Source organism: Gnatocerus cornutus, unplaced genomic scaffold, assembly GCF_029298725.1.
Source record: "Gnatocerus cornutus isolate USDA-ARS CGAHR unplaced genomic scaffold, icGnaCorn1.1 Chromosome12, whole genome shotgun sequence".
Classification (NCBI taxonomy): Eukaryota; Metazoa; Arthropoda; class Insecta; order Coleoptera; family Tenebrionidae; genus Gnatocerus; species Gnatocerus cornutus.
Window position 1 is genome coordinate 1,946,829 of NW_028275360.1, and position 144,179 is coordinate 2,091,007.

A 144,179-nucleotide genomic window follows, 5' to 3' on the forward strand; every position below is an offset into this window, starting at 1 on the left:
ATCGAAATATGCGGTTTTCTCTAAGAATTTTGATGATTTCGTGCAGAATTCTGCTGTTTTCTTGCAATTCAGCCGTTGAATCTTGGTAAAAAGTCATGATTTTGTAGATTTCGTGCTCTTCTTTGCGAATTCAAGCCAGAAAACAACGAAAATCGGCGAGAAATCGTCGTTTTGCATCGAAATATGCGGTTTTCTGTAAGAATTTCGATGATTTCGTGCAGAATTCTGCTGTTTTCTTGCAATTCAGCCGTTGAATCTTGGTAAAAAGTCATGATTTTGTAGATTTCGTGCTCTTCTTTGCAAATTCAAGATAGAAAACAACGAAAATCAGCTAGAAATCGTCGTTTTGCATCGAAATATGCGGTTTTCTCTAAGAATTTTGATGATTTTGTGCAGAATTCTGCTGTTTTCTTGCAATTCAGCCGTTGAATCTTGGTAAAAAGTGATGATTTTGTGGATTTCGTGCTCTTCTTTGCGAATTCAAGCCAGAAAACAACGAAAATCGGCGAGAAATCGTTGTTTTGCATCGAAATATGCGGTTTTCTCTAAGAATTTTGACGATTTCGTGAGGAATTCAGCTGTTTTCTTGCAATTCAGCCGTTGAATCTTGGTAAAAAGTCATGATTTTGTAGATTTCGTGCTCTTCTTTGCGAATTCAAGATAGAAAACAACGAAAATCAGCGAGAAATCGTCGTTTTGCATCGAAATATGCGGTTTTCTCTAAGAATTTTGATGATTTCGTGCAGAATTCTGCTGTTTTCTTGCAATTCAGCCGTTGAATCTTGGTTAAAAGTCATGATTTTGTAGATTTCGTGCTCTTCTTTGCGAATTCAAGATAGAAAACAACGAAAATCAGCGAGAAATCGTCGTTTTGCTTCGAAATATGCGGTTTTCTCTAAGAATTTTGATGATTTCGTGCAGAATTCTGCTGTTTTCTTGCAATTCAGCCGTTGAATCTTGGTAAAAAGTCATGATTTTGCAGATTTCGTGCTCTTCTTTGCGAATTCAAGCCAGAAAACAACGAAAATCGGCGAGAAATCGTCGTTTTGCATCGAAATATGCGGTTTTCTGTAAGAATTTTGATGATTTCCTGGAGAATTCTGCTGTTTTCTTGCAATTCAGCCGTTGAATCTTGGTAAAAAGTCATGATTTTGTAGATTTCGTGCTCTTCTTGGCGAATTCAAGATAGAAAACTACGAAAATCGGCGAGAAATTGTTGTTTTGCATCGAAATATGCGGTTTTCTCTAAGAATTTTGATGATTTCGTGCAGAATTCTGCTGTTTTCTTGCAATTCAGCCGTTGAATCTTGGTAAAAAGTCATGATTTTGTAGATTTCGTGCTCTTCTTTGCGAATTCAAGCCAGAAAACAACGAAAATCGGCGAGAAATCGTCGTTTTGCATCGAAATATGCGGTTTTCTGTAAGAATTTTGATGATTTCGTGCAGAATTCTGCTGTTTTCTTGCAATTCAGCCGTTGAATCTTGGTAAAAAGTCATGATTTTGTAGATTTCGTGCTCTTCTTTGCAAATTCAAGATAGAAAACAACGAAAATCAGCTAGAAATCGTCGTTTTGCATCGAAATATGCGGTTTTCTCTAAGAATTTTGATGATTTTGTGCAGAATTCTGCTGTTTTCATGCAATTCAGCCGTTGAATCTTGGTAAAAAGTGATGATTTTGTGGATTTCGTGCTCTTCTTTGCGAATTCAAGCCAGAAAACAACGAAAATCGGCGAGAAATCGTTGTTTTGCATCGAAATATGCGGTTTTCTCTAAGAATTTTGACGATTTCGTGAGGAATTCAGCTGTTTTCTTGCAATTCAGCCGTTGAATCTTGGTAAAAAGTCATGATTTTGTAGATTTCGTGCTCTTCTTTGCGAATTCAAGATAGAAAACAACGAAAATCAGCGAGAAATCGTCGTTTTGCATCGAAATATGCGGTTTTCTCTAAGAATTTTGATGATTTCGTGCAGAATTCTGCTGTTTTCTTGCAATTCAGCCGTTGAATCTTGGTTAAAAGTCATGATTTTGTAGATTTCGTGCTCTTCTTGACGAATTCAAGATAAAAAACAACGAAAATCGGCGAGAAATCGTAGTTTTGCATCGAAATATGCGGTATTCTCTAAGAATTTTGATGATTTCGTGCAGAATTATGCTGTTTTCTTGCAATTCAGCCATTGAATCTTGGTAAAAAGTCATGATTTTGTAGATCCCGTGCTCTTCTTTGCGAATTCAAGCCAGAAAACAACGAAAATCGGCGAGAAATCGTCGTTTTGCATCGAAATATGCGATTTTCTGTAAGAATTTTGATGATTTCGTGCAGAATTCTGCTGTTTTCTTGCAATTCAGCCGTTGAATCTTGGTAAAAAGTCATGATTTTGTAGATTTCGTGCTCTTCTTTGCGAATTCAAGCCAGAAAACAACGAAAATCGGCGAGAAATCGTCGTTTTGCATCGAAATATGCGGTTTTTTCTAAGAATTTTGACAATTTCGTGCAGAATTCTGCTGTTTTCTTGCAATTCAGCTGTTGAATCTTGGTAAAAAGTCATGATTTTGTAGATTTCGTGCTCTTCTTTGCGAATTCAAGATAGAAAACAACGAAAATCAGCGAGAAATCGTCGTTTTGCATCGAAATATGCGGTTTTCTCTAAGAATTTTGATGATTTCGTGCAGAATTCTGCTGTTTTTTTGCAATTCAGCAGTTGAATCTTGGTAAAAAGTCATGATTTTGTAAATTTCGTGCTCTTCTTTGCAAATTCATGCCAGAAAACAACGAAAATCGGCGAGAAATCGTCGTTTTGTATCGAAATATGCGGTTTTCTCTAAGAATTTTGACGATTTCGTGCAGAATTCTGCTGTTTTCTTGCAATTCAGCCGTTAAGTCTTGGTAAAAAGTCATGATTTTGTAGATTTCGTGCTCTTCTTTGCGAATTCAAGATAGAAAACAACGAAAATCAGCGAGAAATCATCGTTTTGCATCGAAATATGCGGTTTTCTCTAAGAATTTTGATGATTTCGTGCAGAATTCTGCTGTTTTCTTGCAATTCAGCCGTTGAATCTTGGTAAAAAGTCATGATTTTGTAGATTTCGTGCTCTTCTTTGCGAATTCAAGATAGAAAACAACGAAAATCAGCGAGAAATCGTCGTTTTGCATCGAAATATGCGGTTTTCTCTAAGAATTTTGATGATTTCGTGCAGAATTCTGCTGTTTTCTTGCAATTCAGCCGTTGAATCTTAGTAAAAAGTCATGATTTTGTAGATTTCGTGCTCTTCTTTGCGAATTCAAGCCAGAAAACAACGAAAATCGGCGAGAAATCGTCGTTTTGCATCGAAATATGCGGTTTTCTGTAAGAATTTTGATGATTTCCTGGAGAATTCTGCTGTTTTCTTGCAATTCAGCCGTTGAATCTTGGTAAAAAGTCATGATTTTGTAGATTTCGTGCTCTTCTTTGCAAATTCAAGATAGAAAACAACGAAAATCAGCTAGAAATCGTCGTTTTGCATCGAAATATGCGGTTTTCTCTAAGAATTTTGATGATTTTGTGCAGAATTCTGCTGTTTTCTTGCAATTCAGCCGTTGAATCTTGGTAAAAAGTGATGATTTTGTGGATTTCGTGCTCTTCTTTGCGAATTCAAGCCAGAAAACAACGAAAATCGGCGAGAAATCGTTGTTTTGCATCGAAATATGCGGTTTTCTCTAAGAATTTTGACGATTTCGTGAGGAATTCAGCTGTTTTCTTGCAATTCAGCCGTTGAATCTTGGTAAAAAGTCATGATTTTGTAGATTTCGTCCTCTTCTTTGCGAATTCAAGATAGAAAACAACGAAAATCAGCGAGAAATCGTCGTTTTGCATCGAAATATGCGGTTTTCTCTAAGAATTTTGATGATTTCGTGCAGAATTCTGCTGTTTTCTTGCAATTCAGCCGTTGAATCTTGGTTAAAAGTCATGATTTTGTAGATTTCGTGCTCTTCTTGACGAATTCAAGATAAAAAACAACGAAAATCGGCGAGAAATCGCAGTTTTGCATCGAAATATGCGGTATTCTCTAAGAATTTTGATGATTTCGTGCAGAATTCTGCTGTTTTCTTGCAATTCAGCCGTTGAATCTTGGTAAAAAGTCATGATTTTGTAGATCCCGTGCTCTTCTTTGCGAATTCAAGCCAGAAAACAACGAAAATCGGCGAGAAATCGTCGTTTTGCATCGAAATACGCGATTTTCTGTAAGAATTTTGATGATTTCGTGCAGAATTCTGCTGTTTTCTTGCAATTCAGCCGTTGAATCTTGGTAAAAAGTCATGATTTTGTAGATTTCGTGCTCTTCTTTGCGAATTCAAGCCAGAAAACAACGAAAATCGGCGAGAAATCGTCGTTTTGCATCGAAATATGCGGTTTTCTCTAAGAATTTTGACAATTTCGTGCAGAATTCTGCTGTTTTCTTGCAATTCAGCTGTTGAATCTTAGTAAAAAGTCATGATTTTGTAGATTTCGTGCTCTTCTTTGCGAATTCAAGCCAGAAAACAACGAAAATCGGCGAGAAATCGTCGTTTAGCATCGAAATATGCGGTTTTCTGTGAGAATTTTGATGATTTCGTGCAGAATTCTGCTGTTTTCTTGCAATTCAGCCGTTGAATCTTGGTAAAAAGTCATGATTTTGTAGATTTCGTGCTCTTCTTTGCGAATTCAAGATAGAAAACAACGAAAATCAGCGAGAAATCGTCGTTTTGCATCGAAATATGCGGTTTTCTCTAAGAATTTTGATGATTTCGTGCAGAATTCTGCTGTTTTCTTGCAATTCAGCCGTTGAATCTTGGTAAAAAGTCATGATTTTGTAGATTTCGTGCTCTTCTTTGCGAATTCAAGATAGAAAACAACGAAAATCAGCGAGAAATCGTCGTTTTGCATCGAAATATGCGGTTTTCTCTAAGAATTTTGATGATTTCGTGCAGAATTCTGCTGTTTTCTTGCAATTCAGCCGTTGAATCTTAGTAAAAAGTCATGATTTTGTAGATTTCGTGCTCTTCTTTGCGAATTCAAGCCAGAAAACAACGAAAATCGGCGAGAAATCGTCGTTTAGCATCGAAATATGCGGTTTTCTGTGAGAATTTTGATGATTTCGTGCAGAATTCTGCTGTTTTCTTGCAATTCAGCCGTTGAATCTTGGTAAAAATTCATGATTTTGTAGATTTCGTGCTCTTCCTTGCGAATTCAAGCCAGAAAACCACGAAAATCGGCGAGAAATCGTCGTTTTGCATCGAAATACGCGATTTTCTGTAAGAATTTTGATGATTTCGTGCAGAATTCTGCTGTTTTCTTGCAATTCAGCCGTTGAATCTTGGTAAAAAGTCATGATTTTGTAGATTTCGTGCTCTTCTTTGCGAATTCAAGCCAGAAAACAACGAAAATCGGCGAGAAATCGTCGTTTTGCATCGAAATATGCGGTTTTCTCTAAGAATTTTGACAATTTCGTGCAGAATTCTGCTGTTTTCTTGCAATTCAGCTGTTGAATCTTGGTAAAAAGTCATGATTTTGTAGATTTCGTGCTCTTCTTTGCGAATTCAAGATAGAAAACAACGAAAATCAGCGAGAAATCGTCGTTTTGCATCGAAATATGCGGTTTTCTCTGAGAATTTTGATGATTTCGTGCAGAATTCTGCTGTTTTTTTGCAATTCAGCAGTTGAATCTTGGTAAAAAGTCATGATTTTGTAGATTTCGTGCTCTTCTTGACGAATTCAAGATAAAAAACAACGAAAATCGGCGAGAAATCGTAGTTTTGCATCGAAATATGCGGTATTCTCTAAGAATTTTGATGATTTCGTGCAGAATTCTGCTGTTTTCTTGCAATTCAGCCGTTGAATCTTGGTAAAAAGTCATGATTTTGTAGATCCCGTGCTCTTCTTTGCGAATTCAAGCCAGAAAACAACGAAAATCGGCGAGAAATCGTCGTTTTGCATCGAAATACGCGATTTTCTGTAAGAATTTTGATGATTTCGTGCAGAATTCTGCTGTTTTCTTGCAATTCAGCCGTTGAATCTTGGTAAAAAGTCATGATTTTGTAGATTTCGTGCTCTTCTTTGCGAATTCAAGCCAGAAATCAACGAAAATCGGCGAGAAATCGTCGTTTTGCATCGAAATATGCGGTTTTCTCTAAGAATTTTGATGATTTCGTGCAGAATTCTGCTGTTTTCTTGCAATTCAGCCGTTGAATCTTGGTAAAAAGGCATGGTTTTGTAGATTTCGTGCTCTTCTTTGCGAATTCAAGATAGAAAACAACCAAAATCAGCGAAAAATCGTCGTTTTGCATCGAAATATGCGGTTTTCTCTAAGAATTTTGATGATTTCGTGCAGAATTCTGCTGTTTTCTTGCAATTCAGCCGTTGAATCTTAGTAAAAAGTCATGATTTTGTAGATTTCGTGCTCTTCTTTGCGAATTCAAGATAGAAAACAACGAAAATCAGCGAGAAATCGTCGTTTTGCATCGAAATATGCGGTTTTCTCTAAGAATTTTGATGATTTCGTGCAGAATTCTGCTGTTTTCTTGCAATTCAGCCGTTGAATCTTAGTAAAAAGTCATGATTTTGTAGATTTCGTGCTCTTCTTTGCGAATTCAAGCCAGAAAACAACGAAAATCGGCGAGAAATCGTCGTTTAGCATCGAAATATGCGGTTTTCTGTGAGAATTTTGATGATTTCGTGCAGAATTCTGCTGTTTTCTTGCAATTCAGCCGTTGAATCTTGGTAAAAAGTCATGATTTTGTAGATTTCGTGCTCTTCTTTGCGAATTCAAGATAGAAAACAACGAAAATCAGCGAGAAATCGTCGTTTTGCATCGAAATATGCGGTTTTCTCTAAGAATTTTGATGATTTCGTGCAGAATTCTGCTGTTTTCTTGCAATTCAGCCGTTGAATCTTGGTAAAAAGTCATGATTTTGTAGATTTCGTGCTCTTCTTTGCGAAGTCAAGATAGAAAACAACGAAAATCAGCGAAAAATCGTCGTTTTGCATCGAAATATGCGGTTTTCTCTAAGAATTTTGATGATTTCGTGCAGAATTCTGCTGTTTTCTTGCAATTCAGCCGTTGAATCTTAGTAAAAAGTCATGATTTTGTAGATTTCGTGCTCTTCTTTGCGAATTCAAGCCAGAAAACAACGAAAATCGGCGAGAAATCGTCGTTTAGCATCGAAATATGCGGTTTTCTGTGAGAATTTTGATGATTTCGTGCAGAATTCTGCTGTATTCTTGCAATTCAGCCGTTGAATCTTGGTAAAAATTCATGATTTTGTAGATTTCGTGCTCTTCCTTGCAAATTCAAGCTAAAAAACCACGAAAATCGGCGAGAAATCGTCGTTTTGCATCGAAATATGCGGTTTTCTCTAAGAATTTTTTTGATTTCGTGCAGAATTCTGCTGTTTTCTTGCAATTCAGCCGTTGAATCTTGGTAAAAAGTCATGATTTTGTAGATTTCGTGCTCTTCTTTGCGAATTCAAGCCAGAAAACAACGAAAATCGGCGAGAAATCGTCGTTTTGCATCGAAATATGCGGTTTTCTCTAAGAATTTTGATGATTTCGTGCAGAATTCTGCTGTTTTCTTGCAATTCAGCCGTTGAATCTTAGTAAAAAGTCATGATTTTGTAGATTTCGTGCTCTTCTTTGCGAATTCAAGCCAGAAAACAACGAAAATCGGCGAGAAATCGTCGTTTAGCATCGAAATATGCGGTTTTCTGTGAGAATTTTGATGATTTCGTGCAGAATTCTGCTGTTTTCTTGCAATTCAGCCGTTGAATCTTGGTAAAAAGTCATGATTTTGTAGATTTCGTGCTCTTCTTTGCGAATTCAAGATAGAAAACAACGAAAATCAGCGAGAAATCGTCGTTTTGCATCGAAATATGCGGTTTTCTCTAAGAATTTTGATGATTTCGTGCAGAATTCTGCTGTTTTCTTGCAATTCAGCCGTTGAATCTTGGTAAAAAGTCATGATTTTGTAGATTTCGTGCTCTTCTTTGCGAATTCAAGATAGAAAACAACGAAAATCAGCGAAAAATCGTCGTTTTGCATCGAAATATGCGGTTTTCTCTAAGAATTTTGATGATTTCGTGCAGAATTCTGCTGTTTTCTTGCAATTCAGCCGTTGAATCTTAGTAAAAAGTCATGATTTTGTAGATTTCGTGCTCTTCTTTGCGAATTCAAGCCAGAAAACAACGAAAATCGGCGAGAAATCGTCGTTTAGCATCGAAATATGCGGTTTTCTGTGAGAATTTTGATGATTTCGTGCAGAATTCTGCTGTTTTCTTGCAATTCAGCCGTTGAATCTTGGTAAAAATTCATGATTTTGTAGATTTCGTGCTCTTCCTTGCAAATTCAAGCTAAAAAACCACGAAAATCGGCGAGAAATCGTCGTTTTGCATCGAAATATGCGGTTTTCTCTAAGAATTTTTTTGATTTCGTGCAGAATTCTGCTGTTTTCTTGCAATTCAGCCGTTGAATCTTGGTAAAAAGTCATGATTTTGTAGATTTCGTGCTCTTCTTTGCGAATTCAAGCCAGAAAACAACGAAAATCGGCGAGAAATCGTCGTTTTGCATCGAAATATGCGGTTTTCTGTAAGAATATTGATGATTTCGTGCAGAATTCTGCTGTTTTCTTGCAATTCAGCCGTTGAATCTTGGTAAAAAGTCATGATTTTGTAGATTTCGTGCTCTTCTTAGCGAATTCAAGATAGAAAACAACGAAAATCAGCGAGAAATCGTCGTTTTGCATCGAAATATGCGGTTTTCTCTAAGAATTTTGATGATTTCGTGCAGAATTCTGCTGTTTTCTTGCAATTCAGCCGTTGAATCTTGGTAAAAAATCATGATTTTGTAGATTTCGTGCTCTTCTTTGCGAATTCAAGATAGAAAACAACGAAAATCGGCGAGAAATCGTCATTTTGCATCGAAATATGCGGTTTTCTCTAAGAATTTTGACGATTTCGTCAAGAATTCTGCTGTTTTCTTGCAATTCAGCCGTTGAATCTTGGTAAAAAGTCATGATTTTGTAGATTTCGTGCTCTTCTTTGCGAATTCAAGATAGAAAACAACGAAAATCAGCGAGAAATCGTCGTTTTGCATCGAAATATGCGGTTTTCTCTAAGAATTTTGATGATTTCGTGCAGAATTCTGCTGTTTTCTTGCAATTCAGCCGTTGAATCTTAGTAAAAAGTCTTGATTTTGTAGATTTCGTGCTCTTCTTTGCGAATTCAAGCCAGAAAACAACGAAAATCGGCGAGAAATCGTCGTTTAGCATCGAAATATGCGGTTTTCTGTGAGAATTTTGATGATTTCGTGCAGAATTCTGCTGTTTTCTTGCAATTCAGCCGTTGAATCTTGGTAAAAAGTCATGATTTTGTAGATTTCGTGCTCTTCCTTGCGAATTCAAGCCAGAAAACCACGAAAATCGGCGAGAAATCGTCGTTTAGCATCGAAATATGCGGTTTTCTGTGAGAATTTTGATGATTTCGTGCAGAATTCTGCTGTTTTCTTGCAATTCAGTCGTTGAATCTTGGTAAAAAGTCATGATTTTGTAGATTTCGTGCTCTTCTTTGCGAATTCAAGATAGAAAACAACGAAAATCAGCGAGAAATCGTCGTTTTGCATCGAAATATGCGGTTTTCTCTAAGAATTTTGATGATTTCGTGCAGAATTCTGCTGTTTTCTTGCAATTCAGCCGTTGAATCTTGGTAAAAAGTCATGATTTTGTAGATTTCGTGCTCTTCTTTGCGAATTCAAGATAGAAAACAACGAAAATCAGCGAAAAATCGTCGTTTTGCATCGAAATATGCGGTTTTCTCTAAGAATTTTGATGATTTCGTGCAGAATTCTGCTGTTTTCTTGCAATTCAGCCGTTGAATCTTAGTAAAAAGTCATGATTTTGTAGATTTCGTGCTCTTCTTTGCGAATTCAAGCCAGAAAACAACGAAAATCGGCGAGAAATCGTCGTTTAGCATCGAAATATGCGGTTTTCTGTGAGAATTTTGATGATTTCGTGCAGAATTCTGCTGTTTTCTTGCAATTCAGCCGTTGAATCTTGGTAAAAATTCATGATTTTGTAGATTTCGTGCTCTTCCTTGCAAATTCAAGCTAAAAAACCACGAAAATCGGCGAGAAATCGTCGTTTTGCATCGAAATATGCGGTTTTCTCTAAGAATTTTTTTGATTTCGTGCAGAATTCTGCTGTTTTCTTGCAATTCAGCCGTTGAATCTTGGTAAAAAGTCATGATTTTGTAGATTTCGTGCTCTTCTTTGCGAATTCAAGCCAGAAAACAACGAAAATCGGCGAGAAATCGTCGTTTTGCATCGAAATATGCGGTTTTCTGTAAGAATATTGATGATTTCGTGCAGAATTCTGCTGTTTTCTTGCAATTCAGCCGTTGAATCTTGGTAAAAAGTCATGATTTTGTAGATTTCGTGCTCTTCTTTGCGAATTCAAGATAGAAAACAACGAAAATCAGCGAGAAATCGTCGTTTTGCATCGAAATATGCGGTTTTCTCTAAGAATTTTGATGATTTCGTGCAGAATTCTGCTGTTTTCTTGCAATTCAGCCGTTGAATCTTGGTAAAAAATCATGATTTTGTAGATTTCGTGCTCTTCTTTGCGAATTCAAGATAGAAAACAACGAAAATCGGCGAGAAATCGTCATTTTGCATCGAAATATGCGGTTTTCTCTAAGAATTTTGACGATTTCGTCAAGAATTCTGCTGTTTTCTTGCAATTCAGCCGTTGAATCTTGGTAAAAAGTCATGATTTTGTAGATTTCGTGCTCTTCTTTGCGAATTCAAGATAGAAAACAACGAAAATCAGCGAGAAATCGTCGTTTTGCATCGAAATATGCGGTTTTCTCTAAGAATTTTGATGATTTCGTGCAGAATTCTGCTGTTTTCTTGCAATTCAGCCGTTGAATCTTAGTAAAAAGTCTTGATTTTGTAGATTTCGTGCTCTTCTTTGCGAATTCAAGCCAGAAAACAACGAAAATCGGCGAGAAATCGTCGTTTAGCATCGAAATATGCGGTTTTCTGTGAGAATTTTGATGATTTCGTGCAGAATTCTGCTGTTTTCTTGCAATTCAGCCGTTGAATCTTGGTAAAAAGTCATGATTTTGTAGATTTCGTGCTCTTCCTTGCGAATTCAAGCCAGAAAACCACGAAAATCGGCGAGAAATCGTCGTTTTGCATCGAAATATGCGGTTTTCTCTAAGAATTTTTATGATTTCGTGCAGAATTCTGCTGTTTTCTTGCTATTCAGCCGTTGAATCTTGGTAAAAAGTCATGATTTTGTAGATTTCGTGCTCTTCTTTGCGAATTCAAGCCAGAAAACAACGAAAATCGGCGAGAAATCGTCCTTTTGCATCGAAATATGCGGTTTTCTCTAAGAATTTTGACGATTTCGTGCAGAATTCTGCTGTTTTCTTACAATTCAGCCGTTGAAACTTGGTAAATAGTCATGATTTTGTAGATTTCGTGCTCTTCTTTGCGAATTCAAGCCAAAAAACAACGAAAATCGGCGAGAAATCGTCGTTTTGCATCGAAATATGCGGTATTCTCTAAGAATTTTGACGATTTCGTGCAGAATGCTGCTGTTTTCTTGCAATTCAGCCGTTAAATCTTGGTAAAAAGTCATGATTTTGTAGATTTCGTGCTCTTCTTTGCAAATTCAAGATAGAAAACAACGAAAATCGGCGAGAAATCGTCGTTTTGCATCGAAATATGCGGTTTTCTGTAAGAATTTTGATGATTTCGTGCAGAATTCTGCTGTTTTCTTGCAACTCAGCCGTTGAATCTTGGTAAAAGTCATGATTTTGTAGATTTCGTGCTCTTCTTTGCGAATTCAAGATAGAAAACAACGAAAATCAGCGAGAAATCGTCGTTTTGCATCGAAATATGCGGTTTTCTCTAAGAATTTTGATGATTTCGTGCAGAATTCTGCTGTTTTCTTGCAATTCAGCCGTTGAATCTTGGTAAAAAGTCATGATTTTGTAGATTTCGTGCTCTTCTTGTCGAATTCAAGATAGAAAACAACGAAAATCGGCGAGAAATCGTTGTTTTGCATCGAAATATGCGGTATTCTCTAAGAATTTTGATGATTTCGTGCAGAATTCTGCTGTTTTCTTGCAATTCAGCCGTTGAATCTTGGTAAAAAGTCATGATTTTGTAGATTTCGTGCTCTTCTTTGCGAATTCAAGCCAGAAAACAACGAAAATCGGCGAGAAATCGTCGTTTTGCATCGAAATATGCGGTTTTCTGTAAGAATTTTGATGATTTCGTGCAGAATTCTGCTGTTTTCTTGCAATTCAGCCGTTGAATCTTGGTAAAAAGTCATGATTTTGTAGATTTCGTGCTCTTCTTTGCGAATTTAAGCCAGAAAACAACGAAAATCGGCGAGAAATCGTCGTTTTGCATCGAAACATGCGGTTTTCTGTAAGAATTTTGATGATTTCGTGCAGAATTCTGCTGTTTTCTTGCAATTCAGTGTTGAATCTTGGTAAAAGTCATGATTTTGTAGATTTCGTGCTCTTCTTTGCGAATTCAAGCCAGAAAACAACGAAAATCGGCGAGAAATCGTCGTTTTGCATCGAAATATGCGGTTTTCTCTAAGAATTTTGATGATTTCGTGCAGAATTCTGCTGTTTTCTTGCAATTCAGCCGTTGAATCTTGGTAAAAAAGTCATGATTTTGTGGATTTCGTGCTCTTCTTTGCGAATTCAAGCCAAAAAACAACGAAAATCGGCGAGAAATCGTCGTTTTGCATCGAAATATGCGGTATTCTCTAAGAATTTTGACGATTTCGCGCAGAATTCTGCTGTTTTCTTGCAATTCAGCCGTTAAATCTTGGTAAAAAGTCATGATTTTGTAGATTTCGTGCTCTTCTTTGCGAATTCAAGATAGAAAACAACGAAAATCGGCGAGAAATCGTCGTTTTGCATCGAAATATGCGGTTTTCTGTAAGAATTTTGATGATTTCGTGCAGAATTCTGCTGTTTTCTTGCAATTCAGCCGTTCAATCTTGGTAAAAGTCATGATTTTGTAGATTTCGTGCTCTTCTTTGCGAATTCAAGCCAGAAAACAACGAAAATCGGTGAGAAATCGTCGTTTTGCATCGAAATATGCGGTTTTCTCTAAGAATTTTGACGATTTCGTGCAGAATTCTGCTGTTTTCTTGCAATTCAGCCGTTGAAGCTTGGTAAAATGTCATGATTTTGTAGATTTCGTGCTCTTCTTTGCGAATTCAAGATAGAAAACAACGAAAATCAGCGAGAAATCGTCGTTTTGCATCGAAATATGCGGTTTTCTCTAAGAATTTTGATGATTTCGTGCAGAATTCTGCTGATTTCTTGCGATTCAGCCGTTGAATCTTGGTAAAATGTCATGATTTTGTTAATTTCGTGCTCTTCTTTGCAAATTCATGCCAGAAAACAACGAAAATCGGCAAGAAATCGTCGTTTTGTATCGAAATATGCGATTTTCTGTTAGAATTGTGATGATTTCGTGCAGAATTCTGCTGTTTTCTTGCAATTCAGTTGTTGAATCTTGGTAAAAAGTCATGATTTTGTAGATTTCGTGCTCTTCTTTGCGAATTCAAGCCAGAAAACAACGAAAATCGGCGAGAAATCGTCGTTTTGCATCGAAATATGCGGTTTTCTGTAAGAATTTTGATGATTTCGTGCAGAATTCTGCTGTTTTCTTGCAATTCAGCCGTTGAATCTTGGTAAAAAGTTATGATTTTGTAGATTTCGTGCTCTTCTTGGCGAATTCAAGATAGCAAACAACGAAAATCGGCGAGAAATCGTTGTTTTGCATCGAAATATGCGGTTTTCTTTAAGAACTTTGATGATTTCGTGCAGAATTCTGCTGTTTTCTTGCAATTCAGCTGTTGAATCTAGGTAAAAAGTCATGATTTTGTAGATTTTGTGTTCTTCTTTGCGAATTCAAGCCAGAAAACAACGAAAATCGGCGAGAAATCGTCGTTTTGCATCGAAATATGCGGTTTTCTGTAAGACTTTTGATGATTTCGTGCAGAATTCTGCTGTTTTCTTGCAATTCAGCCGTTGAATCTTGGTAAAAAGTCATGATTTTGTAGATTTCGTGCTCTTCTTTGCGAATTTAAGCCAGAAAACAACGAAAATCGGCGAGAAATCGTCGTTTTGCATCGAAATATGCGGTTTTCTGTAAGAATTTTGATGATTTCGTGCAGAATTCTGCTGTATTCTTGCAATTCAGCCGTTGAATCTTGGTAAAAGTCATGATTTTGTAGATTTCGTGCTCTTCTTTGCGAATTCAAGCCAGAAAACAACGAAAATCGGCGAGAAATCGTCGTTTTGCATCGAAATATGCGGTTTTCTCTAAGAATTTTGATGATTTCGTGCAGAATTCTGCTGTTTTCTTGCAATTCAGCCGTTGAATCTTGGTAAAAAGTCATGATTTTGTAGATTTCGTGCTCTTCTTTGCGAATTCAAGCCAAAAAACAACGAAAATCGGCGAGAAATCGTCGTTTTGCATCGAAATATGCGGCATTCTCTAAGAATTTTGACGATTTCGTGCAGAATTCTGCTGTTTTCTTGCAATTCAGCCGTTAAATCTTGGTAAAAAGTCATGATTTTGTAGATTTCGTGCTCTTCTTTGCGAATTCAAGATAGAAAACAACGAAAATCGGCGAGAAATCGTCGTTTTGCATCGAAATATGCGGTTTTCTGTAAGAATTTTAATGATTTCGTGCAGAATTCTGCTGTTTTCTTGCAATTCAGCCGTTGAATCTTGGTAAAAGTCATGATTTTGTAGATTTCGTGCTCTTCTTTGCGAATTCAAGCCAGAAAACAACAAAAATCGGCGAGAAATCGTCGTTTTGGATCGAAATATGCGGTTTTCTCTAAGAATTTTGATGATTTCGTGCAGAATTCTGCTGTTTTCTTGCAATTCAGCCGTTGAATCTTGGTAAAAGTCATGATTTTGTAGATTTCGTGCTCTTCTTTGCAAATTCAAGCCAGAAAACAACGAAAATCGGCGAGAAATCGTCGATTTGCATCGAAATATGCGGTTTTCTGTAAGAATTTTGATGATTTCGTGCAGAATTCTGCTGTTTTCTTGCAATTCAGCCGTTGAATCTTGGTAAAAAGTCATGATTTTGTAGATTTCGTGCTCTTCTTTGCAAATTCAAGATAGAAAACAACGAAAATCAGCGAGAAATCGTCGTTTTGCATCGAAATATGCGGTTTTCTCTAAGAATTTTGATGATTTTGTGCAGAATTCTGCTGTTTTCTTGCAATTCAGCCGTTAAATCTTGGTAAAAAGTGATGATTTTGTGGATTTCGTGCTCTTCTTTGCGAATTCAAGCCAGAAAACAACGAAAATCGGCGAGAAATCGTTGTTTTGCATCGAAATATGCGGTTTTCTCTAAGAATTTTGACGATTTCGTGAGGAATTCAGCTGTTTTCTTGCAATTCAGCCGTTGAATCTTGGTAAAAAGTCATGATTTTGTAGATTTCGTGCTCTTCTTTGCGAATTCAAGATAGAAAACAACGAAAATCAGCGAGAAATCGTCGTTTTGCATCGAAATATGCGGTTTTCTCTAAGAATTTTGACAATTTCGTGCAGAATTCTGCTGTTTTCTTGCAATTCAGCTGTTGAATCTTGGTAAAAAGTCATGATTTTGTAGATTTCGTGCTCTTCTTTGCGAATTCAAGATAGAAAACAACGAAAATCAGCGAGAAATCGTCGTTTTGCATCGAAATATGCGGTTTTCTCTAAGAATTTTGATGATTTCGTGCAGAATTCTGCTGTTTTCTTGCAATTCAGCCGTTGAATCTTAGTAAAAAGTCATGATTTTGTAGATTTCGTGCTCTTCTTTGCGAATTCAAGCCAGAAAACAACGAAAATCGGCGAGAAATCGTCGTTTAGCATCGAAATATGTGGTTTTCTGTGAGAATTTTGATGATTTCGTGCAGAATTCTGCTGTTTTCTTGCAATTCAGCCGTTGAATCTTGGTAAAAAGTCATGATTTTGTAGATTTCGTGCTCTTCCTTGCGAATTCAAGCCAGAAAACCACGAAAATCGGCGAGAAATCGTCGTTTTGCATCGAAATATGCGATTTTCTCTAAGAATTTTTATGATTTCGTGCAGAATTCTGCTGTTTTCTTGCAATTCAGCCGTTGAATCTTGGTAAAAAGTCATGATTTTGTAGATTTCGTGCTCTTCTTTGCGAATTCAAGCCAGAAAACAACGAAAATCGGCGAGAAATCGTCGTTTTGCATCGAAATATGCGGTTTTCTGTAAGAATATTGATGATTTCGTGCAGAATTCTGCTGTTTTCTTGCAATTCAGCCGTTGAATCTTGGTAAAAAGTCATGATTTTGTAGATTTCGTGCTCTTCTTTGCGAATTCAAGATAGAAAACAACGAAAATCAGCGAGAAATCGTCGTTTTGCATCGAAATATGCGGTTTTCTCTAAGAATTTTGATGATTTCGTGCAGAATTCTGCTGTTTTCTTGCAATTCAGCCGTTGAATCTTGGTAAAAAGTGATGATTTTGTAGATTTCGTGATGTTCATTGCGAATTCAAGCCAGAAAACAACGAAAATCGGCGAGAAATCGCCATTTTGCATCGAAATATGCGGTTTTCTCTAAGAATTTTGACGATTTCGTCAAGAATTCTGCTGTTTTCTTGCAATTCAGCCGTTGAATCTTGGTAAAAAGTCATGATTTTGTAGATTTCGTGCTCTTCTTTGCGAATTCAAGATAGAAAACAACGAAAATCAGCGAGAAATCGTCGTTTTGCATCGAAATATGCGGTTTTCTGTAAGAATATTGATGATTTCGTGCAGAATTCTGCTGTTTTCTTGCAATTCAGCCGTTGAATCTTGGTAAAAAGTCATGATTTTGTAGATTTCGTGCTCTTCTTTGCGAATTCAAGCCAGAAAACAACGAAAATCGGCGAGATATCGTCGTTTAGCATCGAAATATGCGGTTTTCTGTGAGAATTTTGATGATTTCGTGCAGAATTCTGCTGTTTTCTTGCAATTCAGCCGTTGAATCTTGGTAAAAAGTCATGATTTTGTAGATTTCGTGCTCTTCCTTGCGAATTCAAGCCAGAAAACCACGAAAATCGGCGAGAAATCGTCGTTTTGCATCGAAATATGCGGTTTTCTCTAAGAATTTTTATGATTTCGTGCAGAATTCTGCTGTTTTCTTGCAATTCAGCCGTTGAATCTTGGTAAAAAGTCATGATTTTGTAGATTTCGTGCTCTTCTTTGCGAATTCAAGCCAGAAAACAACGAAAATCGGCGAGAAATCGTCGTTTTGCATCGAAATATGCGGTTTTCTGTAAGAATATTGATGATTTCGTGCAGAATTCTGCTGTTTTCTTGCAATTCAGCCGTTGAATCTTGGTAAAAAGTCATGATTTTGTAGATTTCGTGCTCTTCTTTGCGAATTCAAGATAGAAAACAACGAAAATCAGCGAGAAATCGTCGTTTTGCATCGAAATATGCGGTTTTCTCTAAGAATTTTGATGATTTCGTGCAGAATTCTGCTGTTTTCTTGCAATTCAGCCGTTGAATCTTGGTAAAAAGTGATGATTTTGTAGATTTCGTGATGTTCATTGCGAATTCAAGCCAGAAAACAACGAAAATCGGCGAGAAATCGTCATTTTGCATCGAAATATGCGGTTTTCTCTAAGAATTTTGACGATTTCGTCAAGAATTCTGCTGTTTTCTTGCAATTCAGCCGTTGAATCTTGGTAAAAAGTCATGATTTTGTAGATTTCGTGCTCTTCTTTGCGAATTCAAGATAGAAAACAACGAAAATCAGCGAGAAATCGTCGTTTTGCATCGAAATATGCGGTTTTCTCTAAGAATTTTGATGATTTCGTGCAGAATTCTGCTGTTTTCTTGCAATTCAGCCGTTGAATCTTGGTAAAAAGTCATGATTTTGTAGATTTCGTGCTCTTCTTTGCGAATTCAAGCCAGAAAACAACGAAAATCGGCGAGATATCGTCGTTTAGCATCGAAATATGCGGTTTTCTGTGAGAATTTTGATGATTTCGTGCAGAATTCTGCTGTTTTCTTGCAATTCAGCCGTTGAATCTTGGTAAAAAGTCATGATTTTGTAGATTTCGTGCTCTTCTTTGCGAATTCAAGCCAGAAAACAACGAAAATCGGCGAGATATCGTCGTTTAGCATCGAAATATGCGGTTTTCTGTGAGAATTTTGATGATTTCGTGCAGAATTCTGCTGTTTTCTTGCAATTCAGCCGTTGAATCTTGGTAAAAAGTCATGATTTTGTAGATTTCGTGCTCTTCTTTGCGAATTCAAGCCAGAAAACAACGAAAATCGGCGAGAAATCGTCATTTTGCATCGAAATATGCGGTTTTCTCTAAGAATTTTGGCGATTTCGTCAAGAATTCTGCTGTTTTCTTGCAATTCAGCCGTTGAATCTTGGTAAAAAGTCATGATTTTGTAGATTTCGTGCTCTTCTTTGCGAATTCAAGATAGAAAACAACGAAAATCAGCGAGAAATCGTCGTTTTGCATCGAAATATGCGGTTTTCTCTAAGAATTTTGATGATTTCGTGCAGAATTCTGCTGTTTTCTTGCAATTCAGCCGTTGAATCTTGGTAAAAAGTCATGATTTTGTAGATTTCGTGCTCTTCTTTGCGAATTCAAGCCAGAAAACAACGAAAATCGGCGAGATATCGTCGTTTAGCATCGAAATATGCGGTTTTCTGTGAGAATTTTGATGATTTCGTGCAGAATTCTGCTGTTTTCTTGCAATTCAGCCGTTGAATCTTGGTAAAAAGTCATGATTTTGTAGATTTCGTGCTCTTCCTTGCGAATTCAAGCCAGAAAACCACGAAAATCGGCGAGAAATCGTCGTTTTGCATCGAAATATGCGGTTTTCTCTAAGAATTTTTATGATTTCGTGCAGAATTCTGCTGTTTTCTTGCAATTCAGCCGTTGAATCTTGGTAAAAAGTCATGATTTTGTAGATTTCGTGCTCTTCTTTGCGAATTCAAGCCAGAAAACAACGAAAATCGGCGAGAAATCGTCGTTTTGCATCGAAATATGCGGTTTTCTGTAAGAATATTGATGATTTCGTGCAGAATTCTGCTGTTTTCTTGCAATTCAGCCGTTGAATCTTGGTAAAAAGTCATGATTTTGTAGATTTCGTGCTCTTCTTTGCGAATTCAAGATAGAAAACAACGAAAATCAGCGAGAAATCGTCGTTTTGCATCGAAATATGCGGTTTTCTCTAAGAATTTTGATGATTTCGTGCAGAATTCTGCTGTTTTCTTGCAATTCAGCCGTTGAATCTTGGTAAAAAGTGATGATTTTGTAGATTTCGTGATGTTCATTGCGAATTCAAGCCAGAAAACAACGAAAATCGGCGAGAAATCGTCATTTTGCATCGAAATATGCGGTTTTCTCTAAGAATTTTGACGATTTCGTCAAGAATTCTGCTGTTTTCTTGCAATTCAGCCGTTGAATCTTGGTAAAAAGGCATAATTTTGTAGATTTCGTGCTCTTCTTTGCGAATTCAAGATAGAAAACAACGAAAATCAGCGAGAAATCGTCGTTTTGCATCGAAATATGCGGTTTTCTCTAAGAATTTTGATGATTTCGTGCAGAATTCTGCTGTTTTCTTGCAATTCAGCTGTTGAATCTTGGTAAAAAGTCATGATTTTGTAGATTTCGTGCTCTTCTTTGGGAATTCATGCCAGAAAACAACGAAAATCGGCGAGAAATCGTCGTTTTGCATCGAAACATGCGGTTTTCTGTAAGAATTTTGATGATTTCGTGCAGAATTCGGCTGTTTTCTTGCAATTCAGCAGTTGAATCTTGGTAAAAAGTCATGATTTTGTAGATTTCGTGCTCTTCTTTGCGAATTCAAGCCAGAAAACAACGAAAATCGGCTAGAAATCGTCGTTTTGCATCGAAATATGCGGTTTTCTGCAAGAATTTTGATGATTTCGTGCAGAATTCTGCTGTTTTCTTGCAACTCAGCCGTTGAATCTTGGTGAAAAGTCATGATTTTGTAGATTTCGTGCTCTTCTTTGCGAATTCAAGCCAGAAAACAACGAAAATTTGCGAGAAATCGTCGTTTTGCATCGAAATATGCGGTTTTCTGTAAGAATTTTGATGATTTCGTGCAGAATTCTGCTGTTTTCTTGCAATTCAGCCGTTGAATCTTGGTAAAAAGTGATGATTTTGTAGATTTCGTGATGTTCTTTGCGAATTCAAGCCAGAAAACAACGAAAATCGGCGAGAAATCGTCATTTTGCATCGAAATATGCGGTTTTCTCTAAGAATTTTGACGATTTCGTCAAGAATTCTGCTGTTTTCTTGCAATTCAGTTGTTGAATCTTGGTAAAAAGTCATGATTTTGTAGATTTCGTGCTCTTCTTTGCGAATTCAAGATAGAAAACAACGAAAATCAGCGAGAAATCGTCGTTTTGCATCGAAATATGCGGTTTTCTCTAAGAATTTTGATGATTTCGTGCAGAATTCTGCTGTTTTCTTGCAATTCAGCCATTGAATCTTGGTAAAAAGTCATGATTTTGTAGATTTCGTGCTCTTTGCGAATTCATGCCAGAAAACAACGAAAATCGGCGAGAAATCGTCGTTTTGCATCGAAACATGCGGTTTTCTGTAAGAATTTTGATGACTTCTGCAGAAATCTGCTGTTTTCTTGCAATTCAGCCGTTGAATCTTGGTAAAAAGTCATGATTTTGTAGATTTCGTGCTCTTTGCGAATTCATGCCAGAAAACAACGAAAATCGGCGAGAAATCGCCATTTTGCATCGAAATATGCGGTTTTGTCTAAGAATTTTGACGATTTCGTCAAGAATTCTGCTGTTTTCTTGCAATTCAGCCGTTGAATCTTGCTAAAAAGTCATGATTTTGTAGATTTCGTGCTCTTCTTTGCGAATTCAAGATAGAAAACAACGAAAATCAGCGAGAAATCGTCGTTTTGCATCGAAATATGCGGTTTTCTGTAAGAATATTGATGATTTCGTGCAGAATTCTGCTGTTTTCTTGCAATTCAGCCGTTGAATCTTGGTAAAAAGTCATGATTTTGTAGATTTCGTGCTCTTCTTTGCGAATTCAAGCCAGAAAACAACGAAAATCGGCGAGATATCGTCGTTTAGCATCGAAATATGCGGTTTTCTGTGAGAATTTTGATGATTTCGTGCAGAATTCTGCTGTTTTCTTGCAATTCAGCCGTTGAATCTTGGTAAAAAGTCATGATTTTGTAGATTTCGTGCTCTTCCTTGCGAATTCAAGCCAGAAAACCACGAAAATCGGCGAGAAATCGTCGTTTTGCATCGAAATATGCGGTTTTCTCTAAGAATTTTTATGATTTCGTGCAGAATTCTGCTGTTTTCTTGCAATTCAGCCGTTGAATCTTGGTAAAAAGTCATGATTTTGTAGATTTCGTGCTCTTCTTTGCGAATTCAAGCCAGAAAACAACGAAAATCGGCGAGAAATCGTCGTTTTGCATCGAAATATGCGGTTTTCTGTAAGAATATTGATGATTTCGTGCAGAATTCTGCTGTTTTCTTGCAATTCAGCCGTTGAATCTTGGTAAAAAGTCATGATTTTGTAGATTTCGTGCTCTTCTTTGCGAATTCAAGATAGAAAACAACGAAAATCAGCGAGAAATCGTCGTTTTGCATCGAAATATGCGGTTTTCTCTAAGAATTTTGATGATTTCGTGCAGAATTCTGCTGTTTTCTTGCAATTCAGCCGTTGAATCTTGGTAAAAAGTGATGATTTTGTAGATTTCGTGATGTTCATTGCGAATTCAAGCCAGAAAACAACGAAAATCGGCGAGAAATCGTCATTTTGCATCGAAATATGCGGTTTTCTCTAAGAATTTTGACGATTTCGTCAAGAATTCTGCTGTTTTCTTGCAATTCAGCCGTTGAATCTTGGTAAAAAGTCATGATTTTGTAGATTTCGTGCTCTTCTTTGCGAATTCAAGATAGAAAACAACGAAAATCAGCGAGAAATCGTCGTTTTGCATCGAAATATGCGGTTTTCTCTAAGAATTTTGATGATTTCGTGCAGAATTCTGCTGTTTTCTTGCAATTCAGCCGTTGAATCTTGGTAAAAAGTCATGATTTTGTAGATTTCGTGCTCTTCTTTGCGAATTCAAGCCAGAAAACAACGAAAATCGGCGAGATATCGTCGTTTAGCATCGAAATATGCGGTTTTCTGTGAGAATTTTGATGATTTCGTGCAGAATTCTGCTGTTTTCTTGCAATTCAGCCGTTGAATCTTGGTAAAAAGTCATGATTTTGTAGATTTCGTGCTCTTCTTTGCGAATTCAAGCCAGAAAACAACGAAAATCGGCGAGATATCGTCGTTTAGCATCGAAATATGCGGTTTTCTGTGAGAATTTTGATGATTTCGTGCAGAATTCTGCTGTTTTCTTGCAATTCAGCCGTTGAATCTTGGTAAAAAGTCATGATTTTGTAGATTTCGTGCTCTTCTTTGCGAATTCAAGCCAGAAAACAACGAAAATCGGCGAGAAATCGTCATTTTGCATCGAAATATGCGGTTTTCTCTAAGAATTTTGACGATTTCGTCAAGAATTCTGCTGTTTTCTTGCAATTCAGCCGTTGAATCTTGGTAAAAAGTCATGATTTTGTAGATTTCGTGCTCTTCTTTGCGAATTCAAGATAGAAAACAACGAAAATCAGCGAGAAATCGTCGTTTTGCATCGAAATATGCGGTTTTCTCTAAGAATTTTGATGATTTCGTGCAGAATTCTGCTGTTTTCTTGCAATTCAGCCGTTGAATCTTGGTAAAAAGTCATGATTTTGTAGATTTCGTGCTCTTCTTTGCGAATTCAAGCCAGAAAACAACGAAAATCGGCGAGATATCGTCGTTTAGCATCGAAATATGCGGTTTTCTGTGAGAATTTTGATGATTTCGTGCAGAATTCTGCTGTTTTCTTGCAATTCAGCCGTTGAATCTTGGTAAAAAGTCATGATTTTGTAGATTTCGTGCTCTTCCTTGCGAATTCAAGCCAGAAAACCACGAAAATCGGCGAGAAATCGTCGTTTTGCATCGAAATATGCGGTTTTCTCTAAGAATTTTTATGATTTCGTGCAGAATTCTGCTGTTTTCTTGCAATTCAGCCGTTGAATCTTGGTAAAAAGTCATGATTTTGTAGATTTCGTGCTCTTCTTTGCGAATTCAAGCCAGAAAACAACGAAAATCGGCGAGAAATCGTCGTTTTGCATCGAAATATGCGGTTTTCTGTAAGAATATTGATGATTTCGTGCAGAATTCTGCTGTTTTCTTGCAATTCAGCCGTTGAATCTTGGTAAAAAGTCATGATTTTGTAGATTTCGTGCTCTTCTTTGCGAATTCAAGATAGAAAACAACGAAAATCAGCGAGAAATCGTCGTTTTGCATCGAAATATGCGGTTTTCTCTAAGAATTTTGATGATTTCGTGCAGAATTCTGCTGTTTTCTTGCAATTCAGCCGTTGAATCTTGGTAAAAAGTGATGATTTTGTAGATTTCGTGATGTTCATTGCGAATTCAAGCCAGAAAACAACGAAAATCGGCGAGAAATCGTCGTTTTGCATCGAAATATGCGGTTTTCTCTAAGAATTTTGATGATTTCGTGCAGAATTCTGCTGTTTTCTTGCAATTCAGCTGTTGAATCTTGGTAAAAAGTCATGATTTTGTAGATTTCGTGCTCTTCTTTGGGAATTCATGCCAGAAAACAACGAAAATCGGCGAGAAATCGTCGTTTTGCATCGAAACATGCGGTTTTCTGTAAGAATTTTGATGATTTCGTGCAGAATTCGGCTGTTTTCTTGCAATTCAGCAGTTGAATCTTGGTAAAAAGTCATGATTTTGTAGATTTCGTGCTCTTCTTTGCGAATTCAAGCCAGAAAACAACGAAAATCGGCTAGAAATCGTCGTTTTGCATCGAAATATGCGGTTTTCTGTAAGAATTTTGATGATTTCTTGCAGAATTCTGCTGTTTTCTTGCAACTCAGCCGTTGAATCTTGGTGAAAAGTCACGATTTTGTAGATTTCGTGCTCTTCTTTGCGAATTCAAGCCAGAAAACAACGAAAATTTGCGAGAAATCGTCGTTTTGCATCGAAATATGCGGTTTTCTGTAAGAATTTTGATGATTTCGTGCAGAATTCTGCTGTTTTCTTGCAATTCAGCCGTTGAATCTTGGTAAAAAGTGATGATTTTGTAGATTTCGTGATGTTCTTTGCGAATTCAAGCCAGAAAACAACGAAAATCGGCGAGAAATCGTCATTTTGCATCGAAATATGCGGTTTTCTCTAAGAATTTTGACGATTTCGTCAAGAATTCTGCTGTTTTCTTGCAATTCAGTTGTTGAATCTTGGTAAAAAGTCATGATTTTGTAGATTTCGTGCTCTTCTTTGCGAATTCAAGATAGAAAACAACGAAAATCAGCGAGAAATCGTCGTTTTGCATCGAAATATGCGGTTTTCTCTAAGAATTTTGATGATTTCGTGCAGAATTCTGCTGTTTTCTTGCAATTCAGCCATTGAATCTTGGTAAAAAGTCATGATTTTGTAGATTTCGTGCTCTTTGCGAATTCATGCCAGAAAACAACGAAAATCGGCGAGAAATCGTCGTTTTGCATCGAAACATGCGGTTTTCTGTAAGAATTTTGATGACTTCTGCAGAAATCTGCTGTTTTCTTGCAATTCAGCCGTTGAATCTTGGTAAAAAGTCATGATTTTGTAGATTTCGTGCTCTTCTTTGCGAATTCAAGCCAGAAAACAACGAAAATCGGCGAGAAATCGTCGTTTTGCATCGAAATATGCGGTTTTCTGTAAGAATATTGATGATTTCGTGCAGAATTCTGCTGTTTTCTTGCAATTCAGCCGTTGAATCTTGGTAAAAAGTCATGATTTTGTAGATTTCGTGCTCTTCTTTGCGAATTCAAGATAGAAAACAACGAAAATCAGCGAGAAATCGTCGTTTTGCATCGAAATATGCGGTTTTCTCTAAGAATTTTGATGATTTCGTGCAGAATTCTGCTGTTTTCTTGCAATTCAGCCGTTGAATTTTGGTAAAAAGTGATGATTTTGTAGATTTCGTGATGTTCATTGCGAATTCAAGCCAGAAAACAACGAAAATCGGCGAGAAATCGTCATTTTGCATCGAAATATGCGGTTTTCTCTAAGAATTTTGACGATTTCGTCAAGAATTCTGCTGTTTTCTTGCAATTCAGCCGTTGAATCTTGGTAAAAAGGCATGATTTTGTAGATTTCGTGCTCTTCTTTGCGAATTCAAGATAGAAAACAACGAAAATCAGCGAGAAATCGTCGTTTTGCATCGAAATATGCGGTTTTCTCTAAGAATTTTGATGATTTCGTGCAGAATTCTGCTGTTTTCTTGCAATTCAGCTGTTGAATCTTGGTAAAAAGTCATGATTTTGTAGATTTCGTGCTCTTCTTTGCGAATTCAAGCCAGAAAACAACGAAAATCGGCTAGAAATCGTCGTTTTGCATCGAAATATGCGGTTTTCTGTAAGAATTTTGATGATTTCGTGCAGAATTCTGCTGTTTTCTTGCAACTCAGCCGTTGAATCTTGGTGAAAAGTCATGATTTTGTAGATTTCGTGCTCTCCTTTGCGAATTCAAGCCAGAAAACAACGAAAATCTGCGAGAAATCGTCGTTTTGCATAGAAATATGCGGTTTTCTGTAAGAATTTTGATGATTTCGTGCAGAATTCTGCTGTTTTCTTGCAATTCAGCCGTTGAATCTTGGTAAAAAGTGATGATTTTGTAGATTTCGTGATGTTCTTTGCGAATTCAAGCCAGAAAACAACGAAAATCGGCGAGAAATCGTCATTTTGCATCGAAATATGCGGTTTTCTCTAAGAATTTTGACGATTTCGTCAAGAATTCTGCTGTTTTCTTGCAATTCAGTCGTTGAATCTTGGTAAAAAGTCATGATTTTGTAGATTTCGTGCTCTTCTTTGCGAATTCAAGATAGAAAACAACGAAAATCAGCGAGAAATCGTCGTTTTGCATCGAAATATGCGGTTTTCTCTAAGAATTTTGATGATTTCGTGCAGAATTCTGCTGTTTTCTTGCAATTCAGCCATTGAACCTTGGTAAAAAGTCATGATTTTGTAGATTTCGTGCTCTTTGCGAATTCATGCCAGAAAACAACGAAAATCAGGGAGAAATCGTCGTTTTGCATCGAAACATGCGGTTTTCTGTAAGAATTTTGATGACATCTGCAGAAATCTGCTGTTTTCTTGCAATTCAGCCGTTGAATCTTGGTAAAAAGTCATGATTTTGTAGATTTCGTGCTCTTCTTTGCGAATTCAAGATAGAAAACAACGAAAATCAGCGAGAAATCCTCGTTTTGCATCGAAATATGCGGTTTTCTCTAAGAATTTTGATGATTTCGTGCAGAATTCTGCTGTTTTCTTGCAATTCAGCCCTTGAATCTTGGTAAAAAGTGATGATTTTGTAGATTTCGTGATGTTCGTTGCGAATTCAAGCCAGAAAACAACGAAAATCGGCGAGAAATCGTCATTTTGCATCGAAATATGCGGTTTCCTCTAGGAATTTTGACGATTTCGTCAAGAATTCTGCTGTTTTCTTGCAATTCAGCCGTTGAATCTTGGTAAAAAGTCTTGATTTTGTGGATTTCGTGCTCTTCTTTGCGAATTCAAGATAGAAAACAACGAAAATCAGCTAGAAATCGTCGTTTTGCATCGAAATATGCGGTTTTCTCTAAGAATTATGATGATTTCGTGCAGAATTCTGCTGTTTTCTTGCAACTCAGCCGTCGAATCTTGGTAAAAAGTCATGATTTTGTAGATTTCGTGCTCTTCTTTGCGAATTCAAGCCAGAAAACAACGAAAATCTGCGAGAAATCGTCGTTTTGCATCGAAATATGCGGTTTTCTGTAAGAATTTTGATGATTTCGTGCAGAATTCTGCTGTTTTCTTGCAATTCAGCCGTTGAATCTTGGTAAAAAGTGATGATTTTGTAGATTTCGTGATGTTCTTTGCGAATTCAAGCCAGAAAACAACGAAAATCGGCGAGAAATCTTCATTTTGCATCGAAATATGCGGTTTTCTCTAAGAATTTGGACGATTTCGTCAAGAATTCTGCTGTTTTCTTGCAATTCAGTCGTTGAATCTTGGTAAAAAGTCATGATTTTGTAGATTTCGTGCTCTTCTTTGCGAATTCAAGATAGAAAACAACGAAAATCAGCGAGAAATCGTCGTTTTGCATCGAAATATGCGGTTTTCTCTAAGAATTTTGATGATTTCGTGCAGAATTCTGCTGTTTTCTTGCAATTCAGCCATTGAATCTTGGTAAAAAGTCATGATTTTGTAGATTTCGTGCTCTTTGCGAATTCATGCCAGAAAACAACGAAAATCGGCGAGAAATCGTCGTTTTGCATCGAAACATGCGGTTTTCTGTAAGAATTTTGATGACTTCGTGCAGAAATCTGCTGTTTTCTTGCAATTCAGCCGTTGAATCTTGGTAAAAAGTCATGATTTTGTAGATTTCGTGCTCTTCTTTGCGAATTCAAGATAGAAAACAACGAAAATCAGCGAGAAATCCTCGTTTTGCATCGAAATATGCGGTTTTCTCTAAGAATTTTGATGATTTCGTGCAGAATTCTGCTGTTTTCTTGCAATTCAGCCCTTGAATCTTGGTAAAAAGTGATGATTTTGTAGATTTTGTGATGTTCGTTGCGAATTCAAGCCAGAAAACAACGAAAATCGGCGAGAAATCGTCATTTTGCATCGAAATATGCGGTTTTCTCTAGGAATTTTGACGATTTCGTCAAGAATTCTGCTGTTTTCTTGCAATTCAGCCGTTGAATCTTGGTAAAAAGTCTTGATTTTGTAGATTTCGTGCTCTTCTTTGCGAATTCAAGATAGAAAACAACGAAAATCAGCTACAAATCGTCGTTTTGCATCGAAATATGCGGTTTTCTCTAAGAATTTTGATGATTTCGTGCAGAATTCTGCTGTTTTCTTGCAATTCAGCCGTTGAATCTTGGTAAAAAGTCATGATTTTGTAGATTTCGTGCTCTTCTTTGCGAATTCAAGCCAGAAAACAACGAAAATCGGCGAGAAATCGACGTTTTGCATCGAAATATGCGGTTTTCTGTAAGAATTTTGATGATTTCGTGCAGAATTCTGCTGTTTTCTTGCAATTCAGCCGTTGAATCTTGGTAAAAAGTCATGATTTTGTAGATTTCGTGCTCTTCTTTGCGAATTCAAGATAGAAAACAACGAAAATCAGCGAGAAATCGTCGTTTTGCATCGAAATATGCGGTTTTCTCTAAGAATTTTGATGATTTCGTGCAGAATTCTGCTGTTTTCTTGCAATTCAACCGTTGAATCTTGGTAAAAAGTCATGATTTTGTAGATTTTGTGCTTTTCTTTGCGAATTCATGCCAGAAAACAACGAAAATCGGCGAGAAATCGTCGTTTTGCATCGAAATATGCAGTTTTCTGTAAGAATTTTGATGATTTTGTGCAGAATTCTGCTGTTTTCTTGCAATTCAGCCGTTGAATCTTGGTAAAAAGTCATGATTTTGTAGATTTCGTGCTCTTCTTTGCGAATTCAAGCCAGAAAACAACGAAAATCGGCGAGAAATCGTCGTTTTGCATCGAAATATGCGGTTTTCTGTAAGAATTTTGATGATTTCGTGCAGAATTCTGCTGTTTTCTTGCAACTCAGCCGTTGAATCTTGGTAAAAAGTCATGATTTTGTGGATTTTGTGCTCTTCTTTGCGAATTCATGCCAGAAAACAACGAAAATCGGCGAGAAATCGTCGTTTTGCATCGAAATATGCGGTTTTCTCTAAGAATTTTGACGATTTCGTGCAGAATTCTGCTGTTTTCTTGCAATTCAGCCGTTGAATCTTGGTAAAAAGTCATGATTTTGTAGATTTTGTGTTCTTCATTGCGAATTCATGCCAGAAAACAACGAAAATCGGCGAGAAATCGTCGTTTTGCATCGAAATATGCGGTTTTCTGTAAGAATTTTGATGATTTCGTGCAGAATTCTGCTGTTTTCTTGCAATTCAGCCGTTGAATCTTGGTAAAAGTCATGATTTTGTAGATTTCGTGCTCTTCTTTGCGAATTCAAGCCAGAAAACAACAAAAATCGGCGAGAAATCGTCGTTTTGCATCGAAATATGCGGTTTTCTCTAAGAATTTTGACGATTTCGGGCAGAATTCTGCTGTTTTCTTGCAATTCAGCCATTGAATCTTGGTAAAAAGTCATGATTTTGTAGATTTCGTGCTCTTCTTTGCGAATTCAAGATAGAAAACAACGAAAATCAGCGAGAAATCGTCGTTTTGCATCGAAATATGCGGTTTTCTCTAAGAATTTTGATGATTTCGTGCAGAATTCTGCTGTTTTCTTGCAATTCAGCCGTTGAATCTTGGTAAAAAGTCATGATTTTGTAGATTTCGTGCTCTTCTTTGCGAATTCAAGCCAGAAAACAACGAAAATCGGCGAGAAATCGTCGTTTTGCATCGAAATATGCGGTTTTCTGTAAGAATTTTGATGATTTCGTGGAGAATTCTGCTGTTTTCTTGCAATTCAGCCGTTGAATCTTGGTAAAAAGTCATGATTTTGTAGATTTCGTGCCCTTCTTGGCGAATTCAAGATAGAAAACTACGAAAATCGGCGAGAAGTTGTTGTTTTGCATCGAAATATGCGGTTTTCTCTAAGAATTTGGATGATTTCGTGCAGAATTCTGCTGTTTTCTTGCAATTCAGCCGTTGAATCTTGGTAAAAAGTCATGATTTTGTAGATTTCGTGCTCTTCTTCGCGAATTCAAGCCAGAAAACAACGAAAATCGGCGAGAAATCGTCGTTTTGCATCGAAATATGCGGTTTTCTGTAAGAATTTTGATGATTTCGTGCAGAATTCTGCTGTTTTCTTGCAATTCAGCCGTTGAATCTTGGTAAAAAGTCATGATTTTGTAGATTTCGTGCTCTTCTTCGCGAATTCAAGATAGAAAACAACGAAAATCAGCGAGAAATCGTCGTTTTGCATCGAAATATGCGGTTTTCTCTAAGAATTTTGACGATTTTGTGCAGAATTCTGCTGTTTTCTTGCAATTCAGCCGTTGAATCTTGGTAAAAAGTGATGATTTTGTAGATTTCGTGCTCTTCTTTGCGAATTCAAGCCAGAAAACAACGAAAATCGGCGAGAAATCGTTGTTTTGCATCGAAATATGCGGTTTTCTCTAAGAATTTTGACCATTTCGTGCAGAATTCTGCTGTTTTCTTGCAATTCAGCTGTCGATTTTGGTAAAAAGTCATGATTTTGTGGATTTCGTGCTCTTCTTTGCGAATTCAAGATAGTAAACAACAAAAATCGGCGAGAAATCGTCGTTTTGCATAGAAATATGCGGTTTTCTCTAAGAATTTTGATGATTTCGTGCAGAATTCTGCTGTTTTCTTGCAATTCAGCCGTTGAATCTTGGTAAAAAGTCATGATTTTGTAGATTTCGTGCTCTTCTTTGCGAATTCAAGCCAGAAAACAACGAAAATCGGCGAGAAATCGTCGTTTTGCATCGAAATATGCGGTTTTCTCTAAGAATTTTGACGATTTCGTGCAGAATTCTGCTGTTTTCTTGCAATTCAGCCGTTGAATCTTGGTAAAAAGTCATGATTTTGTAGATTTCGTGCTCTTCTTTGCGAATTCAAGATAGAAAACAACGAAAATCAGCGAGAAATCGTCGTTTTGCTTCGAAATATGCGGTTTTCTCTATGAATTTTGATGATTTCGTGCAGAATTCTGCTGTTTTCTTGCAATTCAGCCGTTGAATCTTGGTAAAAAGTCATGATTTTGTAGATTTCGTGCTCTTCTTTGCGAATTCAAGATAGAAAACAACGAAAATCAGCGAGAAATCGTCGTTTTGCATCGAAATATGCGGTTTTCTCTAAGAATTTTGATGATTTCGTGCAGAATTCTGCTGTTTTCTTGCAATTCAGCCGTTGAATCTTGGTAAAAAGTGATGATTTTGTAGATTTCGTGCTCTTCTTTGCGAATTCAAGCCAGAAAACAACGAAAATCGGCGAGAAATCGTTGTTTTGCATCGAAATATGCGGTTTTCTCTAAGAATTTTGACGATTTCGTGAGGAATTCAGCTGTTTTCTTGCAATTCAGCCGTTGAATCTTGGTAAAAAGTCATGATTTTGTAGATTTCGTGCTCTTCTTGGCGAATTCAAGATAGAAAACAACGAAAATCAGCGAGAAATCGTCGTTTTGCATCGAAATATGCGGTTTTCTCTAAGAATTTTGATGATTTCGTGCAGAATTCTGCTGTTTTCTTGCAATTCAGCCGTTGAATCTTGGTTAAAAGTCATGATTTTGTAGATTTCGTGCTCTTCTTGGCGAATTCAAGATAAAAAACAACGAAAATCGGCGAGAAATCGTAGTTTTGCATCGAAATATGCGGTATTCTCTAAGAATTTTGATGATTTCGTGCAGAATTCTGCTGTTTTCTTGCAATTCAGCCGTTGAATCTTGGTAAAAAGTCATGATTTTGTAGATTTCGTGCTCTTCTTTGCGAATTCAAGCCAGAAAACAACGAAAATCGGCGAGAAATCGTCGTTTTGCATCGAAATATGCGGTTTTCTCTAAGAATTTTGACGATTTCGTGCAAAATTCTGCTGTTTTCTTGCAATTCAGCCGTTGAATCTTGGTAAAAAGTCATGATTTTGTAGATTTCGTGCTCTTCTTTGCGAATTCAAGATAGAAAACAACGAAAATCAGCGAGAAATCGTCGTTTTGCTTCGAAATATGCGGTTTTCTCTAAGAATTTTGATGATTTCGTGCAGAATTCTGCTGTTTTCTTGCAATTCAGCCGTTGAATCTTGGTAAAAAGTCATGATTTTGTAGATTTCGTGCTCTTCTTTGCGAATTCAAGCCAGAAAACAACGAAAATCGGCGAGAAATCGTCGTTTTGCATCGAAATATGCGGTTTTCTGTAAGAATTTTGATGATTTCGTGGAGAATTCTGCTGTTTTCTTGCAATTCAGCCGTTGAATCTTGGTAAAAAGTCATGATTTTGTAGATTTCGTGCTCTTCTTGGCGAATTCAAGATAGAAAACTACGAAAATCGGCGAGAAATTGTTGTTTTGCATCGAAATATGCGGTTTTCTCTAAGAATTTTGATGATTTCGTGCAGAATTCTGCTGTTTTCTTGCAATTCAGCCGTTGAATCTTGGTAAAAAGTCATGATTTTGTAGATTTCGTGCTCTTCTTTGCGAATGCAAGCCAGAAAACAACGAAAATCGGGGAGAAATCGTCGTTTTGCATCGAAATATGCGGATTTCTGTAAGAATTTTGATGATTTCGTGCAGAATTCTGCTGTTTTCTTGCAATTCAGCCGTTGAATCTTGGTAAAAAGTCATGATTTTGTAGATTTCGTGCTCTTCTTTGCGAATTCAAGATAGAAAACAACGATAATCAGCGAGAAATCGTCGTTTTGCATCGAAATTTGCGATTTTCTGTAAGAATTTTGATGATTTCGTGCAGAATTCTGCTGTTTTCTTGCAATTCAGCCGTTGAATCTTGGTAAAAAGTCATGATTTTGTAAATTTCGTGCTCTTCTTTGCAAATTCATGCCAGAAAACAACGAAAATCGGCGAGAAATCGTCGTTTTGTATCGAAATATGCGGTTTTCTCTAAGAATTTTGACGATTTCGTGCAGAATTCTGCTGTTTTCTTGCAATTCAGCCGTTGAATCTTGGTAAAAAGTCATGATTTTGTAGATTTCGTGCTCTTCTTTGCGAATTCAAGATAGAAAACAACGAAGATCAGCGAGAAATCGTCGTTTTGCATCAAAATATGCGGTTTTCTCTAAGAATTTTGATGATTTCGTGCAGAATTCTGCTGTTTTCTTGCAATTCAGCCGTTGAATCTTGGTAAAAAGTCATGATTTTGTAGATTTCGTGCTCTTCTTTGCGAATTCAAGATAGAAAACAACGAAAATCAGCGAGAAATCGTCGTTTTGCATCGAAATATGCGGTTTTCTCTAAGAATTTTGATGATTTCGTGCAGAATTCTGCTGTTTTCTTGCAATTCAGCCGTTGAATCTTAGTAAAAAGTCATGATTTTGTAGATTTCGTGCTCTTCTTTGCGAATTCAAGCCAGAAAACAACGAAAATCGGCGAGAAATCGTCGTTTAGCATCGAAATATGCGGTTTTCTGTGAGAATTTTGATGACTTCGTGCAGAATTCTGCTGTTTTCTTGCAATTCAGCCGTTGAATCTTGGTAAAAAGTCATGATTTTGCAGATTTCGTGCTCTTACTTGCGAATTCAAGCCAGAAAACCACGAAAATCGGCGAGAAATCGTCGTTTTGCATCGAAATATGCGGTTTTCTCTAAGAATTTTTATGATTTCGTGCAGAATTCTGCTGTTTTCTTGCAATTCAGCCGTTGAATCTTGGTAAAAAGTCATGATTTTGTAGATTTCGTGCTCTTCTTTGCAAATTCAAGCCAGAAAACAACGAAAATCGGCGAGAAATCGTCGTTTTGCATCGAAATATGCGGTTTTCTGTAAGAATTTTGATGATCTCGTGCAGAATTCTGCTGTTTTCTTGCAATTCAGCCGTTGAATCTTGGTAAAAAGTCATGATTTTGTAGATTTCGTGCTCTTCTTTGCGAATTCAAGATAGAAAACAACGAAAATCAGCGAGAAATCGTCGTTTTGCATCGAAATATGCGGTTTTCTATAAGAATTTTGATGATTTCGTGCAGAATTCTGCTGTTTTCTTGCAATTCAGCCGTTGAATCTTGGTAAAAAGTGATGATTTTGTAGATTTCGTGATGTTCATTGCGAATTCAAGCCAGAAAACAACGAAAATCGGCGAGAAATCGTCATTTTGCATCGAAATATGCGGTTTTCTCTAAGAATTTTGACGATTTCGTCAAGAATTCTGCTGTTTTCTTGCAATTCAGCCGTTGAATCTTGGTAAAAAGTCATGATTTTGTAGATTTCGTGCTCTTCTTTGCGAACTCAAGATAGAAAACAACGAAAATCAGCGAGAAATCGTCGTTTTGCATCGAAATATGCGGTTTTCTCTAAGAATTTTGATGACTTCGTGCAGAATTCTGCTGTTTTCTTGCAATTCAGCCGTTGAATCTTGGTAAAAAGTCATGATTTTGTAGATTTCGTGCTCTTCTTTGGGAATTCATGCCAGAAAACAACGAAAATCGGCGAGAAATCGTCGTTTTGCATTGAACCATGCGGTTTTCTGTAAGAATTTTGATGATTTCGTGCAGAATTCTGCTGTTTTCTTGCAATTCAGCAGTTGAATCTTGGTAAAAAGTCATGATTTTGTAGATTTCGTGTTCTTCTTTGCGAATTCAAGCCAGAAAACAACGAAAATCGGCGAGAAATCGTCGTTTTGCATCGAAATATGCGGTTTTCTGTAAGGATTTTGATGATTTCGTGCAGAATTCTGCTGTTTTCTTGCAATTCAGCCGTTGAATCTTGGTAAAAAGTCATGATTTTGTAGATTTCGTGCTCTTCTTTGCGAATTCAAGATAGAAAACAACGAAAATCAGCGAGAAATCGTCGTTTTGCATCGAAATATGCGGTTTTCTCTAAGAATTTTGATGATTTCGTGCAGAATTCTGCTGTTTTCTTGCAATTCAGCCGTTGAATCTTGGTTAAAAGTCATGATTTTGTAGATTTCGTGCTCTTCTTGGCGAATTCAAGATAAAAAACAACGAAAATCGGCGAGAAATCGTAGTTTTGCATCGAAATATGCGGTATTCTCTAAGAATTTTGATGATTTCGTGCAGAATTCTGCTGTTTTCTTGCAATTCAGCCGTTGAATCTTGGTAAAAAGTCATGATTTTGTAGATTTCGTGCTCTTCTTTGCGAATTCAAGCCAGAAAACAACGAAAATCGGCGAGAAATCGTCGTTTTGCATCGAAATATGCGGTTTTCTCTAAGAATTTTGACGATTTCGTGCAAAATTCTGCTGTTTTCTTGCAATTCAGCCGTTGAATCTTGGTAAAAAGTCATGATTTTGTAGATTTCGTGCTCTTCTTTGCGAATTCAAGATAGAAAACAACGAAAATCAGCGAGAAATCGTCGTTTTGCTTCGAAATATGCGGTTTTCTCTAAGAATTTTGATGATTTCGTGCAGAATTCTGCTGTTTTCTTGCAATTCAGCCGTTGAATCTTGGTAAAAAGTCATGATTTTGTAGATTTCGTGCTCTTCTTTGCGAATTCAAGCCAGAAAACAACGAAAATCGGCGAGAAATCGTCGTTTTGCATCGAAATATGCGGTTTTCTGTAAGAATTTTGATGATTTCGTGGAGAATTCTGCTGTTTTCTTGCAATTCAGCCGTTGAATCTTGGTAAAAAGTCATGATTTTGTAGATTTCGTGCTCTTCTTGGCGAATTCAAGATAGAAAACTACGAAAATCGGCGAGAAATTGTTGTTTTGCATCGAAATATGCGGTTTTCTCTAAGAATTTTGATGATTTCGTGCAGAATTCTGCTGTTTTCTTGCAATTCAGCCGTTGAATCTTGGTAAAAAGTCATGATTTTGTAGATTTCGTGCTCTTCTTTGCGAATGCAAGCCAGAAAACAACGAAAATCGGGGAGAAATCGTCGTTTTGCATCGAAATATGCGGATTTCTGTAAGAATTTTGATGATTTCGTGCAGAATTCTGCTGTTTTCTTGCAATTCAGCCGTTGAATCTTGGTAAAAAGTCATGATTTTGTAGATTTCGTGCTCTTCTTTGCGAATTCAAGATAGAAAACAACGATAATCAGCGAGAAATCGTCGTTTTGCATCGAAATTTGCGATTTTCTGTAAGAATTTTGATGATTTCGTGCAGAATTCTGCTGTTTTCTTGCAATTCAGCCGTTGAATCTTGGTAAAAAGTCATGATTTTGTAAATTTCGTGCTCTTCTTTGCAAATTCATGCCAGAAAACAACGAAAATCGGCGAGAAATCGTCGTTTTGTATCGAAATATGCGGTTTTCTCTAAGAATTTTGACGATTTCGTGCAGAATTCTGCTGTTTTCTTGCAATTCAGCCGTTGAATCTTGGTAAAAAGTCATGATTTTGTAGATTTCGTGCTCTTCTTTGCGAATTCAAGATAGAAAACAACGAAGATCAGCGAGAAATCGTCGTTTTGCATCAAAATATGCGGTTTTCTCTAAGAATTTTGATGATTTCGTGCAGAATTCTGCTGTTTTCTTGCAATTCAGCCGTTGAATCTTGGTAAAAAGTCATGATTTTGTAGATTTCGTGCTCTTCTTTGCGAATTCAAGATAGAAAACAACGAAAATCAGCGAGAAATCGTCGTTTTGCATCGAAATATGCGGTTTTCTCTAAGAATTTTGATGATTTCGTGCAGAATTCTGCTGTTTTCTTGCAATTCAGCCGTTGAATCTTAGTAAAAAGTCATGATTTTGTAGATTTCGTGCTCTTCTTTGCGAATTCAAGCCAGAAAACAACGAAAATCGGCGAGAAATCGTCGTTTAGCATCGAAATATGCGGTTTTCTGTGAGAATTTTGATGACTTCGTGCAGAATTCTGCTGTTTTCTTGCAATTCAGCCGTTGAATCTTGGTAAAAAGTCATGATTTTGCAGATTTCGTGCTCTTACTTGCGAATTCAAGCCAGAAAACCACGAAAATCGGCGAGAAATCGTCGTTTTGCATCGAAATATGCGGTTTTCTCTAAGAATTTTTATGATTTCGTGCAGAATTCTGCTGTTTTCTTGCAATTCAGCCGTTGAATCTTGGTAAAAAGTCATGATTTTGTAGATTTCGTGCTCTTCTTTGCAAATTCAAGCCAGAAAACAACGAAAATCGGCGAGAAATCGTCGTTTTGCATCGAAATATGCGGTTTTCTGTAAGAATTTTGATGATCTCGTGCAGAATTCTGCTGTTTTCTTGCAATTCAGCCGTTGAATCTTGGTAAAAAGTCATGATTTTGTAGATTTCGTGCTCTTCTTTGCGAATTCAAGATAGAAAACAACGAAAATCAGCGAGAAATCGTCGTTTTGCATCGAAATATGCGGTTTTCTATAAGAATTTTGATGATTTCGTGCAGAATTCTGCTGTTTTCTTGCAATTCAGCCGTTGAATCTTGGTAAAAAGTGATGATTTTGTAGATTTCGTGATGTTCATTGCGAATTCAAGCCAGAAAACAACGAAAATCGGCGAGAAATCGTCATTTTGCATCGAAATATGCGGTTTTCTCTAAGAATTTTGACGATTTCGTCAAGAATTCTGCTGTTTTCTTGCAATTCAGCCGTTGAATCTTGGTAAAAAGTCATGATTTTGTAGATTTCGTGCTCTTCTTTGCGAACTCAAGATAGAAAACAACGAAAATCAGCGAGAAATCGTCGTTTTGCATCGAAATATGCGGTTTTCTCTAAGAATTTTGATGACTTCGTGCAGAATTCTGCTGTTTTCTTGCAATTCAGCCGTTGAATCTTGGTAAAAAGTCATGATTTTGTAGATTTCGTGCTCTTCTTTGGGAATTCATGCCAGAAAACAACGAAAATCGGCGAGAAATCGTCGTTTTGCATTGAACCATGCGGTTTTCTGTAAGAATTTTGATGATTTCGTGCAGAATTCTGCTGTTTTCTTGCAATTCAGCAGTTGAATCTTGGTAAAAAGTCATGATTTTGTAGATTTCGTGTTCTTCTTTGCGAATTCAAGCCAGAAAACAACGAAAATCGGCGAGAAATCGTCGTTTTGCATCGAAATATGCGGTTTTCTGTAAGGATTTTGATGATTTCGTGCAGAATTCTGCTGTTTTCTTGCAATTCAGCCGTTGAATCTTGGTAAAAAGTCATGATTTTGTAGATTTCGTGCTCTTCTTTGCGAATTCAAGATAGAAAACAACGAAAATCAGCGAGAAATCGTCGTTTTGCATCGAAATATGCGGTTTTCTCTAAGAATCTTGATGATTTCGTGCAGAATTCTGCTGTTTTCTTGCAATTCAGCCCTTGAATCTTGGTAAAAAGTGATGATTTTGTAGATTTCGTGATGTTCTTTGCGAATTCAAGCCAGAAAACAACGAAAATCGGCGAGGAATCGTCATTTTGCATCGAAATATGCGATTTTCTCTAAGAATTTTGACGATTTCGTCAAGAATTCTGCTGTTTTCTTGCAATTCAGTAGTTGAATCTTGGTAAAAAGTCATGATTTTGTAGATTTCGTGCTCTTCTTTGCGAATTCAAGATAGAAAACAACGAAAATCAGCGAGAAATCGTCGTTTTGCATCGAAATATGCGGTTTTCTGTAAGAATTTTGATGATTTCGTGCAGAATTCTGCTGTTTTCTTGCAATTCAGCCATTGAATCTTGGTAAAAAGTCATGATTTTGTAGATTTCGTGCTCTTTGCGAATTCATGGCAGAAAACAAAGAAAATCGGCGAGAAATCGTCGTTTTGCATCGAAACATGCAGTTTTCTGTAAGAATTTTGATGACTTCGTGCAGAAATCTGCTGTTTTCTTGCAATTCAGCCGTTGAATCTTGGTAAAAAGTCATGATTTTGTAGATTTCGTGCTCTTCTTTGCGAATTCAAGATAGAAAACAACGAAAATCAGCGAGAAATCCTCGTTTTGCATCGAAATATGCGGTTTTCTCTAAGAATTTTGATGATTTCGTGCAGAATTCTGCTGTTTTCTTGCAATTCAGCCCTTGAATCTTGGTAAAAAGTGATGATTTTGTAGATTTCGTGATGTTCGTTGCGAATTCAAGCCAGAAAACAACGAAAATCGGCGAGAAATCGTCATTTTGCATCGAAATATGCGGTTTTTTCTAGGAATTTTGACGATTTCGTCAAGAATTCTGCTGTTTTCTTGCAATTCAGCCGTTGAATCTTGGTAAAAAGTCTTGATTTTGTAGATTTCGTGCTCTTCTTTGCGAATTCAAGATAGAAAACAACGAAAATCAGCGAGAAATCGTCGTTTTGCATCGAAATATGCGGTTTTCTCTAAGAATTTTGATGATTTCGTGCAGAATTCTGCTGTTTTCTTGCAATTCAGCCGTTGAATCTTAGTAAAAAGTCATGATTTTGTAGATTTCGTGCTCTTCTTTGCGAATTCAAGCCAGAAAACAACGAAAATCGGCGAGAAATCGTCGTTTAGCATCGAAATATGCGGTTTTCTGTGAGAATTTTGATGACTTCGTGCAGAATTCTGCTGTTTTCTTGCAATTCAGCCGTTGAATCTTGGTAAAAAGTCATGATTTTGCAGATTTCGTGCTCTTACTTGCGAATTCAAGCCAGAAAACCACGAAAATCGGCGAGAAATCGTCGTTTTGCATCGAAATATGCGGTTTTCTCTAAGAATTTTTATGATTTCGTGCAGAATTCTGCTGTTTTCTTGCAATTCAGCCGTTGAATCTTGGTAAAAAGTCATGATTTTGTAGATTTCGTGCTCTTCTTTGCAAATTCAAGCCAGAAAACAACGAAAATCGGCGAGAAATCGTCGTTTTGCATCGAAATATGCGGTTTTCTGTAAGAATTTTGATGATCTCGTGCAGAATTCTGCTGTTTTCTTGCAATTCAGCCGTTGAATCTTGGTAAAAAGTCATGATTTTGTAGATTTCGTGCTCTTCTTTGCGAATTCAAGATAGAAAACAACGAAAATCAGCGAGAAATCGTCGTTTTGCATCGAAATATGCGGTTTTCTATAAGAATTTTGATGATTTCGTGCAGAATTCTGCTGTTTTCTTGCAATTCAGCCGTTGAATCTTGGTAAAAAGTGATGATTTTGTAGATTTCGTGATGTTCATTGCGAATTCAAGCCAGAAAACAACGAAAATCGGCGAGAAATCGTCATTTTGCATCGAAATATGCGGTTTTCTCTAAGAATTTTGACGATTTCGTCAAGAATTCTGCTGTTTTCTTGCAATTCAGCCGTTGAATCTTGGTAAAAAGTCATGATTTTGTAGATTTCGTGCTCTTCTTTGCGAACTCAAGATAGAAAACAACGAAAATCAGCGAGAAATCGTCGTTTTGCATCGAAATATGCGGTTTTCTCTAAGAATTTTGATGACTTCGTGCAGAATTCTGCTGTTTTCTTGCAATTCAGCCGTTGAATCTTGGTAAAAAGTCATGATTTTGTAGATTTCGTGCTCTTCTTTGGGAATTCATGCCAGAAAACAACGAAAATCGGCGAGAAATCGTCGTTTTGCATTGAACCATGCGGTTTTCTGTAAGAATTTTGATGATTTCGTGCAGAATTCTGCTGTTTTCTTGCAATTCAGCAGTTGAATCTTGGTAAAAAGTCATGATTTTGTAGATTTCGTGTTCTTCTTTGCGAATTCAAGCCAGAAAACAACGAAAATCGGCGAGAAATCGTCGTTTTGCATCGAAATATGCGGTTTTCTGTAAGGATTTTGATGATTTCGTGCAGAATTCTGCTGTTTTCTTGCAATTCAGCCGTTGAATCTTGGTAAAAAGTCATGATTTTGTAGATTTCGTGCTCTTCTTTGCGAATTCAAGATAGAAAACAACGAAAATCAGCGAGAAATCGTCGTTTTGCATCGAAATATGCGGTTTTCTCTAAGAATCTTGATGATTTCGTGCAGAATTCTGCTGTTTTCTTGCAATTCAGCCCTTGAATCTTGGTAAAAAGTGATGATTTTGTAGATTTCGTGATGTTCTTTGCGAATTCAAGCCAGAAAACAACGAAAATCGGCGAGGAATCGTCATTTTGCATCGAAATATGCGATTTTCTCTAAGAATTTTGACGATTTCGTCAAGAATTCTGCTGTTTTCTTGCAATTCAGTAGTTGAATCTTGGTAAAAAGTCATGATTTTGTAGATTTCGTGCTCTTCTTTGCGAATTCAAGATAGAAAACAACGAAAATCAGCGAGAAATCGTCGTTTTGCATCGAAATATGCGGTTTTCTGTAAGAATTTTGATGATTTCGTGCAGAATTCTGCTGTTTTCTTGCAATTCAGCCATTGAATCTTGGTAAAAAGTCATGATTTTGTAGATTTCGTGCTCTTTGCGAATTCATGGCAGAAAACAAAGAAAATCGGCGAGAAATCGTCGTTTTGCATCGAAACATGCAGTTTTCTGTAAGAATTTTGATGACTTCGTGCAGAAATCTGCTGTTTTCTTGCAATTCAGCCGTTGAATCTTGGTAAAAAGTCATGATTTTGTAGATTTCGTGCTCTTCTTTGCGAATTCAAGATAGAAAACAACGAAAATCAGCGAGAAATCCTCGTTTTGCATCGAAATATGCGGTTTTCTCTAAGAATTTTGATGATTTCGTGCAGAATTCTGCTGTTTTCTTGCAATTCAGCCCTTGAATCTTGGTAAAAAGTGATGATTTTGTAGATTTCGTGATGTTCGTTGCGAATTCAAGCCAGAAAACAACGAAAATCGGCGAGAAATCGTCATTTTGCATCGAAATATGCGGTTTTTTCTAGGAATTTTGACGATTTCGTCAAGAATTCTGCTGTTTTCTTGCAATTCAGCCGTTGAATCTTGGTAAAAAGTCTTGATTTTGTAGATTTCGTGCTCTTCTTTGCGAATTCAAGATAGAAAACAACGAAAATCAGCTAGAAATCGTCGTTTTGCATCGAAATATGCGGTTTTCTCTAAGAATTTTGATGATTTCGTGCAGAATTCTGCTGTTTTCTTGCAATTCAGCCGTTGAATCTTGGTAAAAAGTCATGATTTTGTAGATTTCGTGCTCTTCTTTGCGAATTCAAGCCAGAAAACAACGAAAATCGGCGAGAAATCGTCGTTTTGCATCGAAATATGCGGTTTTCTGTAAGAATTTTGATGATTTCGTGCAGAATTCTGCTGTTTTCTTGCAATTCAGCCGTTGAATCTTGGTAAAAAGTCATGATTTTGTAGATTTCGTGCTCTTCTATGCGAATTCAAGATAGAAAACAACGAAAATCAGCGAGAAATCGTCGTTTTGCATCGAAATATGCGGTTTTCTCTAAGAATTTTGATGATTTCGTGCAGAATTCTGCTGATTTCTTGCAATTCAGCCGTTGAATCTTGGTAAAAAGTGATGATTTTGTAGATTTTGTGCTCTTCTTTGCAAATTCAAGCCAGAAAACAACGAAAATCGGCGAGAAATCGTCATTTTGCATCGAAATATGCGGTTTTCTCTAAGAATTTTGACGATTTCGTGAAGGATTCTGCTGTTTTCTTGCAATTCAGCCGTTGAATCTTGGTAAAAAGTCATGATTTTGTAGATTTCGTGCTCTTCTTTGCGAATTCAAGATAGAAAACAACGAAAATCAGCGAGAAATCGTCGTTTTGCATCGAAATATGCGGTTTTCTCTAAGAATTTTGATGATTTCGTGCAGAATTCTGCTGTTTTCTTGCAATTCAACCGTTGAATCTTGGTAAAAAGTCATGATTTTGTAGATTTTGTGCTTTTCTTTGCGAATTCATGCCAGAAAACAACGAAAATCGGCGAGAAATCGTCGTTTTGCATCGAAATATGCAGTTTTCTGTAAGAATTTTGATGATTTCGTGCAGAATTCTGCTGTTTTCTTGCAATTCAGCTGTTGAATCTTGGTAAAAAGTCATGATTTTGTAGATTTCGTGCTCTTCTTTGCGAATTCAAGCCAGAAAACAACGAAAAGCGGCGAGAAATCGTCGTTTTGCATCGAAATATGCGGTTTTCTGTAAGAATTTTGATGATTTCGTGCAGAATTCTGTTGTTTTCTTGCAATTCAGCCGTTGAATCTTCGTAAAAAGTCATGATTTTGTAGATTTCGTGCTCTTCTTTGCGAATTCAAGATAGAAAACAACGAAAATCAGCGAGAAATCGTCGTTTTGCATCGAAATATGCGGTTTTCTGTAAGAATTTTGATGATTTCGTGCAGAATTCTGCTGTTTTCTTGCAATTCAGCCGTTGAATCTTGGTAAAAAGTCATGATTTTGTAGATTTCGTTCTCTTCTTTGCGAATTCAAGATAGAAAACAACGAAAATCAGCGAGAAATCGTCGTTTTGCATCGAAATATGCGGTTTTCTCTAAAAATCTTGATGATTTCGTGCAGAATTCTGCTGTTTTCTTGCAATTCAGCCCTTGAATCTTGGTAAAAAGTGATGATTTTGTAGATTTTGTGATGTTCTTTGCGAATTCAAGCCAGAAAACAACGAAAATCGGCGAGAAATCGTCATTTTGCATCGAAATATGCGGTTTTCTCTAAGAATTTTGACGATTTCGTCAAGAATTCTGCTGTTTTCTTGCAATTCAGTAGTCGAATCTTGGTAAAAAGTCAAGCTTTTGTAGATTTCGTGCTCTTCTTTGCGAATTCAAGATAGAAAACAACGAAAATCAGCGAGAAATCGTCGTTTTGCATCGAAATATGCGGTTTTCTGTAAGAATTTTGATGATTTCGTGCAGAATTCTGCTGTTTTCTTGCAATTCAGCCATTGAATCTTGGTAAAAAGTCATGATTTTGTAGATTTTGTGCTCTTTGCGAATTCGTGGCAGAAAACAAAGAAAATCGGCGAGAAATCGTCGTTTTGCATCGAAACATGCGGTTTTCTGTAAGAATTTTAAAATCTACAAAATCAGGACTTTTTACCAAGATTCAACGGCTGAATTGCAAGAAAACAGCAGAATTCTGCACGAAATCATCAAAATTCTTACAGAAAACCGCATATTTCGATGTAAAACGACGATTTCTCGCCGATTTTCGTTGTTTTCTGGCATGAATTCGCAAAGAAGAGCACGATATCTACAAAATCGTGACTTTTTACCAAGATTCAACGGCTGAATTGCAAGAAAACAGCAGAAATCTGCACGAAATCATCAAAATTCTTACAGAAAACCGCATATTTCGATGCAAAACGACGATTTCTCGCTGATTTTCGTTGTTTTTTATCTTGATTTCGCAAAGAAGAGCACGAAATCTACAAAATCATGACTTTTTACCAAGACTCAACGGCTGAATTGCAAGAAAACAGCAGAATTCTGCACGAAATCGTCAAAATTCTTAGAGAAAACCGCATATTTCGATGCAAAACGACGATTTCTCGCCGATTTTCGTTGTTTTCTGGCTTGAATTCGCAAAGAAGAGCACAAAATCTACAAAATCATGACTTTTACCAAGATTCAACGGCTGAATTGCAAGAAAACAGCAGAATTCTGCACGAAATCATCAAAATTCTTAGAGAAAACTGCACATTTCGATGCAAAACAACGATTTCTCGCCGATTTTCGTTGTTTTCTATCTTGAATTCGCCAAGGAGAGCACGAAATCTACAAAATCATGACTTTTACCAAGATTCAACGGCTGAATTGCAAGAAAACAGCAGAATTCTGCACGAAATCATCAAAATTCTTAGAGAAAACCGCATATTTCGATGCAAAACAACGATTTCTCGCCGATTTTCGTTGTTTTCTATCTTGAATTCGCCAAGAAGAGCACGAAATCTACAAAATCATGACTTTTACCAAGATTCAACGGCTGAATTGCAAGAAAACAGCAGAATTCTGCACGAAATCATCAAAATTCTTAGAGAAAACCGCATATTTCGAAGCAAAACGACGATTTCTCGCTGATTTTCGTTGTTTTCTATCTTGAATTCGTAAAGAAGAGCACGAAATCTACAAAATCATGACTTTTTACCAAGATTCAACGGCTGAATTGCAAGAAAACAGCAGAATTCTGCACGAAATCGTCAAAATTCTTAGAGAAAACCGCATATTTCAATGCAAAACAACGATTTCTCGCCGATTTTCGTTGTTTTCTGGCTTGAATTCGCAAAGAAGAGCACGAAATCTACAAAATCATGACTTTTTACCAAGATTCAACGGCTGAATTGCAAGAAAACAGCAGAATTCTGCACGAAATCATCAAAATTCTTAGAGAAAACCGCATATTTCGATGCAAAACGACGATTTCTCGCTGATTTTCGTTGATTTTTATCTTGAATTTGCAAAGAAGAGCACGAAATCTACAAAATCATGACTTTTTACCAAGATTCAACCGCTGAATTGCAAGAAAACAGCAGAATTCTGCACGAAATCATCAAAATTCTTAAAGAAAACCGCATATTTCGATGCAAAACGACGCTTTTTCGCCGATTTTCGTTGTTTTCCGGCTTGAATTCGCAAAGAAGAGCACGAAATCTACAAAATCATGACTTTTTACCAAAATTCAACCTCTGAATTGCAAGAAAACAGCAGAATTCTGCACGAAATCATCAAAATTCTTAAAGAAAACCGCATATTTCGATGCAAAACGACGATTTTTCGCCGATTTTCGTTGTTTTCCGGCTTGAATTCGCAAAGAAGAGCACGAAATCTACACAATCATGACTTTTTACCAAGATTCAACGGCTGAATTGCAAGAAAACAGCAGAATTCTGCACGAAATCATCAAAATTCTTAGAGAAAACCGCATATTTCGATGCAAAACAACGATTTCTCGCCGATTTTCGTTGTTTTCTATCTTGAATTCGCCAAGAAGAGCACGAAATCTACAAAATCATGACTTTTACCAAGATTCAACAGCTGAATTGCAAGAAAACAGCAGAATTCTGCACGAAATCATCAAAATTCTTAGAGAAAACCGCATATTTCGAAGCAAAACGACGATTCCTCGCTGATTTTTGTTGTTTTCTATCTTGAATTCGTAAAGAAGAGCACGAAATCTAAAAAATCATGACTTTTTACCAAGATTCAACGGCTGAATTGCAAGAAAACAGCAGAATTCTGCACGAAATCGTCAAAATTCTTAGAGAAAACCGCATATTTCGATGCAAAACAACGATTTCTCGCCGATTTTCGTTGTTTTCTGGTTTGAATTCGCAAAGAAGAGCACGAAATCTACAAAATCATGACTTTTTACCAAGATTCAACGGCTGAATTGCAAGAAAACAGCAGAATTCTGCACGAAATCATCAAAATTCTTAGAGAAAACCGCATATTTCGATGCAAAACGACGATTTCTCGCTGATTTTCGTTGATTTTTATCTTGAATTTGCAAAGAAGAGCACGAAATCTACAAAATCATGACTTTTTACCAAGATTCAACCGCTGAATTGCAAGAAAACAGCAGAATTCTGCACGAAATCATCAAAATTCTTAAAGAAAACCGCATATTTCGATGCAAAACGACGCTTTTTCGCCGATTTTCGTTGTTTTCCGGCTTGAATTCGCAAAGAAGAGCACGAAATCTACAAAATCATGACTTTTTACCAAGATTCAACCGCTGAATTGCAAGAAAACAGCAGAATTCTGCACGAAATCATCAAAATTCTTAAAGAAAACCGCATATTTCGATGCAAAACGACGATTTTTCGCCGATTTTCGTTGTTTTCCGGCTTGAATTCGCAAAGAAGAGCACGAAATCTACAAAATCATGACTTTTTACCAAGATTCAACGGCTGAATTGCAAGAAAACAGCAGAATTCTGCACGAAATCATCAAAATTCTTAGAGAAAACCGCATATTTCGATGCAAAACAACGATTTCTCGCCGATTTTCGTTGTTTTCTATCTTGAATTCGCCAAGAAGAGCACGAAATCTACAAAATCATGACTTTTACCAAGATTCAACGGCTGAATTGCAAGAAAACAGCAGAATTCTGCACGAAATCATCAAAATTCTTGGAGAAAACCGCATATTTCGAAGCAAAACGACGATTTCTCGCTGATTTTCGTTGTTTTCTATCTTGAATTCGTAAAGAAGAGCACGAAATCTACAAAATCATGACTTTTTACCAAGATTCAACGGCTGAATTGCAAGAAAACAGCAGAATTCTGCACGAAATCGTCAAAATTCTTAGAGAAAACCGCATATTTCGATGCAAAACAACGATTTCTCGCCGATTTTCGTTGTTTTCTGGCTTGAATTCGCAAAGAAGAGCACGAAATCTACAAAATCATGACTTTTTACCAAGATTCAACGGCTGAATTGCAAGAAAACTGCAGAATTCTGCACGAAATCATCAAAATTCTTAGAGAAAACCGCATATTTCGATGCAAAACGACGATTTCTCGCTGATTTTCGTTGATTTTTATCTTGAATTTGCAAAGAAGAGCACGAAATCTACAAAATCATGACTTTTTACCAAGATTCAACCGCTGAATTGCAAGAAAACAGCAGAATTCTGCACGAAATCATCAAAATTCTTAAAGAAAACCGCATATTTCGATGCAAAACGACGATTTTTCGCCGATTTTCGTTGTTTTCCGGCTTGAATTCGCAAAGAAGAGCACGAAATCTACAAAATCATGACTTTTTACCAAGATTCAACGGCTGAATTGCAAGAAAACAGCAGAATTCTGCACGAAATCATCAAAATTCTTAGAGAAAACCGCATATTTCGATGCAAAACGACGATTTCTCGCTGATTTTCGTTGTTTTCTGGCTTGAATTCGCAAAGAAGAGCACGACATCTACAAAATCGTGACTTTTTACCAAGATTCAGCGGCTGAATTGCAAGAAAACAGCAGAATTCTGCACGAAATCATCAAAATTCTTAGAGAAAACCGCATATTTCGATGCAAAACAACGATTTCTCGCCGATTTTCGTTGTTTTCTGGCTTGAATTCGCAAAGAAGAGCACGAAATCTACAAAATCAGGACTTTTACCAAGATTCAACGGCTGAATTGCAAGAGAACAGCAGAATTCTGCACGAAATCATCAAAATACTTACAGAAAACCGCATATTTCGATGCAAAACGACGATTTCTCTCCGATTTTCGTTGTTTTCTGGCATGAATTCGCAAAGAAGAGCACGATATCTACAAAATCGTGACTTTTTACCAAGATTCAACGGCTGAATTGCAAGAAAACAGCAGAATTCTGCACGAAATCATCAAAATTCTTACAGAAAACCGCATATTTCGATGCAAAACGACGATTTCTCGCTGATTTTCGTTGTTTTCTATCTTGAATTCGCAAAGAAGAGCACGAAATCTACAAAATCATGACTTTTTACCAAGATTCAACGGCTGAATTGCAAGAAAACAGCAGAATTCTGCACGAAATCGTCAAAATTCTTAGAGAAAACCGCATATTTCGATGCAAAACGACGATTTCTCGCCGATTTTCGTTGTTTTCTGGCTTGAATTCGCAAAGAAGAGTACGAAATCTAAAAAATCATCACTTTTTACCAAGATTCAACGGCAGAATTGCAAGAAAACAGCAGAATTCTGCACGAAATCATCAAAATTTTTACAGAAAACCGCATATTTCGATGCAAAACGACGATTTCTCGCTGATTTTCGTTGTTTTCTGGATTGAATTCGCAAAGAAGAGCACGAAATCTACAAAATCATGACTTTTTACCAAGATTCAACGGCTGAATTGCAAGAAAACAGCAGAATTCTGCACGAAATCATCAAAATTCTTAGAGAAAACCGCATATTTCGATGCAAGACAACGATTTCTCGCCGATTTTCGTTGTTTTCTGGCTTGAATTTGCAAAGAAGAGCACGAAATCTACAAAATCAGGACTTTTTACCAAGATTCAACGGCTGAATTGCAAGAAAACAGCAGAATTCTGCACGAAATCATCAAAATTCTTACAGAAAACCGCATATTTCGATGCAAAACGACGATTTTTCGCCGATTTTCGTTGCTTTCTGGCATGAATTCGCAAAGAAGAGCACGATATCTACAAAATCGTGACTTTTTACCAAGATTCAACAGCTGAATTGCAAGAAAACAGCAGAATTCTGCACGAAATCATCAAAATTCTTACAAAAAACCGCATATTTCGATGCAAAACGTCGATTTCTCGCTGATTTTTGTTGTTTTCTATCTTGAATTCGCAAAGAAGAGCACGAAATCTACAAAATCATGACTTTTTACCAAGATTCAACGGCTGAATTGCAAGAAAACAGCAGAATTCTGCACGAAATCGTCAAAATTCTTAGAGAAAACCGTATATTTCGATGCAAAACGACGATTTCTCGCCGATTTTCGTTGTTTTCTGGCTTGAATTCGCAAAGAAGAGTACAAAATCTACAAAATCATCACTTTTTACCAAGATTCAACGGCTGAATTGCAAGAAAACAGCAGAATTCTGCACGAAATCATCAAAATTTTTACAGAAAACCGCATATTTCGATGCAAAACGACGATTTCTCGCTGATTTTCGTTGTTTTCTATCTTGAATTCGCAAAGAAGAGCACGAAATCTACAAAATCATGACTTTTTACCAAGATTCAACGGCTGAATTGCAAGAAAACAGCAGAATTCTGCACGAAATCGTCAAAATTGTTAGAGAAAACCGCATATTTCGATGCAAAACGACGATTTCTCGCCGATTTTCGTTGTTTTCTGGCTTGAATTCGCAAAGAAGAGCACGAAATCTACAAAATCATCACTTTTTACCAAGATTCAACGGCTGAACTGCAAGAAAACAGCAGAATTCTGCACGAAATCATCAAAATTCTTAGAGAAAATCGCTTATTTCGATGCAAAACGACGATTTCTCGCTGATTTTCGTTGTTTTCTATCTTGAATTCGCAAAGAAGAGCACGAAATCTACAAAATCATGACTTTTTACCAAGATTTAACGGCTGAATTGCAAGAAAACAGCAGAATTCTGCACGAAATCATCAAAATTCTTACAGAAAACCGCATATTTCGATGCAAAACGACGATTTCTCGCCGATTTTCGTTGTTTTCTGGCATGAATTCGCAAAGAAGAGCACGAAATCTACAAAATCATGACTTTTTACCAAGATTCAACGGCTGAATTGCAAGAAAACAGCAGAATTCTGCACGAAATCATCAAAATTCTTAGAGAAAACGGCATATTTCGATGCAAAACGACGATTTCTCGCTGATTTTCGTTGTTTTCTATCTTGAATTCGCAAAGAAGAGCACGAAATCTACAAAATCATGACTTTTTACCAAGATTCAACGGCTGAATTGCAAGAAAACAGCAGAATTCTGCACGAAATCATCAAAATTCTTAGAGAAAACCGCATATTTCGATGCAAAACGACGATTTCTCGCTGATTTTCGTTGTTTTCTATCTTGAATTCGCAAAGAAGAGCACGAAATCTACAAAATCATGATTTTTTACCAAGATTCAACGGCTGAATTGCAAGAAAACAGCAGAATTCTGCACGAAATCATCAAAATTCTTAGAGAAAACCTCATATTTCGATGCAAAACGACGATTTCTCGCCGATTTTCGTGGTTTTCTGGCTTGAATTCGCAAAGAAGAGCACGAAATCTACAAAATCATGACTTTTTACCAAGATGCAACGACTGAATTCCAAGAAAACAGCAGAATTCTGCACGAAATCATCAAAATTCTTACAGAAAACCGCATATTTCGATGCAAAACGACGATTTCTCGCCGATTTTCGTCGTTTTCTGGCTTGAATTCGCAAAGAAGAGCACGAAATCTACAAAATCATGACTTTTTACCAAGATTCAACGGCTGAATTGCAAGAAAACAGCAGAATTCTGCACGAAATCATCAAAATTCTTAGAGAAAACCGCATATTTCGATGCAAAACGACGATTTCTCGCTGATTTTCGTTGTTTTCTGGTTTGAATTCGCAAAAAAGAGCACGAAATCTGCACAATCATGACTTTTTACCAAGATTCAACGGCTGAATTGCAAGAAAACAGCAGAATTCTGCACGAAATCATCAAAATTCTTAGAGAAAACCGCATATTTCGATGCAAAACGACGATTTCTCGCTGATTTTCGTTGTTTTCTATCTTGAATTCGCAAAGAAGAGCACGAAATCTACAAAGTCATGACTTTTTACCAAGATTCAACGGCTGAATTGCAAGAAAACAGCAGAATTCTGCACGAAATCGTCAAAATTGTTAGAGAAAACCGCATATTTCGATGCAAAACGACGATTTCTCGCTGATTTTCGTTGTTTTTTATCTTGAATTCGCAAAGAAAAGCACGAAATCTACAAAATCATTACTTTTTACCAAGATTCAACGGCTGAACTGCAAGAAAACAGCAGAATTCTGCACGAAATCATCAAAATTCTTAGAGAAAACCGCATATTTCGATGCAAAACGACGATTTCTCGCTGATTTTCGTTGTTTTCTATCTTGAATTCGCAAAGAAGAGCACGAAATCTACAAAATCATGACTTTTTACCAAGATTCAACGGCTGAATTGCAAGAAAACAGCAGAATTCTGCACGAAATCATCAAAATTCTTACAGAAAACCGCATATTTCGATGCAAAACGACGATTTCTCGCCGATTTTCGTTGTTTTCTGGCTTGAATTTGCAAAGAAGAGCACGAAATCTACAAAATCATGACTTTTTACCAAGATTCAACGGCTGAATTGCAAGAAAACAGCAGAATTCTGCACGAAATCATCAAAATTCTTACAGAAAACCGCATATTTCGATGCAAAACGACGATTTCTCGCCGATTTTCGTTGTTTTCTGGCATGAATTCGCAAAGAAGAGCACGAAATCTACAAAATCATGACTTTTTACCAAGATTCAACGGCTGAATTGCAAGAAAACAGCAGAATTCTGCACGAAATCATCAAAATTCTTAGAGAAAAACGCATATTTCGATGCAAAACGACGATTTCTCGCTGATTTTCGTTGTTTTCTATCTTGAATTCGCAAAGAAGAGCAGGAAATCTACAAAATCATGACTTTTTACCAAGATTCAACGGCTGAATTGCAAGAAAACAGCAGAATTCTGCACGAAATCGTCAAAATTCTTACAGAAAACCGCATATTTCGATGCAAAACGACGATTTCTCGCCGATTTTCGTTGGTTTCTGGCTTGAATTCGCAAAGAAGAGCACGAAATCTACAAAATCATGACTTTTTACCAAGATTCAACGGCTGAATTGCAAGAAAACAGCAAAATTCTGCACGAAATCATCAAAATTCTTACAGAAAACCGCATATTTCGATGCAAAACGACGATTTCTCGCCGATTTTCGTTGTTTTTTGGCTTGAATTCGCAAAGAAGAGCACGAAATCTACAAAATCATGACTTTTTACCAAGATTCAACGGCTGAATTGCAAGAAAACAGCAGAATTCTGCACGAAATCATCAAAATTCTTACAGAAAACCGCATATTTCGATGCAAAACGACGATTTCTCGCCGATTTTCGTTGTTTTCTGGCATGAATTCGCAAAGAAGAGCACGAAATCTACAAAATCATGACATTTTACCAAGATTCAACGGCTGAATTGCAAGAAAACAGCAGAATTCTGCACGAAATCATTAAAATTCTTGGAGAAAACCGCATATTTCGATGCAAAACGACGATTTCTCGCTGATTTTCGTTGTTTTCTATCTTGAATTCGCAAAGAAAAGCACGAAATCTACAAAATCATGACTTTTTACCAAGATTCAACAGCTGAATTTCAAGAAAACAGCAGAATTCTGCACGAAATCATCAAAATTCTTACAGAAAACCGCATATTTCGATGCAAAACGACCATTTCTCGCCGATTTTCATTGTTTTCTGGCATGAATTCGCAAAGAAGAGCACGAAATCTACAAAATCATGACATTTTACCAAGATTCAACGGCTGAATTGCAAGAAAACAGCAAAATTCTGCACGAAATCATTAAAATTCTTAGAGAAAACCGCTTATTTCGATGCAAAACGACGATTTCTCGCTGATTTTCGTTGTTTTCTATCTTGAATTTGCAAAGAAAAGCACGAAATCTACAAAATCATGACCTTTTACCAAGATTCAACGGCTGAATTGCAAGAAAACAGCAGAATTCTGCACGAAATCATCAAAATTCTTAGAGAAAACCGCATATTTCGATGCAAAACGACGATTTCTTGCTGATTTTCGTTGTTTTCTATCTTGAATTCGCCAAGAAGAAGACGAAATCTACAAAATCATGACTTTTTACCAAGATTCAACGGCTGAATTGCAAGAAAACAGCAGAATTCTGCACGAAATCATCAAAATTCTTAGAGAAAACCGCATATTTCGATGCAAAACGACGATTTCTCGCCGATTTTCGTTGTTTTCTATCTTGAATTCGCCAAGAAGAGCACGAAATCTACAAAATCATGACTTTTTACCAAGATTCAACGGCTGAATTGCAAGAAAACAGCAGAATTCTGCACGAAATCATCAAAATTCTTACAGAAAACAGCATATTTCGATGCAAAACAACGATTTCTCGCCAATTTTCGTTGTTTTCTGGCTTGAATTCGCAAAGAAGAGCACGAAATCTACTAAATAATCACTTTTAACCAAGATTCAACGGCTGGATTGCAAGAAAACAGCAGAATTCTGCACGAAATCGTCAAAATTCTTAAAGAAAACCGCATATTTCGATGCATAACGACGATTTCTCGCTAATTTTCGTTGTTTTCTGGCTTGAATTTGCAAAGAAGAGCACGGAATCTACTAAATTATCATTTTTTACCAAGATTCAACGGCTGAATTGCAAGAAAACAGCAGAATTCTGCACGAAATCATCAAAATTCTTACAGAAAACTGCATATTTCGATGCAAAACGACGATTTCTCACCGATTTTCGTTGTTTTCTGGCTTGAATTCGCAACGAAGAGCACGAAATCTACAAAATCATGACTTTTTACCAAGATTCAACATCTGAATTGCAAGAAAACAACAGAATTCTGCACAAAATCATCAAAATTCTTAGAGAAAACCGCATATTTCGATGCAAAACGACGATTTCTTGCCAATTTTCGTGGTTTTCTGGCTTGAATTCGCAACGAAGAGCACGAAATCTACAAAATCATGACTTTTTACCAAGATTCAACGGCTGAATTGCAAGAAAACAGCAGAATTCTGCACGAAATCATCAAAATTCTTACAGAAAACCGCATATTTCGATGCAAAACGACGATTTTTCACCGATTTTCAAGAAGAGCACGAAATCTACAAAATCATGACTTTTTACCTAGATTCAACAGCTGAATTGCAAGAAAACAGCAGAATTCTGCACGAAATCATCAAAATTCTTACAGAAAACCGCATATTTCGATGCAAAACGAGGATTTCTCGCCGATTTTCGTTGTTTTCTGGCTTGAATTCGCAAAGAAGAGCACAAAATCTACAAAATTATCACTTTTTACCAAGATTCAACGGCTGAATTGCAAGAGAACAGCAGAATTCTGCACGAAATCATCAAAATTCTTAGAGAAAACCGCATATTTCGATGCAAAACGACGATTTCTCGCCGATTTTCGTGGTTTTCTGGCTTGAATTCGCAAAGAGGAGCACGAAATCTACAAATTCATGACTTTTTACCAAGATTCAACGGCTGAATTGCAAGAAAACAGCAGAATTCTGCAAGAAATCATCAAAATTCTTACAGAAAACCGCATATTTCGATGCAAAACGATTATTTCTCGCCGATTTTCGTTGTTTTCTGGCTTGAATTCGCAAAGAAGAGCACGAAATCTACAAAATCATGACTTTTTACCAAGATTCAACGGCTGACTTGCAAGAAAACAGCAGAATTCTGCACGAAATCATCAAAATTCTTAGAGAAAACCGCATATTTCGATGCAAAACGACGATTTCTCGCTGATTTTCGTTGTTTTCTGGCTTGAATTCGCAAAGAAGAGCACGAAATCTACAAAATCATGACTTTTTACCAAGATTCAACGGCTGAATTGCAAGAAAACAGCAGAATTCTGCAGGAAATCATCAAAATTCTTACAGAAAACCGCATATTTCGATGCAAAACGATGATTTCTCGCCGATTTTCGATGTTTTCTGGCTTGAATTCGCAAAGAAGAGCACGAAATCTACAAAATCATCACTTTTTACCAAGATTCTACGGCTGAATTGCAAGAAAACAGCAGAATTCTGCACGAAATCATCAAAATTCTTACAGAAAACCGCAAGTAGTAGGGTAGTGCCGGTTTCACTCCACGACCTTGTGGAGTGAAACCGGCATAGGTTTTGTGATGATAAGTCATTGCACTTTTCTAGAGTTATTAACCTATTGCTCATCTTTAAATATATTCATGTTTTTTTATCACGTTTATGCGCATTAGGTGTAAGGTTAAAAAAGAAACTTTCTCATTTATTAAAATTTTTATTGTTTTGGTTTAAAATAACTTGCAGGTACATGTTTTGCACCATGTTCTTCCTTTGCAATGATTTGAAACGAACATGCCATACATTTGGCATTTTCCATATCAGTCTCTCCATTGCACTTGGGACATTTAAATTTCACAGACACTGGCATGTTCTTCGCTTTTCTGACTTTAGTCATAAGAATTTTCTGTTAAAATGAATAAACAAAACTCTATGCAAATTATTGTGGTGGGGACAAGAATTTTTTGTAGTGGGGGACGATTTCAAATCGCCTTAAGAACGCCTCAGAAAAACGCCTTAAAACGCCTCAGAAAAACGCCTCAGAAAAACGCCTTAAAAACGCCTCACAAAAACGCCTTAAAAACGCCTCAGAAAAACGACTTAAAAACGCCTCAGAAAAACGCCTCACAAAAACGCCTCAGAAAAACGCCTCACAAAAACGCCTTAAAAACGCCTCAGAAAAACGCCTCAGAAAAACGCCTCACAAAAACGCCTTAAAAACGCCTCAGACAAACGCCTCAGAAAATCGCCTTTTATAACGCCTTGAAAACATTAACAGGTTTTTTTCTAGTTTCAACGTTACATTGTGTTTGATATTTAATACTGGGTTGACATAAAAAAAAATAAATGACAATGTTAAGTTTTCATTTTATTATTTTTTTTTGTTTTATTATACAAATACAATTAGTTTAAAATGTTCCATTATTTTATTTTTCTTCAAATTCTATGTTGGTTGACCGTCCTGCAGGTCCCTTGCTTACTAGGAATATTTCTTTACCGTTTTCTAAGTCTTCATTTAATAATTTCACAGTGTCGTTCTTCTTGAATACTTCTGTAAACCTCTGGGGCAAGAGAGTTTTAAAATCTTGACATTTGACGCACACTTTGTCACCGTAACATGTTTCTATGATTTCAAAAGAAACAACTTGAAATGGTTTATTCACATCCAAAGACTTTACACTTATAAAATCTTCAAGGCGCAAGTCTTCATTCAAATTCTTTAAAAGTGAAGCCATTTCAATTGATGTTCGTTGGAGTGATTTGAAGTTAAATTAACTATTGTTTGTTAACAGACCGAGTTATATATGATTCAGGCACGTTCCTAAGCATGCGCTTTAGATATGAACACTCAGCATTTCCAGAAATGTGCAATTGTTGCGTGAAGTTCCGCAATACAATAAATATGCTGATTTTACTAAATTCACCAAGATGAGTCATTACGATGGCGATGATACGCCTGCGCCATAAATATCCTTTTATTATTTATACAGCCAGAGTTACTCTACCAATATTAATTTGTTTAAAGACTCACAATGTATTATCGGTTTAAAAAAAATGGTGGTGTGTTGTTTAGCGAAAAGAAATATATGAATCAATTAGGTAATTTAAATTTCGATGAAAGTGAAATGAAATTTTTCAACAGACAAGATTATTGCCTGCCATGTTACAAGAAAGAAAAAAATACTTGGAAATGTTTAAATCCAAACAAAGCTTTAGAGATTGAAGAGACAATAACCAATATGGATGTTGTGTGTGATCAAAGCGAATTGCAATGGCTTATTTCAAAATATGGAAAGGAGTGCGTTTCCTGCCATGAAGATTTCTTTGAAGTCTCTGAGGTAGATCCGCACAACACATCGCCAGTGAAAACAAAGTTTTATTGACACGAATATAAATAAAAATTATTATCATTAAATTGTGTTTTATTTACAAGTAAAAATACTACAATGTAACATGTTATATTTATTTTATGGAAAACATAGATTACAATTAAAGGAAACAACTATGAATAATTTATTACATAAATTTTACACTACGCTAGTATTATCTATCCAACTGTTAAACTTTTTATCGAATCCCAACCACTTTACATATAATTTATTTCCTTTCTTTTTTAATACTTTTTCTATCAGATACACATCTTGATGCTTAACTTTCTGCAGTTCCATTTCATAAAATCCTCCTAAGATTTTTTCACCTTTGTCATCTTGAAGTAGATAGGTTGTTGGATTAGTTAGCTTGATTTGTCGCACAACAAATATTTCATTGGACCAATTTGGAGTATATCCTTTATCAAAAATTCCTCGATATTTGCTTATTCTTACATGATCACCTTTATGGAACTTATTTTTATTGGTAGCATATTTAATGTTGGTGTATATTGCTTTTAAAATAGATTTTTCGTTTTTTATATTTACTTCAGCAGGCTTCATTTTGATAGTCCTGTGGTAAGAATTGTTATATTGGTTAACAGTCCTTTCCAAAATATCCAACCATTTATAGTTTCCTTGTAGACTGAATTGCTTCCACATTAAATTCTTTAAGGTTCTATTTACTCTTTCAACAATTGATGCTTTTTTAGTACTAAAAACGCTATAATGATTTATGTGATACTTTTTCATTAAAGTTTTAAAATTATTATTGTAAAATTCTGTTCCATTATCTGTTTGGATATGTTTTGGTTGAGTTTTAAATGTACCCAAAATATGACTCATAGCATTTGTAACTTCCGGAGCAGATTTTGTTTTAAGTTTACTTGCCCACACATATTTTGAAAAACAATCAATTACTATTAGAATGTATTTGTAACCTCTATTTTCCTTTGCATATTTAATCATTTCAACAAGGTCAGCTTGAAGTGTTTCATTTAGTCCTTTAATCACAATACGTCTTCTTTTAAAATTAACTCTTGCCGGTTTATGTAATTCATCTACAACATCTTGTTTTGTGGAAGAAATTTTCTGCTTTGAAGTTTTCATTTTGTCTGAACTTGTTTATGATACAAACTTTCTGATGTAACTGATGTTGTCTCAAATTCAACCGGACACTTTACGACCATTTCGGCATAAAAATTCTTGTTAATCAAACTTGAAAATGAAAGTCTATCACCATTTTTTAACTGAAGACTTAAAAGTTCAGTTTTTAAATATGGAATATCATTTACACAAGTTGCTATTTCATCATCAGATAATTTTACACTCTTAATAACACCCAAATTCAACGGAAAAACATATTCAGTGTTTCCAGACATTAAAACAAATTTATTTTTTATCATTTTAGTTGCATGATATGTTAATATTACATTATAGTACAAATAATGTGAGACATCATCGTCTTTATCTGTATTGTAAATTACATTTAGAGGATGTTTAGATATATGACGTCCAAATTTATCTAATGTCATTTTAAACTATTACGTTAGCTTCCCGTAATTCTTCAATGATCGAGATAATTTCGTTATTATGACTTGTATTGCCCGCTGTCTGAGATGCAACTAACAATCGTAGTCTATCGACTAACTCATTTGGATCATTCCAATAAACATAATCCACAGAGTTTAAATTAACCTCTTTCAACATTCCTTTACCAATCAATTTCTTGTTTTTTAGTGTTTTTAGTGGAGAGTTTGTTAATCCGGGAGCAACAATATTCCTATATTTATCTGACCTTGAACCAGCAATTTTATCATCAGGATTGAAATTTTTTCTAGCAGCACAACTAATGCTTATGATTTTGTTATAATTTTCTAAATCATCATTTGTATAATTTAAAGGCTTATTTTTAAACAACAATTCATATAAGCCGATTGTTCCCTTGTAAGTATTATTTCTGACTTCTATATCAGGACCAATAAAATTTACTGGTTCACGTCCTATATAATATTTTTCACCATAACTGTCATGACGAATTCCGGTTCTATGATCAAACTCCTTTTTACCATCATGATGCATTTCATCAATGTACCTTCTTGGAAGTTCATGAAAATCGTTCATCCATTCTTTATACACTGGAGTATCAATAAAGCTTGCAATATTTTGCTTACTCTCTAATACAGAATTTTCTAAAATTTCATCAAATGAAAAATTTTGTTCTTTGTTAGGGTTATGTTCAGCAATTGTTGAGGTGTGTAAAAACGATGTATCTTTAGATGCGGCTTGATGAAAATCCCCATCTTTGTTTTGTTCAATTTTTGATCTTATTGGTGAGAGTGTCTCATTTTCACCTTTGAGGAGATGAATACGCTTTTTGATTTTATCTACTTTTAAAGAAATTCTCTTAGGTGTAGTTGGAGATAGGTGTAGTTGAGTTAATAATTTCTTTTTAGGAGTACTCGAAACAGTAGGATTAGTTGTAAACTCATTAGACTGTTTTGGTTCTAATTTATCTGCAATGTTTTTTAAATGACTTGTAATTGGTAAAAAAGAGTTTTCATGATTTTCTTGGCTTTCTTTAAGCAACTGTAATTTTTGTTGAAGAATTTTTCGTTTTTCGATGAGTTTTTTTGTGAGTTCTAAACTATTCTCTAAATCCATAATATACACGAGTATAGAAACCTATAGTAAGCACAAAGGTTCTTTAAAGACTAAGTTAATCACTCGTTTTCATACACATATATTCGTTTCTTATTTGTCTTTCTTCTTGTTTTAACGGTTCTATAAAAGAATCTAATTTTAGTCTATACCGTCCAGCATTTACATCACTATCTTTGTCTATCGTCAAAAAACCATGCTTTTCTTTCCAACAAAGAGAACACATTTCTTTGAATTGTTTAAAGTCAATATCACTGTTTACATTGTCATTATAGATATGACGTAAATTTAAGTTATCCTGCTCAAATATAATTAATAAATTTGCATTATCTCGAATTAAATGTTTTGGAATTCTCGTGTACGTTTGACACAAATAAAAACAATCCACTTGTTTATGGCGCCCCATACTAAAATATTCTCTAATAATATTTTGTTTATCACAAGCTACATCATCAAAAACAAAAATTGAATTTGATTTTGCTTGATGCGGTGGCGGTATATTATCGTTTACATCTTTAAATGAGAAAAAATTCATTCCTTTAATGGATTTTAATAACTTTTCTAAACGACAGTATTTTGGTTGAAACAATGATTTTGAAAAAACATAAACGTTTTCAAATTTTAACCCATTTGGATGCTCAATTAAACTTATCATAACATTGGTTTTCCCACAATTAGAAGGTCCGACTATAAGACATCTTATTGTAGAAGGTAACAATTCACCATGTTTTTTATATCTATTTTCCAGATTATCATCATGGTTGATGACTGGTAATCTAACTTGTTGCTTAACCACATTCATATTCGTTGTTACTGATCGTCAAGCTGTTATTAAACTGAATACCAATATTCATATCAGTAGTAAACGATCAGGAGTCAAACGGTGTGCATGTGATGCTTCAAAAGGTATAAAATGCTATCAGACCGGTCACAAAAAAACAGTTTAAGAAGAACCTCTGAAAAGGTGTATTACGGTGGAGGGCTTGTAAATTCAGCGATTAACAAATTACCCTTTGAATTACACATTCCCGGCTATCAATTTTGCGGTCCTGGAACCAAACTAGCTAAACGTTTAGCCAGAGGAGACAAGGGTATTAACAAATTAGATGAAGCTTGTAAATCTCATGACATAGCATACAATAATCACAAAGATTTAGAAGAGCGACACAAAGCTGATAAAATTCTTTACGAACAAGCTGTCGATAGATTTCGTTCAACAGACGCTAATTTTGGAGAGAAAGCTGCCGCTGCTGGTGTTGCAACGGTGATGAAAGCAAAAACCAAACTTGGTATGGGTTGCAATTTAAAATTAAAGAAACCAAAACGAAAATCTCAAAGAAGAAAACATAAAAGAAAAAATGGAAAAGCTTTGAATTTTAAGGACTTAGTAAATCATGCAAAACAAATTTTAAAAAATAAAAATTATAAAAACACTACAACTGCACTTAAAAGTGCGATTGCTGAAGTCAAAAAAATTAAGGGAACGAAGAAAATAAAACCAGACAGAATTATTCCAGTTCCAAAAACTGGTGGATTTTTACCATTGTTACCAATTTTCGCCGCTTTAGGAGCATTGGGATCACTAGGCGGAGGTGCCGCTGCAATAGCAAAAACTGTGAATTCTGCAAATGCTGCCAAAGAGCAGTTAAAAGAGAATCAACGTCATAATCAAGCAATGGAAGCTATTGCGGTGGGAAAATCTGGCAAAGGATTATATTTAAAACCATACAAATCAGGTTTTGGTTTTTTTTTAAAACCTGCAATAAACAAAAAAGGTTTCCGTTAAAACTACCTAAACGAGCACTTACAAATGTAGATTTGATTAAATATGTAAAACTTTTAAAAATTCCACATTTTCGAGGAATATTTATGAGAAACTCATTACCTACCAAAACCGTAAATGTCAAAGAATGTGGAATAATTAACTTAGATGATTGTAATGGTCCTGGAACACATTGGACAGCATATAAAAAAAATTGCAATAAAATTATTTACTTTGATAGTTATGGAAATCTGCAACCTCCAAAAGAATTGATTAATTATTTGCAAAGTGCGGGCTCTTGTAGCATAACATATAATCATAAAAATTTTCAAAATTATAATACATATAACTGTGGTCATTTGTGCTTAAAATTTCTATATAACTACACACCAATTTAATGTTTAATTAGTAGTGACTCGGTTGTAACCAGAATAACTTTAATATGTCATTTACTGTAACATTAAGTGGAAGAAATTCCATACTTAATAGCAAATTTTATCCTCCATTATGTTTGGAAAACAATAATTTTGTGATGGGTTTAACAAATCTTCAGACCTATAATTCATTTCCAAATATTGATAAAACTAATAACAAATTTTACTTTAAATTGGAAAATAAACAACTATGTTGTATAAGCTTAGATGAGGGTTCTTATGAAATTGATGATATTAGTTCATGTTTAGACAAGAAACTAACTGATTATGTAACAAAGTTTTATGGCACTTCGATCAACCCTAAAAAGAAGCGGAAATTATTACCAAAAGTATTAATTAAAGGAAATAATAACACGTTAAAAACTGAAATAAAGTGTACGTTTGATATTGATTTCACCCATAAAGATTGTATTGCAACTCTTTTGGGTTTTAAACCACAAGAGCTAAAGAAAAATATTAATCATTTTTCTGAATTTCCTGCAAAAATTCTCAAGTTGAACGCTCTATGTGTAGAGTGTAACGTTGTATCAAATTCTTTCAGAAACGGAAAAGAAGTGCACATAATTCACGAATTTTTTCCAAATGTTCCACCTGGCTATCGAATCGTGGAAATTCCTAGAAATGTTATTTATTTACCAATCAACACGCAGCAAATTGATGAAATAGTACTTAAAATAACAGATCAAGATGGTAATTTAGTTAATTTCAGAGAAGAAGTCATAACAGTAAGACTACATTTGAAAAAAGTGTAAGAAAATGGGTTTATTGTTTAACACAACATCTAAACAGGAATTTTCTTTGAAACCTAAACTACCTCAATATATAAATAAGTCAAGGAAAACATTATTCAGTACTAATCTGATGTGCAACGGATTAACATCCAGAAACAAAAAATTTTTAGAGTCGTTAGGCTTGACCGTAAAGACTTCAAATCAAAATGAATTACGAAAACCTAAATGTTAACGATAAAGCTGTATTTGATTCAGCAATAACTTACGCCGAAAGACGTACACATAAACCTTACACTAATGATTCATTTGGAAATAATGATACAATCAGGATTCCTATAGAACAGCAGAATTTGTACACGCTACCATCTCATAGTTCATTGTATATAGAAGGAAAAGTGGAAGTGTTTAAAGAAAATAATGAACCTGTTTCACCTTTAGATGTAAAATTCGCAAATAATGGTGTTCTATTATTGTTTGATGAAATACGTTATGAAATTTGTGGACAACCTGTAGATCGAATTAGAAATCCTGGATTGACAACAATCTTGAAAGGTTATCCAACATACAATACAAATCAAAGTGATGCTCTTCAAAATGCAGGCTGGTTTCAAAAGGAAATTCAACAACAATTAATCAAACGACAGGAGATTTTAATGTGGTGATTCCTTTACGTTTCATTTTCGGATTCTGTGAAGATTTTAATAAAATTTTAATTAATATGCGTCAAGAACTGATTCTTATTCGAGGAAACACCGACATAAATGCATTAATTTTCAGTGACAATAAAAATTCAGCTAGAGTTAAATATTTAAAATTTCTTGGGCTGTGCCACATATATCGGTATCTGACTCAACAAAGCTTATGTTAATTAATATTGTCAACAATGATAGAGAATTGGATATTCCATTTCGTAGTAGAGAAATTCATGAGTTTCCTTTGCTTCCGCAAACAAGAAGTCATACATGGACCTTACAAACCAGCGTTGAAAGAGCACAGTATATATTTTTTGGACTTCAAATAGACAGGAAAAATCATAAAACTAGAGACTATAGCCAATTTGATCATTGTAATTTAAGTAATATTAAAGTGTATCTTAATGATGATATGTATCCATATGATAATTTAAATCTAAATTTTAAAACAAATCAGTATGCTCTTTTGTATGAAATGTTTATAAATTTTCAGAGATCCTTTTTTAGAAAAGAGGCTGAACCATTATTCAGTCCTGAAGAATTTAAAACAATTGCACCTATAACCGTTTCTAGATTGTTCTAAACAAAACGAAATCTTGAGAAAAAGTCCTGTATTGATCAGATTGGAATTTGAAACAGCTGTTAACGTTCCGGACAAAACCAGTGCATATTGTCTCATTTTATATGATAGAGTTGTAAAATATTTACCATTAAGGAATATTGTAAAAATAGTATAAGTATATATACAATATATTATTTGATGTATGTGGGTAATAAAATAAATGCATTTTTTAAAAATTGTTTATTTATTTATTCATTACATATTAAGTTAAGTAATGACAAAGTTTCTTTATAATCCGCCAATTCAGTAGATGGCCAAGGAGCAGAATCCGGTCCTGAAGTCCATCCCAATCTCGTTCCTGGCTCCCTTTCCGCTTTTAATATATTTTCCTGCAGCCAGCTGAATATTCTGCTGAACGGAGCTGTAGATCTGTTAAGACTATATGGAATTTTGTTTATTGCTAATGCCGAAATAAAACATTTTAAAGGTTCGGCGTAAGCCTTAGATGCTACGTAAGATATAAAGTTTGTAACACAAGTTTCCAAATTTTTATAATTTTTTGCAATATTTTTAACAGGGTAACTGTTATTGGTAACACCTTGTAAATCAAAATCTGATAACAAACACAAAACAAAAGATTTATAAAACATACTGTTAAGTAACTTGTTGGATGTTAATAAAGTGCTAAGAAGTTCAAAATTTAAATACTGATAATTATGTTTATTACATAATTGTAAAATCGAATTAATATAATTATCAATTTTAACTTTTTCTCTAAAACTAAACAAACATCTGTAAGATCGGTATTGTTATACATATAATAAAAAATACAATCTTCTATTATAAAATCTTCTTTTTCCATCAAATGGTGAAACAGTTTCTTACTTGGTAAATAACTCGAGCTATTTCCTGATTGGTTCATGATGGAGAAATATTTCTTGAGATAGAATAACTCAGTATTTTGCACATTTTTACAGATTTCAAGTTCCATCTCATTAATCATGTTAACTTCCATGATTTTTATCAGAATTATGTAGACAATTAAAAAGCTTGTTCTTAGAGCACACTGTTACTCACTGATGTGATACATGTACCCCCAAGGTTTTGTATCTGTATGTGGAAAATTGAGCATGCGCTTATCATCGTGAGGACTTAGAACAACTTTGGTTTGTTCTGTCGAAAAAACCGTATGATTTTTAGATCTGATAAGTCTCTGAACTGTTTTGAAAATTTTCTCATCAAACAAACATTGTTTATAATCATCTAACGTAATAGACTTAATAGACGATTTTTTTGCTCCTTTTGATTTTTTTTCAAAATTTATTTTATCTTTCCGATCAACAGTATAAGCATACATTTTTGATCGTAGTCCAACAAATTCCAACATAATTTTGCCGTTGTTTTCATCTTTCATTAAGCCTGGAACTTTTTTATTTTTTAATTCTATATTATAAATATTGTTTGGTTCATAATCGGAGGTGTCAAATTTATGAAGATCAGTTTTTATATACTGATAAATATCATCAACTTGAATTTGATAAATTAAACTGTCTGTATCGGTGTAAAGTAATTTAGCTCTTTATCAAAACGATTCAAAATGTAGCCATAATGAAAATCATAAAGAAATGTTTTGGATATATCTAAAATGCTAAAACCAATATATATAGGTTTATTTAAAAATACTTCTAATTTATTCATTTCTACAACAACCAAATTATCATCAAAACAAACTGAACTGTGAAAATTTGGTTTAGAGATATAAAATCGAGCACCAAATCGACCATCCCATTTAGTAAGTAAATAGATATCTTTATGTTTGCGAACGTTTTCCATACATTTGCCATAAATGGCATTAATCATTAACTTATAAAAATCTTTTTCAAAATCATTTTTTGACTGTTGTCTCAATTTAGTGTTCAAGTCAATATATTCTTTCAACCAAGGAGATTGATAAAATTTTAAAACTCTATGAACCTTTTCTACAGTCAATCCATATTTTATGTACAATTTCAAGTTGTGATAGTGTACAACATAGTTGCGTTTTGGATATAATGTTAGCAACAGTTTGGGTAGTTTGCTCTTTGATATTGGAGGAATCATATGTTCTGGAGCCAGAGGCAAGTCACTATGAAGTTCATGCAAATTTAAGGGATAATTGATATCACATTCAATTATGTATCCAATGTGAGAATTTTTTGGGAGTGTTAAGTATTTCATTGAGATCAATGTTTTCTAGAAATTCGAAATTTCCATAGGGCAAATATTCTGACATCGCTGCTCCATAGAGATTATTAACATCAAAATACATTAGAAAACTGGAATCCTTATATTGATCATAGTGACTAGCCATATATTTATTGTTGGCTTGAGCGTATCGATTTGAACATTGCGAAACACCACCTCGAATTCCTTTTTCTATAAATAGGATTTTGTCAATATCTGTCAAAAGCTCTAATTGAATTTTCGTTGTTTTAAGCATCGCATCAAAAGTTAGACCAGGTGCAGTGTAATAATGTAAAGGATCTAGTTGATAAGTTATCATGCAGGTTTTTCGAAAAGCTTCAAATATGTCAGCTAATAGTAAAACATCTGTTTTTAAATACAAATCAGAATATTCTCCAAGCGAATTAATTTTAAAACGTTTCCAGACGTTAATGGCATGTTGATAGTTTTTATCTGAAACATCTTCGTCATTGAGATAACTGAAGAAATCAGTTTTTGTGGGAAGATTTTTTTCATCAAGTTTTTCCCAAGAATCAATGTAATCGTAAGGAAAGATACCCTTTTTTGTTAACATTTCAAATTCTTGGAAATCATTACAATGCGCTTTAGTAATGTATTTCTGATCATTTTGTAAATTATTTGCCAACGTCTCCAAACTAGACGGCATAAAGCGAAAAGAATCAATAAATCTCAGGCGAATTGAGGTGTTGGAAACATACTTTGTAAACGCTATGTATTTTTCTTTATTAATCGGTAAAAGTTGTATGTGACCATCAATGGATGTGGATAATTCTTTTATAATAAAATGAGCATCATAACCACTCAAATTATGAAAAACAATGGGAATAATGTGGGAATCCTTATAATTTAGATTGCAATTTTGATGAGCAGCCCCGCGAATTGCTCCAGTTTTGTGATCATGGTCAATTACTTTGATTTGTTCATTAATAAATGATTGATTACAGATGTGACATTTGCCTGCATTTAAAATTTTTTGTCTTTCTTGTTTATTTAATTTTTGCATAGGCAATACAAATCTGAAGATATTGTCACAAAATTTTGCAATAGAGTCCAGCTCTTTTATAAACCATGAAATGCAATCTTTACCACGATATAATCGAAATTTTGAAAGGTTTTCATCATATGAACATTTCAAATAATACGCGACACTAAAAGCAGTATGCTTTTGATAAGCATGAGAATTGGAATGTTGATTGTTATCATTGCATTTCTCTAAAATGCTCTCCAAATCTGCATATATAGCGAAAGCTACTTTTTCTTGAAATTTATGGTTTTTAAAAAACAAGAATTTATCATCTTCTGTTGGTAATTTAATGGAACAAGTATTTACGTTTTCACAATAGTTTCTATGTTTTTCCAAAAGATCTTGTTGCGAAAACGCGTTCAAACATCTTTCGCATATATACGTCTTGTGATTGTGTGCTGATAATTGCTTTGATATCAATGCAGATAAATTTTTTATCCAAACAAAGTGATGTAAAAGCTGATTGTTTTTAAATTGCTTTGTATTAGTTTGCAATGGTACCATTAAGAGATTAATTACTTTCCTTGAATTTTGCCAATTTGTACTTAATGCACACGGAAAGATTTTTTTATTTTCAATACAGTAGAGATTTATGGCTAAATTGTTCATAACTTCAATTTTTTTTATATCTTTAAATGTAATTGGAAATTCTATGTTTTCATAAGATAAAACATCTTTGAAATGCGGGTACGATGAAATTCTTTCAGGGTGATTATTTGTTGGATATAAAGCCGAAACAATTGCCCAAAGTATGCAATTTGAGTCAGAATTTTGAACATTGATGACTGCTCGTTTGTTTTGAATAAAATTTGGCATTTTAACAAAAGTGGAATAACCAAATTTGATGGGATCATATTGGTTAATATTAACTTTTAAACCTAATATTTCCAATAATGCCCATCCGGAATCTTTTTCAGCAAATTCTTCAAGTTTATTTATAATTTTGTTAACAACATTTGTTTGATACCATTTTTTTAAATTAGTTGATTTGTCAATTAATTCGTTTTTTGTTGGAAACGATTTCATATCAATGTCATCATTTTGCGGCTTAATAAAATTCGCTGAAAATATGACATTTACTTTTAAAAGATGTTTTGTTAATTCTTTTTTAACTCTTCTAGAGAAACATTTAAAACACTTATTTAAAAAAATTAAAGCATCTTTACATCCATGATTTGATATAAACCCTGTCTGAATTCTGCTGTTAAAAGATGAATCAACATCTTCCCATGAAATAGCACAATCTTTTATATTAGATGGCGTTGGTAAACCTTTTCCACGTTTAACATTAAACTGCTTTTTCATGTGTTTCAATTTAAAACGATAACATTTGAGATGAGCTAAACTTGCTTCTAAAGAACTTGGTTGTTCTAATGGATTGTTTTGAAAGATTTTGTTTAAGATTGCTTTTTTAACTATTCTGATTGTGGTGTTAATATGAGTTATCATACGTTGAGTCTCATCCACATTGTTAACTTTACTAATGTACTGTCGTATAAGTCGTAATGATCGCTTGCACAGAGAAGTCACAGTTTCCATGTTTTTAGATGTTTTTATAGCACCATACATTCACATACAAGCACAAAAACACAGTTTTGTCAAAGCAAAATTCTTGCATCTATAAGTACTAGAGAAATCAACAAGTTTCAACTTGTAAACCAAGGACACTAGCAATTTGAGACATGTCAGTTGTTGATTGTCAGCAAATTGTTCATATTTCAAATAGTGCTGAATTCGAAATTTTTAATTGCGCTTGCGTATGAATGAAAGAATATTTATATAAATCTACAAAATGTAGTCTTAAAATCAGATTGTTTGTAATTTATAACTTCATCTTTTAAAAGAAAATGTCTGCAATGATTAAAGAATTAAACGATAATTTGAGAGTTGACGAATTTGTAAGTTTGCGCTCACTGCAACTACATAAACCATATAAAGTGTTGAATTTTAGTTTTGCTGATACGTGCTATGGCGAAAAGGTGTGTGTAAAGTGTCCTGGCTTCAAAACGATTCTTCCTCATCGTTTTACAAATAGATTGAAGAAAAACAACAATTTTGCAACTTTAAACAAAGAAATTAAACTTGGAAAAGAAATATTTTTGATCAGCAGAGGAACGGTGTATTTATCCACGGACATTGAATTTGTAGAAAAAGACAATTATGCCCAAATTCCTAAACAAGAAGTTTTATGACCATAAGAAGACGCTTGCTATAAAAAGTTATCAGATAAAAATTGAACGACATATTCAATCTTTGATTCATTTAAAACAACAAATTGAATTGTTTCAACTACAAAGAAAAATGTATCGATTACAATTAATTGAAAATGTTATTTCAAAATACTAAAATAAAATATGGTATATATCAATCAAAATTTTTTCTGTTATCCTTGTTTTATTTTATGATGGTTTTAATATGTAAAAATTTGAAAAGAAGACACAACTGGAAGAATAAAAATAAATTTGGAACAATAAAAATCAAATGAATTTCAATCTTACAAAATTGAATAGAATAAGTTTAATTAAATGAAATATTCAACGCAGTAAATAGTAGATTTTTTTGTTTATATATAATTTATTAGCTTTAATGAATAACTGGAATGTAAATAAATTACCAACCAATATTAGTACAAACATGTTGGTTAAATTTGTGGTCTAGTCTATTCAAATGTTTTTAATAAAAAAATAAAATAAAACAATAAAACATATTATAATTATTTATTAGAGTAGCTTATAATTGTTTCGAAATATGGTTGATCACGTCTTTACATGTATCAATTTGATTATTTAGGTTTATTGCCTCGTTTGTCAGTTTTCTTCTTTTTTCTTGTATAACGAGAAGAAACTTATCTTCTTTTTTCTTCAGTTCCTGGAGGGCCCTCTCTATACCCTCCAGATGGTAAAGGTGCTTTTGCTTCTCTGCTATCAAACGTTTGCGACAACCTCGCAGGGTGGATGTTGTAGAGTTTTCTTCTTCTTCATCTTCCGTGAAGTCCTGTGATGAACAAGGTGACTCCTCGTTCAACACTTGTTCTTCCAGCAAACGTAAATTTTTTCCCCTGGATGGCGTTGGTTTTGGCGATTTTTTCGAATTTAATTTCCTCATCGGAGGTGGCACTGAGGGTACTTGTCCCGCCGTCTTTAAAAAACTATCCAGAGACTCACAACCCTGAAAATTGAACGAAAAGAATTAAAAATTTTAAATAACCGAAAGTAAGATTGTTAGAGAATTATTTATAATACTCACAGAGAGCAATTCTCCATCTTCTACCTGGAGAACTTCTAAATTCACTCCACCTGCTTCCTGAAAGCCAAATAAATCATGTTATTTGTAATGTACTAAAAATTGTAAAATTGATTTACCTGCAGCAAAACATTTTGCAGGACTTTTATTGTTTGTTTTTCTTCTTCTTCTTCTTCGGCGCTACTTTTGACCGAAATCTAAAAAAATAGTATTTAAAATAAAATTTATATACAGATAGAATAAATGAAAATATATATTAATAATTTTACTTACAGCAGGCGATTTTTTGAGGCTAAGATTGAATTTCTTTGCGGGAGTCTTCATCTTGTCAACTTTGTCAACTGAATGATTTGCAATACAGAAAAGTTCATTTTTATAATAAAGAAAATTGTTGATTCTGCAAAAGTGCCCCACTATAGATACGTATGCAGGAGGTGGAAAGTTCATTGATCATTCGGAAAAATTTGCTGAGCTTGCACATTTTGAAGGACAAGTCAATGCTCGAGAGAATTAGACATATATCAGCTTATTACATCAATCTTAAAGAGAGGTCATTGTCGCAGGAACTTGGCAATGCATTTTGTAAGTGCAAGCTTGCATTTTTCATGACCGGGGTCATTGAAACAAGAAGCGTGCATAGGTTTGGGACATACATCTCCAATAAGACATTCAAAAGTCTAAGTTCGAGCTGGTGTGGGAAAGCTGTAACCAATGAAACGCAATGTCACAATAGCAACATCAGCAACGGTAAGTGTACTAAGTAGGGATTGGTTGAAAAATAGTGTGTGGAGATAAACAAGGCGTAAAACGTATTTTGTCAAGTAGGCGGTGATAAATGACTTTAATATAAATCAAATTGTAACACTTTAGAGCAACAGAAATCAAGAAATCTTGAAGCAACATGAGCGACGGTAAGACATTGTTCTTCTGTTTTTAATTATATACAATAATTTTTTTCAGAATTAGTGCAATGCCCGTTCGTTAAAGACCATTGGGTCAAGCCAACGAAAATGGCGATCCACAAGTTCAAGTGCAGTGGCCGATTCCAACCTGGACTAACTGCATGGGCGCAACCACCCACATCAGCATCTTACCAACCCCAGCAGAATTCTGCAAGCAGTGGGGAAGTAGGAACATCAGCAGCAGCAGCAGCAGCAGCAGCAGCAGCAGCAGCAGCAGCAGCAACACCTTTAAATAATATTAAAAAAGAAGAATTGTGGGATGATGATGATGATGCTAATGATTATCTGGGATATCGGCCAGTGTTAAACAGGGACATTATAAGAGAGGTCCCACCTTGTCTATCAAGGAGGGAGCGAAAAGAATTCCGCAGACAGGAGAGGTTGCGGATGAGTGCATATTCGTGATATCCCGTAAGTAAAGACTTTTAGAGTAAAACAAAAAATATTAATTTTAATGCACTTACAGGGATGATCGAAAAATGGTGCAGTCACACCCCTCCCCCCGGATTACTATATAATTTAACTTTGTAGCAAACACAATAAAAATTATTGAATATATATTTAGTTTTTTTAAATAGGGGTAGTTTTTCGAGATAAAGCAAATCTTTGAAAATTTACGTAAAAAAAAATACTTTTTTTACATTTAAACAGGGGTAGTAGAAAAAAATTATCTAAAAAAATTTTTTTTTTTTTTTTTTTAAGTTTTCAAAATTTTCTGAATTTTTGGGACTGGATAAAGAAAAGAGTTTTGAGTACAATACAGTATAAATATATATAAAATATGTATCCAAAAAAAAAAAAAAAAAAAAAAAAGAGTGTCAGGTTTGGAATCTGAACAAACCGACTAGCGCATTTTATTAATGACTGACAACGATGAATTCTGTCAGTTTTTGGTCGGGCGGAAATGGACTTTACCCCACAAAAATGTTAATCTTAAACGCATTATTTTCTATGTGATTGTATGGGCGCTATATTGAGAAAGATTTTCTCTTTATTTTGATCGTTTTCAATCACACAAAATCGCAACCCTTATGTGTACTAATTGCATTTTTTGACAAACCAGTTACAAAAAAAAACTTCTGACATTACGGCGTTTTTTAGAATCGTTCACTAATCGTTCACACAAAATTTCAGATTTCTACCTTTAACAATAATTTAGGGGTAGTTTTTTTAAAATTGTCATGCTGCATATCAAATAACGCAGAATTAAATGTGCATTAAGAAAATATATAACATGTCATAGTTTTTTCAATTCGTTTGGATTTTATTCAAGATTTAACAAAATTTTGTTCGATTTTTGGGGTGGTCGAATAAAATCAAAATTTTCTTTCAACATTTCGATGGTACTTTTCAAGGCGCATCTTTTTTGTCATAGATTCAAATTGTGTCAGAAGTATCGTTTCCGAGATATTGCTCTTCAAACTTCAAAAATTCAAAACTTTATTTAGCTGTAACTTGACACGATATGACTAAAACCCAATTCTTTTTCTATAAATCAATTGTACTTTACAAAACGCTAATTTTTTATTAGTAGCGCAAATCTCGTCAGACTCTTCGTTTTCGAGTTATGAACAAACAGTAAATAACACATTTCATCCTGTAACTTGATACATTACAAATCAAACGTCAGTTACTTTCTATGAATCGATAGTATTTTTTAATGTGCATCTTTTTTGTTATATGTACTAATGGACCCAGAATAACCGTTTCGAAGATATTTGCAATGAAACTTCAAGCTTTCATAAAATTGGATAAATGTAATTTGAAACGATAAGTATCAAATAACATTGTACTGAAAGTTGATAAAATAAAAAATAAAATGAGATTCAACTGCAATGAGTCATCGGCGTAAAACCAATGCCGGTTTCACTCCACAAGGTCGTGGAGTGAAACCGGCACTACCTTACTACTACCGCATATATCGATGCAAAACGACGATTTCTCGCCGATTTTCGTTGTTTTCTGGCTTGAATTCGCAAAGAAGAGCACGAAATCTACAAAATCATGACTTTTTACCAAAATTCAACGGCTGAATTGCAAGAAAACAGCAGAATTCTGCACGAAATCATCAAAATTCTTAGAGAAAACTGCATATTTCGATGCAAAACAACGATTTCTCGCCGATTTTCGTTGTTTTCTATCTTGAATTCGCCAAGAAGAGCACGAAATCTACAAAATCATGACTTTTTACCTAGATTCAACAGCTGAATTGCAAGAAAACAGCAGAATTCTGCACGAAATCATCAAAATTCTTACAGAAAACCGCATATTTCGATGCAAAACGAGGATTTCTCGCCGATTTTCGTTGTTTTCTGGCTTGAATTCGCAAAGAAGAGCACAAAATCTACAAAATTATCACTTTTTACCAAGATTCAACGGCTGAATTGCAAGAAAACAGCAGAATTCTGCACGAAATCATCAAAATTCTTAGAGAAAACCGCATATTTCGATGCAAAACGACGATTTCTCGCCGATTTTCGTGGTTTTCTGGCTTGAATTCGCAAAGAGGAGCACGAAATCTACAAATTCATGACTTTTTACCAAGATTCAACGGCTGAATTGCAAGAAAACAGCAGAATTCTGCAAGAAATCATCAAAATTCTTACAGAAAACCGCATATTTCGATGCAAAACGATTATTTCTCGCCGATTTTCGTTGTTTTCTGGCTTGAATTCGCAAAGAAGAGCACGAAATCTACAAAATCATGACTTTTTACCAAGATTCAACGGCTGACTTGCAAGAAAACAGCAGAATTCTGCACGAAATCATCAAAATTCTTAGAGAAAACCGCATATTTCGATGCAAAACGACGATGATTTCTCGCTGATTTTCGTTGTTTTCTATCTTGAATTCGCAAAGAAGAGCACGGAATCTACAAAATCGTGACTTTTTACCAAGATTCAACGGCTGAATTGCAAGAAAACAGCAGAATTCTGCACGAAATCATCAAAATTCTTACAGAAAACCGCATATTTCGATGCAAAACGACGATTTCTCGCCGATTTTCTTTGTTTTCTGGCTTGAATTCGCAAAGAAGAGCACGAAATCTACAAAATCATGACTTTTTACCAAGATTCAACGGCTGAATTGCAAGAAAACAGCAGAATTCTGCACGAAATCATCAAAATTCTTACAGAAAACCGCTTATTTCGATGCAAAACGACGATTTCTCGCCGATTTTCGTTGTTTTCTGGCTTGAATTCGCAATGAAGAGCACGAAATCTACAAAATCATGACTTTTTACCAAGATTCAACGGCTGAATTGCAAGAAAACAGCAGAATTCTGCACGAAATCATCAAAATTCTTACAGAAAACCGCATATTTCGATGCAAAACGACGATTTCTCGCCGATTTTCGTTGTTTTCTGGCTTGAATTCGCAAAGAAGAGCACGAAATCTACAAAATCATGACTTCTTACCAAGATTCAACGGCTGAATTGCAAGAAAACAGCAGAATTCTGCACGAAATCATCAAAATTCTTACAGAAAACTGCATTTTTTGATGCAAAACGACGATTTCTCGCCGATTTTCGTTGTTTTCTGGCTTGAATTTGCAAAGAAGAGCACGAAATCTACAAAATCATGACTTTTTACCAAGATTCAACGGCTGAATTGCAAGAAAACAGCAGAATTCTGCAGGAAATCATCAAAATTCTTACAGAAAACCGCATATTTCGATGCAAAACGCTGATTTCTCGCCGATTTTCGATGTTTTCTGGCTTGAATTCGCAAAGAAGAGCACGAAATCTACAAAGTCATCACTTTTTACCAAGATTCTACGGCTGAATTGCAAGAAAACAGCAGAATTCTGCACGAAATCATCAAAATTCTTACAGAAAACCGCATATATCGATGCAAAACGACGATTTCTCGCCGATTTTCGTTGTTTTCTGGCTTGAATTCGCAAAGAAGAGCACGAAATCTACAAAATCATGACTTTTTACCAAAATTCAACGGCTGAATTGCAAGAAAACAGCAGAATTCTGCACGAAATCATCAAAATTCTTAGAGAAAACTGCATATTTCGATGCAAAACAACGATTTCTCGCCGATTTTCGTTGTTTTCTATCTTGAATTCGCCAAGAAGAGCACGAAATCTACAAAATCATGACTTTTTACCTAGATTCAACAGCTGAATTGCAAGAAAAAGGCAGAATTCTGCACGAAATCATCAAAATTCTTACAGAAAACCGCATATTTCGATGCAAAACGACGATTTCTCGCCGATTTTCGTTGTTTTCTGGCTTGAATTCGCAAAGAAGAGCACAAAATCTACAAAATTATCACTTTTTACCAAGATTCAACGGCTGAATTGCAAGAAAACAGCAGAATTCTGCACGAAATCATCAAAATTCTTAGAGAAAACCGCATATTTCGATGCAAAACGACGATTTCTCGCCGATTTTCGTGGTTTTCTGGCTTGAATTCGCAAAGAGGAGCACGAAATCTACAAATTCATGACTTTTTACCAAGATTCAACAGCTGAATTGCAAGAAAACAGCAGAATTCTGCAAGAAATCATCAAAATTCTTACAGAAAACCGCATATTTCGATGCAAAACGATTATTTCTCGCCGATTTTCGTTGTTTTCTGGCTTGAATTCGCAAAGAAGAGCACGAAATCTACAAAATCATGACTTTTTACCAAGATTCAACGGCTGACTTGCAAGAAAACAGCAGAATTCTGCACGAAATCATCAAAATTCTTAGAGAAAACCGCATATTTCGATGCAAAACGACGATTTCTCGCTGATTTTCGTTGTTTTCTATCTTGAATTCGCAAAGAAGAGCACGGAATCTACAAAATCGTGACTTTTTACCAAGATTCAACGGCTGAATTGCAAGAAAACAGCAGAATTCTGCACGAAATCATCAAAATTCTTACAGAAAACCGCATATTTCGATGCAAAACGACGATTTCTCGCCGATTTTCTTTGTTTTCTGGCTTGAATTCGCAAAGAAGAGCACGAAATCTACAAAATCATGACTTTTTACCAAGATTCAACGGCTGAATTGCAAGAAAACAGCAGAATTCTGCACGAAATCATCAAAATTCTTACAGAAAACCGCTTATTTCGATGCAAAACGACGATTTCTCGCCGATTTTCGTTGTTTTCTGGCTTGAATTCGCAATGAAGAGCACGAATTCTACAAAATCATGACTTTTTACCAAGATTCAACGGCTGAATTGCAAGAAAACAGCAGAATTCTGCACGAAATCATCAAAATTCTTACAGAAAACCGTATATTTCGATGCAAAACGACGATTTCTCGCCGATTTTCGTTGTTTTCTGGCTTGAATTCGCAAAGAAGAGCACGAAATCTACAAAATCATGACTTCTTACCAAGATTCAACGGCTGAATTGCAAGAAAACAGCAGAATTCTGCACGAAATCATCAAAATTCTTACAGAAAACTGCATTTTTCGATGCAAAACGACGATTTCTCGCCGATTTTCGTTGTTTTCTGGCTTGAATTCGCAAAGAAGAGCACGAAATCTACAAAATCATGACTTTTTACCAAGATTCAACGGCTGAATTGCAAGAAAACAGCAGAATTCTGCAGGAAATCATCAAAATTCTTACAGAAAACCGCATATTTCGATGCAAAACGATGATTTCTCGAAGATTTTCGATGTTTTCTGGCTTGAATTCGCAAAGAAGAGCACGAAATCTACAAAATCATCACTTTTTACCAAGATTCTACGGCTGAATTGCAAGAAAACAGCAGAATTCTGCACGAAATCATCAAAATTCTTACAGAAAACCGCATATATCGATGCAAATCGACGATTTCTCGCCGATTTTCGTTGTTTTCGGGCTTGAATTTGCAAAGAAGAGCACGAAATCTACAAAAACATGACTTTTTACCAAAATTCAACGGCTGAATTGCAAGAAAACAGCAGAATTCTGCACGAAATCATCAAAATTCTTACAGAAAACCGCATATTTCGATGCAAAACGACGATTTCTCGCCGATCTTCGTTGTTTTCTGGCAAGAATTTGCAAAGAAGAGCACGAAATCTACAAAATCATGACTTTTTACCAAGATTCAACGGCTGAATTGCAAGAAAACAGCAGAATTCTGCACGAAATCATCAAAATTCTTAGAGAAAACCGCATATTTCGATGCAAAACGACGATTTCTCGCTGATTTTCGTTGTTTTCTATCTTGAATTCGCAAAGAAGAGCACGAAATCTACAAAATCATCACTTTTTTCGAAGATTCAATGGCTGAATTGCAAGAAAACAGCAGAATTCTGCACGAAATCGTCAAAATTCTTAGAGAAAACCGCACATTTCGATGCAAAACGACGATTTCTCGCCGATCTTCGTTGTTTTCTGGCAAGAATTTGCAAAGAAGAGCACGAAATCTACAAAATCATGACTTTTTACCAAGATTCAACGGCTGAATTGCAAGAAAACAGCAGAATTCTGCACGAAATCATCAAAATTCTTAGAGAAAACCGCATATTTCGATGCAAAACGACGATTTCTCGCTGATTTTCGTTGTTTTCTATCTTGAATTCGCCAAGAAGAGCACGAAATCTACAAAATCATGACTTTTTACCTAGATTCAACGGCTGAATTGCAAGAAAACAGCAGAATTCTGCACGAAATCATCAAAATTCTTACAGAAAACCGCATATTTCGATGCAAAACGACGATTTCTCGCCGATTTTCGTTGTTTTCTGGCTTGAATTCGCAAAGAAGAGAACGAAATCTACAAAATCATGACTTTTTACCAAAATTCAACGGCTGAATTGCAAGAAAACAGCAGAATTCTGCACGAAATCATCAAAATTCTTACAGAAAACCGCATATTTCGATGCAAAACGACGATTTCTCGCCGATCTTCGTTGTTTTCTGGCAAGAATTTGCAAAGAAGAGCACGAAATCTACAAAATCATGACTTTTTACCAAGATTCAACGGCTGAATTGCAAGAAAACAGCAGAATTCTGCACGAAATCATCAAAATCTTAGAGAAAACCGCATATTTCGATGCAAAACGACGATTTCTCGCTGATTTTCGTTGTTTTCTATCTTGAATTCGCAAAGAAGAGCACGAAATCTACAAAATCATCACTTTTTACGAAGATTCAACGGCTGAATTGCAAGAAAACAGCAGAATTCTGCACGAAATCGTCAAAATTCTTAGAGAAAACCGCACATTTCGATGCAAAACGACGATTTCTCGCCGATCTTCGTTGTTTTCTGGCAAGAATTTGCAAAGAAGGGCACGAAATCTACAAAATCATGACTTTTTACCAAGATTCAACGGCTGAATTGCAAGAAAACAGCAGAATTCTGCACGAAATCATCAAAATTCTTACAGAAAACCGCATTTTTCGATGCAAAACGACGATTTCTCGCCGATTTTCGTTGTTTTCAGGCTTGAATTCGCAAAGAAGAGCACGAAATCTACAAAATCATGACTTTTTACCAAGATTCAACGGCTGAATTGCAAGAAAACAGCAGAATTCTGCCCGAAATCATCAAAATTCTTACAGAAAACCGCATATTTCGATGCAAAACAACGATTTCTCGCCGATTTTCGTTGTTTTCTGGCTTGAATTCGCAAAGAAGAGCACGAAATCTACAAAATCATCACTTTTTACCAAGATTCTACGGCTGAATTGCAAGAAAACAGCAGAATTCTGCACGAAATCATCAAAATTCTTACAGAAAACCGCATATTTCGATGCAAAACGACGATTTCTCGCCGATTTTCGTTGTTTTCTGGCTTAAATTCGCAAAGAAGAGCACGAAATCTACAAAATCATGACTTTTTACACAGATTCAACGGCTGAATTGCAAGAAAACAGCAGAATTCTGCACGAAATCATCAAAATTCTTACAGAAAATCGCATATTTCGATGCAAAACAACGATTTCTCGCCGATTTTCGTTGTTTTCTATCTTGAATTCGCCAAGAAGAGCACGAAATCTACAAAATCATGACTTTTTACCTAGATTCAACGGCTGAATTGCAAGAAAACAGCAGAATTCTGCACGAAATCATCAAAATTCTTACAGAAAACCGCATATTTCGATGCAAAACGACGATTTCTCGCCGATTTTCGTTGTTTTCTGGCTTGAATTCGCAAAGAAGAGCACGAAATCTACAAAATCATGACTTTTTACCAAAATTCAACGGCTGAATTGCAAGAAAACAGCAGAATTCTGCACGAAATCATCAAAATTCTTACAGAAAACCGCATATTTCGATGCAAAACGACGATTTCTCGCCGATCTTCGTTGTTTTCTGGCAAGAATTTGCAAAGAAGAGCACGAAATCTACAAAATCATGACTTTTTACCAAGATTCAACGGCTGAATTGCAAGAAAACAGCAGAATTCTGCACGAAATCATCAAAATTCTTAGAGAAAACCGCATATTTCGATGCAAAACGACGATTTCTCGCTGATTTTCGTTGTTTTCTATCTTGAATTCGCAAAGAAGAGCACGAAATCTACAAAATCATCACTTTTTTCGAAGATTCAATGGCTGAATTGCAAGAAAACAGCAGAATTCTGCACGAAATCGTCAAAATTCTTAGAGAAAACCGCACATTTCGATGCAAAACGACGATTTCTCGCCGATCTTCGTTGTTTTCTGGCAAGAATTTGCAAAGAAGAGCACGAAATCTACAAAATCATGACTTTTTACCAAGATTCAACGGCTGAATTGCAAGAAAACAGCAGAATTCTGCACGAAATCATCAAAATTCTTAGAGAAAACCGCATATTTCGATGCAAAACGACGATTTCTCGCTGATTTTCGTTGTTTTCTATCTTGAATTCGCAAAGAAGAGCACGAAATCTACAAAATCATCACTTTTTACGAAGATTCAACGGCTGAATTGCAAGAAAACAGCAGAATTCTGCACGAAATCATCAAAATTCTTACAGAAAATCGCATATTTCGATGCAAAACAACGATTTCTCGCCGATTTTCGTTGATTTCTATCTTGAATTCGCCAAGAAGAGCACGAAATCTACAAAATCATGACTTTTTACCTAGATTCAACGGCTGAATTGCAAGAAAACAGCAGAATTCTGCACGAAATCATCAAAATTCTTACAGAAAACCGCATATTTCGATGCAAAACGACGATTTCTCGCCGATTTTCGTTGTTTTCTGGCTTGAATTCGCAAAGAAGAGAACGAAATCTACAAAATCATGACTTTTTACCAAAATTCAACGGCTGAATTGCAAGAAAACAGCAGAATTCTGCACGAAATCATCAAAATTCTTACAGAAAACCGCATATTTCGATGCAAAACGACGATTTCTCGCCGATCTTCGTTGTTTTCTGGCAAGAATTTGCAAAGAAGAGCACGAAATCTACAAAATCATGACTTTTTACCAAGATTCAACGGCTGAATTGCAAGAAAACAGCAGAATTCTGCACGAAATCATCAAAATCTTAGAGAAAACCGCATATTTCGATGCAAAACGACGATTTCTCGCTGATTTTCGTTGTTTTCTATCTTGAATTCGCAAAGAAGAGCACGAAATCTACAAAATCATCACTTTTTACGAAGATTCAACGGCTGAATTGCAAGAAAACAGCAGAATTCTGCACGAAATCGTCAAAATTCTTAGAGAAAACCGCACCTTTCGATGCAAAACGACGATTTCTCGCCGATCTTCGTTGTTTTCTGGCAAGAATTTGCAAAGAAGGGCACGAAATCTACAAAATCATGACTTTTTACCAAGATTCAACGGCTGAATTGCAAGAAAACAGCAGAATTCTGCACGAAATCATCAAAATTCTTACAGAAAACCGCATTTTTCGATGCAAAACGACGATTTCTCGCCGATTTTCGTTGTTTTCAGGCTTGAATTCGCAAAGAAGAGCACGAAATCTACAAAATCATGACTTTTTACCAAGATTCAACGGCTGAATTGCAAGAAAACAGCAGAATTCTGCCCGAAATCATCAAAATTCTTACAGAAAACCGCATATTTCGATGCAAAACAACGATTTCTCGCCGATTTTCGTTGTTTTCTGGCTTGAATTCGCAAAGAAGAGCACGAAATCTACAAAATCATCACTTTTTACCAAGATTCTACGGCTGAATTGCAAGAAAACAGCAGAATTCTGCACGAAATCATCAAAATTCTTACAGAAAACCGCATATTTCGATGCAAAACGACGATTTCTCGCCGATTTTCGTTGTTTTCTGGCTTAAATTCGCAAAGAAGAGCACGAAATCTACAAAATCATGACTTTTTACCAAGATTCAACGGCTGAATTGCAAGAAAACAGCAAAATTCTGCACGAAATCATCAAAATTCTTAGAGAAAACTGCATATTTCGATGCAAAACAACGATTTCTCGCCGATTTTCGTTGTTTTCTATCTTGAATTTGCCAAGAAGAGCACGAAATCTACAAAATCATGACTTTTTACCAAGATTCAACGGCTGAATTGCAAGAAAACAGCAGAATTCTGCACGAAATCATCAAAATTCTTAGAGAAAACCGCATATTTCGATGCAAAACGACGATTTCTCGCTGATTTTCGTTGTTTTCTATCTTGAATTCGCAAAGAAGAGCACGAAATCTACAAAATCATCACTTTTTACGAAGATTCAACGGCTGAATTGCAAGAAAACAGCAGAATTCTGCACGAAATCGTCAAAATTCTTAGAGAAAACCGCACATTTCGATGCAAAACGACGATTTCTCGCCGATCTTCGTTGTTTTCTGGCAAGAATTTGCAAAGAAGGGCACGAAATCTACAAAATCATGACATTTTACCAAGATTCAACGGCTGAATTGCAAGAAAACAGCAGAATTCTGCACGAAATCATCAAAATTCTTACAGAAAACCGCATTTTTCGATGCAAAACGACGATTTCTCGCCGATTTTCGTTGTTTTCTGGCTTGAATTCGCAAAGAAGAGCACGAAATCTACAAAATCATGACTTTTTACCAAGATTCAACGGCTGAATTGCAAGAAAACAGCAGAATTCTGCACGAAATCATCAAAATTCTTACAGAAAACCGCATTTTTCGATGCAAAACGACGATTTCTCGCCGATTTTCGTTGTTTTCTGGCTTGAATTCGCAAAGAAGAGCACGAAATCTACAAAATCATGACTTTTTACCAAGATTCAACGGCTGAATTGCAAGAAAACAGCAGAATTCTGCACGAAATCATCAAAATTCTTACAGAAAACCGCATATTTCGATGCAAAACGACGATTTCTCGCCGATTTTCGTTGTTTTCTGGCTTAAATTCGCAAAGAAGAGCACGAAATCTACAAACTCATGACTTTTTACCAAGATTCAACGGCTGAATTGCAAGAAAACAGCAAAATTCTGCACGAAATCATCAAAATTCTTAGAGAAAACTGCATATTTCGATGCAAAACAACGATTTCGCGCCGATTTTCGTTGTTTTCTATCTTGAATTTGCCAAGAAGAGCATGAAATCTACAAAATCATGACTTTTTACCAAGATTCAACGGCTGAATTGCAAGAAAACAGCAGAATTCTGCACGAAATCGTCAAAATTCTTAGAGAAAACCGCATATTTCGATGCAAAACGACGATTTCTCGCCGATTTTCTATGTTTTCTGGCTTGAATTTGCAAAGAAGAGCACGAAATCTACAAAATCATTACTTTTTACCAAGATTCAACGGCTGAATTGCAAGAAAACAGCAGAATTCTGCACGAAATCATCAAAATTCTTACAGAAAACCGCATATTTCGATGCAAAACGACGATTTCTCGCCGATTTTCGTTGTTTTCTGGCTTGAATTCGCAAAAGAGCACGAAATCTACAAAATGATCACTTTTTACCAAAATTCAACGGCTGAATTGCAAGAACACAGCAGAATTCTGCACGAAATCATCAAAATTCTTACAGAAAATCGCATATTGCGATGCAAAACGACGATTTCTCGCCGATTTTCGTTGTTTTCAGGCTTGAATTCGCAAAGAAGAGCACGAAATCTACAAAATCATGACTTTTTACCAAGATTCAACAAGTGAATTGCAAAAAAACAGCAGAATTCTGCACGAAATCATCAAAATTCTTACAGAAAACCGCATATCTCGATGCAAAACAACGATTTCTCGCCGATTTTTGTTGGTTTCTGGCTTGAATTCGCAAAGAAGAGCACGAAATCTACAAAATGATCACTTTTTACCAAAATTCAACGGCTGAATTGCAAGAACACAGCAGAATTCTGCACGAAATCATCAAAATTCTTACAGAAAATCGCATATTGCGATGCAAAACGACGATTTCTCGCCGATTTTCGTTGTTTTCAGGCTTGAATTCGCAAAGAAGAGCCCGAAATCTACAAAATCATGACTTTTTACCAAGATTCAACGGCTGAATTGCAAAAAAACAGCAGAATTCTGCACGAAATCATCAAAATTCTTACAGAAAACCGCATATCTCGATGCAAAACAACGATTTCTCGCCGATTTTTGTTGGTTTCTGGCTTGAATTCGCAAAGAAGAGCACGAAATCTACAAAATCATCACTTTTTACCAAGATTCAACGGCTGAATTGCAAGAAAACAGAAAAATTCTGCACGAAATCATCAAAATTCTTAGAGAAAACTGCATATTTCGATGCAAAACAACGATTTCTCGCCGATTTTCGTTGTTTTCTATCTTGAATTTGCCAAGAAGAGCACGAAATCTACAATATCATGACTTTTTACCAAGATTCAACGGCTGAATTGCAAGAAAACAGCAGAATTCTGCACGAAATCGTCAAAATTCTTAGAGAAAACCGCATATTTCGATGCAAAACGACGATTTCTCGCCGATTTTCTATGTTTTCTGGCTTGAATTTGCAAAGAAGAGCACGAAATCTACAAAATCATTACTTTTTACCAAGATTCAACGGCTGAATTGCAAGAAAACAGCAGAATTCTGCACGAAATCATCAAAATTCTTACAGAAAACCGCATATTTCGATGCAAAACGACGATTTCTCGCCGATTTTCGTTGTTTTCTGGCTTGAATTCGCAAAAGAGCACGAAATCTACAAAATGATCACTTTTTACCAAAATTCAACGGCTGAATTGCAAGAACACAGCAGAATTCTGCACGAAATCATCAAAATTCTTACAGAAAATCGCATATTGCGATGCAAAACGACGATTTCTCGCCGATTTTCGTTGTTTTCAGGCTTGAATTCGCAAAGAAGAGCCCGAAATCTACAAAATCATGACTTTTTACCAAGATTCAACGGCTGAATTGCAAAAAAAACAGCAGAATTCTGCACGAAATCATCAAAATTCTTACAGAAAACCGCATATCTCGATGCAAAACAACGATTTCTCGCCGATTTTTGTTGGTTTCTGGCTTGAATTCGCAAAGAAGAGCACGAAATCTACAAAATCATCACTTTTTACCAAGATTCAACGGCTGAATTGCAAGAAAACAGAAAAATTCTGCACGAAATCATCAAAATTCTTAGAGAAAACTGCATATTTCGATGCAAAACAACGATTTCTCGCCGATTTTCGTTGTTTTCTATCTTGAATTTGCCAAGAAGAGCACGAAATCTACAAAATCATGACTTTTTACCAAGATTCAACGGCTGAATTGCAAGAAAACAGCAGAATTCTGCACGAAATCGTCAAAATTCTTAGAGAAAACCGCATATTTCGATGCAAAACGACGATTTCTCGCCGATTTTCTATGTTTTCTGGCTTGAATTTGCAAAGAAGAGCACGAAATCTACAAAATCATTACTTTTTACCAAGATTCAACGGCTGAATTGCAAGAAAACAGCAGAATTCTGCACGAAATCATCAAAATTCTTACAGAAAACCGCATATTTCGATGCAAAACGACGATTTCTCGCCGATTTTCGTTGTTTTCTGGCTTCAATTCGCAAAAGAGCACGAAATCTACAAAATGATCACTTTTTACCAAGATTCAACGGCTGAATTGCAAGAAAACAGCAGACTTCTGCCCGAAATCATCAAAATTCTTACAGAAAACCGCATATTTCGATGCAAAACAACGATTTCTCGCCGATTTTCGTTGTTTTCTGGCTTGAATTTGCAAAGAAGAGCACGAAATCTACAAAATCATCACTTTTTACCAAGATTCTACGGCTGAATTGCAAGAAAACAGCAGAATTCTGCACGAAATCATCAAAATTCTTACAGAAAACCGCATATTTCGATGCAAAACGACGATTTCTCGCCGATTTTCGTTGTTTTCTGGCTTAAATTCGCAAAGAAGAGCACGAAATCTACAAACTCATGACTTTTTACCAAGATTCAACGGCTGAATTGCAAGAAAACAGCAAAATTCTGCACGAAATCATCAAAATTCTTAGAGAAAACTGCATATTTCGATGCAAAACAACGATTTCTCGCCGATTTTCGTTGTTTTCTATCTTGAATTTGCCAAGAAGAGCACGAAATCTACAAAATCATGACTTTTTACCAAGATTCAACGGCTGAATTGCAAGAAAACAGCAGAATTCTGCACGAAATCGTCAAAATTCTTAGAGAAAACCGCATATTTCGATGCAAAACGACGATTTCTCGCCGATTTTCTATGTTTTCTGGCTTGAATTTGCAAAGAAGAGCACGAAATCTACAAAATCATTACTTTTTACCAAGATTCAACGGCTGAATTGCAAGAAAACAGCAGAATTCTGCACGAAATCATCAAAATTCTTACAGAAAACCGCATATTTCGATGCAAAACGACGATTTCTCGCCGATTTTCGTTGTTTTCTGGCTTGAATTCGCAAAAGAGCACGAAATCTACAAAATGATCACTTTTTACCAAAATTCAACGGCTGAATTGCAAGAACACAGCAGAATTCTGCACGAAATCATCAAAATTCTTACAGAAAATCGCATATTGCGATGCAAAACGACGATTTCTCGCCGATTTTCGTTGTTTTCAGGCTTGAATTCGCAAAGAAGAGCACGAAATCTACAAAATCATGACTTTTTACCAAGATTCAACGGCTGAATTGCAAAAAAACAGCAGAATTCTGCACGAAATCATCAAAATTCTTACAGAAAACCGCATATCTCGATGCAAAACAACGATTTCTCGCCGATTTTTGTTGGTTTCTGGCTTGAATTCGCAAAGAAGAGCACGAAATCTACAAAATCATCACTTTTTACCAAGATTCAACGGCTGAATTGCAAGAAAACAGAAAAATTCTGCACGAAATCATCAAAATTCTTAGAGAAAACTGCATATTTCGATGCAAAACAACGATTTCTCGCCGATTTTCGTTGTTTTCTATCTTGAATTTGCCAAGAAGAGCACGAAATCTACAAAATCATGACTTTTTACCAAGATTCAACGGCTGAATTGCAAGAAAACAGCAGAATTCTGCACGAAATCGTCAAAATTCTTAGAGAAAACCGCATATTTCGATGCAAAACGACGATTTCTCGCCGATTTTCTATGTTTTCTGGCTTGAATTTGCAAAGAAGAGCACGAAATCTACAAAATCATTACTTTTTACCAAGATTCAACGGCTGAATTGCAAGAAAACAGCAGAATTCTGCACGAAATCATCAAAATTCTTACAGAAAACCGCATATTTCGATGCAAAACGACGATTTCTCGCCGATTTTCGTTGTTTTCTGGCTTGAATTCGCAAAAGAGCACAAAATCTACAAAATGATCACTTTTTACCAAAATTCAACGGCTGAATTGCAAGAACACAGCAGAATTCTGCACGAAATCATCAAAATTCTTACAGAAAATCGCATATTGCGATGCAAAACGACGATTTCTCGCCGATTTTCGTTGTTTTCAGGCTTGAATTCGCAAAGAAGAGCACGAAATCTACAAAATCATGACTTTTTACCAAGATTCAACGGCTGAATTGCAAAAAAACAGCAGAATTCTGCACGAAATCATCAAAATTCTTACAGAAAACCGCATATCTCGATGCAAAACAACGATTTCTCGCCGATTTTTGTTGGTTTCTGGCTTGAATTCGCAAAGAAGAGCACGAAATCTACAAAATCATCACTTTTTACCAAAATTCTACGGCTGAATTGCAAGAAAACAGCAGAATTCTGCACGAAATCATCAAAATTCTTAGAGAAAACCGCATATTTCGATGCAAAACGACGATTTCTCGCTGATTTTCGTTGTTTTCTATCTTGAATTCGCAAAGGAGAGCACAAAATCTACAAAATCATGACTTTTTACCAAGATTCAACGGCTGAATTGCAAGAAAACAGCAGAATTTTGCACGAAATCGTCAAAATTCTTAGAGAAAACCGCATATTTCGATGCAAAACGACGATTTCTCGCCGATTTTCGATGTTTTCTGGCTTGAATTTGCAAAGAAGAGCACGAAATCTACAAAATCATTACTTTTTACCAAGATTCAACGGCTGAATTGCAAGAAAACAGCAGAATTCTGCACGAAATCATCAAAATTCTTACAGAAAACCGCATATTTCGATGCAAAACGACGATTTCTCGCCGATTTTCGTTGTTTTCTGGCTTGAATTCGCAAAGAAGAGCACGAAATCTACAAAATCATCACATTTTACCAAGATTCTACGGCTAAATTGCAAGAAAACAGCAGAATTCTGCACGAAATCATCAAAATTCTTACAGAAAACCGCATATTTCGATGCAAAACGACGATTTCTCGCCGATTTTCGTTGTTTTCTGGCTTGAATTCGCAAAGAAGAGCACGAAATCTACAAACTCATGACTTTTTACCAAGATTCAACGGCTGAATTGCAAGAAAACAGCAGAATTCTGCACGAAATCATCAAAATTCTTAGAGAAAACTGCATATTTCGATGCAAAACAACGATTTATCGCCGATTTTCGTTGTTTTCTATCTTGAATTCGCCAAGAAGAGCACGAAATCTACAAAATCATGACTTTTTACATAGATTCAACGGCTGAATTGCAAGAAAACAACAGAATTCTGCACGAAATCATCAAAATTCTTACAGAAAACCGCATATTTCAATGCAAAACAACGATTTCTCGCCGATTTTAGTTGTTTTCTATCTTGAATTCGCCAAGAAGAGCACGAAATCTACAAAATCATGACTTTTTACCAAGATTCAACGGCTGAATTGCAAGAAAACAGCAGAATTCTGCACGAAATCATCAAAATTCTTAGAGAAAACCGCATATTTCGATGCAAAACGACGATTTCTCGCTGATTTTCGTTGTTTTCTATCTTGAATTCGCAAAGAAGAGCACGAAATCTACAAAATCATGACTTTTTACCAAGATTCAACGGCTGAATTGCAAGAAAACAGCAGAATTCTGCACGAAATCGTCAAAATTCTTAGAGAAAACCGCATATTTCGATGCAAAACGACGATTTCTCGCCGATTTTCGTTGTTTTCTGGCTTGAATTCGCAAAGAAGAGCACGAAATCTACAAAATCATCACTTTTTACCAAGATTCAACGGCTGAATTGCAAGAAAACAGCAGAATTCTGCACGAAATCATCAAAATTCTTAGAGAAAACCGCATATTTCGATGCAAAACGACGATTTCTCGCCGATTTTCGTTGTTTTCTGGCTTGAATTCGCAAAAGAGCACGAAATCTACAAAATCATCACTTTTTACCAAAATTCAACGGCTGAATTGCAAGAACACAGCAGAATTCTGCACGAAATCATCAAAATTCTTACAGAAAACCGCATATTGCGATGCAAAACGACGATTTCTCGCTGATTTTCGTTGTTTTCTATCTTGAATTCGCAAAGGAGAGCACAAAATCTACAAAATCATGACTTTTTACCAAGATTCAACGGCTGAATTGCAAGAAAACAGCAGAATTTTGCACGAAATCGTCAAAATTCTTAGAGAAAACCGCATATTTCGATGCAAAACGACGATTTCTCGCCGATTTTCGATGTTTTCTGGCTTGAATTTGCAAAGAAGAGCACGAAATCTACAAAATCATTACTTTTTACCAAGATTCAACGGCTGAATTGCAAGAAAACAGCAGAATTCTGCACGAAATCATCAAAATTCTTACAGAAAACCGCATTTTTCGATGCAAAACGACGATTTCTCGCCGATTTTCGTTGTTTTCTGGCTTGAATTCGCAAAGAAGAGCACGAAATCTACAAAATCATGACTTTTTACCAAGATTCAACGGCTGAATTGCAAGAAAACAGCAGAATTCTGCACGAAATCATCAAAATTCTTACAGAAAACCGCATATTTCGATGCAAAACGACGATTTCTCGCTGATTTTCGTTGTTTTCTATCTTGAATTCGCAAAGAAGAGCACAAAATCTACAAAATCATGACTTTTTACCAAGATTCAACGGCTGAATTGCAAGAAAACAGCAGAATTCTGCACGAAATCGTCAAAATTCTTAGAGAAAACCGCATATTTCGATGCAAAACGACGATTTCTCGCCGATTTTCGATGTTTTCTGGCTTGAATTTGCAAAGAAGAGCACGAAATCTACAAAATCATTACTTTTTACCAAGATTCAACGGCTGAATTGCAAGAAAACAGCAGAATTCTGCACGAAATCATCAAAATTCTTACAGAAAACCGCATATTTCGATGCAAAACGACGATTTCTCGCCGATTTTCGTTGGTTTCTGGCTTGAATTCGCAAAGAAGAGCACGAAATCTACAAAATCATCACATTTTACCAAGATTCTACGGCTAAATTGCAAGAAAACAGCAGAATTCTGCACGAAATCATCAAAATTCTTACAGAAAACCGCATATTTCGATGCAAAACGACGATTTCTCGCCGATTTTCGTTGTTTTCTGGCTTGAATTCGCAAAGAAGAGCACGAAATCTACAAACTCATGACTTTTTACCAAGATTCAACGGCTGAATTGCAAGAAAACAGCAGAATTCTGCACGAAATCATCAAAATTCTTAGAGAAAACTGCATATTTCGATGCAAAACAACGATTTCTCGCCGATTTTCGTTGTTTTCTATCTTGAATTTGCCAAGAAGAGCACGAAATCTACAAAATCATGACTTTTTACATAGATTCAACGGCTGAATTGCAAGAAAACAACAGAATTCTGCACGAAATCATCAAAATTCTTACAGAAAACCGCATATTTCGATGCAAAACAACGATTTCTCGCCGATTTTAGTTGTTTTCTATCTTGAATTCGCCAAGAAGAGCACGAAATCTACAAAATCATGACTTTTTACCAAGATTCAACGGCTGAATTGCAAGAAAACAGCAGAATTCTGCACGAAATCATCAAAATTCTTAGAGAAAACCGCATATTTCGATGCAAAACGACGATTTCTCGCTGATTTTCGTTGTTTTCTATCTTGAATTCGCAAAGAAGAGCACGAAATCTACAAAATCATGACTTTTTACCAAGATTCAACGGCTGAATTGCAAGAAAACAGCAGAATTCTGCACGAAATCGTCAAAATTCTTAGAGAAAACCGCATATTTCGATGCAAAACGACGATTTCTCGCCGATTTTCGTTGTTTTCTGGCTTGAATTCGTAAAGAAGAGCACGAAATCTACAAAATCATCACTTTTTACCAAGAGTCAACGGCTGAATTGCAAGAAAACAGCAGAATTCTGCACGAAATCATCAAAATTCTTAGAGAAAACCGCATATTTCGATGCAAAACGACGATTTCTCGCCGATTTTCGTTGTTTTCTGGCTTGAATTCGCAAAAGAGCACGAAATCTACAAAATCATCACTTTTTACCAAAATTCAACGGCTGAATTGCAAGAACACAGCAGAATTCTGCACGAAATCATCAAAATTCTTACAGAAAACCGCATATTGCGATGCAAAACGACGATTTCTCGCCGATTTTCGTTGTTTTCTGGCTTGAATTCGCAAAGAAGAGCACGAAATCTACAAAATCATGACTTTTTACCAAGATTCAACGGCTGAATTGCAAGAAAACAGCAGAATTCTGCACGAAATCATCAAAATTCTTACAGAAAACCGCATTTTTCGATGCAAAACGACGATTTCTCGCCGATTTTCGTTGTTTTCTGGCTTGAATTCGCAATGAAGAGCACGAAATCTACAAAATCATGACTTTTTACCAACATTCAACGGCTGAATTGCAAGAAAACAGCAGAATTCTGCACGAAATCATCAAAATTCTTACAGAAAACCGCATATCTCGATGCAAAACAACGATTTCTCGCCGATTTTTGTTGTTTTCTGGCTTGGATTCGCAAAGAAGAGCACGAAATCTACAAAATCATCACTTTTTACCAAGATTCTACGGCTGAATTGCAAGAAAACAGCAGAATTCTGCACGAAATCATCAAAATTCTTACAGAAAACCGCATATTTCGATGCAAAACGACGATTTCTCGCCGATTTTCGTTGTTTTCTGGCTTGAATTCGCAAAGAAGAGCACGAAATCTACAAAATCATGACTTTTTACCAAGATTCAACGGCTGAATTGCAAGAAAACAGCAGAATTCTGCACGAAATCATCAAAATTCTTAGAGAAAACTGCATATTTCGATGCAAAACAACGATTTCTCGCCGATTTTCGTTGTTTTCTATCTTGAATTCGCCAAGAAGAGCACGAAATCCACAAAATCATGACTTTTTACACAGATTCAACGGCTGAATTGCAAGAAAACAGCAGAATTCTGCACGAAATCATCAAAATTCTTACAGAAAATCGCATATTTCGATGCAAAACAACGATTTCTCGCCGATTTTCGTTGTTTTCTATCTTGAATTCGCCAAGAAGAGCACGAAATCTACAAAATTATGACTTTTTACCTAGATTCAACGGCTGAGTTGCAAGAAAACAGCAGAATTCTGCACGAAATCATCAAAATTCTTACAGAAAACCGCATATTTCGATGCAAAACGACGATTTCTCGCCGATTTTCGTTGTTTTCTGGCTTGAATTCGCAAAGAAGAGAACGAAATCTACAAAATCATGACTTTTTACCAAGATTCAACGGCTGAATTGGAAGGAAACAGCAGAATTCTGCACGAAATCATCAAAATTCTTACAGAAAACCGCATATTTCGATGCAAAACGACGATTTCTCGCCGATCTTCGTTGTTTTCTGGCAAGAATTTGCAAAGAAGAGCACGAAATCTACAAAATCATGACTTTTTACCAAGATTCAACGGCTGAATTGCAAGAAAACAGCAGAATTCTGCACGAAATCATCAAAATTCTTAGAGAAAACCGCATATTTCGATGCAAAACGACGATTTCTCGCTGATTTTCGTTGTTTTCTATCTTGAATTCGCAAAGAAGAGCACGAAATCTACAAAATCATCACTTTTTACGAAGATTCAACGGCTGAATTGCAAGAAAACAGCAGAATTCTGCACGAAATCGTCAAAATTCTTAGAGAAAACCGCACATTTCGATGCAAAACGACGATTTCTCGCCGATCTTCGTTGTTTTCTGGCAAGAATTTGCAAAGAAGGGCACGAAATCTACAAAATCATGACTTTTTACCAAGATTCAACGGCTGAATTGCAAGAAAACAGCAGAATTCTGCACGAAATCATCAAAATTCTTACAGAAAACCGCATTTTTCGATGCAAAACGACGATTTCTCGCCGATTTTCGTTGTTTTCTGGCTTGAATTCGCAAAGAAGAGCACGAAATCTACAAAATCATGACTTTTTACCAAGATTCAACGGCTGAATTGCAAGAAAACAGCAGAATTCTGCCCGAAATCATCAAAATTCTTACAGAAAACCGCATATTTCGATGCAAAACAACGATTTCTCGCCGATTTTCGTGGTTTTCTGGCTTGAATTCGCAAAGAAGAGCACGAAATCTACAAAATCATCACTTTTTACCAAGATTCTACGGCTGAATTGCAAGAAAACAGCAGAATTCTGCACGAAATCATCAAAATTCTTACAGAAAACCGCATATTTCGATGCAAAACGACGATTTCTCGCCGATTTTCGTTGTTTTCTGGCTTAAATTCGCAAAGAAGAGCACGAAATCTACAAACTCATGACTTTTTACCAAGATTCAACGGCTGAATTGCAAGAAAACAGCAAAATTCTGCACGAAATCATCAAAATTCTTAGAGAAAACTGCATATTTCGATGCAAAACAACGATTTCTCGCCGATTTTCGTTGTTTTCTATCTTGAATTTGCCAAGAAGAGCACGAAATCTACAAAATCATGACTTTTTACCAAGATTCAACGGCTGAATTGCAAGAAAACAGCAGAATTCTGCACGAAATCGTCAAAATTCTTAGAGAAAACCGCATATTTCGATGCAAAACGACGATTTCTCGCCGATTTTCTATGTTTTCTGGCTTGAATTTGCAAAGAAGAGCACGAAATCTACAAAATCATTACTTTTTACCAAGATTCAACGGCTGAATTGCAAGAAAACAGCAGAATTCTGCACGAAATCATCAAAATTCTTACAGAAAACCGCATATTTCGATGCAAAACGACGATTTCTCGCCGATTTTCGTTGTTTTCTGGCTTGAATTCGCAAAGAAGGGCACGAAATCTACAAAATCATGACTTTTTACCAAGATTCAACGGCTGAATTGCAAGAAAACAGCAGAATTCTGCACGAAATCATCAAAATTCTTACAGAAAACCGCATTTTTCGATGCAAAACGACGATTTCTCGCCGATTTTCGTTGTTTTCTGGCTTGAATTCGCAAAGAAGAGCACGAAATCTACAAAATCATGACTTTTTACCAAGATTCAACGGCTGAATTGCAAGAAAACAGCAGAATTCTGCACGAAATCATCAAAATTCTTACAGAAAACCGCATATTTCGATGCATAACAACGATTTCTCGCCGATTTTCGCTGTTTTCTGGCTTGAATTCGCAAAGAAGAGCACGAAATCTACAAAATCATCACTTTTTACCAAGATTCTACGGCTAAATTGCAAGAAAACAGCAGAATTCTGCACGAAATCATCAAAATTCTTACAGAAAACCGCATATTTCGATGCAAAACGACGATTTCTCGCCGATTTTCGTTGTTTTCTGGCTTGAATTCGCAAAGAAGAGCACGAAATCTACAAACTCATGACTTTTTACCAAGATTCAACGGCTGAATTGCAAGAAAACAGCAGAATTCTGCACGAAATCATCAAAATTCTTAGAGAAAACTGCATATTTCGATGCAAAACAATGATTTCTCGCCGATTTTCGTTGTTTTCTATCTTGAATTCGCCAAGAAGAGCACGAAATCTACAAAATCATGACTTTTTACATAGATTCAACGGCTGAATTGCAAGAAAACAGCAGAATTCTGCACGAAATCATCAAAATTCTTACAGAAAACCGCATATTTCGATGCAAAACAACGATTTCTCGCCGATTTTAGTTGTTTTCTATCTTGAATTCGCCAAGAAGAGCACGAAATCTACAAAATCATGACTTTTTACCAAGATTCAACGGCGGAATTGCAAGAAAACTGCAGAATTCTGCACGAAATCATCAAAATTCTTAGAGAAAACCGCATATTTCGATGTAAAACGACGATTTCTCGCTGATTTTCGTTGTTTTCTATCTTGAATTCGCAAAGAAGAGCACGAAATCTACAAAATCATGACTTTTTACATAGATTCAACGGCTGAATTGCAAGAAAACAGCAGAATTCTGCACGAAATCGTCAAAATTCTTAGAGAAAACCGCATATTTCGATGCAAAACGACGATTTCTCGCCGATTTTCGTTGTTTTCTGGCTTGAATTCGCAAAGGAGAGCACGAAATCTACAAAATCATCACTTTTTACCAAGATTCAACGGCTGAATTGCAAGAAAACAGCAGAATTCTGCACGAAATCATCAAAATTCTTAGAGAAAACCGCATATTTCGATGCAAAACGACGATTTCTCGCCGATTTTCGTTGTTTTCTGGCTTGAATCCGCAAAAGAGCACGAAATCTACAAAATCATCACTTTTTACCAAAATTCAACGGCTGAATTGCAAGAACACAGCAGAATTCTGCACGAAATCATCAAAATTCTTACAGAAAACCGCATATTGCGATGCAAAACGACGATTTCTCGCCGATTTTCGTTGTTTTCTGGCTTGAATTCGCAAAGAAGAGCACGAAATCTACAAAATCATGACTTTTTACCAAGATTCAACGGCTGAATTGCAAGAAAACAGCAGAATTCTGCACGAAATCATCAAAATTCTTACAGAAAACCGCATTTTTCGATGCAAAACGACGATTTCTCGCCGATTTTCGTTGTTTTCTGGCTTGAATTCGCAAAGAAGAGCACGAAATCTACAAAATCATGACTTTTTACCAAGATTCAACGGCTGAATTGCAAGAAAACAGCTGAATTCTGCACGAAATCATCAAAATTCTTACAGAAAATCGCATATTTCGATGCAAAACAACGATTTCTCGCCGATTTTCGTTGTTTTCTATCTTGAATTCGCCAAGAAGAGCACGAAATCTACAAAATCATGACTTTTTACCTAGATTCAACGGCTGAATTGCAAGAAAACAGCAGAATTCTGCACGAAATCATCAAAATTCTTACAGAAAACCGCATATTTCGATGCAAAACGACGATTTCTCGCCGATTTTCGTTGTTTTCTGGCTTGAATTCGCAAAGAAGAGAACGAAATCTACAAAATCATGACTTTTTACCAAGATTCAACGGCTGAATTGCAAGAAAACAGCAGAATTCTGCACGAAATCATCAAAATTCTTACAGAAAACCGCATATTTCGATGCAAAACGACGATTTCTCGCCGATCTTCGTTGTTTTCTGGCAAGAATTTGCAAAGAAGAGCACGAAATCTACAAAATCATGACTTTTTACCAAGATTCAACGGCTGAATTGCAAGAAAACAGCAGAATTCTGCACGAAATCATCAAAATTCTTAGAGAAAACCGCATATTTCGATGCAAAACGACGATTTCTCGCTGATTTTCGTTGTTTTCTATCTTGAATTCGCAAAGAAGAGCACGAAATCTACAAAATCATCACTTTTTACGAAGATTCAACGGCTGAATTGCAAGAAAACAGCAGAATTCTGCACGAAATCGTCAAAATTCTTAGAGAAAACCGCACATTTCGATGCAAAACGACGATTTCTCGCCGATCTTCGTTGTTTTCTGGCAAGAATTTGCAAAGAAGGGCACGAAGTCTACAAAATCATGACTTTTTACCAAGATTCAACGGCTGAATTGCAAGAAAACAGCAGAATTCTGCACGAAATCATCAAAATTCTTACAGAAAACCGCATTTTTCGATGCAAAACGACGATTTCTCGCCGATTTTCGTTGTTTTCTGGCTTGAATTCGCAAAGAAGAGCACGAAATCTACAAAATCATGACTTTTTACCAAGATTCAACGGCTGAATTGCAAGAAAACAGCAGAATTCTGCCCGAAATCATCAAAATTCTTACAGAAAACCGCATATTTCGATGCAAAACAACGATTTCTCGCCGATTTTGGTTGTTTTCTGGCTTGAATTCGCAAAGAAGAGCACGAAATCTACAAAATCATCACTTTTTACCAAGATTCTACGGCTGAATTGCAAGAAAACAGCAGAATTCTGCACGAAATCATCAAAATTCTTACAGAAAACCGCATATTTCGATGCAAAACGACGATTTCTCGCCGATTTTCGTTGTTTTCTGGCTTAAATTCGCAAAGAAGAGCACGAAATCTACAAACTCATGACTTTTTACCAAGATTCAACGGCTGAATTGCAAGAAAACAGCAAAATTCTGCACGAAATCATCAAAATTCTTAGAGAAAACTGCATATTTCGATGCAAAACAACGATTTCTCGCCGATTTTCGTTGTTTTCTATCTTGAATTTGCCAAGAAGAGCACGAAATCTACAAAATCATGACTTTTTACCAAGATTCAACGGCTGAATTGCAAGAAAACAGCAGAATTCTGCACGAAATCGTCAAAATTCTTAGAGAAAACCGCATATTTCGATGCAAAACGACGATTTCTCGCCGATTTTCTATGTTTTCTGGCTTGAATTTGCAAAGAAGAGCACGAAATCTACAAAATCATTACTTTTTACCAAGATTCAACGGCTGAATTGCAAGAAAACAGCAGAATTCTGCACGAAATCATCAAAATTCTTACAGAAAACCGCATATTTCGATGCAAAACGACGATTTCTCGCCGATTTTCGTTGTTTTCTGGCTTGAATTCGCAAAGAAGGGCACGAAATCTACAAAATCATGACTTTTTACCAAGATTCAACGGCTGAATTGCAAGAAAACAGCAGAATTCTGCACGAAATCATCAAAATTCTTACAGAAAACCGCATTTTTCGATGCAAAACGACGATTTCTCGCCGATTTTCGTTGTTTTCTGGCTTGAATTCGCAAAGAAGAGCACGAAATCTACAAAATCATGACTTTTTACCAAGATTCAACGGCTGAATTGCAAAAACAGCAGAATTCTGCACGAAATCATCAAAATTCTTACAGAAAACCGCATATTTCGATGCATAACAACGATTTCTCGCCGATTTTCGTTGTTTTCTGGCTTGAATTCGCAAAGAAGAGCACGAAATCTACAAAATCATCACTTTTTACCAAGATTCTACAGCTAAATTGCAAGAAAACAGCAGAATTCTGCACGAAATCATCAAAATTCTTACAGAAAACCGCATATTTCGATGCAAAACGACGATTTCTCGCCGATTTTCGTTGTTTTCTGGCTTGAATTCGCAAAGAAGAGCACGAAATCCACAAACTCATGACTTTTTACCAAGATTCAACGGCTGAATTGCAAGAAAACAGCAGAATTCTGCACGAAATCATCAAAATTCTTAGAGAAAACTGCATATTTCGATGCAAAACAACGATTTCTCGCCGATTTTCGTTGTTTTCTATCTTGAATTCGCCAAGAAGAGCACGAAATCTACAAAATCATGACTTTTTACATAGATTCAACGGCTGAATTGCAAGAAAACAGCAGAATTCTGCACGAAATCATCAAAATTCTTACAGAAAACCGCATATTTCGATGCAAAACAACGATTTCTCGCCGATTTTAGTTGTTTTCTATCTTGAATTCGCCAAGAAGAGCACGAAATCTACAAAATCATGACTTTTTACCAAGATTCAACGGCTGAATTGCAAGAAAACAGCAGAATTCTGCACGAAATCATCAAAATTCTTAGAGAAAACCGCATATTTCGATGCAAAACGACGATTTCTCGCTGATTTTCGTTGTTTTCTATCTTGAATTCGCAAAGAAGAGCACGAAATCTACAAAATCATGACTTTTTACCAAGATTCAACGGCTGAATTGCAAGAAAACAGCAGAATTCTGCACGAAATCGTCAAAATTCTTAGAGAAAACCGCATATTTCGATGCAAAACGACGATTTCTCGCCGATTTTCGTTGTTTTCTGGCTTGAATTCGCAAAGAAGAGCACGAAATCTACAAAATCATCACTTTTTACCAAGATTCAACGGCTGAATTGCAAGAAAACAGCAGAATTCTGCACGAAATCATCAAAATTCTTAGAGAAAACCGCATATTTCGATGCAAAACGACGACTTCTCGCCGATTTTCGTTGTTTTCTGGCTTGAATTCGCAAAAGAGCACGAAATCTACAAAATCATCACTTTTTACCAAAATTCAACGGCTGAATTGCAAGAACACAGCAGAATTCTGCACGAAATCATCAAAATTCTTACAGAAAACCGCATATTGCGATGCAAAACGACGATTTCTCGCCGATTTTCGTTGTTTTCTGGCTTGAATTCGCAAAGAAGAGCACGAAATCTACAAAATCATGACTTTTTACCAAGATTCAACGGCTGAATTGCAAGAAAACAGCAGAATTCTGCACGAAATCATCAAAATTCTTACAGAAAACCGCATTTTTCGATGCAAAACGACGATTTCTCGCCGATTTTCGTTGTTTTCTGGCTTGAATTCGCAAAGAAGAGCACGAAATCTACAAAATCATGACTTTTTACCAAGATTCAACGGCTGAATTGCAAGAAAACAGCAGAATTCTGCACGAAATCATCAAAATTCTTAGAGAAAACCGCATATCTCGATGCAAAACAACGATTTCTCGCCGATTTTTGTTGTTTTCTGGCTTGAATTCGCAAAGAAGAGCACGAAATCTACAAAATCATCACTTTTTACCAAGATTCTACGGCTGAATTGCAAGAAAACAGCAGAATTCTGCACGAAATCATCAAAATTCTTACAGAAAACCGCATATTTCGATGCAAAACGACGATTTCTCGCCGATTTTCGTTGTTTTCTGGCTTGAATTCGCAAAGAAGAGCACGAAATCTACAAAATCATGACTTTTTACCAAGATTCAACGGCTGAATTGCAAGAAAACAGCTGAATTCTGCACGAAATCATCAAAATTCTTAGAGAAAACTGCATATTTCGATGCAAAACAACGATTTCTCGCCGATTTTCGTTGTTTTCTATCTTGAATTCGCCAAGAAGAGCACGAAATCCACAAAATCATGACTTTTTACATAGATTCAACGGCTGAATTGCAAGAAAACAGCAGAATTCTGCACGAAATCATCAAAATTCTTACAGAAAATCGCATATTTCGATGCAAAACAACGATTTCTCGCCGATTTTCGTTGTTTTCTATCTTGAATTCGCCAATAAGAGCACGAAATCTACAAAATCATGACTTTTTACCTAGATTCAACGGCTGAATTGCAAGAAAACAGCAGAATTCTGCACGAAATCATCAAAATTATTACAGAAAACCGCATATTTCGATGCAAAACGACGATTTCTCGCCGATCTTCGTTGTTTTCTGGCAAGAATTTGCAAAGAAGAGCACGAAATCTACAAAATCATGACTTTTTACCAAGATTCAACGGCTGAATTGCAAGAAAACAGCAGAATTCTGCACGAAATCATCAAAATTCTTAGAGAAAACCGCATATTTTGATGTAAAACGACGATTTCTCGCTGATTTTCGTTGTTTTCTATCTTGAATTCGCAAAGAAGAGCACGAAATCTACAAAATCATCACTTTTTACGAAGATTCAACGGCTGAATTGCAAGAAAACAGCAGAATTCTGCACGAAATCGTCAAAATTCTTAGAGAAAACCGCACATTTCGATGCAAAACGACGATTTCTCGCCGATCTTCGTTGTTTTCTGGCAAGAATTTGCAAAGAAGGGCACGAAATCTACAAAATCATGACTTTTTACCAAAATTCAACGGCTGAATTGCAAGAAAACAGCAGAATTCTGCACGAAATCATCAAAATTCTTACAGAAAACCGCATTTTTCGATGCAAAACGACGATTTCTCGCCGATTTTCGTTGTTTTCTGGCTTGAATTCGCAAAGAAGAGCACGAAATCTACAAAATCATGACTTTTTACCAAGATTCAACGGCTGAATTGCAAGAAAACAGCAGAATTCTGCCCGAAATCATCAAAATTCTTACAGAAAACCGCATATTTCGATGCAAAACAACGATTTCTCGCCGATTTTCGTTGTTTTCTGGCTTGAATTCGCAAAGAAGAGCACGAAATCTACAAAATCATCACTTTTTACCAAGATTCTACGGCTGAATTGCAAGAAAACAGCAGAATTCTGCACGAAATCATCAAAATTCTTACAGAAAACCGCATATTTCGATGCAAAACGACGATTTCTCGCCGATTTTCGTTGTTTTCTGGCTTAAATTCGCAAAGAAGAGCACGAAATCTACAAACTCATGACTTTTTACCAAGATTCAACGGCTGAATTGCAAGAAAACAGCAAAATTCTGCACGAAATCATCAAAATTCTTAGAGAAAACTGCATATTTCGATGCAAAACAACGATTTCTCGCCGATTTTCGTTGTTTTCTATCTTGAATTTGCCAAGAAGAGCACGAAATCTACAAAATCATGACTTTTTACCAAGATTCAACGGCTGAATTGCAAGAAAACAGCAGAATTCTGCACGAAATCGTCAAAATTCTTAGAGAAAACCGCATATTTCGATGCAAAACGACGATTTCTCGCCGATTTTCGTAGTTTTCTGGCTTGAATTCGCAAAGAAGAGCACGAAATCAACAAAATCATGACTTTTTACCAAGATTCAACGGCTGAATTGCAAGAAAACAGCAGAATTCTGCACGAAATCATCAAAATTCTTAGAGAAAACCGCATATTTCGATGCAAAACGACGATTTCTCGCTGATTTTCGTTGTTTTCTATCTTGAATTCGCAAAGAAGAGCACGAAATCTACAAAATCATGACTTTTTACCAAGATTCAACGGCTGAATTGCAAGAAAACAGCAGAATTCTGCACGAAATCGTCAAAATTCTTAGAGAAAACCGCATATTTCGATGCAAAACGACGATTTCTCGCCGATTTTCGTTGTTTTCTGGCTTGAATTCGCAAAGAAGAGCACGAAATCTACAAAATCATCACTTTTTACCAAGATTCAACGGCTGAATTGCAAGAAAACAGCAGAATTCTGCACGAAATCATCAAAATTCTTAGAGAAAACCGCATATTTCGATGCAAAACGACGACTTCTCGCCGATTTTCGTTGTTTTCTGGCTTGAATTCGCAAAAGAGCACGAAATCTACAAAATCATCACTTTTTACCAAAATTCAACGGCTGAATTGCAAGAACACAGCAGAATTCTGCACGAAATCATCAAAATTCTTACAGAAAACCGCATATTGCGATGCAAAACGACGATTTCTCGCCGATTTTCGTTGTTTTCTGGCTTGAATTCGCAAAGAAGAGCACGAAATCTACAAAATCATGACTTTTTACCAAGATTCAACGGCTGAATTGCAAGAAAACAGCAGAATTCTGCACGAAATCATCAAAATTCTTACAGAAAACCGCATTTTTCGATGCAAAACGACGATTTCTCGCCGATTTTCGTTGTTTTCTGGCTTGAATTCGCAAAGAAGAGCACGAAATCTACAAAATCATGACTTTTTACCAAGATTCAACGGCTGAATTGCAAGAAAACAGCAGAATTCTGCACGAAATCATCAAAATTCTTAGAGAAAACCGCATATCTCGATGCAAAACAACGATTTCTCGCCGATTTTTGTTGTTTTCTGGCTTGAATTCGCAAAGAAGAGCACGAAATCTACAAAATCATCACTTTTTACCAAGATTCTACGGCTGAATTGCAAGAAAACAGCAGAATTCTGCACGAAATCATCAAAATTCTTACAGAAAACCGCATATTTCGATGCAAAACGACGATTTCTCGCCGATTTTCGTTGTTTTCTGGCTTGAATTCGCAAAGAAGAGCACGAAATCTACAAAATCATGACTTTTTACCAAGATTCAACGGCTGAATTGCAAGAAAACAGCTGAATTCTGCACGAAATCATCAAAATTCTTAGAGAAAACTGCATATTTCGATGCAAAACAACGATTTCTCGCCGATTTTCGTTGTTTTCTATCTTGAATTCGCCAAGAAGAGCACGAAATCCACAAAATCATGACTTTTTACATAGATTCAACGGCTGAATTGCAAGAAAACAGCAGAATTCTGCACGAAATCATCAAAATTCTTACAGAAAATCGCATATTTCGATGCAAAACAACGATTTCTCGCCGATTTTCGTTGTTTTCTATCTTGAATTCGCCAATAAGAGCACGAAATCTACAAAATCATGACTTTTTACCTAGATTCAACGGCTGAATTGCAAGAAAACAGCAGAATTCTGCACGAAATCATCAAAATTATTACAGAAAACCGCATATTTCGATGCAAAACGACGATTTCTCGCCGATCTTCGTTGTTTTCTGGCAAGAATTTGCAAAGAAGAGCACGAAATCTACAAAATCATGACTTTTTACCAAGATTCAACGGCTGAATTGCAAGAAAACAGCAGAATTCTGCACGAAATCATCAAAATTCTTAGAGAAAACCGCATATTTTGATGTAAAACGACGATTTCTCGCTGATTTTCGTTGTTTTCTATCTTGAATTCGCAAAGAAGAGCACGAAATCTACAAAATCATCACTTTTTACGAAGATTCAACGGCTGAATTGCAAGAAAACAGCAGAATTCTGCACGAAATCGTCAAAATTCTTAGAGAAAACCGCACATTTCGATGCAAAACGACGATTTCTCGCCGATCTTCGTTGTTTTCTGGCAAGAATTTGCAAAGAAGGGCACGAAATCTACAAAATCATGACTTTTTACCAAAATTCAACGGCTGAATTGCAAGAAAACAGCAGAATTCTGCACGAAATCATCAAAATTCTTACAGAAAACCGCATTTTTCGATGCAAAACGACGATTTCTCGCCGATTTTCGTTGTTTTCTGGCTTGAATTCGCAAAGAAGAGCACGAAATCTACAAAATCATGACTTTTTACCAAGATTCAACGGCTGAATTGCAAGAAAACAGCAGAATTCTGCCCGAAATCATCAAAATTCTTACAGAAAACCGCATATTTCGATGCAAAACAACGATTTCTCGCCGATTTTCGTTGTTTTCTGGCTTGAATTCGCAAAGAAGAGCACGAAATCTACAAAATCATCACTTTTTACCAAGATTCTACGGCTGAATTGCAAGAAAACAGCAGAATTCTGCACGAAATCATCAAAATTCTTACAGAAAACCGCATATTTCGATGCAAAACGACGATTTCTCGCCGATTTTCGTTGTTTTCTGGCTTAAATTCGCAAAGAAGAGCACGAAATCTACAAACTCATGACTTTTTACCAAGATTCAACGGCTGAATTGCAAGAAAACAGCAGAATTCTGCACGAAATCGTCAAAATTCTTAGAGAAAACCGCATATTTCGATGCAAAACGACGATTTCTCGCCGATTTTCGTGGTTTTCTGGCTTGAATTCGCAAAGAAGAGCACGAAATCAACAAAATCATGACTTTTTACCAAGATTCAACGGCTGAATTGCAAGAAAACAGCAGAATTCTGCATAAAATCATCAAAATTCTTACAGAAAACCGCATATTTCGATGCAAAACGATTATTTCTCGCCGATTTTCGTTGTTTTCTGGCTTGAATTCGCAAAAAAGAGCACGAAATCTACAAAATCATGACTTTTTACCAAGATTCAACGGCTGAATTGCAAGAAAACAGCAGAATTCTGCACGAAATCATCAAAATTCTTACAGAAAACCGCATATTTCGATGCAAAACGACGATATCTCGCCGATTTTCGTTGTTTTCTGGCTTGAATTCGCAAAGAAGAGCACGAAATCTACAAAATCATGACTTTTTACTAGGATTCAACAGCTGAATTGCAAGAAAACAGCAGAATTCTGCACGAAATCATCAAAATTCTTAGAGAAAACCGCATATTTCGATGCAAAACGACGATTTCTCGCCGATTTTCGTTGTTTTTTGGCTTGAATTCGCAAAGAAGAGCACGAAATCTACAAAATCATCACTTTTTACCAAGATTCAACGGCTGAATTGCAAGAAAACAGCAGAATTCTGCACGAAATCATCAAAATTCTTACAGAAAACCGCATATTTCGATGCAAAACGACGATTTCTCGCCGATTTTCGTTGTTTTCTCGCTTGAATTCGCAAAGAAGAGCACGAAATCTACAAAATCATGACTTTTTACCAAGACTCAACGGCTGAATTGCAAGAAAACAGCAGAATTCTGCACGAAATCATCAAAATTCTTACAGAAAACCGCATATTTCGATGCAAAACGACGATTTCTCGCCGATTTTCGATGTTTTCTGGTATGAATTTGCAAAGAAGAGCACGAAATCTACAAAATCATGACTTTTTACCAAGATTCAACGGCTGAATTGCAAGAAAACAGCAGAATTCTGCACGAAATCATCAAAATTCTTAGAGAAAATCGCATATTTCGATGCAAAACGACGATTTCTCGCTGATTTTCGTTGTTTTCTATCTTGAATTCGCCAAGAAGAGCACAAAATCTACAAAATCATGACTTTTTACCAAGATTCAACGGCTGAATTGCAAGAAAACAGCAGAATTCTGCACGAAATCGTCAAAATTCTTAGAGAAAACCGCATATTTCGATGCAAAACGACGATTTCTCGCCGATTTTCGTTGTTTTCTGGCTGGAATTCGCAAAGAATAGTACGAAATCTACAAAATCATCACATTTTACCATGATTCAACGGCTGAATTGCAAGAAAACAACAGAATTCTGCACAAAATCATCAAAATTCTTACAGAAAACCGCATATTTCGATGCAAAGCGATTATTTCTCGCCGATTTTCGTTGTTTTCTGGCTTGAATTCGCAAAGAAGAGCACGAAATCTACAAAATCATGACTTTTTACCAAGATTCAACGGCTGAATTGCAAGAAAACAGCAGAATTCTGCACGAAATCATCAAAATTCTTACAGAAAACCGCATATTTCGATGCAAAACGACGATTTCTCGCCGATTTTCGTTGTTTTCTGGCTTGAATTCGCAAAGAAGAGCACGAAATCTACAAAATCATGACTTTTTACTAAGATTCAACGGCTGAATTGCAAGAAAACCGCAGAATTCTGCACGAAATCATCAAGATTTTTACAGAAAACCGCATTTTTCGATGCAAATCGACGATTTCTCGCCGATTTTCGTTGTTTTCTGGCTTGAATTCGCAAAGAAGAGCACGAAATCTACAAAATCATGACTTTTTACCAAGATTCAACGGCTGAATTGCAAGAAAACAACAGAATTCTGCACGAAATCATCAAAATTCTTACAGAAAACCGCATATTTCGATGCATAACAACGATTTCTCGCCGATTTTCGTTGTTTTCTGGCTTGAATTCGCAAAGAAGAGCACGAAATCTACAAAATCATCACTTTTTACCAAGATTCTACGGCTAAATTGCAAGAAAACAGCAGAATTCTGCACGAAATCATCAAAATTCTTACAGAAAACCGCATATTTCGATGCAAAACGACGATTTCTCGCCGATTTTCGTTGTTTTCTGGCTTGAATTCGCAAAGAAGAGCACGAAATCTACAAACTCATGACTTTTTACCAAGATTCAACGGCTGAATTGCAAGAAAACAGCAGAATTCTGCACGAAATCATCAAAATTCTTAGAGAAAACTGCATATTTCGATGCAAAACAACGATTTCTCGCCGATTTTAGTTGTTTTCTATCTTGAATTCGCCAAGAAGAGCACGAAATCTACAAAATCATGACTTTTTACCAAGATTCAACGGCTGAATTGCAAGAAAACAGCAGAATTCTGCACGAAATCATCAAAATTCTTAGAGAAAACCGCATATTTCGATGCAAAACGACGATTTCTCGCTGATTTTCGTTGTTTTCTATCTTGAATTCGCAAAGAAGAGCACGAAATCTACAAAATCATGACTTTTTACCAAGATTCAACGGCTGAATTGCAAGAAAACAGCAGAATTCTGCACGAAATCGTCAAAATTCTTAGAGAAAACCGCATATTTCGATGCAAAACGACGATTTCTCGCCGATTTTCGTTGTTTTCTGGCTTGAATTCGCAAAGAAGAGCACGAAATCTACAAAATCATCACTTTTTACCAAGATTCAACGGCTGAATTGCAAGAAAACAGCAGAATTCTGCACGAAATCATCAAAATTCTTAGAGAAAACCGCATATTTCGATGCAAAACGACGACTTCTCGCCGATTTTCGTTGTTTTCTGGCTTGAATTCGCAAAAGAGCACGAAATCTACAAAATCATCACTTTTTACCAAAATTCAACGGCTGAATTGCAAGAACACAGCAGAATTCTGCACGAAATCATCAAAATTCTTACAGAAAACCGCATATTGCGATGCAAAACGACGATTTCTCGCCGATTTTCGTTGTTTTCTGGCTTGAATTCGCAAAGAAGAGCACGAAATCTACAAAATCATGACTTTTTACCAAGATTCAACGGCTGAATTGCAAGAAAACAGCAGAATTCTGCACGAAATCATCAAAATTCTTACAGAAAACCGCATTTTTCGATGCAAAACGACGATTTCTCGCCGATTTTCGTTGTTTTCTGGCTTGAATTCGCAAAGAAGAGCACGAAATCTACAAAATCATGACTTTTTACCAAGATTCAACGGCTGAATTGCAAGAAAACAGCAGAATTCTGCACGAAATCATCAAAATTCTTAGAGAAAACCGCATATCTCGATGCAAAACAACTATTTCTCGCCGATTTTTGTTGTTTTCTGGCTTGAATTCGCAAAGAAGAGCACGAAATCTACAAAATCATCACTTTTTACCAAGATTCTACGGCTGAATTGCAAGAAAACAGCAGAATTCTGCACGAAATCATCAAAATTCTTACAGAAAACCGCATATTTCGATGCAAAACGACGATTTCTCGCCGATTTTCGTTGTTTTCTGGCTTGAATTCGCAAAGAAGAGCACGAAATCTACAAAATCATGACTTTTTACCAAGATTCAACGGCTGAATTGCAAGAAAACAGCTGAATTCTGCACGAAATCATCAAAATTCTTAGAGAAAACTGCATATTTCGATGCAAAACAACGATTTCTCGCCGATTTTCGTTGTTTTCTATCTTGAATTCGCCAAGAAGAGCACGAAATCCACAAAATCATGACTTTTTACATAGATTCAACGGCTGAATTGCAAGAAAACAGCAGAATTCTGCACGAAATCATCAAAATTCTTACAGAAAACCGCATATTTCGATGCAAAACGACGATTTCTCGCCGATTTTCGTTGTTTTCTGGCTTGAATTCGCAAAGAAGAGAACGAAATCTACAAAATCATGACTTTTTACCAAGATTCAACGGCTGAATTGCAAGAAAACAGCAGAATTCTGCACGAAATCATCAAAATTCTTACAGAAAACCGCATATTTCGATGCAAAACGACGATTTCTCGCCGATCTTCGTTGTTTTCTGGCAAGAATTTGCAAAGAAGAGCACGAAATCTACAAAATCATGACTTTTTACCAAGATTCAACGGCTGAATTGCAAGAAAACAGCAGAATTCTGCACGAAATCATCAAAATTCTTAGAGAAAACCGCATATTTTGATGCAAAACGACGATTTCTCGCTGATTTTCGTTGTTTTCTATCTTGAATTCGCAAAGAAGAGCACGAAATCTACAAAATCATCACTTTTTACGAAGATTCAACGGCTGAATTGCAAGAAAACAGCAGAATTCTGCACGAAATCGTCAAAATTCTTAGAGAAAACCGCACATTTCGATGCAAAACGACGATTTCTCGCCGATCTTCGTTGTTTTCTGGCAAGAATTTGCAAAGAAGGGCACGAAATCTACAAAATCATGACTTTTTACCAAGATTCAACGGCTGAATTGCAAGAAAACAGCAGAATTCTGCACGAAATCATCAAAATTCTTACAGAAAACCGCATTTTTCGATGCAAAACGACGATTTCTCGCCGATTTTCGTTGTTTTCTGGCTTGAATTCGCAAAGAAGAGCACGAAATCTACAAAATCATGACTTTTTACCAAGATTCAACGGCTGAATTGCAAGAAAACAGCAGAATTCTGCCCGAAATCATCAAAATTCTTACAGAAAACCGCATATTTCGATGCAAAACAACGATTTCTCGCCGATTTTCGTTGTTTTCTGGCTTGAATTCGCAAAGAAGAGCACGAAATCTACAAAATCATCACTTTTTACCAAGATTCTACGGCTGAATTGCAAGAAAACAGCAGAATTCTGCACGAAATCATCAAAATTCTTACAGAAAACCGCATATTTCGATGCAAAACGACGATTTCTCGCCGATTTTCGTTGTTTTCTGGCTTAAATTCGCAAAGAAGAGCACGAAATCTACAAACTCATGACTTTTTACCAAGATTCAACGGCTGAATTGCAAGAAAACAGCAAAATTCTGCACGAAATCATCAAAATTCTTAGAGAAAACTGCATATTTCGATGCAAAACAACGATTTCTCGCCGATTTTCGTTGTTTTCTATCTTGAATTTGCCAAGAAGAGCACGAAATCTACAAAATCATGACTTTTTACCAAGATTCAACGGCTAAATTGCAAGAAAACAGCAGAATTCTGCACGAAATCATCAAAATTCTTACAGAAAACCGCATATTTCGATGCAAAACGACGATTTCTCGCCGATTTTCGTTGTTTTCTGGCTTGAATTCGCAAAGAAGAGAACGAAATCTACAAAATCATGACTTTTTACCAAGATTCAACGGCTGAATTGCAAGAAAACAGCAGAATTCTGCACGAAATCATCAAAATTCTTACAGAAAACCGCATATTTCGATGCAAAACGACATTTCTCGCCGATCTTCGTTGTTTTCTGGCAAGAATTTGCAAAGAAGAGCACGAAATCTACAAAATCATGACTTTTTACCAAGATTCAACGGCTGAATTGCAAGAAAACAGCAGAATTCTGCACGAAATCATCAAAATTCTTAGAGAAAACCGCATATTTTGATGCAAAACGACGATTTCTCGCTGATTTTCGTTGTTTTCTATCTTGAATTCGCAAAGAAGAGCACGAAATCTACAAAATCATCACTTTTTACGAAGATTCAACGGCTGAATTGCAAGAAAACAGCAGAATTCTGCACGAAATCGTCAAAATTCTTAGAGAAAACCGCACATTTCGATGCAAAACGACGATTTCTCGCCGATCTTCGTTGTTTTCTGGCAAGAATTTGCAAAGAAGGGCACGAAATCTACAAAATCATGACTTTTTACCAAGATTCAACGGCTGAATTGCAAGAAAACAGCAGAATTCTGCACGAAATCATCAAAATTCTTACAGAAAACCGCATTTTTCGATGCAAAACGACGATTTCTCGCCGATTTTCGTTGTTTTCTGGCTTGAATTCGCAAAGAAGAGCACGAAATCTACAAAATCATGACTTTTTACCAAGATTCAACGGCTGAATTGCAAGAAAACAGCAGAATTCTGCCCGAAATCATCAAAATTCTTACAGAAAACCGCATATTTCGATGCAAAACAACGATTTCTCGCCGATTTTCGTTGTTTTCTGGCTTGAATTCGCAAAGAAGAGCACGAAATCTACAAAATCATCACTTTTTACCAAGATTCTACGGCTGAATTGCAAGAAAACAGCAGAATTCTGCACGAAATCATCAAAATTCTTACAGAAAACCGCATATTTCGATGCAAAACGACGATTTCTCGCCGATTTTCGTTGTTTTCTGGCTTAAATTCGCAAAGAAGAGCACGAAATCTACAAACTCATGACTTTTTACCAAGATTCAACGGCTGAATTGCAAGAAAACAGCAAAATTCTGCACGAAATCATCAAAATTCTTAGAGAAAACTGCATATTTCGATGCAAAACAACGATTTCTCGCCGATTTTCGTTGTTTTCTATCTTGAATTTGCCAAGAAGAGCACGAAATCTACAAAATCATGACTTTTTACCAAGATTCAACGGCTGAATTGCAAGAAAACAGCAGAATTCTGCACTAAATCGTCAAAATTCTTAGAGAAAACCGCATATTTCGATGCAAAACGACGATTTCTCGCCGATTTTCGTGGTTTTCTGGCTTGAATTCGCAAAGAAGAGCACGAAATCAACAAAATCATGACTTTTTACCAAGATTCAACGGCTGAATTGCAAGAAAACAGCAGAATTCTGCATAAAATCATCAAAATTCTTACAGAAAACCGCATATTTCGATGCAAAACGATTATTTCTCGCCGATTTTCGTTGTTTTCTGGCTTGAATTCGCAAAAAAGAGCACGAAATCTACAAAATCATGACTTTTTACCAAGATTCAACGGCTGAATTGCAAGAAAACAGCAGAATTCTGCACGAAATCATCAAAATTCTTACAGAAAACCGCATATTTCGATGCAAAACGACGATATCTCGCCGATTTTCGTTGTTTTCTGGCTTGAATTCGCAAAGAAGAGCACGAAATCTACAAAATCATGACTTTTTACTAGGATTCAACAGCTGAATTGCAAGAAAACAGCAGAATTCTGCACGAAATCATCAAAATTCTTAGAGAAAACCGCATATTTCGATGCAAAACGACGATTTCTCGCCGATTTTCGTTGTTTTTTGGCTTGAATTCGCAAAGAAGAGCACGAAATCTACAAAATCATCACTTTTTACCAAGATTCAACGGCTGAATTGCAAGAAAACAGCAGAATTCTGCACGAAATCATCAAAATTCTTACAGAAAACCGCATATTTTGATGCAAATCGACGATTTCTCGCCGATTTTCGTTGTTTTCTCGCTTGAATTCGCAAAGAAGAGCACGAAATCTACAAAATCATGACTTTTTACCAAGACTCAACGGCTGAATTGCAAGAAAACAGCAGAATTCTGCACGAAATCATCAAAATTCTTACAGAAAACCGCATATTTCGATGCAAAACGACGATTTCTCGCCGATTTTCGATGTTTTCTGGTATGAATTTGCAAAGAAGAGCACGAAATCTACAAAATCATGACTTTTTACCAAGATTCAACGGCTGAATTGCAAGAAAACAGCAGAATTCTGCACGAAATCATCAAAATTCTTAGAGAAAATCGCATATTTCGATGCAAAACGACGATTTCTCGCTGATTTTCGTTGTTTTCTATCTTGAATTCGCCAAGAAGAGCACAAAATCTACAAAATCATGACTTTTTACCAAGATTCAACGGCTGAATTGCAAGAAAACAGCAGAATTCTGCACGAAATCGTCAAAATTCTTAGAGAAAACCGCATATTTCGATGCAAAACGACGATTTCTCGCCGATTTTCGTTGTTTTCTGGCTGGAATTCGCAAAGAATAGTACGAAATCTACAAAATCATCACATTTTACCATGATTCAACGGCTGAATTGCAAGAAAACAGCAGAATTCTGCACAAAATCATCAAAATTCTTACAGAAAACCGCATATTTCGATGCAAAGCGATTATTTCTCGCCGATTTTCGTTGTTTTCTGGCTTGAATTCGCAAAGAAGAGCACGAAATCTACAAAATCATGACTTTTTACCAAGATTCAACGGCTGAATTGCAAGAAAACAGCAGAATTCTGCACGAAATCATCAAAATTCTTACAGAAAACCGCATATTTCGATGCAAAACGACGATTTCTCGCCGATTTTCGTTGTTTTCTGGCTTGAATTCGCAAAGAAGAGCACGAAATCTACAAAATCATGACTTTTTACTAAGATTCAACGGCTGAATTGCAAGAAAACCGCAGAATTCTGCACGAAATCATCAAAATTTTTACAGAAAACCGCATTTTTCGATGCAAATCGACGATTTCTCGCCGATTTTCGTTGTTTTCTGGCTTGAATTCGCAAAGAAGAGCACGAAATCTACAAAATCATGACTTTTTACCAAGATTCAACGGCTGAATTGCAAGAAAACAGCAGAATTCTGCACGAAATCATCAAAATTCTTACAGAAAACCGCATATTTCGATGCATAACAACGATTTCTCGCCGATTTTCGTTGTTTTCTGGCTTGAATTCGCAAAGAAGAGCACGAAATCTACAAAATCATCACTTTTTACCAAGATTCTACGGCTAAATTGCAAGAAAACAGCAGAATTCTGCACGAAATCATCAAAATTCTTACAGAAAACCGCATATTTCGATGCAAAACGACGATTTCTCGCCGATTTTCGTTGTTTTCTGGCTTGAATTCGCAAAGAAGAGCACGAAATCTACAAACTCATGACTTTTTACCAAGATTCAACGGCTGAATTGCAAGAAAACAGCAGAATTCTGCACGAAATCATCAAAATTCTTAGAGAAAACTGCATATTTCGATGCAAAACAACGATTTCTCGCCGATTTTCGTTGTTTTCTATCTTGAATTCGCCAAGAAGAGCACGAAATCTACAAAATCATGACTTTTTACCAAGATTCAACGGCTGAATTGCAAGAAAACAGCAGAATTCTGCACGAAATCATCAAAATTCTTAGAGAAAACCGCATATTTCGATGCAAAACGACGATTTCTCGCTGATTTTCGTTGTTTTCAATCTTGAATTCGCAAAGAAGAGCACGAAATCTACAAAATCATGACTTTTTACCAAGATTCAACGGCTGAATTGCAAGAAAACAGCAGAATTCTGCACGAAATCGTCAAAATTCTTAGAGAAAACCGCATATTTCGATGCAAAACGACGATTTCTCGCCGATTTTCGTTGTTTTCTGGCTTGAATTCGCAAAGAAGAGCACGAAATCTACAAAATCATCACTTTTTACCAAGATTCAACGGCTGACTTGCAAGAAAACAGCAGAATTCTGCACGAAATCATCAAAATTCTTAGAGAAAACCGCATATTTCGATGCAAAACGACGACTTCTCGCCGATTTTCGTTGTTTTCTGGCTTGAATTCGCAAAAGAGCACGAAATCTACAAAATCATCACTTTTTACCAAAATTCAACGGCTGAATTGCAAGAACACAGCAGAATTCTGCACGAAATCATCAAAATTCTTACAGAAAACCGCATATTGCGATGCAAAACGACGATTTCTCGCCGATTTTCGTTGTTTTCTGGCTTGAATTCGCAAAGAAGAGCACGAAATCTACAAAATCATGACTTTTTACCAAGATTCAACGGCTGAATTGCAAGAAAACAGCAGAATTCTGCACGAAATCATCAAAATTCTTACAGAAAACCGCATTTTTCGATGCAAAACGACGATTTCTCGCCGATTTTCGTTGTTTTCTGGCTTGAATTCGCAAAGAAGAGCACGAAATCTACAAAATCATGACTTTTTACCAAGATTCAACGGCTGAATTGCAAGAAAACAGCAGAATTCTGCAGGAAATCATCAAAATTCTTACAGAAAACCGCATATCTCGATGCAAAACAACGATTTCTCGCCGATTTTTGTTGTTTTCTGGCTTGAATTCGCAAAGAAGAGCACGAAATCTACAAAATCATCACTTTTTACCAAGATTCTACGGCTGAATTGCAAGAAAACAGCAGAATTCTGCACGAAATCATCAAAATTCTGACAGAAAACCGCATATTTCGATGCAAAACGACGATTTCTCGCCGATTTTCGTTGTTTTCTGGCTTGAATTCGCAAAGAAGAGCACGAAATCTACAAAATCATGACTTTTACCAAGATTCAACGGCTGAATTGCAAGAAAACAGCTGAATTCTGCACGAAATCATCAAAATTCTTAGAGAAAACTGCATATTTCGATGCAAAACAACGATTTCTCGCCGATTTTCGTTGTTTTCTATCTTGAATTCGCCAAGAAGAGCACGAAATCCACAAAATCATGACTTTTTACATAGATTCAACGGCTGAATTGCAAGAAAACAGCAGAATTCTGCTCGAAATCATCAAAATTCTTACAGAAAATCGCATATTTCGATGCAAAACAACGATTTCTCGCCGATTTTCGTTGTTTTCTATCTTGAATTCGCCAATAAGAGCACGAAATCTACAAAATCATGACTTTTTACCTAGATTCAACGGCTGAATTGCAAGAAAACAGCAGAATTCTGCACGAAATCATCAAAATTCTTACAGAAAACCGCATATTTCGATGCAAAACGACGATTTCTCGCCGATTTTCGTTGTTTTCTGGCTTGAATTCGCAAAGAAGAGAACGAAATCTACAAAATCATGACTTTTTACCAAGATTCAACGGCTGAATTGCAAGAAAACAGCAGAATTCTGCACGAAATCATCAAAATTCTTACAGAAAACCGCATATTTCGATGCAAAACGACGATTTCTCGCCGATCTTCGTTGTTTTCTGGCAAGAATTTGCAAAGAAGAGCACGAAATCTACAAAATCATGACTTTTTACCAAGATTCAACGGCTGAATTGCAAGAAAACAGCAGAATTCTGCACGAAATCATCAAAATTCTTAGAGAAAACCGCATATTTTGATGCAAAACGACGATTTCTCGCTGATTTTCGTTGTTTTCTATCTTGAATTCGCAAAGAAGAGCACGAAATCTACAAAATCATCACTTTTTACGAAGATTCAACGGCTGAATTGCAAGAAAACAGCAGAATTCTGCACGAAATCGTCAAAATTCTTAGAGAAAACCGCACATTTCGATGCAAAACGACGATTTCTCGCCGATCTTCGTTGTTTTCTGGCAAGAATTTGCAAAGAAGGGCACGAAATCTACAAAATCATGACTTTTTACCAAGATTCAACGGCTGAATTGCAAGAAAACAGCAGAATTCTGCCCGAAATCATCAAAATTCTTACAGAAAACCGCATATTTCGATGCAAAACAACGATTTCTCGCCGATTTTCGTTGTTTTCTGGCTTGAATTCGCAAAGAAGAGCACGAAATCTACAAAATCATCACTTTTTACCAAGATTCTACGGCTGAATTGCAAGAAAACAGCAGAATTCTGCACGAAATCATCAAAATTCTTACAGAAAACCGCATATTTCGATGCAAAACGACGATTTCTCGCCGATTTTCGTTGTTTTCTGGCTTAAATTCGCAAAGAAGAGCACGAAATCTACAAACTCATGACTTTTTACCAAGATTCAACGGCTGAATTGCAAGAAAACAGCAGAATTCTGTACGAAATCGTCAAAATTCTTAGAGAAAACCGCATATTTCGATGCAAAACGACGATTTCTCGCCGATTTTCGTTGTTTTCTGGCTGGAATTCGCAAAGAATAGTACGAAATCTACAAAATCATCACATTTTACCATGATTCAACGGCTGAATTGCAAGAAAACAGCAGAATTCTGCACAAAATCATCAAAATTCTTACAGAAAACCGCATATTTCGATGCAAAGCGATTATTTCTCGCCGATTTTCGTTGTTTTCTGGCTTGAATTCGCAAAGAAGAGCACGAAATCTACAAAATCATGACTTTTTACCAAGATTCAACGGCTGAATTGCAAGAAAACAGCAGAATTCAGCACGAAATCATCAAAATTCTTACAGAAAACCGCATATTTCGATGCAAAACGACGATTTCTCGCCGATTTTCGTTGTTTTCTGGCTTGAATTCGCAAAGAAGAGCACGAAATCTACAAAATCATGACTTTTTACTAAGATTCAACGGCTGAATTGCAAGAAAACCGCAGAATTCTGCACGAAATCATCAAAATTTTTACAGAAAACCGCATTTTTCGATGCAAATCGACGATTTCTCGCCGATTTTCGTTGTTTTCTGGCTTGAATTCGCAAAGAAGAGCACGAAATCTACAAAATCATGACTTTTTACCAAGATTCAACGGCTGAATTGCAAGAAAACAGCAGAATTCTGCACGAAATCATCAAAATTCTTACAGAAAACCGCATATTTCGATGCATAACAACGATTTCTCGCCGATTTTCGTTGTTTTCTGGCTTGAATTCGCAAAGAAGAGCACGAAATCTACAAAATCATCACTTTTTACCAAGATTCTACGGCTAAATTGCAAGAAAACAGCAGAATTCTGCACGAAATCATCAAAATTCTTACAGAAAACCGCATATTTCGATGCAAAACGACGATTTCTCGCCGATTTTCGTTGTTTTCTGGCTTGAATTCGCAAAGAAGAGCACGAAATCTACAAACTCATGACTTTTTACCAAGATTCAACGGCTGAATTGCAAGAAAACAGCAGAATTCTGCACGAAATCATCAAAATTCTTAGAGAAAACTGCATATTTCGATGCAAAACAACGATTTCTCGCCGATTTTCGTTGTTTTCTATCTTGAATTCGCCAAGAAGAGCACGAAATCTACAAAATCATGACTTTTTACATAGATTCAACGGCTGAATTGCAAGAAAACAGCAGAATTCTGCACGAAATCATCAAAATTCTTACAGAAAACCGCATATTGCGATGCAAAACGACGATTTCTCGCCGATTTTCGTTGTTTTCTGGCTTGAATTCGCAAAGAAGAGCACGAAATCTACAAAATCATGACTTTTTACCAAGATTCAACGGCTGAATTGCAAGAAAACAGCAGAATTCTGCACGAAATCATCAAAATTCTTACAGAAAACCGCATTTTTCGATGCAAAACGACGATTTCTCGCCGATTTTCGTTGTTTTCTGGCTTGAATTCGCAAAGAAGAGCACGAAATCTACAAAATCATGACTTTTTACCAAGATTCAACGGCTGAATTGCAAGAAAACAGCAGAATTCTGCAGGAAATCATCAAAATTCTTACAGAAAACCGCATATCTCGATGCAAAACAACGATTTCTCGCCGATTTTTGTTGTTTTCTGGCTTGAATTCGCAAAGAAGAGCACGAAATCTACAAAATCATCACTTTTTATCAAGATTCTACGGCTGAATTGCAAGAAAACAGCAGAATTCTGCACGAAATCATCAAAATTCTGACAGAAAACCGCATATTTCGATGCAAAACGACGATTTCTCGCCGATTTTCGTTGTTTTCTGGCTTGAATTCGCAAAGAAGAGCACGAAATCTACAAAATCATGACTTTTTACCAAGATTCAACGGCTGAATTGCAAGAAAACAGCTGAATTCTGCACGAAATCATCAAAATTCTTAGAGAAAACTGCATATTTCGATGCAAAACAACGATTTCTCGCCGATTTTCGTTGTTTTCTATCTTGAATTCGCCAAGAAGAGCACGAAATCCACAAAATCATGACTTTTTACATAGATTCAACGGCTGAATTGCAAGAAAACAGCAGAATTCTGCACGAAATCATCAAAATTCTTACAGAAAATCGCATATTTCGATGCAAAACAACGATTTCTCGCCGATTTTCGTTGTTTTCTATCTTGAATTCGCCAATAAGAGCACGAAATCTACAAAATCATGACTTTTTACCTAGATTCAACGGCTGAATTGCAAGAAAACAGCAGAATTCTGCACGAAATCATCAAAATTCTTACAGAAAACCGCATATTTCGATGCAAAACGACGATTTCTCGCCGATTTTCGTTGTTTTCTGGCTTGAATTTGCAAAGAAGAGAACGAAATCTACAAAATCATGACTTTTTACCAAGATTCAACGGCTGAATTGCAAGAAAACAGCAGAATTCTGCACGAAATCATCAAAATTCTTACAGAAAACCGCATATTTCGATGCAAAACGACGATTTCTCGCCGATCTTCGTTGTTTTCTGGCAAGAATTTGCAAAGAAGAGCACGAAATCTACAAAATCATGACTTTTTACCAAGATTCAACGGCTGAATTGCAAGAAAACAGCAGAATTCTGCACGAAATCATCAAAATTCTTAGAGAAAACCGCATATTTTGATGCAAAACGACGATTTCTCGCTGATTTTCGTTGTTTTCTATCTTGAATTCGCAAAGAAGAGCACGAAATCTACAAAATCATCACTTTTTACGAAGATTCAACGGCTGAATTGCAAGAAAACAGCAGAATTCTGCACGAAATCGTCAAAATTCTTAGAGAAAACCGCACATTTCGATGCAAAACGACGATTTCTCGCCGATCTTCGTTGTTTTCTGGCAAGAATTTGCAAAGAAGGGCACGAAATCTACAAAATCATGACTTTTTACCAAGATTCAACGGCTGAATTGCAAGAAAACAGCAGAATTCTGCACGAAATCATCAAAATTCTTACAGAAAACCGCATTTTTCGATGCAAAACGACGATTTCTCGCCGATTTTCGTTGTTTTCTGGCTTGAATTCGCAAAGAAGAGCACGAAATCTACAAAATCATCACTTTTAACCAAGATTCAACGGCTGAATTGCAAGAAAACAGCAGAATTCTGCACGAAATCATCAGAATTCTTACAGATAACCGCATATTTCGATGCAAAACGACGATTTCTCGCCGATTTTCGTTGTTTTCTGGCTTGAATTCGCAAAGAAGGGCACGAAATCTACAAAATCATGACTTTTTACCAAGATTCAACGGCTGAATTGCAAGAAAACAGCAGAATTCTGCACGAAATCATCAAAATTCTTACAGAAAACCGCATATTTCGATGCAAAGCGACGATTTCTAGCCGATTTTCGTTGTTTTCTGGCTTGAGTTCGCAAAGAAGAGCACGAAATCTACAAAATCATGACTTTTTACCAAAATTCAACGGCTGAATTGCAAGAAAACAGCAGAATTATCCACGAAATTATCAAAATTCTTACAGAAAACCGCATATTTCGATGCAAAACGACGATTTCTCGCCGATTTTCGTTGTTTTCGGGCTTGAATTCGCAAAGAAGAGCACGAAATCTACAAAATCATCACTTTTTACCAAGATTCAACGGCTGAATTGCAAGAAAACAGCAGAATTCTGCACGAAATCATCAAAATTCTTAGAGAAAACCGCATATTTCGATGCAAAACGACGATTTCTCGCTGATTTTCGTTGTTTTCTATCTTGAATTCGCAAAGAAGAGCACGAAATCTACAAAATCATGACTTTTTACCAAGATTCAACGGCTGAATTGCAAGAAAACAGCAGAATTCTGCACGAAATCTTCAAAATTCTTACAGAAAACCGCATATTTCGATGCAAAACGACGATTTCTCGCCGATTTTCGTTGTTTTCTGGCTTGAATTCGCAAAGAAGAGCACGAAATCTACAAAAACATGACTTTTTACCAAGATTCAACGGCTGAATTGCAAGAAAACAGCAGAATTCTGCACGAAATCATCAAAATTCTTACAGAAAACCGCATATTTCGATGCATAACAACGATTTCTCGCCGATTTTCGTTGTTTTCTGGCTTGAATTCGCAAAGAAGAGCACGAAATCTACAAAATCATCACTTTTTACCAAGATTCTACGGCTAAATTGCAAGAAAACAGCAGAATTCTGCACGAAATCATCAAAATTCTTACAGAAAACCGCATATTTCGATGCAAAACGACGATTTCTCGCCGATTTTCGTTGTTTTCTGGCTTGAATTCGCAAAGAAGAGCACGAAATCTACAAACTCATGACTTTTTACCAAGATTCAACGGCTGAATTGCAAGAAAACAGCAGAATTCTGCACGAAATCATCAAAATTCTTAGAGAAAACTGCATATTTCGATGCAAAACAACGATTTCTCGCCGATTTTCGTTGTTTTCTATCTTGAATTCGCCAAGAAGAGCACGAAATCTACAAAATCATGACTTTTTACATAGATTCAACGGCTGAATTGCAAGAAAACAGCAGAATTCTGCACGAAATCATCTAAATTCTTACAGAAAACCGCATATTGCGATGCAAAACGACGATTTCTCGCCGATTTTCGTTGTTTTCTGGCTTGAATTCGCAAAGAAGAGCACGAAATCTACAAAATCATGACTTTTTACCAAGATTCAACGGCTGAATTGCAAGAAAACAGCAGAATTCTGCACGAAATCATCAAAATTCTTACAGAAAACCGCATTTTTCGATGCAAAACGACGATTTCTCGCCGATTTTCGTTGTTTTCTGGCTTGAATTCGCAAAGAAGAGCACGAAATCTACAAAATCATGACTTTTTACCAAGATTCAACGGCTGAATTGCAAGAAAACAGCAGAATTCTGCAGGAAATCATCAAAATTCTTACAGAAAACCGCATATCTCGATGCAAAACAACGATTTCTCGCCGATTTTTGTTGTTTTCTGGCTTGAATTCGCAAAGAAGAGCACGAAATCTACAAAATCATCACTTTTTATCAAGATTCTACGGCTGAATTGCAAGAAAACAGCAGAATTCTGCACGAAATCATCAAAATTCTGACAGAAAACCGCATATTTCGATGCAAAACGACGATTTCTCGCCGATTTTCGTTGTTTTCTGGCTTGAATTCGCAAAGAAGAGCACGAAATCTACAAAATCATGACTTTTTACCAAGATTCAACGGCTGAATTGCAAGAAAACAGCTGAATTCTGCACGAAATCATCAAAATTCTTAGAGAAAACTGCATATTTCGATGCAAAACAACGATTTCTCGCCGATTTTCGTTGTTTTCTATCTTGAATTCGCCAAGAAGAGCACGAAATCCACAAAATCATGACTTTTTACATAGATTCAACGGCTGAATTGCAAGAAAACAGCAGAATTCTGCACGAAATCATCAAAATTCTTACAGAAAATCGCATATTTCGATGCAAAACAACGATTTCTCGCCGATTTTCGTTGTTTTCTATCTTGAATTCGCCAATAAGAGCACGAAATCTACAAAATCATGACTTTTTACCTAGATTCAACGGCTGAATTGCAAGAAAACAGCAGAATTCTGCACGAAATCATCAAAATTCTTACAGAAAACCGCATATTTCGATGCAAAACGACGATTTCTCGCCGATTTTCGTTGTTTTCTGGCTTGAATTTGCAAAGAAGAGAACGAAATCTACAAAATCATGACTTTTTACCAAGATTCAACGGCTGAATTGCAAGAAAACAGCAGAATTCTGCACGAAATCATCAAAATTCTTACAGAAAACCGCATATTTCGATGCAAAACGACGATTTCTCGCCGATCTTCGTTGTTTTCTGGCAAGAATTTGCAAAGAAGAGCACGAAATCTACAAAATCATGACTTTTTACCAAGATTCAACGGCTGAATTGCAAGAAAACAGCAGAATTCTGCACGAAATCATCAAAATTCTTAGAGAAAACCGCATATTTTGATGCAAAACGACGATTTCTCGCTGATTTTCGTTGTTTTCTATCTTGAATTCGCAAAGAAGAGCACGAAATCTACAAAATCATCACTTTTTACGAAGATTCAACGGCTGAATTGCAAGAAAACAGCAGAATTCTGCACGAAATCGTCAAAATTCTTAGAGAAAACCGCACATTTCGATGCAAAACGACGATTTCTCGCCGATCTTCGTTGTTTTCTGGCAAGAATTTGCAAAGAAGGGCACGAAATCTACAAAATCATGACTTTTTACCAAGATTCAACGGCTGAATTGCAAGAAAACAGCAGAATTCTGCACGAAATCATCAAAATTCTTACAGAAAACCGCATTTTTCGATGCAAAACGACGATTTCTCGCCGATTTTCGTTGTTTTCTGGCTTGAATTCGCAAAGAAGAGCACGAAATCTACAAAATCATGACTTTTTACCAAGATTCAACGGCTGAATTGCAAGAAAACAGCAGAATTCTGCCCGAAATCATCAAAATTCTTACAGAAAACCGCATATTTCGATGCAAAACAACGATTTCTCGCCGATTTTCGTTGTTTTCTGGCTTGAATTCGCAAAGAAGAGCACGAAATCTACAAAATCATCACTTTTTACCAAGATTCTACGGCTGAATTGCAAGAAAACAGCAGAATTCTGCACGAAATCATCAAAATTCTTACAGAAAACCGCATATTTCGATGCAAAACGACGATTTCTCGCCGATTTTCGTTGTTTTCTGGCTTAAATTCGCAAAGAAGAGCACGAAATCTACAAACTCATGACTTTTTACCAAGATTCAACGGCTGAATTGCAAGAAAACAGCAGAATTCTGCACGAAATCGTCAAAATTCTTAGAGAAAACCGCATATTTCGATGCAAAACGACGATTTCTCGCCGATTTTCGTTGTTTTCTGGCTGGAATTCGCAAAGAATAGTACGAAATCTACAAAATCATCACATTTTACCATGATTCAACGGCTGAATTGCAAGAAAACAGCAGAATTCTGCACAAAATCATCAAAATTCTTACAGAAAACCGCATATTTCGATGCAAAGCGATTATTTCTCGCCGATTTTCGTTGTTTTCTGGCTTGAATTCGCAAAGAAGAGCACGAAATCTACAAAATCATGACTTTTTACCAAGATTCAACGGCTGAATTGCAAGAAAACAGCAGAATTCTGCACGAAATCATCAAAATTCTTACAGAAAACCGCATATTTCGATGCAAAACGACGATTTCTCGCCGATCTTCGTTGTTTTCTGGCAAGAATTTGCAAAGAAGAGCACGAAATCTACAAAATCATGACTTTTTACCAAGATTCAACGGCTGAATTGCAAGAAAACAGCAGAATTCTGCACGAAATCATCAAAATTCTTAGAGAAAACCGCATATTTTGATGCAAAACGACGATTTCTCGCTGATTTTCGTTGTTTTCTATCTTGAATTCGCAAAGAAGAGCACGAAATCTACAAAATCATCACTTTTTACGAAGATTCAACGGCTGAATTGCAAGAAAACAGCAGAATTCTGCACGAAATCGTCAAAATTCTTAGAGAAAACCGCACATTTCGATACAAAACGACGATTTCTCGCCGATCTTCGTTGTTTTCTGGCAAGAATTTGCAAAGAAGGGCACGAAATCTACAAAATCATGACTTTTTACCAAGATTCAACGGCTGAATTGCAAGAAAACAGCAGAATTCTGCACGAAATCATCAAAATTCTTACAGAAAACCGCATATTTCGATGCAAAACGACGATTTCTCGCCGATCTTCGTTGTTTTCTGGCAAGAATTTGCAAAGAAGAGCACGAAATCTACAAAATCATGACTTTTTACCAAGATTCAACGGCTGAATTGCAAGAAAACAGCAGAATTCTGCACGAAATCATCAAAATTCTTAGAGAAAACCGCATATTTTGATGCAAAACGACGATTTCTCGCTGATTTTCGTTGTTTTCTATCTTGAATTCGCAAAGAAGAGCACGAAATCTACAAAATCATCACTTTTTACGAAGATTCAACGGCTGAATTGCAAGAAAACAGCAGAATTCTGCACGAAATCGTCAAAATTCTTAGAGAAAACCGCACATTTCGATGCAAAACGACGATTTCTCGCCGATCTTCGTTGTTTTCTGGCAAGAATTTGCAAAGAAGGGCACGAAATCTACAAAATCATGACTTTTTACCAAGATTCAACGGCTGAATTGCAAGAAAACAGCAGAATTCTGCACGAAATCATCAAAATTCTTACAGAAAACCGCATTTTTCGATGCAAAACGACGATTTCTCGCCGATTTTCGTTGTTTTCTGGCTTGAATTCGCAAAGAAGAGCACGAAATCTACAAAATCATGACTTTTTACCAAGATTCAACGGCTGAATTGCAAGAAAACAGCAGAATTCTGCACGAAATCGTCAAAATTCTTAGAGAAAACCGCACATTTCGATACAAAACGACGATTTCTCGCCGATCTTCGTTGTTTTCTGGCAAGAATTTGCAAAGAAGGGCACGAAATCTACAAAATCATGACTTTTTACCAAGATTCAACGGCTGAATTGCAAGAAAACAGCAGAATTCTGCACGAAATCATCAAAATTCTTACAGAAAACCGCATATTTCGATGCAAAACGACGATTTCTCGCCGATCTTCGTTGTTTTCTGGCAAGAATTTGCAAAGAAGAGCACGAAATCTACAAAATCATGACTTTTTACCAAGATTCAACGGCTGAATTGCAAGAAAACAGCAGAATTCTGCACGAAATCATCAAAATTCTTAGAGAAAACCGCATATTTTGATGCAAAACGACGATTTCTCGCTGATTTTCGTTGTTTTCTATCTTGAATTCGCAAAGAAGAGCACGAAATCTACAAAATCATCACTTTTTACGAAGATTCAACGGCTGAATTGCAAGAAAACAGCAGAATTCTGCACGAAATCGTCAAAATTCTTAGAGAAAACCGCACATTTCGATGCAAAACGACGATTTCTCGCCGATCTTCGTTGTTTTCTGGCAAGAATTTGCAAAGAAGGGCACGAAATCTACAAAATCATGACTTTTTACCAAGATTCAACGGCTGAATTGCAAGAAAACAGCAGAATTCTGCACGAAATCATCAAAATTCTTACAGAAAACCGCATTTTTCGATGCAAAACGACGATTTCTCGCCGATTTTCGTTGTTTTCTGGCTTGAATTCGCAAAGAAGAGCACGAAATCTACAAAATCATGACTTTTTACCAAGATTCAACGGCTGAATTGCAAGAAAACAGCAGAATTCTGCCCGAAATCATCAAAATTCTTACAGAAAACCGCATATTTCGATGCAAAACAACGATTTCTCGCCGATTTTCGTTGTTTTCTGGCTTGAATTCGCAAAGAAGAGCACGAAATCTACAAAATCATCACTTTTTACCAAGATTCTACGGCTGAATTGCAAGAAAACAGCAGAATTCTGCACGAAATCATCAAAATTCTTACAGAAAACCGCATATTTCGATGCAAAACGACGATTTCTCGCCGATTTTCGTTGTTTTCTGGCTTAAATTCGCAAAGAAGAGCACGAAATCTACAAACTCATGACTTTTTACCAAGATTCAACGGCTGAATTGCAAGAAAACAGCAGAATTCTGCACGAAATCGTCAAAATTCTTAGAGAAAACCGCATATTTCGATGCAAAACGACGATTTCTCGCCGATTTTCGTTGTTTTCTGGCTGGAATTCGCAAAGAATAGTACGAAATCTACAAAATCATCACATTTTACCATGATTCAACGGCTGAATTGCAAGAAAACAGCAGAATTCTGCACAAAATCATCAAAATTCTTACAGAAAACCGCATATTTCGATGCAAAGCGATTATTTCTCGCCGATTTTCGTTGTTTTCTGGCTTGAATTCGCAAAGAAGAGCACGAAATCTACAAAATCATGACTTTTTACCAAGATTCAACGGCTGAATTGCAAGAAAACAGCAGAATTCTGCACGAAATCATCAAAATTCTTACAGAAAACCGCATATTTCGATGCAAAACGACGATTTCTCGCCGATCTTCGTTGTTTTCTGGCAAGAATTTGCAAAGAAGAGCACGAAATCTACAAAATCATGACTTTTTACCAAGATTCAACGGCTGAATTGCAAGAAAACAGCAGAATTCTGCACGAAATCATCAAAATTCTTAGAGAAAACCGCATATTTTGATGCAAAACGACGATTTCTCGCTGATTTTCGTTGTTTTCTATCTTGAATTCGCAAAGAAGAGCACGAAATCTACAAAATCATCACTTTTTACGAAGATTCAACGGCTGAATTGCAAGAAAACAGCAGAATTCTGCACGAAATCGTCAAAATTCTTAGAGAAAACCGCACATTTCGATGCAAAACGACGATTTCTCGCCGATCTTCGTTGTTTTCTGGCAAGAATTTGCAAAGAAGGGCACGAAATCTACAAAATCATGACTTTTTACCAAGATTCAACGGCTGAATTGCAAGAAAACAGCAGAATTCTGCACGAAATCATCAAAATTCTTACAGAAAACCGCATTTTTCGATGCAAAACGACGATTTCTCGCCGATTTTCGTTGTTTTCTGGCTTGAATTCGCAAAGAAGAGCACGAAATCTACAAAATCATGACTTTTTACCAAGATTCAACGGCTGAATTGCAAGAAAACAGCAGAATTCTGCCCGAAATCATCAAAATTCTTACAGAAAACCGCATATTTCGATGCAAAACAACGATTTCTCGCCGATTTTCGTTGTTTTCTGGCTTGAATTCGCAAAGAAGAGCACGAAATCTACAAAATCATCACTTTTTACCAAGATTCTACGGCTGAATTGCAAGAAAACAGCAGAATTCTGCACGAAATCATCAAAATTCTTACAGAAAACCGCATATTTCGATGCAAAACGACGATTTCTCGCCGATTTTCGTTGTTTTCTGGCTTAAATTCGCAAAGAAGAGCACGAAATCTACAAACTCATGACTTTTTACCAAGATTCAACGGCTGAATTGCAAGAAAACAGCAGAATTCTGCACGAAATCGTCAAAATTCTTAGAGAAAACCGCATATTTCGATGCAAAACGACGATTTCTCGCCGATTTTCGTTGTTTTCTGGCTGGAATTCGCAAAGAATAGTGCGAAATCTACAAAATCATCACATTTTACCATGATTCAACGGCTGAATTGCAAGAAAACAGCAGAATTCTGCACAAAATCATCAAAATTCTTACAGAAAACCGCATATTTCGATGCAAAGCGATTATTTCTCGCCGATTTTCGTTGTTTTCTGGCTTGAATTCGCAAAGAAGAGCACGAAATCTACAAAATCATGACTTTTTACCAAGATTCAACGGCTGAATTGCAAGAAAACAGCAGAATTCTGCACGAAATCATCAAAATTCTTACAGAAAACCGCATATTTCGATGCAAAACGACGATTTCTCGCCGATTTTCGTTGTTTTCTGGCTTGAATTCGCAAAGAAGAGCACGAAATCTACAAAATCATGACTTTTTACTAAGATTCAACAGCTGAATTGCAAGAAAACCGCAGAATTCTGCACGAAATCATCAAAATTTTTACAGAAAACCGCATTTTTCGATGCAAATCGACGATTTCTCGCCGATTTTCGTTGTTTTCTGGCTTGAATTCGCAAAGAAGAGCACGAAATCTACAAAATCATGACTTTTTACCAAGATTCAACGGCTGAATTGCAAGAAAACAGCAGAATTCTGCACGAAATCATCAAAATTCTTACAGAAAACCGCATATTTCGATGCATAACAACGATTTCTCGCCGATTTTCGTTGTTTTCTGGCTTGAATTCGCAAAGAAGAGCACGAAATCTACAAAATCATCACTTTTTACCAAGATTCTACGGCTAAATTGCAAGAAAACAGCAGAATTCTGCACGAAATCATCAAAATTCTTACAGAAAACCGCATATTTCGATGCAAAACGACGATTTCTCGCCGATTTTCGTTGTTTTCTGGCTTGAATTCGCAAAGAAGAGCACGAAATCTACAAACTCATGACTTTTTACCAAGATTCAACGGCTGAATTGCAAGAAAACAGCAGAATTCTGCACGAAATCATCAAAATTCTTAGAGAAAACTGCATATTTCGATGCAAAACAACGATTTCTCGCCGATTTTCGTTGTTTTCTATCTTGAATTCGCCAAGAAGAGCACGAAATCTACAAAATCATGACTTTTTACATAGATTCAACGGCTGAATTGCAAGAAAACAGCAGAATTCTGCACGAAATCATCAAAATTCTTACAGAAAACCGCATATTTCGATGCAAAACAACGATTTCTCGCCGATTTTAGTTGTTTTCTATCTTGAATTCGCCAAGAAGAGCACGAAATCTACAAAATCATGACTTTTTACCAAGATTCAACGGCTGAATTGCAAGAAAACAGCAGAATTCTGCACGAAATCATCAAAATTCTTAGAGAAAACCGCATATTTCGATGCAAAACGACGATTTCTCGCTGATTTTCGTTGTTTTCAATCTTGAATTCGCAAAGAAGAGCACGAAATCTACAAAATCATGACTTTTTACCAAGATTCAACGGCTGAATTGCAAGAAAACAGCAGAATTCTGCACGAAATCGTCAAAATTCTTAGAGAAAACCGCATATTTCGATGCAAAACGACGATTTCTCGCCGATTTTCGTTGTTTTCTGGCTTGAATTCGCAAAGAAGAGCACGAAATCTACAAAATCATCACTTTTTACCAAGATTCAACGGCTGACTTGCAAGAAAACAGCAGAATTCTGCACGAAATCATCAAAATTCTTAGAGAAAACCGCATATTTCGATGCAAAACGACGACTTCTCGCCGATTTTCGTTGTTTTCTGGCTTGAATTCGCAAAAGAGCACGAAATCTACAAAATCATCACTTTTTACCAAAATTCAACGGCTGAATTGCAAGAAAACAGCTGAATTCTGCACGAAATCATCAAAATTCTTAGAGAAAACTGCATATTTCGATGCAAAACAACGATTTCTCGCCGATTTTCGTTGTTTTCTATCTTGAATTCGCCAAGAAGAGCACGAAATCCACAAAATCATGACTTTTTACATAGATTCAACGGCTGAATTGCAAGAAAACAGCAGAATTCTGCACGAAATCATCAAAATTCTTACAGAAAATCGCATATTTCGATGCAAAACAACGATTTCTCGCCGATTTTCGTTGTTTTCTATCTTGAATTCGCCAATAAGAGCACGAAATCTACAAAATCATGACTTTTTACCTAGATTCAACGGCTGAATTGCAAGAAAACAGCAGAATTCTGCACGAAATCATCAAAATTCTTACAGAAAACCGCATATTTCGATGCAAAACGACGATTTCTCGCCGATTTTCGTTGTTTTCTGGCTTGAATTCGCAAAGAAGAGAACGAAATCTACAAAATCATGACTTTTTACCAAGATTCAACGGCTGAATTGCAAGAAAACAGCAGAATTCTGCACGAAATCATCAAAATTCTTACAGAAAACCGCATATTTCGATGCAAAACGACGATTTCTCGCCGATCTTCGTTGTTTTCTGGCAAGAATTTGCAAAGAAGAGCACGAAATCTACAAAATCATGACTTTTTACCAAGATTCAACGGCTGAATTGCAAGAAAACAGCAGAATTCTGCACGAAATCATCAAAATTCTTAGAGAAAACCGCATATTTTGATGCAAAACGACGATTTCTCGCTGATTTTCGTTGTTTTCTATCTTGAATTCGCAAAGAAGAGCACGAAATCTACAAAATCATCACTTTTTACGAAGATTCAACGGCTGAATTGCAAGAAAACAGCAGAATTCTGCACGAAATCGTCAAAATTCTTAGAGAAAACCGCACATTTCGATGCAAAACGACGATTTCGTGCCGATCTTCGTTGTTTTCTGGCAAGAATTTGCAAAGAAGGGCACGAAATCTACAAAATCATGACTTTTTACCAAGATTCAACGGCTGAATTGCAAGAAAACAGCAGAATTCTGCACGAAATCATCAAAATTCTTACAGAAAACCGCATTTTTCGATGCAAAACGACGATTTCTCGCCGATTTTCGTTGTTTTCTGGCTTGAATTCGCAAAGAAGAGCACGAAATCTACAAAATCATGACTTTTTACCAAGATTCAACGGCTGAATTGCAAGAAAACAGCAGAATTCTGCACGAAATCGTCAAAATTCTTAGAGAAAACCGCATATTTCGATGCAAAACGACGATTTCTCGCCGATTTTCGTTGTTTTCTGGCTTGAATTCGCAAAGAAGAGCACGAAATCTACAAAATCATCACTTTTTACCAAGATTCAACGGCTGACTTGCAAGAAAACAGCAGAATTCTGCACGAAATCATCAAAATTCTTAGAGAAAACCGCATATTTCGATGCAAAACGACGACTTCTCGCCGATTTTCGTTGTTTTCTGGCTTGAATTCGCAAAAGAGCACGAAATCTACAAAATCATCACTTTTTACCAAAATTCAACGGCTGAATTGCAAGAAAACAGCTGAATTCTGCACGAAATCATCAAAATTCTTAGAGAAAACTGCATATTTCGATGCAAAACAACGATTTCTCGCCGATTTTCGTTGTTTTCTATCTTGAATTCGCCAAGAAGAGCACGAAATCCACAAAATCATGACTTTTTACATAGATTCAACGGCTGAATTGCAAGAAAACAGCAGAATTCTGCACGAAATCATCAAAATTCTTACAGAAAATCGCATATTTCGATGCAAAACAACGATTTCTCGCCGATTTTCGTTGTTTTCTATCTTGAATTCGCCAATAAGAGCACGAAATCTACAAAATCATGACTTTTTACCTAGATTCAACGGCTGAATTGCAAGAAAACAGCAGAATTCTGCACGAAATCATCAAAATTCTTACAGAAAACCGCATATTTCGATGCAAAACGACGATTTCTCGCCGATTTTCGTTGTTTTCTGGCTTGAATTCGCAAAGAAGAGAACGAAATCTACAAAATCATGACTTTTTACCAAGATTCAACGGCTGAATTGCAAGAAAACAGCAGAATTCTGCACGAAATCATCAAAATTCTTACAGAAAACCGCATATTTCGATGCAAAACGACGATTTCTCGCCGATCTTCGTTGTTTTCTGGCAAGAATTTGCAAAGAAGAGCACGAAATCTACAAAATCATGACTTTTTACCAAGATTCAACGGCTGAATTGCAAGAAAACAGCAGAATTCTGCACGAAATCATCAAAATTCTTAGAGAAAACCGCATATTTTGATGCAAAACGACGATTTCTCGCTGATTTTCGTTGTTTTCTATCTTGAATTCGCAAAGAAGAGCACGAAATCTACAAAATCATCACTTTTTACGAAGATTCAACGGCTGAATTGCAAGAAAACAGCAGAATTCTGCACGAAATCGTCAAAATTCTTAGAGAAAACCGCACATTTCGATGCAAAACGACGATTTCTCGCCGATCTTCGTTGTTTTCTGGCAAGAATTTGCAAAGAAGGGCACGAAATCTACAAAATCATGACTTTTTACCAAGATTCAACGGCTGAATTGCAAGAAAACAGCAGAATTCTGCACGAAATCATCAAAATTCTTACAGAAAACCGCATTTTTCGATGCAAAACGACGATTTCTCGCCGATTTTCGTTGTTTTCTGGCTTGAATTCGCAAAGAAGAGCACGAAATCTACAAAATCATGACTTTTTACCAAGATTCAACGGCTGAATTGCAAGAAAACAGCAGAATTCTGCCCGAAATCATCAAAATTCTTACAGAAAACCGCATATTTCGATGCAAAACAACGATTTCTCGCCGATTTTCGTTGTTTTCTGGCTTGAATTCGCAAAGAAGAGCACGAAATCTACAAAATCATCACTTTTTACCAAGATTCTACGGCTGAATTGCAAGAAAACAGCAGAATTCTGCACGAAATCATCAAAATTCTTACAGAAAACCGCATATTTCGATGCAAAACGACGATTTCTCGCCGATTTTCGTTGTTTTCTGGCTTAAATTCGCAAAGAAGAGCACGAAATCTACAAACTCATGACTTTTTACCAAGATTCAACGGCTGAATTGCAAGAAAACAGCAAAATTCTGCACGAAATCATCAAAATTCTTAGAGAAAACTGCATATTTCGATGCAAAACAACGATTTCTCGCCGATTTTCGTTGTTTTCTATCTTGAATTTGCCAAGAAGAGCACGAAATCTACAAAATCATGACTTTTTACCAAGATTCAACGGCTGAATTGCAAGAAAACAGCAGAATTCTGCACGAAATCGTCAAAATTCTTAGAGAAAACCGCATTTTTCGATGCAAATCGACGATTTCTCGCCGATTTTCGTTGTTTTCTGGCTTGAATTCGCAAAGAAGAGCACGAAATCTACAAAATCATGACTTTTTACCAAGATTCAACGGCTGAATTGCAAGAAAACAGCAGAATTCTGAACGAAATTATCAAAATTCTTACAGAAAACCGCATATTTCGATGCAAAACGACGATTTCTCGCCGATTTTCGTTGTTTTCTGGCTTGAATTTGCAAAGAAGAGCACGAAATCTACAAAATCATGACTTTTTACCAAGATTCAACGGCTGAATTGCAAAAAAACAGCAGAATTCAGCACGAAATCATCAAAATTCTTAGAGAAAACTGCATATTTCGATGCAAAACAACGATTTCTCGCCGTTTTTCGTTGTTTTCTATCTTGAATTCGCCAAGAAGAGCACGAAATCTATAAAATCATGACTTTTTACCTAGATTCAACGGCTGAATTGCAAGAAAACAGCAGAATTCTGCACGAAATCATCAAAATTCTTACAGAAAACCGCATATTTCGATGCAAAACGACGATTTCTCGCCGATTTTCGTTGTTTTCTCGCTTGAATTCGCAAAGAAGAGCACGAAATCTACAAAATCAAGACTTTTTACCAAGATTCAACGGCTGAATTGCAAGAAAACAGCAGAATACTGCACGAAATCATCAAAATTCTTACAGAAAACCGCATATTTCGATGCAAAACAACGATTTCTCGCAGATTTTCGTTGTTTTCTGGCATGAATTTGCAAAGAAGAGCACGAAATCTACAAAATCATGACTTTGTACCAAGATTCAACGGCTGAATTGCAAGAAAACAGCAGAATTCTGCACGAAATCATCAAAATTCTTAGAGAAAACCGCATATTTCGATGCAAAACGACGATTTCTCGCCGATTTTCGTTGTTTTCTGGCTTGAATTCGCAAAGAAGAGCACGAAATCTACAAAATCATCACTTTTTACCAAGATTCAACGGCTGAATTGCAAGAAAACAGCAGAATTCTGCACGAAATCATCAAAATTCTTAGAGAAAACCGCATATTTCGATGCAAAACGACGATTTCTCGCCGATTTTCGTTGTTTTCTGGCTTGAATTCGCAAAGAAGAGCACGAAATCTACAAAATCATCACTTTTTACCAAGATTCAACGGCTGAATTGCAAGAAAACAGCAGAATTCTGCACGAAATCATCAAAATTCTTAGAGAAAACCGCATATTTCGATGCAAAACGACGATTTCTCGCCGATTTTCGTTGTTTTCTGGCTTGAATTCGCAAAGAAGAGCACGAAATCTACAAAATCATCACTTTTTACCAAAATTCAACGGCTGAATTGCAAGAAAACAGCAGACTTCTGCACGAAATCATCAAAATTCTTACAGAAAACCGCATATTTCGATGCAAAACGACGATTTCTCGCCGATTTTCGTTGTTTTCTCGCTTGAATTCGCAAAGAAGAGCACGAAATCTACAAAATCATGACTTTTTACCAAGATTCAACGGCTGAGTTGCAAGAAAACAGCAGAATTCTGCACGAAATCATTAAAATTCTTACAGAAAACCGCATATTTCGATGCAAAACGACGATTTCTCGCCGATTTTCGATGTTTTCTGGCATGAATTTGCAAAGAAGAGCACGAAATCTACAAAATCATGACTTTTTACCAAGATTCAACGGCTGAATTGCAAGAAAACAGCAGAATTCTGCACGAAATCATCAAAATTCTTAGAGAAAACCGCATATTTCGATGCAAAACGACGATTTCTCGCTGATTTTCGTTGTTTCCTATCTTGAATTCGCAAAGAAGAGCACGAAATCCACAAAATCATGACTTTTTACCAAGATTCAATGGCTGAATTGCAAGTAAACAGCAGAATTCTGCACGAAATCGTCAAAATTCTTAGAGAAAACCGCATATTTCGATGCAAAACGACGACTTCTCGCCGATTTTCGTTGTTTTCTGGCTTGAATTCGCAAAGAAGAGAACGAAATCTACAAAATCATCACTTTTTACCAAGATTCAACGGCTGAATTGCAAGAAAACAGCAGAATTCTGCACGAAATCATCAAAATTCTTAGAGAAAACCGCATATTTCGATGCAAAACGACGATTTCTCGCCGATTTTTGTTGTTTTCTGGCTTGAATTCGCAAAGAAGAGCACGAAATCTACAAAATCATCACTTTTTACCAAGATTCAACGGCTGAATTGCAAGAAAACAGCAGAATTCTGCACGAAATCATCAAAATTCTTAGAGAAAACCGCATATTTCGATGCAAAGCGACGATTTCTCGCCGATTTTCGTTGTTTTCTGGCTTGAATTCGCAAAGAAGAGCACGAAATCTACAAAATCATCACTTTTTACCAAGATTCAACGGCTGAATTGCAAGAAAACAGCAGAATTCTGCACGAAATCATCAAAATTCTTAGAGAAAACCGCATATTTCGATGCAAAACGACGATTTCTCGCCGATTTTCGTTGTTTTCTGGCTTGAATTCGCAAAGAAGAGCACGAAATCTACAAAATCATCACTTTTTACCAAGATTCAACGGCTGAATTGCAAGAAATCAGCAGAATTCTGCACGAAATCATCAAAATTCTTAGAGAAAACCGCATATTTCGATGCAAAACGACGATTTCTCGCCGATTTTCGTTGTTTTCTGGCTTGAATTCGCAAAGAAGAGCACGAAATCTACAAAATCATGACTTTTTACCAAGATTCAACGGCTGAATTGCAAGAAAACAGCAGAATTCTGCACGATATCATCAAAATTCTTACAGAAAACCGCATTTTTCGATGCAAAACGACGATTTCTCGCCGATTTTCGTGGTTTTCTGGCTTGAATTCGCAAAGAAGAGCACGAAATCTACAAAATCATGACTTTTTACCAAGATTCAACGGCTGAATTGCAAGAAAACAGCAGAATTCTGCACGAAATCATCAAAATTCTTAGAGAAAACTGCATATATCGATGCAAAACAACGATTTCTCGCCGATTTTCGTTGTTTTCTATCTTGAATTCGCCAAGAAGAGCACGAAATCTATAAAATCATGACTTTTTACCTAGATTCAACGGCTGAATTGCAAGAAAACAGCAGAATTCGGCACGAAATCATCAAAATTCTTACAGAAAACCGCATATTTCGAAGCAAAACGACGATTTCTCGCCGATTTTCGTTGTTTTTTGGCTTGAATTCGCAAAGAAGAGCACGAAATCTACAAAATCATGACTTTTTACCAAGATTCAACGGCTGAATTGCAAGAAAACCGCAGAATTCTGCACGAAATCATCAAAATTCTTTCAGAAAACCGCATTTTTCGATGCAAATCGACGATTTCTCGCCGATTTTCGTTGTTTTCTGGCTTGAATTCGCAAAGAAGAGCACGAAATCTACAAAATCATGACTTTTTACCAAGATTCAACAGCTGAATTGCAAGAAAACAGCAGAATTCTGCACGAAATCATCAAAATTCTTACAGAAAACCGCATATTTCGATGCAAAACGACGATTTTTCGCCGATTTTCGTTGTTTTCTCGCTTGAATTCGCAAAGAAGAGCACGAAATCTACAAAATCATGACTTTTTACCAAGATTCAACGGCTGAATTGCAAGAAAACAGCAGAATTCTGCACGAAATCATCAAAATTCTTACAGAAAACCGCATATTTCGATGCAAAACGACGATTTCTCGCCGATTTTCGATGTTTTCTGGCATGAATTTGCAAAGAAGAGCACGAAATCTACAAAATCATGACTTTTTACCAAGATTCAACGGCTGAATTGCAAGAAAACAGCAGAATTCTGCACGAAATCATCAAAATTCTTAGAGAAAACCGCATATTTCGATGCAAAACGACGATTTCTCGCTGATTTTCGTTGTTTCCTATCTTGAATTCGCAAAGAAGAGCACGAAATCTACAAAATCATCACTTCTTACCAAGATTCAACGGCTGAATTGCAAGAAAACAGCAGAATTCTGCACGAAATCATCAAAATTCTTAGAGAAAACCGCATATTTCGATGCAAAGCGATGATTTCTCGCCGATTTTCGTTGTTTTCTGGCTTGAATTCGCAAAGAAGGGCACGAAATCTACAAAATCATCACTTTTTACCAAGATTCTACGGCTGAATTGCAAGAAAACAGCAGAATTCTGCACGAAATCATCAAAATTCTTACAGAAAACCGCAAATTTCGATGCAAAACGACGATTTCTCGCCGATTTTCGTTGTTTTCTGGCTTGAATTCGCAAAGAAGAGCACGAAATCTACAAAATCATCACTTTTTACCAAGATTCAACGGCTGAATGCAAGAAAACAGCAGAATTCTGCACGAAATCATCAAAATTCTTAGAGAAAACCGCATATTTCGATGCAAAACGACGATTTCTCGCCGATTTTCGTGGTTTTCTGGCTTGAATTCGCAAAGAAGAGCACCAAATCTACAAAATCATGACTTTTTACCAAGATTCAACGGCTGAATTGCAAGAAAACAGCAGAATTTTGCACGAAATCATCAAAATTCTTACAGAAACCCGCATGTTTCGATGCAAAACGATTATTTCTCGCCAATTTTCGCTGTTTTCTGGCTTGAATTCGCAAAGAAGAGCACGAAATCTACAAAATTATGACTTTTTACCAAGATTCAACGGCTGAATTGCAAGAAAACAGCAGAATTCTGCACGAAATCATCAAAATTCTTACAGAAAACCGCATATTTCGATGCAAAACGACGATTTCTCGCCGATTTTCGTTGTTTTTTGGCTTGAATTCGCAAAGAGCACGAAATCTACAAAATCATGACTTTTTACCAAGATTCAACTGCTGAATTGCAAGAAAACAGCAGAATTCTGCACGAAATCATCAAAATTCTTACAGAAAACCGCATATTTCGATGCAAAACAACGATTTCTCGCCGATTTTCGTTGTTTTCTGGCTTGAATTCGCAAAGAAGAGCACGAAATCTACAAAATCATCACTTTTACCAAGATTCTACGGCTGAATTGCAAGAAAACAGCAGAATTCTGCACGAAATCATCAAAATTCTTACAGAAAACCGCATATTTCGATGCAAAACAACGATTTCTCGCCGATTTTCGTTGTTTTCTATCTTGAATTCGCCAAGTAGAGCACGAAATCTATAAAATCATGACTTTTTACCTAGATTCAACTACTGAATTGCAAGAAAACAGCAGAATTCTGCACGAAATCATCAAAATTCTTACAGAAAACCGCATATTTCGATGCAAAACGACGATTTCTCGCCGATTTTCGTAGTTTTCTGGCTTGAATTTGCAAAGAAGAGCACGAAATCTACAAAATCATGACTTTTTACCAAGATTCAACGGCTAAATTGCAAGAAAACAGCAGAATTCTGCACGAAATCATCAAAATTCTTACAGAAAACCGCATATTTCGATGCAAAACGACGATTTCTCGCCGATTTTCGATGTTTTCTGGCATGAATTTGCAAAGAAGAGCACGAAATCTACAAAATCATGACTTTTTACCAAGATTCAACGGCTGAATTGCAAGAAAACAGCAGAATTCTGCACGAAATCATCAAAATTCTTAGAGAAAACCGCATATTTCGATGCAAAACGACGATTTCTCGCTGATTTTCGTTGTTTCCTATCTTGAATTCGCAAAGAAGAGCACGAAATCTACAAAATCATGACTTTTTACCAAGATTCAATGGCTGAATTGCAAGTAAACAGCAGAATTCTGCACGAAATCGTCAAAATTCTTAGAGAAAACCGCATATTTCGATGCAAAACGACGACTTCTCGCCGATTTTCGTAGTTTTCTGGCTTGAATTCGCAAAGAAGAGAACGAAATCTACAAAATCATCACTTTTTACCAAGATTCAACGGCTGAATTGCAAGAAAACAGCAGAATTCTGCACGAAATCATCAAAATTCTTAGAGAAAACCGCATATTTCGATGCAAAACGACGATTTCTCGCCGATTTTCGTTGTTTTCTGGCTTGAATTCGCAAAGAAGAGCACGAAATCTAGAAAAACATCACTTTTTACCAAGATTCAACGGCTGAATTGCAAGAAAACAGCAGAATTCTGCACAAAATCATCAAAATTCTTAGAGAAAACCGCATATTTCGATGCAAAGCGACGATTTCTCGCCGATTTTCGTTGTTTTCTGGCTTGAATTCGCAAAGAAGAGCACGAAATCTACAAAATCATCACTTTTTACCAAGATTCAACGGCTGAATTGCAAGAAAACAGCAGAATTCTGCACGAAATCATCAAAATTCTTAGAGAAAACCGCATATTTCGATGCAAAACGACGATTTCTCGCCGATTTTCGTTGTTTTCTGGCTTGAATTCGCAAAGAAGAGCACGAAATCTACAAAATCATCACTTTTTACCAAGATTCAACAGCGGAATTGCAAGAAATCAGCAGAATTCTGCACGAAATCATCAAAATTCTTTGAGAAAACCGCATATTTCGATGCAAAACGACGATTTCTCGCCGATTTTCGTTGTTTTCTGGCTTGAATTCGCAAAGAAGAGCACGAAATCTACAAAATCATGACTTTTTACCAAGATTCAACGGCTGAATTGCAAGAAAACAGCAGAATTCTGCACGATATCATCAAAATTCTTACAGAAAACCGCATTTTTCGATGCAAAACGACGATTTCTCGCCGATTTTCGTGGTTTTCTGGCTTGAATTCGCAAAGAAGAGCACGAAATCTACAAAATCATGACTTTTTACCAAGATTCAACGGCTGAATTGCAAGAAAACAGCAGAATTCTGCACGAAATCATCAAAATTCTTAGAGAAAACTGCATATATCGATGCAAAACAACGATTTCTCGCCGATTTTCGTTGTTTTCTATCTTGAATTCGCCAAGAAGAGCACGAAATCTATAAAATCATGACTTTTTACCTAGATTCAACGGCTGAATTGCAAGAAAACAGCAGAATTCGGCACGAAATCATCAAAATTCTTACAGAAAACCGCATATTTCGATGCAAAACGACGATTTCTCGCCGATTTTCGTTGTTTTTTGGCTTGAATTCGCAAAGAAGAGCACGAAATCTACAAAATCATGACTTTTTACCAAGATTCAACGGCTGAATTGCAAAAAAACCGCAGAATTCTGCACGAAATCATCAAAATTCTTTCAGAAAACCGCATTTTTCGATGCAAATCGACGATTTCTCGCCGATTTTCGTTGTTTTCTGGCTTGAATTCGCAAAGAAGAGCACGAAATGTACAAAATCATGACTTTTTACCAAGATTCAACAGCTGAATTGCAAGAAAACAGCAGAATTCTGCACGAAATCATCAAAATTCTTACAGAAAACCGCATATTTCGATGCAAAACGACGATTTTTCGCCGATTTTCGTTGTTTTCTCGCTTGAATTCGCAAAGAAGAGCACGAAATCTACAAAATCATGACTTTTTACCAAGATTCAACGGCTGAATTGCAAGAAAACAGCAGAATTCTGCACGAAATCATCAAAATTCTTACAGAAAACCGCATATTTCGATGCAAAACGACGATTTCTCGCCGATTTTCGATGTTTTCTGGCATGAATTTGCAAAGAAGAGCACGAAATCTACAAAATCATGACTTTTTACCAAGATTCAACGGCTGAATTGCAGGAAAACAGCAGAATTCTGCACGAAATCATCAAAATTCTTAGAGAAAACCGCATATTTCGATGCAAAACGACGATTTCTCGCTGATTTTCGTTGTTTCCTATCTTGAATTCGCAAAGAAGAGCACGAAATCTACAAAATCATCACTTTTTACCAAGATTCAACGGCTGAATTGCAAGAAAACAGCAGAATTCTGCACGAAATCATCAAAATTCTTAGAGAAAACCGCATATTTCGATGCAAAACGACGATTTCTCGCCGATTTTCGTTGTTTTCTGGCTTGAATTCGCAAAGAAGAGCACGAAATCTACAAAATCATCACTTTTTACCAAGATTCAACGGCTGAATTGCAAGAAATCAGCAGAATTCTGCACGAAATCATCAAAATTCTTAGAGAAAACCGCATATTTCGATGCAGAACGACGATTTCTCGCCGATTTTCGTTGTTTTCTGGCTTGAATTCGCAAAGAAGAGCACGAAATCTACAAAATCATGACTTTTTACCAAGATTCAACGGCTGAATTGCAAGAAAACAGCAGAATTCTGCACGATATCATCAAAATTCTTACAGAAAACCGCATTTTTCGATGCAAAACGACGATTTCTCGCCGATTTTCGTGGTTTTCTGGCTTGAATTCGCAAAGATGAGCACGAAATCTACAAAATCATGACTTTTTACCAAGATTCAACGGCTGAATTGCAAGAAAACAGCAGAATTCTGCACGAAATCATCAAAATTCTTAGAGAAAACTGCATATATCGATGCAAAACAACGATTTCTCGCCGATTTTCGTTGTTTTCTATCTTGAATTCGCCAAGAAGAGCACGAAATCTATAAAATCATGACTTTTTACCTAGATTCAACGGCTGAATTGCAAGAAAACAGCAGAATTCGGCACGAAATCATCAAAATTCTTACAGAAAACCGCATATTTCGATGCAAAACGACGATTTCTCGCCGATTTTCGTTGTTTTTTGGCTTGAATTCGCAAAGAAGAGCACGAAATCTACAAAATCATGACTTTTTACCAAGATTCAACGGCTGAATTGCAAGAAATCAGCAGAATTCTGCACGAAATCATCAAAATTCTTAGAGAAAACCGCATATTTCGATGCAAAACGACGATTTCTCGCCGATTTTCGTTGTTTTCTGGCTTGAATTCGCAAAGAAGAGCACGAAATCTACAAAATCACGACTTTTTACCAAGATTCAACGGCTGAATTGCAAGAAAACAGCAGAATTCTGCACGATATCATCAAAATTCTTACAGAAAACCGCATTTTTCGATGCAAAACGACGATTTCTCGCCGATTTTCGTGGTTTTCTGGCTTGAATTCGCAAAGATGAGCACGAAATCTACAAAATCATGACTTTTTACCAAGATTCAACGGCTGAATTGCAAGAAAACAGCAGAATTCTGCACGAAATCATCAAAATTCTTAGAGAAAACTGCATATATCGATGCAAAACAACGATTTCTCGCCGATTTTCGTTGTTTTCTATCTTGAATTCGCCAAGAAGAGCACGAAATCTATAAAATCATGACTTTTTACCTAGATTCAACGGCTGAATTGCAAGAAAACAGCAGAATTCGGCACGAAATCATCAAAATTCTTACAGAAAACCGCATATTTCGATGCAAAACGACGATTTCTCGCCGATTTTCGTTGTTTTTTGGCTTGAATTCGCAAAGAAGAGCACGAAATCTACAAAATCATGACTTTTTACCAAGATTCAACGGCTGAATTGCAAGAAAACCGCAGAATTCTGCACGAAATCATCAAAATTCTTTCAGAAAACCGCATTTTTCGATGCAAATCGACGATTTCTCGCCGATTTTCGTTGTTTTCTGGCTTGAATTCGCAAAGAAGAGCACGAAATCTACAAAATCATGACTTTTTACCAAGATGCAACAGCTGAATTGCAAGAAAACAGCAGAATTCGGCACGAAATCATCAAAATTCTTAGAGAAAACCGCATATTTCGATGCAAAACGACGATTTCTCGCTGATTTTCGTTGTTTCCTATCTTGATTTCGCAAAGAAGAGCACGAAATCTACAAAATCATCACTTTTTACCAAGATTCAACGGCTGAATTGCAAGAAAACAGCAGAATTCTGCACGAAATCATCAAAATTCTTAGAGAAAACCGCATATTTCGATGCAAAGCGACGATTTCTCGCCGATTTTCGTTGTTTTCTGGCTTGAATTCGCAAAGAAGAGCACGAAATCTACAAAATCATCACTTTTTACCAAGATTCAACGGCTGAATTGCAAGAAAACAGCAGAATTCTGCACGAAATCATCAAAATTCTTAGAGAAAACCGCATATTTCGATGCAAAGCGATGATTTCTCGCCGATTTTCGTTGTTTTCTGGCTTGAATTCGCAAAGAAGGGCACGAAATCTACAAAATCATCACTTTTTACCAAGATTCTACGGCTGAATTGCAAGAAAACAGCAGAATTCTGCACGAAATCATCAAAATTCTTACAGAAAACCGCATATTTCGATGCAAAACGACGATTTCTCGCCGATTTTCGTGGTTTTCTGGCTTGAATTCGCAAAGAAGAGCACCAAATCTACAAAATCATGACTTTTTACCAAGATTCAACGGCTGAATTGCAAGAAAACAGCAGAATTTTGCACGAAATCATCAAAATTCTTACAGAAACCCGCATATTTCGATGCAAAACGATTATTTCTCGCCAATTTTCGCTGTTATCTGGCTTGAATTCGCAAAGAAGAGCACGAAATCTACAAAATTATGACTTTTTACCAAGATTCAACGGCTGAATTGCAAGAAAACAGCAGAATTCTGCACGAAATCATCAAAATTCTTACAGAAAACCGCATATTTCGATGCAAAACGACGATTTCTCGCCGATTTTCGTTGTTTTTTGGCTTGAATTCGCAAAGAAGAGCACGAAATCTACAAAATCATGACTTTTTACCAAGACTCAACTGCTGAATTGCAAGAAAACAGCAGAATTCTGCACGAAATCATCAAAATTCTTACAGAAAACCGCATATTTCGATGCAAAACAACGATTTCTCGCCGATTTTCGTTGTTTTCTGGCTTGAATTCGCAAAGAAGAGCACGAAATCTACAAAATCATCACTTTTACCAAGATTCTACGGCTGAATTGCAAGAAAACAGCAGAATTCTGCACGAAATCATCAAAATTCTTACAGAAAACCGCATATTTCGATGCAAAACAACGATTTCTCGCCGATTTTCGTTGTTTTCTATCTTGAATTCGCCAAGTAGAGCACGAAATCTATAAAATCATGACTTTTTACCTAGATTCAACTACTGAATTGCAAGAAAACAGCAGAATTCTGCACGAAATCATCAAAATTCTTACAGAAAACCGCATATTTCGATGCAAAACGACGATTTCTCGCCGATTTTCGTAGTTTTCTGGCTTGAATTTGCAAAGAAGAGCACGAAATCTACAAAATCATGACTTTTTACCAAGATTCAACGGCTAAATTGCAAGAAAACAGCAGAATTCTGCACGAAATCATCAAAATTCTTACAGAAAACCGCATATTTCGATGCAAAACGACGATTTCTCGCCGATTTTCGATGTTTTCTGGCATGAATTTGCAAAGAAGAGCACGAAATCTACAAAATCATGACTTTTTACCAAGATTCAACGGCTGAATTGCAAGAAAACAGCAGAATTCTGCACGAAATCATCAAAATTCTTAGAGAAAACCGCATATTTCGATGCAAAACGACGATTTCTCGCTGATTTTCGTTGTTTCCTATCTTGAATTCGCAAAGAAGAGCACGAAATCTACAAAATCATGACTTTTTACCAAGATTCAATGGCTGAATTGCAAGTAAACAGCAGAATTCTGCACGAAATCGTCAAAATTCTTAGAGAAAACCGCATATTTCGATGCAAAACGACGACTTCTCGCCGATTTTCGTAGTTTTCTGGCTTGAATTCGCAAAGAAGAGAACGAAATCTACAAAACCATCACTTTTTACCAAGATTCAACGGCTGAATTGCAAGAAAACAGCAGAATTCTGCACGAAATCATCAAAATTCTTAGAGAAAACCGCATATTTCGATGCAAAACGACGATTTCTCGCCGATTTTCGTTGTTTTCTGGCTTGAATTCGCAAAGAAGAGCACGAAATCTAGAAAAACATCACTTTTTACCAAGATTCAACGGCTGAATTGCAAGAAAACAGCAGAATTCTGCACGAAATCATCAAAATTCTTAGAGAAAACCACATATTTCGATGCAAAGCGACGATTTCTCGCCGATTTTCGTTGTTTTCTGGCTTGAATTCGCAAAGAAGAGCACGAAATCTACAAAATCATCACTTTTTACCAAGATTCAACGGCTGAATTGCAAGAAAACAGCAGAATTCTGCACGAAATCATCAAAATTCTTAGAGAAAACCGCATATTTCGATGCAAAACGACGATTTCTCGCCGATTTTCGTTGTTTTCTGGCTTGAATTCGCAAAGAAGGGCACGAAATCTACAAAATCATCACTTTTTACCAAGATTCAACGGCTGAATTGCAAGAAATCAGCAGAATTCTGCACGAAATCATCAAAATTCTTTGAGAAAACCGCATATTTCGATGCAAAACGACGATTTCTCGCCGATTTTCGTTGTTTTCTGGCTTGAATTCGCAAAGAAGAGCACGAAATCTACAAAATCATGACTTTTTACCAAGATTCAACGGCTGAATTGCAAGAAAACAGCAGAATTCTGCACGATATCATCAAAATTCTTACAGAAAACCGCATTTTTCGATGCAAAACGACGATTTCTCGCCGATTTTCGTGGTTTTCTGGCTTGAATTCGCAAAGAAGA